The 140336-nt window shown below is 42.3% G+C and overlaps 3 protein-coding genes and 2 pseudogenes across 4 annotated transcripts; 2 read left to right on the top strand and 3 right to left on the bottom strand.

The window, feature by feature from the left end:
• Positions 1–21993: 21993 nt before the first annotated feature.
• NECAB1 (N-terminal EF-hand calcium binding protein 1) lies at positions 21994–81068 on the top strand. Its single transcript, XM_066624399.1, has 14 exons — positions 21994–22092; positions 25270–25294; positions 34758–34866; positions 50641–50666; positions 54805–54902; positions 68014–68150; positions 68974–69086; positions 72295–72303; positions 72386–72462; positions 76462–76515; positions 77018–77130; positions 78595–78669; positions 79483–79574; positions 81043–81068. The coding sequence occupies exons 1-14, from the start codon at positions 21994–21996 to the stop codon at positions 81066–81068; spliced, it is 1053 nt and encodes a 350-aa protein (XP_066480496.1).
• Positions 63420–63536, bottom strand: LOC136650238 (5S ribosomal RNA; annotated as a pseudogene).
• Positions 81069–84459: 3391 nt separating the features above from the next.
• On the bottom strand, positions 84460–93041 carry C4H8orf88 (chromosome 4 C8orf88 homolog). The gene is made up of 5 exons (XM_066624398.1): positions 92965–93041; positions 90990–91081; positions 88108–88192; positions 86260–86366; positions 84460–84504 (listed from the first exon to the last, which is right to left on the bottom strand). Exons 1-5 carry the CDS (start codon positions 93032–93034, stop codon positions 84460–84462), a joined length of 399 nt encoding a protein of 132 aa, XP_066480495.1. The 5' UTR covers positions 93035–93041.
• A 9333-nt stretch (positions 93042–102374) lies between these two features.
• PIP4P2 (phosphatidylinositol-4,5-bisphosphate 4-phosphatase 2) lies at positions 102375–136091 on the bottom strand. 2 transcript variants are annotated; one of them, XM_066624365.1, is made up of 7 exons: positions 135859–136091; positions 118487–118635; positions 116330–116436; positions 115111–115234; positions 109150–109202; positions 106652–106742; positions 102375–103922 (listed from the first exon to the last, which is right to left on the bottom strand). In XM_066624365.1, exons 1-7 carry the CDS (start codon positions 135962–135964, stop codon positions 103779–103781), a joined length of 774 nt encoding a protein of 257 aa, XP_066480462.1. In that variant the 5' UTR covers positions 135965–136091; the 3' UTR covers positions 102375–103778. The 2 variants fall into 2 exon arrangements, with proteins under 2 accessions (XP_066480462.1, XP_066480463.1); XM_066624366.1 differs by having other exon boundaries at positions 118487–118632.
• Positions 126065–126179, top strand: LOC136650516 (5S ribosomal RNA; annotated as a pseudogene).
• Positions 136092–140336: the final 4245 nt, after the last annotated feature.

Genomic DNA, 140336 nt, shown 5'->3' with positions numbered 1-140336 from the left:
TTCCCCAAAGCATGCTAAACAGCCCAAAACATGTTAAACAGCCCAAACTTGTGTCAGCTGAGAATGAATTAAGCTTTATAATCCTTTAAAAATCAATATCATATGGATTTTAATAGCAGGTCCCCAAGTAAATCCTTTTTTCCTACAGGACCTGTCTTAAATTTTATACTTTTCATATAGCACCAGAAAAAGTGCAAACACAAGCACTTTATTTGTAATATTGAGCATAAAGTGCTATCATTTTGTGTTGTACCTGCAACACCTGAATTAAAAATCCCCCAACAGTTAACTTTGGTGTAATTGCAACAATTGGGAGCAACATTTGCAACAATTGTTAGAACCACTGTTTGACCACCTTAAGAAAGATCAAAATCCTGCAAAACAGGCTATTTTTTCCCCAGATGCTTAAATAGCTTTATTTTTTATCTAACCCCTCAAAGAATGTGTTCTTCTATTAAGAAGCCATCATTTCCCTTGTGAAAAAAGCAAAGAACTAGCAATAAGACTTCAAAGCCAAGGAGTCTTAAAATTTACTCTACCCATTATAAAAAACAGAGAGTTAAGCACATAGAGGAAGGAACATTTAATATTTTCATTTAGACTTGCCCTAGTAACACAGGCAAATCTCTCTTTAAAACCAGTCAGATGCTCAAACCCCATCCCCATGTAAGTAGTTACATACCAAAGGGAAGATCAGTAAAAAAAACCACATTACCAATTCCCAAATCTCTCCACAGAGAGCTGAATTAGCAGCTACCATCAGTTTTTAAAATAATGTGTGATCAGTCCTTTAATTTAATTATCTTCCCCTGGCTTATATCACGGAATTTAAGCCATATTCATAAGCTTCAGCTTTTAAAAGGTGAAACTTGCCAAACAAGCACAAGCAAAAAATATTGTGCAACATCAGTCAAACCACACTTTATAACAAGAGCAAACTGTACAATAGAGCTTTAAACACCTTGGCTCCAGTTCTGATCTTCAAACTGCTACCAACAAGCTAAACTCACCCCTCCCTTTCAGCTTGGTTTGCAGTAGTTCCCACACTTTTCAGTGTCTCTCATTCCACACACCTTTTAGAACTGCAGCCATCAGCCATTTTACCCATCAGCAGCAGTTATCACAGCTTTAAAGTCAAACTAAACCTTATTCTGTTATTAGTCAGAGCTACACCTCTTTTTTCTAAGATGTTTATGTAAAGGTAATAACAAAGCTATTCAGGCTTTTAAAAAGTCTCCCTGTACCCATAGCTTTGACTGATTCTATCCTGTTCCATCAGAAACCTTTTCTGATCCCAAGGCTTTCATCAGACCCTTAAAGGACCTCCCTGAATTCACCAAGAAAATGATTTTCTGATCCCATTCTGTTCCATCAGAAAATTTTTCCTGATCCCATGGTTTAAATTCATCAGGAAAAAGATTTTTTGATCCCATTCTGTTTCATCAGAAAATGATTTTCTGGTCTCATTCTATTCCATCAGAAAATTTTTCTGATCCCATAGTTTTAATCAAGCCCTTAAGGCAGGGGTGCTCAATAGGTGGATCCCGATCTACCGGTAGATCGCGAGGCAAAATGAGTAGATCACGGAGTGCCGACCCCCCCCTTTCAGGTGCCTCTGGGAGGAAACGCCTGGAGTAAGGCCCATTGTACTCAATGGGGCTTACTTCCAGGTAAGTGTGGCTAGGATTGCAGCCTCACAGCCTAATCCTAGGCATGTCTACTCAGGAGTAAGTCCTGTTGAAGGAAATAATCAGGGGACCTTACCCGGACCTTACCCTTTGTGCTTACGTGACAAAGGCCAGTGAGCACACTCACCCCCTCGGGGCACACTCCAGGGTGACGCCTGGGTCACAGGGCAGACTGGGTGAGGTCTGAGTCAGGAAGCAGACTAGGTGATGCCCGAGCTCCGTCTGGGTGATGCCTGAGTTCAGAAGCAGACTGAGTAAACAGGCTGAATCCACAAAGTGCCAAATCCCTTGAGGAACTTGCATTGTTCCCCGACTGACTAGGCTAGAATGTAGCTGAGGAACAGTGTGTACCTAACGGACTTTGTACTGGGCTGAGAGGGAGGTGAATAAAAGAAGGTGAGGAGGCTGGCTGGGGGTGCGAGTGCAACTCCCTTGTGTGAGTGCTCTCTCCCTGAAGCTCGCCAGTCTGCTTTGCTCCCTTCATGAACCCTAAACATGTGAGTGTGTCTTGATTGCTTCATTGCTTCACCTGTTATACTCAGTGGGGCTCAAGGTACACCAACATACATTGTACACATAAATGTTATATGTTATGATGGTGCGAACATTGTAAAAAAAACTCTGGTAGATCTCGGGGCCTTGCTGGGTTTCAAAGTAGCTCTCGAGCCAAAAAAGTGTGAGCACCCCTGCCTTAAGGCCTTTCTGTTTTATTCTTATAAGATGTTTCTTAATTTCATAATTTACCAATTTTTTTTATTTATCAGTTTATAAAATGTTAGTTAAAAAATTGTTTTGTAAAATTAGCCAGGAATTCCATATTGATCTCTTTTTTGTTACCTGTATATATATGCCTGTTTTTATTATCTTTAAGCCTTCTTTTGGTTTCCACTTGTTAGAAGGTATATTAAGTTAAATGTCCAAGCAAACACAAAACTGAAAGTCAAACAGATTGCTGGACTTGGCTGTGTGCCCAGTGTTCTCAACACAATAGATAAGATGCACACACAGTGAATGTTTCTTTGTTTTCAAACCACAGGAAACTTTTCGGTTTGAAATCGTCTTCAGACCACAGGGGGGAAAAATTCTTCCCTGTCCTGTGTGCTTTTAAAACTGTCCTGTCCTGTCTTTCCTTTTAACACACAGGCTCAGCAGCATGGTTTTAAGCTCAGACTTCATATACAGGTAGATAGCTATCCAATATTCTTCAGAGCAACAAGCATGCATAACAGTATTCACACCAGCTCTCTTCACATTCTATTCTTCATTTCAAACCAGTTTTGGTGCATACACAAGTGACTAGCAGATAGTAATATTTTAAATTAGTTGTGGTGGTTTAACTATATCAGAAAGGTTCACACAAGGTTATTTCCAAGTTCAAAGTTCAGGTTCTCACAAAGGGTGCAGAAGATAGTGTTTTTAGCAACAGTTATGTTGCATTTCGAAGGCCAGAGTAAGTCATAGGATGGTTATGAGACATGAGGTCATTGTGATTAAAAGTGCAATGCCATTTGCTGACTGCAGGAGGTATGTGATAATTGTATGTGTAAGATGGAACAACAGAATTGTCTCCCGTAAAAAATGTATGTGTTTCAAGAAGAGAACCCCACATTGTAATAAAACTCAGCTGAAGTTAACGCTTTTTTTTTTTTTTGGCGCTTCCTGGGCCTCTCTGCTTCCCACTTTTGACACACACAGGCTTCTCTCTTTTTCTCACTTCTGAATCTCACACACATTCTCAATGCTTGGACAGGAATCCCTTAAGATGTTAATGTGACTTCACTCACTCTCACTTCTGACACTCTCTCAATGCTTAGAAATGTTCCCTTGCTGTGTTACAACCTTTTGCTGAATTCTGACTTTCACATTCATTCTCAATGCTTGGAAATAATCCCTTGAGATGTTTGGACAACTAAAGGCCTAGGAATAATCACCACTTCTGCCTGCTCAGTTTGTTTTCAGACCTAAGCGTATCTCTTATAACATCTTGGACCTTGCAACACACACACACACACAGTGCATCTTACAATTTTTCTATTTAAATAATTAAAAATGAGGGATATGAGATCATCATTTGTTCATTTGTTTATATTTAAGCAACACTTTACAAGGCTCAGAAGCCCCCCCCCCTTATTAAGTAAAACACTAAATGCAAATATAATGTGCTTTTACCACCCATGTGCTTTTACAGATAATTGCCGGACCCAGAGTGAAAGGGCCAGCTTCATTAATAACTTAGCAGCAAAGTTCTGCTATTCTGTTTATTTTCACAGAAATGTTTTAAGTGTCAGCACAGTGCGTGCAGATGCATGGCACTAACGTTTCCTGATGACATCCAGTGAACCAAGAACCCCTAATAAAAAGTTCAATGTTGTTGTTCTTATGTTTGTTTTTGCTTTTTATAATTGTGTCAAAAGATAGTCATTCAGCACCCCCCTTAAGGGAGTGCATAGTATGTAACCAAGTTTTTAATTATGCAAATGTGTTGTTACCTAACCACCACCTGTGGTTTTAATAATTCTGCTCACAGCAAATCATTTTTTGAGAAAAAGGCATTGCCTTTTCTCTCAACTGTAAATTCAACATGTATCTATTCAGCCAGACTAAATGCATTCTTTTAGTCATTTTTTTTATTAAGGTCTTTTGTTGTATCCAATGTCCTTTTTTCATTGTGTCAAACCTTGTGTGTTATGACCCCACAATGCCAACCTGAAGCCTTCTTGTTTAGCTGACAAGGCCTACACTGATTTCATATTTCCTAAAATGCTATCTCAAAATTAAATAAATAAAAAAGGGAACAATGTGGTGTTTTAAGTGCTTAAAGCAGAAGCACACAGAAAGCCTTGGTAATATGGCAAGAGGCAAAGGCAAACCTTCCCCCCCCCCATTACGGCACACCGAAGGGGGTGCCTAGTTCCTAGGCCGAAGTGTGAAAATAGCTAATACGGCACTGAGAAAGAAGCACCCGTTCTTCTCACCCCTGTATGTGATTCCAATGTGGCACACTATCTGGGAACAGAATGTAACTGAATTAATGTTGCAATGTTCAATAAAAGAGCAGTGAGAAGGCTTGTACAAGCAGCCTCTCTCTCTCTCTCTCTCTCTCTCTGCACTCTCAACCCTCAATATGTCTGCTGTCTCTTGATTTTCTGTCTGACCATTCATTGCTTCTGCTCTCGCACCTATATCCAGCAACCTGACCTTTGGGCTTTGGTTGCTCCCCAAAAAGTCACTGCAACACTGGCCCCAGTGCATCAGTGTGAGGGGAATTTGCATTGGATCGGGCTATTAGGCTGGGGTCCTTCTCACCCTGTTATCTGTGGTACTTCTTTAATGGATATCTGCCAAGGATTGAAAGTGGTGACATTTTGCCTGAAAGGCATGTCCTCCCATGACCATTGAACTCTACCAGCCAGTCAATATTTAACTTTATTTGATGGCTGGCATGCAGTAGCAGTTAGGTTTGAGAGAATCTGACAGATTCTCATTTGTACAGAACATTTGACAGTATCTGACTGTGTGCATGCATATCAGTCAACGTCTGACAAGTATCAGTAAATAGTTGGCATACAGCAAGTCCTCAGTTGAAGTTGTTTCATTCAACAGTGTTTTAATTTTAAAGTTAGTCAGTGGTTCTCAATCTCCTGAGCCCTGCATCCTCTGTGACTGCACATTGGAGGGCTACTGGAAGCCAATTCTGGGTTGCACTGAGCCCACTTCCTTTGCCTTGTCGTGCCTCAGAATGCCATTCGTAGCCACAAGGCATTCTGGGGCACGACAGAGCTTTGCTGTGTGATAGGAAAGTGCTCAGCTAGCTCACCACTGAAAGAGTATTATTGAGCCGGCTTACAGTAAAATTGGATTCATTGTAAGTCGTTTCACTTAAAGTTGCCATTTCAAAGAACCTTTCAACAACTTTAAGTGGGGAATGTATTTATTTATTTATTTAAATGATTTCTAGTTCACCTTTTGCTCTGAACAAACTGAGTGCTCAGACGAATGATCAAAATAGAGGGGGGGAAACCATAAAATAAAAAATAGGAATGAAATATATTTGTAAACTATCATAAAGAATAGGGCAATAAAAAACTTTAAAACAAAATATGGAATACAACTGTAAAACTCAAAAGCAACTAACTAAGAAGGGAAGGCCAAGCAGAAAAGTCTTCAGCCCCCACTGGAAGCTAATAGGGAAGAAGCAGTCCTTACAGCCCAATGCACCACAACTCCCCACAGAGCAATGCAGCTGTGCCAACATAGCCCACTGCATCCCCCAGAGGATTTTTGGCCAGAGGCCTCCTTGGAGTAAGGGAATATTTGTTCCCTTGCCCCAGAGTAAACCCATGCCAGCCCACCAGGCCTACTTGGACTTGCACCAGATGTAGCTGGCACAAGTCTGAGTTGTCCTAGGTTAGAGGATTGAAGCAGGGAGGGGGGTTAGGTTTCGGTGTGTGCTGCTACTGTAGAAAGGACCCCCCTTCCCAGTCCAAATCTGCCCTCTTTCCTTCATCACCACCATGTTCTTCCCATGCCCTGCCCTTTTCCACCCATTCCATACCCCCTTTCCACCCCCTGCACAACTTACAGGTGCCAACAGGTGTCCGAGGTCTGCTGACACATGAAGTGACTAGGCTGTGCATTCTGGCATGTTGCCTTTTGTGGTAGCCAGATAGCACACTACTCCGCCAGAATGTTAGTTTTGGCAGCCTAAGAACCTAAAAGAATCAGTTCAAAAATCTCACTGAAAGGGATTCCATAATAAAGGAGGAGGTCTGGTCTAGAGCAGGGGTGCCCAAACCCAGGCCCTGGGGCCACATGCGGCCCTTGAGGACTCCCAATGCGGCCCTCAGGGAGCCCCCAGTCTCCAATAAGCCTCTGGCCCTCCAGAGATTTGTTGGAGCCCTCACTGGCCCGACACAGCTACTCTCAGCGTGAGGGCGACTGTTTGACCTCTCGTGTGAGCTGTGGGATGAGGGCTCCCTCCACTGCTTATTGTTTCACGTCTGTGATGCAGTAGCGGCAGCAAAGGAAAGGCCAGCCTTGCTTTATGCAAGGTCTTTTTAGGCCTTGAGCTATTGCAAGACCTTCATTCATTCATATAAATTCATCTGTAATATATTCATTTATGTAAACTTATGTAAATTTATTGAAATTTTAAATGTAAATTAATTCTTTTTTCCCCTGCCCACGACACAGTGTCAGCAAAATGATGTGGCCCTCCTGCCAAAAACTTTGGACACCCCTGGTCTAGAGGGCAGAGCCTCCGTTAGCCCAGAGATAACATCAGAAGGTCACCAGTTCGAGGACACCGGCAGCTCCCTGAAGGGCTGAGAGTGGTGAGACCTTGAAGCAGCTGACAAGCTGAGCTGAGTGATTCCACCTGCTCTTGGTGTGAGCAAGAAGCGTCTTGGCTGCCCTCCATGTGAGAGATGGAGATGCTTGTCAGCCTGCGTGGGAGAACCAGAGGCCAGAAGTGAGACCAAACCAGGAAGATCCATTCTGAAATGTTGTTGGTTCTTAAGAGAGAGAACTTCTATGACTGTAAAAATCCCCTTGAGGGATTTAGAAATGCCTGCCTATGTGAACCGCCTTGAATAAAGTCAGAGGAGTAATCCAATGACCAGAAAGGCGATATATAAATACCATTATTATTATTATTATTATTATTATTATTATTATTATTATTATTATTATTATTAAAGGTGCCACTACAGAGAAGGTTTGCAGTCTGGACTTTGCCAAGTTGGCAGACACAGCCTTAGGGTATCTGTCGATTCACCTGAGAGAAGGCAGTTCCTCAGATATCTTGTTCCCAAGCCATATAGGGCTTCAAAGATCAAAACCAGCAGCTTGAATTGGGCATGAAAACAAATTGCCAGTCAGTGTAACTGCACTAACTGTAACTTCTGGGCAGTCTTCATGGGCAGCCATATGTAGAATTGCCAAGTTTGATGTCACCAAGGTGAGGACCACTGTGGTTATATACACTTACTTTCTAGAATTCCTTCTTTGAGGGTCCACATCCCAGATGAATTTTGTGTACCAGGTAGGAAATTATATCCCTTTCTAATATAAATTCTAAATTCCAAAAACATTTTTTCCTTCCAATAAATTCTAAAAACATTTTCCCCTCCAATCCTTTCCCTGTCTCCCACTTCTTTTTTCTCTTAGAATTGAGTTTCTATGCAGATGACTAAATGCCCACACTCCCATGTTGTTTCCATGCTTTGTATACTTCCACCAGTTCCAGTCATAGTCTCACCCAGCAGATCTCCTTCTGCAACAGCTGCTGCTATCTCTTTACTGTCAGCTGAGGAAACAGGGGAAAAAAAATCTTTTTCTAGGACCAGCACAGATGCCACTCCATTCTAGAAGCAGTGAAGCTGCTTAAATCTCTTAGTGGAAAATCAGCATTTGATTTCAGCAGGGCATTGGGTCACATTTGGCTTTTTATCCTGAGTTCCTAAATTAAAAATAGTCTTTCTACAAGGCCTGCTTGAGGATTGTTCATGCCCTGGCAGTGAAGCTCAGATTGTGGGGTAATGCCCAGTCACATGATGAAACTCATTCCTAGCTAATGTGATTTTCCCTTCCAGCCTCCCCGAAGGCTTAGCAGGAAAGTATTGATGGCTAATCTAAGGTTTCAAATGACCTTTTTGGCAAAGTTAGGAAAGAATGGGGCAAACCAGAATGTGTACATACCAAAGAATAGCAGCAGCATCCTTCTGTGCTATCAAAGAGGACTGAAGGAAAGAAAAGTCATCGGTTTCTAGCAATCAATGCTAGAGGGACCAGATATGCTTATAAAGTGCATCCCCTGCAGACCACATAGTTAGGTTATTCTTCATATTCTTCATATGGACTAGAGCAGCCATTTTCAACCACTGTGCCGTGGCACACTGGTGTGCCACGAATGGTCCCCAGGTGTGCCGCGGGAATTTGGGAGATGATCATTTATCAATAGGACCACTGGGGGATGTGAGCCCCCCATTGACAACACAGTGTGCCTTGTCATTTGTCAAAAAGCTGAAGGTGTGCCTTGAACATTTTAATGCCTTGCCAGTGTGCCGCAAGATGAAAAAGGTTGAAAATCACTGGACTAGAGGGATACTCTTCCCTACTTACCTTGTACAATAGGTTACTCAAAACTAAAACTAAAACTGTTTTTCTGAGCATAATGTAATGTTGCAACTTCCTGGAGGCCCTGTTAAAATCTCCAAGATTGCTTTCAGTAGCCACACGGAGATTGATCCTGATTCCTGGAGACTTCAGGTCAATTCTGAACTATGAACTAGAATAGAAAAAAATGCACACACTTGCCAGAGAAAATAAAAAGACTGTCTCAGATAAAATGAACAGAAAAAACATACGAGCCCCACTGCATCAGGCCAATCTAGTCTAGCTTCCTGTATCTCACAGTGGCCTACCAGATGCCTCAGGGAGCACACAAGTCAACAAGATACCTGCAACCTGTTCACACTCCTTTGCATCTGGCAATCAGAGATAGGCTACTTCTAAAACAGAGAGGTCGCATATAGTCATCAAGCCTTGTAACCTATGATGGACTTTTTCCTCCAGAAATCCGTCCAATCCCCTTTAAAAAGGCATCTAGGCCAGATGCCATCACCACATCCTGTGTCAAGGAGTTTCACAGATTAATTACACGCTGGGTAAAGAAATATTTCCTTTTGTCTGTTCTAAATCTCCCAACATTCAATTTTTGGATGTATGGACACATCTGCATCAATGTTAGTGGATGTCCCCACTAAACAACACCACTGGTTCTGGTGTTTTATGAGAGGGAAGAGATCATCCCTCTATCCACTCTATCCATCCCCTGCATAATTTTATATGTCTCAATCATGTCATTGTCGTCATCCCCAGTGCCTTTTTTCTAGACCAGGGGTGTCCAAAGTTTTTGGTAAGAGGGCCACATCATCTCTCCGACACTGTGTCAGGGGCCAGGGGAAAGAAGAATTAATTTACATTTAAAATTTTAATAAATTTACATATGTTTACATAAATGTATATATTAAAGATGAACTTATATGAATGAATGAATGAAGGGCTTGCAATAGCTCAAGACCTATAAAAGGCCTTTCACAAAGCAAAGCTGGCCTTTCCTTTGCTGCTGCTACTGCATCACAGATGTGAAACAGCATGCATTGGAGGGAGCCCTCATCCCATAGCTCATGCAAGAGGTCAAACAGTTCGCCCTCACGCTGAGAGCAGTTGCGTTGGGCCAGTGTGGGCTCCAGCAAAACTCGGGAGGGCCAGAGGTTCATTGGAGACTGGGGGCTCCCTGAGGGCCGCATTGGGAGTCCTCGAGGGCCACAGGTGGCCCCAGGGCCAGGTTTTGGGCACCCTTGTTCTGGACTGAAGAGCCCCAAATGCTGTAGCCTTTTCTCCTAAGGGAAGTGCCCCAGCCCAGTAATTCTTTTGGTCACTCTCTTCTGCAGCTTTTCCATTTCCATTATATCCTTTCTGAGATGTGGTGACCAGAACTGTTCACAATACTCCAGATGTAGCCTTACCATTGATTTGTACAATGGCATTATAATATTGGCCATTTTTATTCTCAATCCCTTTTTTAATGAAATGGTTGTATGATATACAGCTGAATCCTGATGTATTCTTTGACTGACTCACAACCCAATCCTATCCACACTTTCCTGGGAGTAAGCCCCGTTGTCTGTAATGGGACTTACTTCTGAGTAGACATGCATAGGATTGGGCTGTCAGTGGCTGCTGTGTTGGCCCAGAGCAGGGGTGCTCAAACTTTCAACTTTAGGGATGCTGGACCTTTAACAAGTGTATAGAAGAGAGAATTTCAGCAGGTTTAACTTGTCATCCCACAGATGACAAGCTGCACCTGCTGAAATTATTTCTCCTACACAATTTTAAAGGTCCAGGATCCCTAAAGTTGAAAGTATGAGCACCCCGGCCCAGAGTGTTGCAAACAGACCATAAGGGGCATTAGAGCTGGCTGGGCTAGTGTGGAGGCCTATGGTGGCTCAGCACAGCACCAGATCCCCAGCACAGGTAAGTTTGTGTACTCCCAATATAGGAAAATGCCTATATTTGTTCATGAGGTTGAATTAAAGAAAAATTGTTCACAAGAATGAACAAATCACGAACAAGGTGTGGAGCTAAATTTCATTTACTGTACTGGACTGGAATAAAAGAAGCCATAATTGAGAAGTTAGTCTCTGGGTAGGAGAAGCAAATCTTAAGCAGTTAGAATGTGTTTTTAGGACAATAAGAAAATATGTCCTAAATCTGTTGACATGTATAATGCAAATAAAATTTGCAAGTAAACTTTATTTTGACATTTTGCCTTATCTCCTGAGTAGACAATCATCTTCTGGCTTAATTGCATATTTTTATCTTCTGGCTTAACCAATTGCATATGTTCATGCGGAAACTTTTGAGAAGATGGAAAGATCCCCATGAATTCTTTCCCCTGCCATCCCAGAGAGATGTTTTACTTTCCTTCTGGCTTCTTCATCAGCTGATATCTTTGAGTTCCGCAAGAACAGTTTGCCCTGATATTAGTCAATTTTTTACTACATTTAAACACTGGCAGTTTTCTAGGTCAGATCATTCAAACTGTCCATGTATCTGCTCAGCAAACAGATACGTAAACACATCGCACACGCCCTTACGTCTTATTTCCGAATGGCTAGTAGTTTAAGGGCACAATCCTAATCAGGTCTACTCAGAAGTAAGTCCTATTTTGTTCAATGGGGCTTACTCTCAGGAAAGTGTGGTTAGGATTGCAGTTAGGCACTTACTGATTCACAGCCCAATCCTATCCACACTTTCCTGGGAGTAACCCCATTTAATCTAATGGGACTTACTTCTGAGTAGACATTCATGGGATTGGGCTGTCAGTCAGTGCTAAAAATGTCTTTTGCACCATTTGCAATCATTTGAAGTATGCGCATTTTTTAATACCCAGTTGGGCATAGAAAAATGTGGGCCAAATGGTAATTTGGAAATAAAACCCATAGTTTTATGCAGGAGCTACCTCATTACAAGTTTAGTGTACCCAGTGAGAAAACCACGAGCCAGCACTAATTGAGCTCCCTGAATTGTATGCAAAGCTGGTAGGCCTGCCTGTGATTGTGCATCCTCATCTATATCAAAAGGTGCATTCAGGCTGTTGAGTGAGGCCTCACACTCCAGTCTACGTGCATGGCACATCCAGATACATATAGGCAGTGTATGTAGGAGAAGGGCTGGCCCACCCATGTAGCTGACTGAAGCCGTCACTACAGGGTGAGCAGTGCCTGCCTCTGCTGCTCTTTCTTCTTCCTCTCTCTGGATTCAGGACCAAAGAGGGAAATGAAATGGAATAGCAGACAGGAGAGCATGGGGGCAGAGCATCTCTTACACTATCGCCCATCACCAGCCTCTCCATCACACTTCCTCTTCTGTTCCACTCACCTTTTTCTTTCAGAATGTAGGGAGCAGAACAAAGAGGAGGTGACAGCTGGTGGGTAAGGGGCGATAGTACTGTATTGGGCATCAGGTCGTCTTAGGCCAGGCCTGATGGGAGTCTGCTTCTACAAGCAAATTTCCGTTTCCAGTTTTGAGCAATTATGTAGGATCCTCAGATGTTGCATTCTAAATATGGGAATCCTATACTACCCTTCAGGGCCTTTGAGAGGAATTTTATCAGGGGGTACAAAGTTTCTTTGGAACCCCTTCCCAAAGGGTAAACAAGGTGGCAGAGCAGCAACGGGGACGAAGACGACAACACGGAATGAATATAGATAAATAAATAGATAAATTAATAAATAAATTTTTATTTATTAAAATACAGAAAGATACAGAAGTACATTTGATTTGAACATATTTGTTTATGCTGTAATGCAGGTGAGAGAATTAACAATACAGATTAGGAGAAATAATTCACATTGTTTCTCGTCATCATGGTGTTCATTTTAGTGGAGGGCTCCCCCTCCGCATATATCTCCTTTTAGTTAAATGGAAAGCACACAGGGAGTGTGGGGAAGGTTTGGGGAGCAAGTTGACTGTGCTGAGCTCTCAGGAAACTGTAAGACTCAAGGCCTCCTCCTCTGGCTCCAGGGCCCCTTTTTGGATCCAGGGCCCAGGTACAAATTACCCCCTTTACCCCCCTCTCCTAGGCCCTGCTACCCTTGTCTGAAGTAAATTCCATGTAGGAACTTGGTATCCTATGATTAGAGGTGTTTGTTTCCACTGAGTATGATAGGATTATAGCTTACGGTTTACTGAACACAATGAATAAAATAAACAACACCATTTTCAAACACCTCCACCTGTGATGCAGCTGTGCATTTTATATGCAATAACCACAGCTGTGTGACAAAGCTGCTACACGGTACATTCTACTGCATATTGCATCAGTTTCTTTTCTGAATTCTTCTGCACATTTTTTTAAATGAAGAAATCTTCATCCAGTGAATTTTTTTATTTATTTTTCTCCTGGGCCTAAGAAAGATGTTTCAAGACAGTGCTCTAACTGCACCTGCTAGTGCAACAGCACATTACAACTCTCCATGTATCAATTCACGTAGGGACAATTAAAGAACAGGAGAGTTACAGTGACAGCATGCTGTGCTCTACATTGACTTCAGTGGGATTGAAGCAGGTTCACTGTGTGCAGGACAGCAGCCATAAAAATTCTGGTTAATCAGTTAGGAAATTATGAGCCTAAGCCTATGCATGTCTACTCAGAAGTAAGCCCCATTATAGTCAATGGGGTTTACTCTCCAGTAAGTGTGGATAGGATTGCAGCCTATGTTGTTTCACTAAGCACGTGTTTACAGGTTTGTGTTTCATGCTCATGTCTGTTATACTCTGAAATGACTTGTCTGTGCCCTTTACCTGTGAGGAGCAGAAAGACAAAATTTCCCAAGCATTCTAAATTCAGAGAAATAGGTGGATTAGGAAAAGAAGCTTAACTCAAAATAAGGAGGATGGGGAAAGCACTGTGGGCTGCAGAACCAAATGCCACATTGCAGTCCAATTAATAGGAAAAGCTTTTCCAGCTATCAACAAGGAAGGAAATGAAGAAATTAATTAGTTGTCTTTAGAGTACTGTTGAATTAGAGAAGAGGATAAGCAAGTGTTCATTAAATTACACAACAGTTTAATACATGCCTCTGCAAATGAAGTGGGTGAATACAGAGTTTTTTCAGATAGGAATTGGGTTTTAGAACAAGGCAGTGAAAAGAGCCAGGATGGTGTGTGGTTCAAAAGTTAGACTTAGACCTGGAACAAGGGTGCCCAAACCCCAGCCCGGGGGCCACTTGTGGCCCTCAGGGGCTCTCAATCCGGCCCTTGGAGAGCCCGCAGTCTCCAATGAGCCTCTGGCCCTCCAGAGACTTGCTGGAGCCCATGCTGCCTGATGCAACTGCTTTCAGCATGAGGACGACTGTTTGATCTCTTATCTGAGCTGTGGGACGAGGGCTCCCTCCACTACTTGCTGTTTCACGTCTGTGATGCAGCAGTGGCAGCGAAGGAAAGGCCTTGAGCTATTGCAGGACCTTCATTCATTCATATAAGTTCCATCTCTAATAAATTCATTTATGTAAATTTATACAAATTTTAAATGTAAATTCTTTCTTTTTCCCGGCCCCCGACACAGTGTCAGAGAGATAATGTGGCCCTCATGCCAAAATGTTTGGACACCCCTGACCTGGAAGATCCAGGTTCAAATTCCTCCCCAGCCATGAAGCTTTCTCACTGACCTTGGGCCACTCACTCACCTTACAGGCTTGTTGTGAGGAAGAAACTACCTGCACCCTGAGATCCTTGGGGGAAGGGTGGTGTAAAAATAAAATAAATAAAATAAAGTAGTAAAAAAGAAATATAAGGCTCTCATTTGCACATTAAAACAGTTTGTAAAATTGGCAGGAGGAGAAAACTAGGCAAGCGAATGTTTGCAGAACACTTCAATATGTGAGATCGTCATTCCGTTTTCACTCTGTGGAGGTTATCGTTCTGGAACAGCATAAATGGCTTCATAAGGAGGTCAGACAAATTAATGAGATGTTTATTCTTGGCTATGATGTTTATATGGCATCTCCAGTTCACAGCCAGTATGCCTCTCAATCATAGCTGCTGAGGAGCAACAGAGGGAGAGAGCTATGTGCCTACAGGTTGTGCTCATGGACTTCTCATAGGCATCTTGTTGGCCACTGTGGAAACTTTGATGGACCTTTGGGCTGATTCAGTAGGGCTGTTCTTATGTTCTTAGCAGGGTAGGGGGAAAGGATGATGTGGGGAAGCACAAGTGTCTTGGTTTATTTGACATACCATCTGACTACGAGGGTCGCCCAGAAAGTAATGCACCACATTTTTTTTCTTCAACAATTATTTATTGAACATTTGAAAAATTGAAATGAATTGAAAAATTTGAAAAATTGAAAAATTTTTCCTGCTTGATGATGTCACTTCTTGCCATGGCATCACTTTCAGGTTAGCAGCACATTTCCAATGGGTCCTGATAGATTGTAAAAATGTTTGTTGGCAAACTTCAGTCTCAAAAGACTATGGTATCGCGCACTGAATGGTGGTTCTGGAACAGCATCTAGAGTGGTTGAAAAGGCCAATTCGGGAGTGACAATCCCTTCCACATTGTAAAAATAGATATATAAAATTCCAGAAGGGTGACCATACCAGATTTTAGCAAAAAACATCAGAGTCTTGTTGCACGTTAAAGACTAACAGATTTGTTTGGCCATAACCATGCTTATTGTGACATAAACCAGCTTTAACTTCTTAAAGTGCCACATGACTCTTTGATGAACATTATGGTAAGAGGATCTTCATAAATTCAGAGTTGTGTTTTTTTTACTTTAAACACTATTTAGACAATTCTCTCTTCAGTCCAGAAGAGGGCATGTTTGTTGAAGAAATTTTATTAGAGCCTTTTGATTGTAAATGAAAAAGCCTTGAGGATACAACTGCAAATTACCAAATGTTTTCTACACAGGTGCTGCTGGATTAAGACATCAAGGCCAGAATAGAAGTTGAAGAAGGAACACTGGTCTTCACTGGAAAATTAGAAATCATTTGAAATGAATAGGTATTTACTTGGGCTGCCCTGCCATTAAATAAATCTCACTTAATTAATTGTATTTGTTTCAGTCTATTAATTGCATGCTTAATGATTACATTTGCTTATTTCTAGGTTAAAGGTGCAAGTGCTTCGGCAGAAGAAAGAAAATGCTTTGTGGCCCCCTCTCTTTTCTATTGCCAAACTTCTGAGCAACAGAATTAGCACTACTAGCCAGAAAAAAAAAAAAGGGGGACCGGCACAGAAAAGACAAAGTGTATTTCAAGTGGGGGTCGTTTGTCCCACGTTAGATTTCTGAAAGAGAAATCATGGTATATTTCACATTAAACAAAGGTCAAAGGCTTCAGGAGGATGTCCCAGCAGCATTTAGGCTACTGAACCAGCATAGAAGCTTCTGGGAGTGGAATTGGAAGAGTCCAAAATAAAGAAAAATAGGCAAGGGGGGGAACAGGGAATGCATGACATCCTCAGTAGAGCCGAGCACACCAGTGGTTCTCACACATTTAGCACCGGGACCCACTTTTTTAGAATGAGAAACTGTCAGGACCCACCGGAAGTGAAGTCATGACCAGAAGTGACATCATCAAGCAGGAAAAATTTTTAACAATCCTAGGCTGCAATCATATCCACACTTACCCAGGAGTCAGTACCATTTACTATCATTGTTAAAAGAATATACATAGTAGCTTGATAAAAAGTATAGTTCTGTAACTTTTCCCCAAATGCAGTCACATACCGTGGTAGCATCAAGTCTACTATATTAAAAACAAAATATTGAAATGAATGAGGACCCACCTGAAATTGGCTCATGACCCACCTAGTGGGTCCAGACCCACAGTTTGAGAAACACTGGACTACACCATATCTGAAGCACTGTACCTGAAGCACTCTGCCATTGTACTTAATATAGTCATCACTTGATATAGTCACCAATAGTTCTGAATATGCATCAGTTGGAAAGGGTGATATTCTCAATTCGGGTATCTTGCAGAGCCTGGATTGAGAAGTATCACCCTTTCCAATGGATGCATGTTCAGAACTATTGATGACTATATCAAGTGATGCAGAGGCGTCACTAGGATTTGCATCAGCCGGTGCGAGAGCTGATTGAGGGTCCAATCCAGAACAGTGCGCACCGGCTCACCACCACTGCCATAAGGCACATTTGTGCACATTACCGCCAGTCCAGCACCAGAGCTGACCCTGCATGAGCCCATGCTGGGACAGTGCCGGTCGGAAGCCAGTGGTCTGCAGCCTGGCGCTCCATGCGAAGCCCCAGGCAGCAGAGAAGTCAGGGCATGTGGAAGCAGGGAGGAGGTGTTCCAGGGTGGGCAGAGGGTGAGGGAAGGCGTGGCGGGGGGTGGGAGCAGGGTGGCGGAGGGGCAGGACCGGCAGAGCTGAGCATCTTGACTCTATGCCAGCTAAATAGCCGATGCAGAATCAAATAGCCGTGTGCCTGGGCCACTTACCTTGCTCAGGGGAAGGGGACAAATTTCCCCTTCTATGGAGGAGGCACCAGGAGCCTCCAATGGTTGCCTGGTGCACTCAGGATGCCACGGCAGCTACTTTAGGTGCAACTGCAGCCTTTTGCACCAGGCAGCTCAGGACTGGGCTGCTAATTGGATAAGAGGCACTTTTTAGATAATTGGGTAAGAGGTAACCCCTGCTAATTGGGTAAGAGGCACTTTTTCAAGTGGGTGCTCCTCTTTTTAGCAAGGGGAGAGTAACTGGCCCACCTCACCCCAGCAGTGTCTTTTCTAGTGGCTGTCTGCTGGTGTTCTTTTTGCATCTTTTTAGATTGTGAGCCCTTTTGGGACAGGGAGCCATTTCATTATTTGATTTTTCTCTGTAAACCGCTTTGTGAACTTTTAGTTGAAAAGCGGTATATAAATACTGTTAATAATAATAATAATAATTAATAATAATTGGGCTGTGAATCACCTCCATGATGGATCCCCTCCCATAGCAGACTGTGCAGAATAAATTACAATATCATACGCACAACCTAAATGCAGTGGCATCAGTAGGCTTGGTGTAACCCCTGTTTGTTTGTTTGTTTGTTTGTTTGTTTGTTTGTTTGTTTGTTTGTTTGTTTGTTTAAATATACAACAGTACAAATCAGTAACCAACAAAAAAACAGTGGCCAACTGAATAAGAATTCTATTATTAGCTGTGATCCACAGAAATGAGAGCTGGCTCATACTAACAACTTATTGGTTCCCTGCTGTGTCATAATAACACCTCATTTGCTCTCGGAAAAATCAGTCTCATTGGTCAGCTTTGCGTTTTAAAAAACCACTTTTTGTCACATAAGGCATTTGTATTTTCCTATTCCGGTTATTTGGCTATATGTTTTGATAAGAATACAGCTATTTCAACGCAGTCTGTTTCATTGCATCCTGCATTAAATTGAATGACACATAACATCACAGTAGTATTTGAAAATACCAAGATTTTCACAATTTTGGCCACTAGTGTTGTTGCCCCCCAAGGGTGACATCTGGTGTGCTCTGCATGCCCCACACCCCCAGGGATGCTACTGAAGTGATCATCCCCATGTGTGCAAAAACCATCAGTGACCAGACACCACAGACTGGTGGTGTCCAGTGTATGACTTCGAACACCAGACTTTTCACTGGAGTCAGTTCTTACATTTGTGAGTCACCAAGCACTAAGTTATGAGAGAGCAAATGAGTTAATGCATGTGCAAACCAGTCCCTGCTGTTTATGTTAATATCAGGAGACAATGTTCAGTGATAGCTTGGCAAAGTGGGGCTGCATAGCCTCTATCTTTTATTTTTGTGTTGAAGAACAGAGGATGAGGCTGTTAGACTGAGCAGGATGCCTACTTATTCCCATCTTCCAATGCCAGTGAGAAGACCCTCCATTTCTGTCCTGCAGAGTTTGAAATAGATTTTGACCCTTAATGATGTTCTACCCTGTGTTTTTGATATGACCATTCTGCAGTGCATTTGCCAATCTTTTAAAATGAGCATGCACTGCTACCCATTAAGAAATGATTTAGATGCCTCATTAGAGATGGAGATTGTTAACATTTGCACAGCTAAAAGGAAGTCTTTTTTAAAAAAAACTTGTAACTCTATGGTACTTTAGTTACAAAACATGCAATTTCATGTTCTGTTTCAATGCTAATGGGGGTTTTTTTCCACCTGGAAGCACAAAATCTTTGCATGCTAGCAGCCCACTTCTCATTCTGAATAATTTGTACAGTCTGAATATCTTGATACAGTAGTCCTCTTTTTTCTAAATGGAAGCTTAATGTACTGATAAGTTGTAGGAGAAAGCGTAGGCAAATTAAACTTTTTCTATATGCACAGATACAAGCAAAAAAAAAATTATCCCATTATTTCATGTGGATGAATGCCAGGGTATAAATGGTTTTATATTACAATCAGCCCGATCCAATCTAGGGCTTACAGTGGCAGATCTTGTGATGCACCACCATAGCGGGCAGTGGCTCATGGCTGAGTAGACATGCCTAGAATTGCACTGTAAAATTAATCAGGTGGAAGTATTACCATTAGCATACACTGGACATTTTACAGAATTATTAAATATACCGGTAAGTTCCCATGGAAGGCTCCTTGAAGCAACACAGCCTGACATCTGTCTTTGGTTTCTATCTTGGTATCCAGTCAAAAATAATACAACGTTCAGTACAGCTAAGCACATCACTGGATCCCCCAAAGTAGTACTTAGGGGGCATTTCATATCTTACCAACATGCTGCCTGCACAGCAATTTGCATTAATAAATCCTTTTGTCTTCCTAAGATTGCTCTGGGTGAACTGAGGCCAAAATCAAGTTGAGTTTTGTTAGGGCCACCCTGTGAGCAGTTCACTGAAGCAGGATTCAAGTACAGAACTTTCTGGTTCTCACTTTATAATCTTGTGTATGGTAATACACAACACCATACATGCCCTAGTGACATCTTGTTTAGACTACTGTAATGCATTCTACATGGGGCTACCCTTGCAAATGGTTCAGAAGTTGCAATTAGTGCAGAATATGGTAGCATAGTTGGTCACTGGGGCTCGGTGTGCTGAGTCTGCCATGCCATTGCTCCAATGGCTACACTGGCTGTCCATTCCTTTCCAAGCCCAATTCAAGGTGTTAGTGAGGACCTTTAAAACCCTATATGGCATAGGACTAGAATAACTTGAATATTATCTTTTCCTATATAATCTTGCTCATACAATCCTGATCATCAGAGAGGCCCCTTCCGAGAATACACAGCCATATAAAGCCAAGGAGTTGGCGACAAGATGCAGATCCTTCTCTGTTGTGGCACCATATTTCTGGAATCAGTTACCGGAAGACTTGAGGACTGCCCCCTTGTTGCATGGCTTCCAGTGAGGTTTAAAGACCTATCTGTTTTGCTTGACTTTTGAGAAAAACTTCCTAGGGATCCTTTTTTAATTCCTATTGCGACTTTTATATGTTATAACTGTTTTACATTTTAATCTGTTCTTGTATCATTGTTTAATTTTTAACTGTTTTATGTTTTTTAATGTTTTTTATTCAGATGCTTTATCCTCTGTATGTTTTTTTTTTCTAAATTGTACACCACTTTGAGTAAGAAAAATTATCATGAGTTAACTGAATAGAGAAAGTTTCTAAAATTCTTCAGAAAGATGTACCAATAATTCCTTTTCTCTTGAGTGCATGACTAACCAGAAGCCAGTTAGCCTTTGACAGGTAGGATAAATGAGTTTAATTGGCCATAAGAGAAAAATCATGGCAAAAGGAACTTTTCTTTCTACAAAAGTAGCAGTAGGGTGATACCTTTATTACAATCAACTAAAAAGGTCACAAAGAAGCAAGGAAGTTTTCAAGTTCATCAAAATTCTTCACCATGCTGAACGTTAAGCACTAAAAGGGAGCAAGGCAGAAAGAAAAGATTGTCTCTGGGCAAGGTGAAACCAAAAAAGTCCCAATTTACATGGTCTTTTTTTCTCCTCGACAGGACTAATAGATCTTTGGGAAATACATTGAGTAGCTAAGGGGGGAAACATGATCTATAATCCCCTCAGAATTATGGCCACATCCTGATTTGGGTGTGTATGCAATTGTCTTTAGCTCAAGAGCTAGTGCAAGACCACAGCTGTTGCAGAAGCAAATTTTGGTATGCACAGGACACTTTCCGTTCTAGTGTGAGCCTAAATATGATGATGCCAATTTCCTGCCTGATTTTCTGTATTTAAAAGATTTTAGAGAGACTTAGGAGTATGTTTGGTATTCCATATTACTGTATCTAGCTGCTGATGCCACATGAGTGGGTAGACCAGGGCTCCAAAGACTTTTCCAGCTGTCTCCACCCTCCCCCATTTTCCCCCCTGTTCCCATTCTGCTCACCCGTCACTACCCTCCCCTGTTCTGTTTCCCCCCCCTTTGCAAAGGGGCCCAAAAGAAACTTTGTACCCTCTGATACAATTCCTCTCAGAGGCCCTGCCCACAGGCAATTCAGATGACAGACAAAAATTCCTACCCGGCCCTCATAATGAGTGACCAGCTAATCTCAGACTGTACATATCCATTGTGGCTTGTAACCTGTGATGGAGTTTTCCTCCAGAAATCTGTCCAATCCCCTTTTAAAGGCATCTAGGCTGGATGCCATCACCACATCCTGTGGCAAGGAGTTCCACAGACTAACTACACGCTGGGAAAAGAAATATTTCCTTTTGTCTGTTCTAACTCTCCCAACCCTCAATTTTAGTGGATGTCCCCTGGTTCTGGTGTTGTGTGAGAGGGAAAAGAGCATCCTTCTATCGATCCCCTGCATGTTTCAGTCACGTCCCGTCCCCCCCCAAGTGCCTCTTTTCTAGACTCAAGCTGCAGCCTTTCCTCATAAGGGAGCTGCCCCAGTCCAGGAATCATTTTGGTAGCTCTCTTCTGCACCTTTCCTAGTTCCACTATCTCCTTTTAAAGGTGTGGGGGGATGTTTGCTCAGCAGAGAAGAAAAGTCAGGATCTTGGTGTCTGTGCAAGAAACCGAGGTTTTCTGAAAGGAGAGAACAGCCAATCAGGGGAGCTGCAGCCTCCTGGGCTGCCACTTGCCTAGAGGACAATCTGGTTGCCCAACGCGGTGGGCATGCCTGAAATGGACAAGAAACTGACGCGAGGCGAGAGGCACCTTCCATCCAGAGAGGGCGGAGCGAGCGAGCATCATCCGCCTCCCATCCCATCCAGCCACAGTCACAGCCAACGCAGCCAGCAGCATGGATGGTGGGCTGGAGACGTCTCCTTCCTCCCCCCACGCCTCCGAGGATTCCCGCTCTGCTTCGACCATGACCAAAGGGCTCTCCATCTTCCTCGATGTAAGTCCATCGCCCCCATGCACCTTCCCCCCCCCACCCCGAGTTTCAGCATCTTCTGATCTTTGATGGGTGCAGCTTCTTTTGCACTGGGAAAGTTTGACCATCTTTTTCTCCTGCCAAGGAGCAGAGAGAGGAAGCACTACTGTTGGGTGGGTGGGTGGGTGGGGGAAGAGCAGAAGTCCTGTGCTTTGAACAGCTACATGTCAGTCAAAAATTCCACAAGAGCATCTTGAGGCTGTGAAGGGGGGTTGCACCTGTTGAATTGCTGCCTAGCAGGCAACTATTTAAGGCACCGGAGTCCCGCTTGGGAGGGAGGAAGCAAACCTAAGGAGATCACAACATTTTTCCTGAACAATTTAACCTTAACCCCTTTTCTGCCCAGCCCATAGGTGTACACATTTGATCCCTGTTACGTATACGCAAAGTTGGGCAGAAATGACTTAAAAGCTTTAGAGATTATTAAAGAGGTAACTAACCCCCCCCCCCCCCCCGGCCCAAAAAATGAGATCCATTTTCCTGATACAGGTGGCACACAGCACAGGTGTGGTGCTTTTCCACAAGTGCTATATCTACCTGTATTTTCCTCCTTGGGGCTGGTAGAAGGGTGGTGGTGGTGTTGATTGGGGAAAAATGGTACATGAGAAAGGGTTAAATACTCCCTCTCCTTACATTACTACTTAGATAAAATTTGGAGGCCCCTGTGCTGGTTTTAAAATTTTAATAAAACATCTGGATATACAATCATAGATCTTCTACATCACTTGTGGCTTGATCCCACTGACATCAATAGGATATAATTTGAAGGGGGGAAAAATGATTTTTTAAGGAAGGGGAGTAAAACAGTTGTTTTAGTGCCCAGTTGTGACTTAGGCTGCAATCCTATCCATAGTTTCCTAAGCTCCATAGACTATAATGGGACTTTCTTCTGAGTAAGCATGCATAGGTTTGGGCTCTTAATTGCTACAGAATCTAGAAAAATCTAGCAAAATCCAGAGTGTAGACTTCTGGAACAGCCTAGATGAGCATCAGAGCAAACATTTACCCAATGCATCATTTCCTTTCAGATTAAGCTTTATTACAGGGTTAAGCATTAGCAGGATAGTTGCACAGTTTCGGAAGTAAGACTTTGATGCACATGTAAAAAAAAAAAAGTCTTTTATTTTTGAAGCTTTGATTGCAGTGAAATGTAAAAAAAAAAATGTTTCTTTTACATAAAAGAAATGATTTTCCCTCATCCACAGAGCATGTCAGTATTTGAAATGAAAACGGAAGGAAAATCAAACAAAAATGTAAACTGTGTGACACAATATATTCTTTTTGTTATTACTTATTATGTTATGGTTTATTTTCCATCGTCCGGTCATATCCTCCAGTAAAACACACATACACACAGACTTTCTAACCTTCAAGCTATTTATTAGATCACTTGTTCCTGGAGACACATGCGAGTATCTGACATTAATGGATTGCCATGGAAAGCGTAAGGAAAGCTGTAATTGAGCATAGTTTATAGGCTTTATTAAGTGGGCAACTATATGTTAATTCAGGTAAAATCCAAATATTTCACTGGTTTGTAGAGCAATTTGACAATATAGTCAGTTCTCGTCATCTGCTAGGGTTAGGTTCCTGAAAACCCTAGCAGATAGCAAATTCACACATTACAAACCATTGATCCTATGGGATCAATGGGGTTAGGTGCAAGGGGTACACTGTGGGGGAAGGGATACCTGCCATCACAATAATCCAGCAGAGACCCTCAGGAAGCCAGCAGAGTGCAACAGGAAGTGCCAAAATATCTCTAAATGCTGAAGAGACCTTCCAGAGGCTGCAGGGCCCTTCAATGGTGACCATGAGCAGTGTGGACCATTTTAAAATGACCAACAGAAGCTTCCACTGTTGTGGTTAGTTGTGGTGCCATTCTGAAGGTTCCTGCAGCCTCCGGAAAGTCTCTGCATAGTGGATAATGAGAAGAGAGATACAGATAATGAGAGGTCAGTAACAATTCTGCCCCTTGCAGATATGCAAATTCACAGATAGTGAGTTTGCGTATAAAGAGAACTGACTGCATTTAACAATAAAGTAAAGCATGATTTGGATCAGACCATATTAATTATTAATTATTATTATTATTATTATTGAGTTGGCATCCTTCAGTCTCGGAAGACTATGGTGTCACGCTCTGAATGGTGGTTCTGGAACAGAGTGTCCTCTCCAGTGCGCGAAGCCTGGGTAAAGTAGGTATGGAGGATAGGCTGTTACCCATGCAGCAAATCCCCCCTCTCCACGTTGCTGAAATGGTCCAATGGAAAGGCAGAGGCCAATACGGTTGGTTCCAGCGGTGTCGCAGGAGTTGCCAGAACGTGACTGTGTTCAGCCATGAACTGCCTCAGGGACTCTGGCTCCTGATTTTGCCTCGAGGTTGACTCCTGAAGCCTTTTCCTTAACTGGATGTAGCCACAAGGCAGTGGAGGTTTGGGATCAGAGTTTTCCTTCTCTCAGATGAGCTGCCTTCCCAGGCTGACGAGTCCCATCTACCCGGTGGCTGTTTAGTCGCCTCTTATGACAAGTACAGCCAAACCGAGGGCCTATTCTTATCCCCAGCCCCCAGGGGAATATTATTATTATTAATATTTATATTCCGCTTTTCAACTAAAAGTTCACAAAGCGGTTTACAGAGAAAAATCAAATAACTAAATGGCTCCCTGTCCCAAAAGGGCTCACAATCTAAAAAGATGCAAATGAATCTTGCCTTGGATGCAACCATATCTTGCCTTGGAAAAGACACACATAAGGTTTGCAGTACCTAGCCCATTCTAACCAAACATTCAGCCTTCCTACATAATTCCTCCAATAAATTTGGGTTGTTTTTTTTAAGAATATGACTGACACATTGATTCATTCAACTGAAATTCCAAAAATGTGTGTTTAATTGGTTCTGTCTCATGTTCAGTGCTCATGTTCAGACAAAAATATAGATCTCATTAAGTTTTTAATATGAGCTGGAAAATATTTGCAACAAAACTGCCACTGAATTCAGCTTTTAGGTGTGACACTTAAACAATTCACATCAAGTTTTTCTTATCCGCATCAGTGAGTTTGGGAAAAGCTTTTTTTTTTTTATAAAATATAAAAATTTCATCTATTGAATCCTTATTGGAATTATTTATTTATTTTTAGATACTTAGAAGAGCAGACAAAAACAGTAAGTCCAATTGTTTGTCTTTATTTTCATTGAATTAAAACATTAAGGGATAATTTTGCTGTAATCCTATCCACACTTTCCTGGGAGTAAGCCCCACTGAATACAATGGAACTTACAACCCAATCCTAAGATTCCCAACACCTACTGGAGCAGTGGCAGCCAAAGTGGCTACTGCTATATCCAGCAGGTGCTGGGAAGCTGCTGGGAGTCTCCTCATGGGAAAAGGCTTTCATCCCCTTCCCCCGGGGAAAGTCCCCCAAGCCCCTCAATGGGTCTTCTCAAGTCTGCACCCGCTGTTTTGCCAGCACACACTTGAGACTCCATGTCAGGCTTTTCAGTGGGGCTCCACCAGTCCCAGCCCCCTCCTGGGCCAGTTCCTCAGCCCGAACCACTGTCCCCCTGCCCTCATTCTGCCCTCCCACACCTGCTAGAAGCCACACTGCCACCCAGGGGTCTCACTTACCTTCAGCAGTGGCACACTCTCCTCCTGCTGGTGCTGGGCTCCGTGCCTGACTGGCTTGGGCCCAGAGCCAGTGCTTCCTACTCCCTGGGTACCATAACTCGTTACAAGGCACATTTACCGCACCCAACACCAGTGCTAGCACTCAGCAACAGCACTGAGGAAGCTCAGAATTGGGTCCTTAGTTCTCAGTACACACATACATAGGATTGTACCATTATAGTTCAGTTTTTTGTTCTTTCCCCCCCCCCTCTTTTATAGGGTCTATGTGGCCCTATTTGCTTTGAAATCAAATCACCTTTCTGCTATGCTAGTAGCACACAGTGATCTGGATTGTGTACATTTCTCTGTAGGTTGTTGATGGCTAATTGTTTGCATCCTTTAACTGTAGGAATTTCAGTCTTTTGTACTTCATCATTTTAATTCAAAGCTCCAGGTTGCACATGTGGAACACCTGCATGTTAGGCTGGTAGAACAGGACTAGCTGGACACAATCGTATTAGGTCAAAGGATGCATGAGTGGAAGTGCCATCTCCATTGAAATAAATGGGGAAGCTCTTGTGAGTTCTGAAATTTCATGTGCACACGGCTTCTTTGCCCATAATTGTGCTGCAGAAAATCCATGTATTTGGATATACAATTCTGCGGTTGAAAGCGTGTTTACCATATCCAAAACAGCCTGAATAGGTATCTTTCCAAACTTTGATGGTGTTATTATCTCCATAGGCAGCTTGCCATGTGAGATTGCAAACAGCTTGTAACATCATAGGTAAACCGTTTTTCCAATATTGTTTGTGGTATATAGTGGGTAGAAAGATAGACAATAAGTTTCAAAGAATTGAAGGTGGTATGATAGAGCCATTTTTGCTCATTTATCTCACTATACATTCTGTTCAGAGACCTTTTTCATTTTTCTAATTTGCTCTGTAAATTCCTGCCTGCAACCCTGGGACACATCTCTCCAAATAGATAGCCAGTCTGACCAGGGGTTGACTTCTTTCCTGGCTCTGGACAACAGCAGTCAGTCAGATCCTATGTACACCTTCTCACATAAGAGCAAAAGTTTGTAATGCTCCAGTAGTAGATGCACCTCTCCTAACGTTCTTTGTTTCAGTCATTGTTTATGACACTGTGTCTCTGAGAACCATAAGAGAGAGGATTCAGGCTGCAATCCTAAACACACTTTCCTGGGAGTAAGACCCAGTGACCATAATGGGACTTACATCTGAGTAGACATGCATAGGCTTGGGCTGATGGACTCAATGGACTGTAACTTAAGGTACCATTTTTAAAAAAATGAAATAGAGTTGTTTTTATTGGCAAACTAGAAAACTCTATATATGCATAACCTGAAGATGAAAAGTGCATTCTAAGGATAATTAATATTACCCTTGAAATCTGCCCTTGGGGCCAGTGGCGTAGCTAATGATCGTGTAGCCCGGTACCAAGCTCAAAATGTTGCCCCAGAAGTGATGTCACAACTGGAAATGATGCCACACCCAGGCTTTTTAAAAAGTGAAAATTTGGAGGAACCCACCTCCTCCCCCCAGCAGCTCACCACCCACTTGCTCTGCTGCTTCCCCCCAGTCAGTGGCGTAGCTAAGGCATATATCTGCCACCCAGGGTCAAAGAAGATTTTGTAGCCCCCCGCATGATAAAGTCAAATTTAATTAAGTAAATAAATAAAAAGTTATTGGTTCCATGCTGTATCATAACAACATCTCATTGGCACTCAGAACAATCAGTCTTATAGGTCAGTTTGGAGTTAAGCAAATCCACGTTTTGTTCCATAAGGCAGTTGTGTTTTCATTTTCTGGTTAATTGGCCATAACTTTTGATAGAATACAGATATTCCAGTGCAGTTTGTTTCACTGCACTCTGCATTAAATTACCTTTCCAATGATATATAACATGATGATATTATTCATACATACCAAGATTTTCACAATTTTGGTCACTAGTGTCAAGCTCAACTGGTTGCCCCCCTAAAGCTTGATGCCCGGTGAATCTACTACCCCTTGCACCCCCTTAGCTATGCCACTGCTTGGGGCATGGATTTAGTGGTAAAGCACATGATTTGCACATAGAAGTGCCAGGATCCAATCTCTGCTTCAAGACTATCAGGTGCCAGAGATGGAGCTATACTAAGTCAGAGAAGAATATACTGTGCTAGATGTATCAATGGCCTGAGTAACAGTCCAATCCTAACCAAAGTCCTGCACTATGATGCAGCAGCACTGGTGAAAACTTCACTGTATCTAGTGTGAATATAGCTGTTGGAGGTCTCCCCAAGGGAAGAGGACATCTGTTTCCTCCCCCAGGGTATTCCCCAGCAGCCGCTATGGGGCTACTTAGGCTTGTGCCACCAAAATCACTGGTGCAAGTCCGAGTAGTCCCTGTCAAGAAATCAGGCCTGGGGAGGGGGAGAGGATACAACAGTAGCTTCTGCCACTGTTTCCGCCCTCCCTCCCGGGCCTGATCTGTTTCCTTCCCCGCCCTCCACTGCCCTGTTACAATCCATTCCACCTCCTTTCTGACCTTCCCCATCCCTTCACCAGCCCACAGAGCACCTTCCAGTGGATGCTGGTCTGTGACTGGCACCAACAGACTGGCACAGCCCTGTCTGCTAGCGCCAGGATCCTCTGTACTGCCACAATGTGCCTTACAGCACATTTACAACAGTGCATGCATCTTCACACCAGCTGTAGTCAGCTTAGGATTGGGCTGTGAGTTAGCTATATTCCGTTTGTCCTTCCAGTTTTGTTCTCAAAGTACATCTGGTCCTGAGCTGGAAAAAAAATGTTTATTTTTTTAAGGTCATGATAGAACAGAATTAATGGAGTGAAACTAGAAATTAGGTACTGTGAAGAAACACCTGTCTGGTGTTTACATTTCCTTCTAATAACATCCTCAAGGCAAATGCTCAAAACGCAATAATTAACAACTGAAAAATGCCAGAGCAGAGACTGTTGAACTAAATGATATCATTATAGCCTATATTGTTCAGGGGGAAACTACTGTGACCATCAGAGAAAAACAGCTAGTCTGAAGCTACATGGATGTAACTTCTGGGCAATTGCGATATGAAGATTTGTTTAATGGCTCTGCAGAATTAAAGGAATAATAGGAGCAGACTCATTGCTGACCTGTTGTCTCAGATGCATTAAGACCCTTCTCATGACTCTGTTTCCAATGGTACTCCATGGTGAGATGACAGAAAAGGTGTCTTCTCCATGGCAGGAACCCTCAAACTGGTCATAACTAAATGTCAGCTTTCTCTTTGCTTTTTAAAACTGTTATACTGGTGCACTAACTATGTGAACCTATGCATGTATACTCAGAAGCAAGCCCCATTTAATTTAATGGGATTTACTCCCGTGTGTGTATAGCTGAGGTTCTCAAACTGGGGCCTCAGCCTAAGAAGCCCTGCCTCCGGCCCCTTAAGAGGCAGGGGAGGGGGAGGGCAGTGATGCAATCCACAGGGTTGCACTGCTTGCCAAGGAGGGATGGGGGGTTTCAAATTACCAATCACAGCACTGGCCTTCAAGGGTGCAGAGAGCCCCGCAGAGCCCTCCGCAGGACTCCCCAAGCCTTGGAATGTATAAAAATTGCAATCATGACTCACTTCTGACCTATGATCACAAAACCAGAAGTGGGTCGCAATCATGATCATGATTTGTTTATTTTCCAAGGCTTGGGGAGCTCTGCAGAGAGCTCTGCGGGGCTCCCTGCACCCCCTGGAGGCTGGTGCAGCAGTTGGTAGTTTAAACCCCCTCTTCCTTCTCCAACAGCAGCACAATCCTGGGGATCGAGTCACTGCTTTCCCCCTCCCCTGCAAAGACTTACCCCAGTTCCCAAACTTCTGAGGAGCTTGGGAACTGCTGGTGTAAAGGATTAGAGATACTGATCTCCCTGTTCTGTCCACCCCACACACCCCCATTGGCTTATCAGCACTGGTGGGGTGAAGCACCCCAGCACTGCTGCCTTCTGTGACAGCACTCAGAAAACAGCCCTCACTAACACATTGTGTGCTTCATCAGCAGCCATTTTACAATAGCTGAACTCTGTCGGTAATTTCTCCAGTGTATTAAAGAGTTGCTTTCAAAGTGCATTTGTTTTACTTCCTGGAGATTGCTTAGTAGCTTTTGATGCTGTTTCTTTTACTATGTAAACATGGGCAGTGTAATCGCTTACTTTCCCTGGGCTTATGCAGCAAAAAGAGGATATTTGGAAATTGCTCCTAAATGAGTAGAGAATGTGTAGGAAATTTCCCCTAAAGGTGCAAGGAAGAAAGAGATAATGTTAATTCTGATCAATTTTCTAACTGGGTTGGTTGTTAGTTTATTTACTTAGGAGAGAAGTTGGTTTGGTCCCCCAAATACACAAACACTGGATCCACCCCTGGTGTCATCCCTACAGGGTGTCACCTTGTTAACACCTTATTGGTTACATGATGTGTCATAATAACATCTCATTGGCTCTTTGAACAATCAGTCACATTGGTCCATTCTGAGTTAAGGAAATTGCACTTTTTGTTAGTAAGACAGTTGCAGTTTTGTTTTCTGGTTTTTTGGCCATCATTTTTGATAGAATAGAAATATTTCACTCTGGTTTGTTTCATTGCTTTCTGCTGTAAATTACACATCAAATGGTATATAACATGATGTTATTCCTAACAATTGCAATTTTAGCAATTTTGGTCACTAGTGGTGTCACCTTCCCCGCTAGCTACATTATTGCATGGAGGCCTCGTCAAAGTAAGGGAATGTTTGTTCCCTTACCTCAGGGCAGCATTGCAACTGCATCAGTGCTAGAAACTTGGATAGGATTTGGTCCTAACGCTGCAATCCCATATGAGACAGGGTGACCTTTGACCCCCAGACACTTACCTGGGAGTAAGTCTGATTTAACACAATGTGGCTTACCCGCTGAGTAGAAATGTATAGGATTGGGTTGTAAGACTACTAAAAATGTAGTTGTAATTAGCAACCAGTTTTAAAGGATCATACTTAAATTAGTTCTGGGCAAGTGGTTTCGTAAGACCAGCGTTTCCTCAGCCAGATAAACTTGTACAATATCAACAAGTTGGGTGCTGGTTAGACTTTGAATTTGCATTAGCGATGCCTCAGCTTAACTTCACAAACTATCCTTCCATTTAGACAAGCATTGGAAAAATGGAGGTGGGAAGGCACTTCAGAAAGGGAATAAGGCAGTCGTGAATTCTGTATCTTGGCTTGTCATGTGCAAGCACCCAAAAATTTTTACATATGTTTGTGTACTATAATTGATTGCTACTTTCCAATAGTGAATTCTCAATCTGGAAGACGAAATAGGAAAACAGTGTTCATTTTAATGTCTTAGCTTTTTACGATATCTGCTGGTAGGTAGTACACAAGGCTTAGGCCCTAGCTTATAGTTACTGGAATGGATGCTATACTTCCCAGCTATTCTTTGCATGATATAGTGCCCATACTAAACAACTGTAGTTCCTATGACAGATCATTTGTGAACTGTGCTGTGAGTTCACCCCATCGTTTCCCTGCTTGGTCAGACTTCTTCCATTACCACTTAAGTTAATATACAGTATTATCATTTTTAGTTTCTCTCTTCCACACTGTAGTTTTATGACTTTCTATTTTTCTCTCTCTTTCACTTTACACACCCTTAAAGTTTCTACAAATCCTAGGTACTATTGCTGTTTTTAAGGATGCACTTCGCAGCCCTGACAACTCTGCCTATTGCAGAGACAGAACTGGAAGGCCCTGAAGCTGATTACTCATTCTCATTTCTTGATCAGCATTCAAAGTTCTGTAACTGAAAGAGAGCAAACTGGCACTGTGTACACTACAGTGTGTTTCTCAAACTATGGGTCTGGACCCACTAGGTGGGTGATAAAACATTTCCAGGTGGGCCTCCATTCATTTCAATGTGTATTTTATTTTTAATATATTAGACTTGATTTTACCATAATATGTGACTGTATTTGGGGAATGTTACAGATCTGTTCTTTTAACAGGCAACTATGTATATGCTTTTAACCATCAAGTCAATGGGGCTTACTCCTGAGTAAGAGTGGATAAGATTGCAGCCTTTGGGATATTTGGGGAATTTTTTTTTAGATAAGCAACTGCTTGGGAGGGATAGGAGGGTTCTTCTTTATTTTAAATAAATTTTAAAACTTACACTTATTGTAAACTTTTAATTTACTTAATTGATTTTTGTCATATGGGGTGTTAAAAATTTTCCTGCTTGATGATGTCACTTTCAGCCATGACATCACTTCTGGTGGGTTCCAACATATTATCATTCTAAAAAGTGGGTTCCAGTGCTAAAAGGTTTGAGAACCACTGGTGTACACCATGTGATGTGTAATTCACATGGGACTCACATGGGAAGTCCCACTGTGTTCAATGAAACTTTCTCCTGTTTAAGTACGCTTTTGGAGTAGTTTTTCCAAAAGTGATCCTGTTTTTAGACAGGATCGAACAGTCCCCCTCAATCAATGACTAACTAGTCTCCCTTCCCATCCATTAAGCCAATCCCCCCCCCCCCTGCTTTTATGAGTCAGGAAGGGAAACCACACACTTCCAAGAATCCTGTCCATATTCTTAGGCTGAACAAGCTGAAAAGAATCCCACATTACAGAACAAGCAGTTGAACTGGGAACAGCATTAGAACTAAGTAAGTTAGCATATAAGTTGTGATGGTTATGAAACATTTTATCTGCAGAATGTTTCACAAATTGGTCACAGTGGGCGTCTATGGAGTTCACCTCATCCTCCAGCGGGCTCAGATGTAATAGGCCCCAAACCACTTGAAAAAGCTCCACTGGCCAACTCTGCACAGATACATCAGTGATCTGCCCATAATGACAAAGTGATATTAAGTTCCTCCACTAACTAATCACCAGTCACCAGAGACTAAAAAAACCAAGTCCAGAGTTTGCCAAGCCCTAATGCATGGGAGCAGATATGACTTGAGTTGGCTCACGGTTCTCATGGCAGCTATGAAATCTTGAGCCAAACCATTACCTGGAACCTGGTGTGCAACATTAACATCTGCCAGGACCAAATTCCAACATCACATCCAAGAGCACCTGAGCCAGCTCAGGAAAGGAGACTATTGGGTAGTATGCCAACAGAATCCCAATCCTGTCTCAACTCCTTAGCTTCAGGAACCATCAGTTGAAACTTGGCCACAGCTGGGCAGAACAACGAAGCAGGGCAGAATCATGACAGACTACCACAAGTCCATGTCCCTGAAGTCTTGGCTACAATATTCTGAAACCCAGAGGACAGAGTTGGGAGAGACTCACACCACACTTTATTATAACACGGGTAGGATCTGACAGACTGCAGCTCCTGCCTATGTCATTCCCATACAGTTGCAAGCACACTGTGTTTGATAGATAAGCTATCAAAGATAAATACCTTTCTCACATAAAACAAAAATTACATTTCACAGCTCACTTTATTTTCCAGTGGGAAAACAGGCCCAGCTCAAAACAGGTTTCTATGACTACTTGAGAAAATGCTAATGAGACACTTTAGAAAAGGTATGTAAGATCAGGAAGGTTGGTGAAATAATTTCTCAAAGGCCTTGTTGCCAAGGGAAATGATACCTTATTTGGTTAGCTTCATTTGGCTGAAGAAGTGTGATTTCGAAAAGGTTTCTCTTTCATGAATCATCCATCTTCATATTAACCCATGCCAAACAGTGAACCTTTAGTAAGATGGAGTACTTACTTTTAGTAAGATGGAGGAATACAAAACAGGAATTTTCTCTGTTGTAGTTTCATGGAAGAAACTGTATATCAGGGATGATATAAGCAGGGCAGTTGTATGTGTGTATCTGACTGTTCCAGCTTCAGTCTGTTTCAGAATTTGGTCAAAGCCTAGCACTAGGGCATCATTTCTCAAACTATGGGTTGGGACACACTAGGTGGGACTTGAGCCAATTTCAGGTGGGTCTCCATTCATTTCAATATTTTATTTTTAATATATTAGACTAAATGCTGCCATGGTAAGTGATTGCATTTGGGGAAATGTTACAGACCTGTACTTTTAACAAGCTACTACGAGTATCTATGTTCTTTTAACAATGACAGTCAATGGGACCTACTCCTGGGTAAGTGTGGATAGGATTGCAGCCTAGGATTGTTAAAAATTTTCCTGCATGATGATGTCATTTCTGGTCATGACATTACTTCCAGTGGGTCCTGATAGATTCTCATTCTAAACAAGTGGGTCCCACTGCTAAATGTGTGAGAACCTCTGCATTAGGGCCCTAAAATGCTGCTTCATGACCCCTCAAACTCTTATCTGCCTCCTATATTCTTCTGAGATGTTCCTGGACATTGCCCTTACAGTTTCCAGACTACGTTTGTGCCCTTGAATCCTAGAAACTTGTTTCTCATTTTTAAAATGCATCATCTATTTTGTGACAAACTGTAGTTTAACTGTTTTTAAAGGCAGTCCTACGTAGACAGCATTGCAATAGACCAGTCTGTATGGAATGAATGCAGGAGTGAGACCAGATACGTAGGTAGGTAGAGCTGCAACAAGTGAAACAGCTGAAGCAAGAGAAGGAAACACGCAGGTTGGAATAAAATACTTACGCACTGTAAGTATTTTATGCCAATGTGGATAAGTAAGTCCACATCTCACCTCTGTTCCTGGACCCTTGACTGGTTACACCCCTCATGCCAATGAGATCCCTCATTTCAGATCCCCCATGCTTGATTCTTTTACAAGGTTATTCTCTAAACTGGTTCCATTAAGTTATCTGGTAATAAAACTCATTGTATCTATCATTAGCAGTACAGTTAGCTGTTTGACAATGAGATTTCAATTTTATGTCAAGGTCTGAAAATAGGAAAAGCTTTGACCCATGATGATTGTTTGTTAAAATACACTATTTTAAAATCAACTCTGTTGAAGCGGGGGAGGGGGGGGAAAGACACCTTATATGTAACTAATTCTCCCTCCACTTCTTTGATTTCAGATGATGGCAAATTGTCCTTCGATGAATTCAAAGCTTACTTTGCTGACGGAATCCTGAGCAGAAAAGAGCTGCATGAACTATTCCACACTATTGACACACACAATACAGAGTGGGTAGTATCTAGTTAAAAATAAACCAAAGATGTAGAAATTCGTGCTTTAAAGGCAATGTGAACGTACTTCATAAAACTGTTAATTTGAAAAGTTGCTTTGTAGGCGAGACTGCAGCACACTGGCGGAGTACATGATGTACACATAAAAAGGGCCCAAGGTCAACCTCTGGCATCTCCAGGAAGGGCTGGGAAAGACCCCTCTCTGAAAACCTGGAGAGTAGCTGCCAGTTAGCACTGAACTAGATGCGTCAATGGGCAGTGCCAGTCAACATCATGTCAGATGAAGTTCCATGGATTTGCCCACTTATCTAATGGTCACTGCTTAGGGTGTTTCTGAGCAAAGATGTTACAGGCCAAGCATGGGTCATCCATTCTCCATGAGTTCCACTCCCTTCTTGAACCCGATAGTAACTTATTCCCCTCTATGCCTGTGTTTATGACTTCTTTTGAGACAATTTGCTCCATTGTTCTTCACCGCTAGTTTTTGCTCAAGAAGATAAGTTTCATAGGAAGGAGAGAAAAGTTTCCCTTGATGAAGGGGATACTACCTATTATGGTGGATATTTTCTAGGACTGTAGTTCCTACACTCAAGAGAAATCCTAAAGACACTACAGGTGGGGCCTCCTTATCCACGAATTTGGGGCCCATCGATTGACTTACTGCGGATCCTGCCCTGTATCTGGAGGGCCTCACCAAACCTCCCAGATGCAACCAGAAATGTTTGACAAAAAACCAGAAGTACTCCTCAGAAGCCTCTAGGAGGCCTTCTGAGATGCACTGGGGCTGCATGTGACCTCTGTGCACCTCAGAACACCTCCAGATGCAACCAGAAGACATTTTTGGTTACTTCTGGATGTCCTCTAATGGACCCCTCCTGCAGATTTGATTATATGTGGGTTTTTATATCCATGGGGGGGGGGTGTCCTGGAACCAATACTGAGGGCCCACCTGTAATTTTTTAAGTATGCTAAGATTCCTGAATACTGTCTTCATCTAGTCAACCGCTCCTGGGGAAGAGCTTCACTTGTCAGAATCCTGGCCCATTCCACTAGAATGAGGACAGCCTAGTCTTTTGAAAGGGCCTGTTTTTTGCCAGATTCTCTTTCCAAACTTGGTCTAGAGAACTTGGTATAAGTTTATACCAAGTTTATACCACTTTAAACTAATTAGTTCCCCTGGCTCAAAACATGGGTATCTCTGACAGCATACCAAACTACTACTGAGCCCCAGCACCAACAGGAAGGTAACCAGTAGGTAATTTGCCTGTGGGACTGGAGGGTCCTGGTTCTCAAAGCAGCAGCTCTTCTGGGTATAGCAGCACCCCCTCAGCTCTCCACCACCCAATTGTCTCTGTTTCAGCAGTCTCCCAAAGTCTCCATTCAGTTCATCAGTCAGCCAGTCCTCTTTCCTCCAAGCCCCTTCCTTCTACTCTCTCAGAGCCCAATCCTGTGGTCGGCAGCACAGCTCCATGCCGCCAACCACAGTCGCAAACGTGCCATAAGGAATGTTCGCAGGGCTCACCACCGGGCTCCTGCCTGAGCTAACCCAGCGCCGGCTGGTGCTGGGCTAGTACCGGGTGGTCGCCCAGCTCCTGTGGCTCAGCAGTCTCCCGGACCACAAAGCTATGGAACGGGAGGCGGGGGTGTGAACGGGGGCATGGAGGAAGCATTCCGGGGAGGGGGGAGGCCGGCAGGGGCGGAGAGAGGGCGGGTGGGAGGCGTGCCGGGGAGGTGTGATGTGGGGAAGGGGTGGACGGGAGGCATGCCTGGGGGAGGGATGGGAGGGGGATTCATAGAGCTCGGAGACGGCTGTGCGGCCTACACAAGCACCTTTACCATTGCGGGGCTGCTCACATTATTCAGGGGAAGGGGACAACATCCCCTTCTCCGGAGGAACCTCCCGCAGTAGCACAGGAGGTGCAGGATTTGGCGGCAGCTCTCCTCAATGCCGCTGAGCCTGGGCACCTGGGCAGCTCAGGATTGGGCTGTCAGTCTCTCAAACCTCCTTCTTTCTACACCCACACCCTTTTTCTTCCTCCAGGTGCTACATTTATCCCTGAGGGCCCTGTTGCCTTCAAGTGGCTGCAGCTGTGCAGCACATGCACTGTAATCTAAGGCCCTGATTCCCAGACTTGTCAGAGCAAGGGGCCACTGTGGACATCACGCCCTATCTCCTCAAAGGATCTTGCGCATTTCCATTACAGTCTGAGATCTGGGTGGATTTCTTATACATAACCAATCTGATCCCTTTCCAGAAAGCCCTTCCAACAGGTAACTCTTTAATGAGCCATGCAATTGCCAGGACAATGTAGTAAAATTATATACTTTAGGGGCCTATTATTTGCACAGGGTGCCACACAGTTGTATGTTGGGCAATCATGTCCACAGTAGCTCTTGTATTACTGTTTTCAACGTGTTCAAACTTGCTTGGTGTGCTAGCAAGGCCATTAAGACATTATTTTTAACATTGTGCATTTTGCTCCCCTTCATTTGATTACAGCTTGCATTCACTCAGCTTGCATTAATGCAACTTCATATGTCAACAGAAATAAAGCACCCCTGGTGATACGTTATCACACCTTTCTTATAAAACTCAAAGGCAAAATATTTTCAAAGAAAAAAAGGAAGAAATAAGACAGTCCCCTACAATGTTCAAATTTTTATTTAAGGTCAGTTACTGAGAGTGTGGTCTTGTGTGGGCCATTCCTGCTGAGCAGTCCTAGTTCTCAATTGGAAGTCACTGCCACCCTTTTTCCTTGTTCCAGCCCAATCACGGCTGGCTATTTATTTATCCAAAATTCAAAATATGCTATTATGTGTATTGTCCTGCTGAAAATAATAGTTTCACATGAATAAAAAGGTAGGCTATAAAGTGCCAACTTCATCACCACATACCTCAGCAGGAGTAGAGCAGGAGGATACTAATCACAAGAATGTTGTCTAGAATTTCTAGAAAACCTTTCATATGGTAAACCTCCTTCCATGGCTTTACTTTGCTTTAATGAAGGGGATTCTGGACATATGGGCCCCTAGATTAATGACTTTTGGCAGGACTATAGCACAAGTTCCTAGAAACCCCTGGTAGCTCTAAGCTCAAGGAGGCAGTACTTATGGCTAGATTACTGTGCTTGGGTCAGGAGATGTTGGTTTAAGTGCAGGGACCCAGGTGCATGGCTACAGCTGCTGCAGATGTTCATTTTGGTGCACACAGCACACTGTCCATTCTAGTGTGAACCTAAATACAAAGGAGCTGCTTTTCTGCAATGGATTTTCTATATTTCAAAGGTTTTAGAGAGACTCTGGAGTGTGTTTGCTTTTCCATATTACTTTATCTAGCTGCCAATGCTGCATGGTCGGGTAGGCCTGGGCTCTGCATCAAGAAGCCTGATAGAGCTGGGCTCCAAAGACTATTCTGGCTGTCAGCACCCTCCCCCTGCCCTGTTTTGCCCCCCCTCCCGTTCTGCCTGCTGCCATTGTCCCCCTCCCCCTTTAGGAATGGGCCCAAAAGAAACTTTGTAACCCCTGATAAAATTCCTTTCAGAGGCCCTGCTCCCAGGAAAGTGTGGATAGGATTGGGCTGTCAGTCTCAAAAGGGTCACTTTGGGCAAATTGCTGTTGGTTAGCCAATAATTTGTATTTTAAATTGTCTTATTTTAAATTCTGTTTGTTTTGCAAACTACTTTATTTTCTAGGGAAAGTGTCCTAGAAATCTAGTAAATAAATCTAGTAAGTAATTAAATAATCCTCAGCCTGTAAAATATTATCATAACGAACTCACAGTGCACAGGGTAACAGAACACTGACCTAGATGGGCCATTGGACTGATCCAGCAGGGATTTCTTGTGTTGAGTTGTAGGCATGACTACTCAGAAGCAAGCCCCATTGAATTCAATTGGACTTACCCCTACATGTGTGTATAGGATTGCAGCCTTAGACCTGTAGGTTGCAGCCTAGATTGCAGCTGTAAAGATTGTAAAGCACTCTGCACGTTACCACTATAAATCTATATGCTCACTTGAGAATAAGCCCACTGAACTCAGTGAGTCTTACTTATGGATTAAGATGCATTAAATGGTATTAACAATAGCAGGCATCATTTCCTCTCCTCTTTTTCCAACCAACTGGGGGCCCAATCCTATCCAGTTTTCCAGTGCCGGGGTAGCTGTGCCGATGAGGCACGCACTGCATCTTGTGGTGGGGCAGCAGTCACAGAGGCCTCCTTAAGTATGGGAACATTTGTTCCCTTACCTTGGGGCTGCATTGCAGCTGCACCGGTGCTGGAAAATTGGATAGGATTGGGCCCTGGGATTGCTATTACTTCCTGACTGAGACACAATAGGAGTGGCTATGCCCAATGATTGCATTCCAATGCTGGGATAGTTAAATGCCTGCATTTCATGCAACTGCTAAAAGCACAAAAATCACTTGTTGGAAAGGGGTAAACTAAAGCAAGGGCTCCTCTTCTGGGGAGGAAGCTCTCACAAGTTGAGAGGAAGATGTAATGGCTGACAGGCAGCCCAATCCTGAGCTGCCCGGGGTGCCCAGGCTCGGCGGCACCAAGGAGGGCTGCCACCAAATCCAGCACCTCCCACGCTACCATGGGAGGCACCTCGGGAGAAGGGGACATTCGTCCCCTTCCCCTGAGTAAAGCAAGCAGCCCTGCAGTGGAGCTACTCACTTAGGTAAGGAAAAGGTGCTTGTGTAGGGCACGCAGCCCTACACGAGCACCCTGGATCCTGCAGAGCAGAGCTCCGCAGATCCTCCTCCCACTGCCCCCCCACCTCCCTCCACTGGCCTGCCCCCTCCCTGGAATGCCTCCTCCCGCCCCCATCCCCGCCTACCATTCTGCAGCTTGCTGGTCCTGGTCCCTACCAGCGCTGGGCTAGCACGGGCAGGAGCCCGGCGGTGAGTCCTGCAAACATGTGATTACCCGCAAAAGCACCTTACAGTACATTTGCGACTGTGCAAACTGTGCTCAGGATTGGGCTCTTAATATCTGGAGCACCTGTATAACTTAATTCACTACTTCTCTAGGGAGAATCAGTTGCCAAATGACCTCCCCAGCCAATAATTTTTTGGTATTTAACCCAGCTGAAGGCTAAAACAAGAATATGCAAACCAGGAAAGCAGCTTTGCATTTTTCCTCTAGTGCAATGAAACAATTCAATTTTAAGAGGATTTAAAATTCCAATTAGTGGCACTGGGCTCAGCTGGTGTAAACTGGCCCTGCAACAAGTCTGCAGTTTACCTTTCTCAAGCTAGATTGACTACACTGATTAATACCAGCTGCGGCTTCCACTCCTCCCCCCCCCCTGCATTTTGAAACAGCAGGGTATTGTTTTGGTAACATAACAAAAAAGAGACCCAGAGAAGACTACAGTTTGGATCAGAGCCCTAGCAATGGGTCTTTATAGTTGTATGCAACAGCCTCAGCCACTGTATATGTGGTGCAAGGAATGCATTATGCCAGTGTTTCTCAAATTGTGGGTCAGGACCCACTAGATGGGTTGCAAGCCAATTTCAGGTGGGTCCCCATTCATTTCAATATTTTATTTTTAATATATTAGACTTGATGCTCCCATGGTATGTGACTGCATTTGGGGAAATGTGACAGATCTGTACTTTTAACAGGCTACTATGTATTCTTTTAACAATGATAGTAAATGGGGCTTACTCCTGAGTGGGTAGGATTGCAGCCTAGGATTGTTAAAAGTTTTCCTACCTGATGTCACTTCCGGTCATGACATCATTTCTGGTAGGTCCTGACAGATTCTCATTCTAAAAAGTGGGTCCCAGTGCTAAAAGTTTGAGAACCAGCGCATTATGCAATTTTAGTAGGCCGGAAGGAATCCTGTTTGATAACTTTTCAGCTGGATGTAGAGGTAATCAATTAGGATTTTTCCAGAGGTGCAGAGCAAAATATGCAAAATATCCATAATGGTTGCTGTTTTGTTGCATGGCATCCAAATTCCTTCCCTCAAGGCAAAGAACTTCCCAGGATGTAGCTAGCAATAAGCCCTGTTCAGGTAAAACTGTAACTGTGGACTTCTACTGTGCCAGACTGTGTGGCTCTGCTCTCCCCAAAGGCAGCATATGCTACTTCTCTGTCTCTGCAGGGAGAGTGGAATAGGGTTATGAGCATGTCAGTGGTGTCAAGGTTGTGGCTTGTTGGTGAGTGCTGTAACCATGGCTCAGTGGCTTAGCTAATGATGGTGTAGACCAGTGCCAAGCTCAAAATGATGCCCCAGAAGTGATGTCATGCGTGAGTTTTTTAAAAAGTGAAAATGGGGAAAATCCACTTATTCTGATGCCCCAGGCTTCCCCCCCCCCCCATAGTAACACCTAATTGGTTTCCTGCTGTATCATAAAAACACCTAGTTGGCTCTTGGAACAATCCGTCTATTGGGCAGTTTTGAGTTAAGAAAATCCAGTTTTTGTTACAGAATGCAGTTTTTATTTTCTGGTTATTTGATTATAACTTGAGAGATATTTTGACATGGTTTGTTTCATCGCATTCTGCATTAAATTCCTCATTGAATGGTATATAATATGATGGTATTATTTTAAAATATCAAGGTTTTCACAATTTTGGCCACTAGTGTCAAGCTCAGGTGGTTGCCCTCCTAAAGCTTGTTGCCTGGTGCAACTGCTACACCCTGCACCTCCTTAGCTATGCCACTTGTATAGATTCAGTTACAGTTTTGTCTGAATTGGCTAGAGTGTAATTAGTTGGGCTGTTTTGATTAGTATGAATGGGCCTATTGTTATAGTTCTGCTCAAAACAAGGCCTGATGGGTGACCAGGGATTTAATTAAAAAGCTGAATGGCCCTTAATGGTGAAGCAACTCTCTTTATAGAACGTCATGCTCTTCAAAGTTTGGAGGCGACACAACTAGAAGCAGTTCAAGTCTGGCTTTAGAAAGAGACACGAAGATCAGATAAACAGTTTTAGCTAGGGTTGGTTGAAAGAGTTGTTCTTTCGCCAGCAGCGGAGTAAGGCATGCAAAATGGACTTGTGAGTGTCTCAAGCATCACTCAGTGGTTCCTGTGACATTATTAAATTTGATGCAACTCTCAAAGTGTCGCCCTTTTTTTACTGGCTGTGTTTTTGAGCTTTTAACAGGAACCTGAAATGCAGAAAGTAAGTGAAGCTCTTTCAGCTGCTTTATCTTCATGCTAGAAAAAGCATTGCCAGCCAGGTGGCTGGCAAAATAAAAAGGATAAGATGAATAAAAAAGGTCACAGCCTCAGACACCTTCTTTCCATGCCCTCATCACAGCATGTTACTGAGCCTGTGAACAGAAGACTTGTGCAGGGGACCAAGTAGAGATATCACTTTGGGGCTTTACCTTGAGAGCTTAGCTCAATTCTCTATTGAAGGGAAATAGCCAAAAAAGGATTCATTAACCATTTTTCTTCTGGCAGGACAGGTGGCGTGATGGGGAAAATCTGTGTGTTTTGTATTTTTGCTAGTTCTACAGCAATAAAAGGCACAGGAGCACTGCTAGAAAACAGTTGGCAACATGGTTTGACTAACTTCTCCAACACATATATTGTAGCACAGTACAATAAGTGGGCTGACATGGACAGAAATTCTCCCCTCTCCCCCCAACCCACGATTATTTCCAGTCTCTCTAATATAAGCCGTTCATGTAGTCTCATCCCTGCACTAGTCCCTTTTTAGGGTTGCTGCACAACAGGCAGTAATTTTCCTGTCCATGTGTGAACTGATCTGATGCTGGAGCTACATCTCCATGCTGTGAAAACATTTGCCTGATGAGTTTTTGCTGGTTGTGCAGCTGTGAAAGAAACAGAGACCCTGAAAATAAAAAGTGAAAATGCTACCTGTTATTTTTATGAACTGGTAAGGTAGTATGCTGCAAATGCTGGTTTCCTGTACACATGTGATGGATGAATATGCCTAAATTCTAACCATTTCCAGACAAGCTAGAAAATGAAACATATTGGTATTGATAATAGTAATGGCAAAACCCAAAGGCCTCCCCTGTCCATAATTTTTTTCTAAATATTGATGAGGGTACATGTCTCCACCAGTCGTGGAACAGTAGGAAATTTGTGAATCCAGATTTAGTGAATGTTAATCTGTGAGAAGATTTGGAATTTTCAAATTTAAAAATGGTATGCCTACCATGCCTCTCTGGTATAGTCATGTTGTGCTCCTTTCAAGTTCTCATTAGGATAGTAGGTAGAAAAAATGCCAGGTTTCTCAAGACAGACATAGAAACAGTGGCATTTGTCTACATATGGGCTGTCATGTGTTCAGCTTAACCAGGTAGGCAGCCTGATCACAGGCTGCCACTTGAGTTGGTACGGCACAAGTAGCAGCATCTTATCCAGAGAAAATGGAGTCGCTGCTTGGTATCTTTGCAGAAACAACAGGTGATTCAAGATGGTGAGCAGAGCCGCACACAACTGAAAATGGCATTGACTAGAAGACAAATGAAGAACAACTATCCAAAATCCAGGCCTAACTCTATAGAGGCAGAGCAGGTGTTGACCTGACTCTCAGCGACATTCCAGGTGCTGCCCCTGAAGTTTCAACTTCAATTTTAAAAAAACAAAACTTTTAATTTAGCAAGGTATTAGGAGAAACCTGCAGGCTTTGGCCAATTACTTAATAAGAAATAAAACTGTTCCCAACATCCTTTGTTCTGCCCAGTGAGTGGAAAAGCCCGACGATGACTGCTGAACACTTGGAACTTATTTTTAAGTTTGATTTTATTTATTTTATTTATTTTAAAAAAAATTCCTGCCTTTCCTCTGCTGGAACAGATGCCCAATGTTAATTTTATTAACATTGTGAAATAATTTAAGTTTAAACCTATTAAACTGCTCTTATTTAGATGTTTCATATTTGCTTTCCCAGCTACCAATTTACTCACTGCAGAATTTCTGGCTGCCAAGTCACAAACAAACCTAACTGGGAGGGATTATTTTTTTTCTGTTCCAAATATGGCAATTAGTTAGTCTGTAGCAAGGAGCAAAATCATTTTATGGGGTGATCCCTTGGGAAATTTTGTATGCCCTTCAGCAGCTTTTCTCCAGCATTTTCTTAAGTGGGGATGTCAGTTCTGTCATTCTCTAGAAATGTTTTCCACCCTTTTGAGCAATAAGGCACACTCTTCGTCTCACAGTCAAAGAATCCTACCTACACTGATGGCCTGCTGTATCATTGGCTTTGGCTAAGACTAAAGTATAATTTCAGGGATGGTTTGCATGTGCATTTTTTAAAAATTGTCAGTATTTTTGTTCTAGAGCGCAGGCATCACTGGAATTTAAATGTGTTTCTGATGGAAAAGCATTTATTAGGAGTTATTAGATAGAGAGTAAGCAATCTGAGACACATTCCAGATGCAACTATTCTTGTTACCCTCTTCTGCACTTCCACAGGTATTGTTGTAAATAATGGAATAATTGAGGAAATGGTGTCAGCAGTGGGGCCAAGGGGGAGCCAGGAGTACGTTCAACAAGGTTATAGAATAAAGCAAAATTAAGATGGTGTTAAAACTGGGTTTTGTATTCATTCCTGAACTCTCGGGAAGAACCCAATTGAAAGAGTGAAGCTCACAATTGGATTTTCTCTCCTTCCTCATTTTTAAACTGTGATATGCCAGTTCGGGGTTTCATTTCAATGCTGTAGAAGGCCCTTGATACAGATGTGATTTGCGCTTTGTCAGGCTGGTGCAGAAGGGTGTAGAAAACCTTCTGCATTTCAAATGGATGTTGCTGAAAGTGCAAAATAACCATCTGCTCAAAGCCAGTTGAGCTTTCTCCCTCTAGCCTGCTCCTTCTTTTTCAAACAGATTACATAATAGTGATTGTATAGAACCAGGAAGGCAAATATTAACTGATGAAACAAAATACAATTGCATTCTGACCTGGTTTAACTCATCTGTGTGGAGCTCTGTACAGTCTGCTGATCTACTCAGTATCTGTTGATATTGTAGTCTATACTTCTAGCATTGTCATCGATACTTCTCTCCTGACTCTTCCAGGTTTTTTTCTGTTTCCTGGAAACCTAATGCTTCTCCTCTTCTGGAATATGTGCTAGGTGTCCAGGCTGAGGGTGGACAAATACGTGGGAGGGAGGTGGCAGGAGACAGACAAACAAAAAGCCAGAGTTCTAAAGGTGTGTCAGGAAGACCAGTAGTGTTGGGAAAACCCAGTGTGGCTTGACTCAAGTTGCCGAGTCACTGCCCCCCAATTCAACTCAAAAAAGAGTCATAAGGGGCACTTTCCAAGTCACCCTTGGACTCTAATGGACTCAAGTCAAGTCACCCCCCCCCTTAAAAAGCCAGCTGCAGAAAAAATGGGACTGCTGCCAGACTGTGTGTGTGTCAGAGTTCTCTTTGAGCACTCCCTTGCTGCCTCCTTCCATCTGTAAACAGGGTGGGAGGAGAGAGAACAGGGACAGAAGTGGTAAGAGGAAGGAGGGTCACAAGCAGCAGCTGGGAGGCTTACCAGGACAACCTGATCCTTGGCAACCCTATTCACAAGTAGTCCCAATGTAGCCAGTCATTCAGTGAGGGTTGCTCCTCCTCCTGCCGTCCCTCAGTCAATGGAAATATGAGAATGCTCACCCTTTGTCCAATGATCATCCATTCCTTCCTTCCTATCAGAGATAGGAAGTGGTGGTGGTCCAGTCCCTCCTCCCCGCTCCTGTTCGCATTAACCCTTTCCTGCCTCCCGGTTGGAACTCCCTGCTGCTTGCTATCAGAATGCTGGCCCATGAGGTTTTCCAAGTGGTGAAAACAGTAAACAGGCACCCCCAGACACAGACAGACTTCAGTTAGCATGCATGGGGACGAGTGCTGAATCAGGGGTGCCCTGACTAAAGTCTTTTTCAGTCCTCCACACACACAACTCACAAGTCTCTGAGTCACCAAAAAATGCGCATTTTCATGACTTGAGTCCCTGACTCAAGTTTCCAACACTGAAGACCAGCTTGCCTCTCCCGCAGTGTGGCTTAGCTGAGGTAAACATACAGGTCTGTAAGACTTTGTATCTCTCAACAGGAGCAGACTGACCCTCCAGTATTACCTTAGTTATTCCATTTTCATCTCATCCTTCCATCAAAGAGCTCAGGGTGTTGGATACAGTGTCCATCTTTTATCTCCACAAAGATCCTATGAGGTATATTAGGCTGAGAGAGCACAATGGGCTCTGGGTCACCCTGTGAGCCTGAACAGGGATGTGAACCAGAGTCTCTGGGAACTGAGTCCATCTCTCTAACAACTGGCTACCAGCAGACGTCCTAGGCTAGGAGGACTCTGGGCAGTATGTTAAACTTTAGGCTGCACTGTCTGTGGTGTCTCCTTTGGACAGAAGTCCTTCGATGATGCAGGGAGCCAAGGCCTTACTGGGTTTCTTTGCCTGCAGCAGGCAAGCTGACTAGACTCCAGCAGTTGCAATACTTCTGAGTTTCTATCGTAGTTCAACTTTGGCTTGTTTTTGTTCTGTCTTTGTTTTGCAAACCAGTCATGTTCTTCTGCCTCAGCTCTAACTACTAAGTTGGGAAGCAGAGTTCTTGGATTCTTGTGAAATAACATTTCAGCAGAGTTGCACCAAAGGCATGGAATTTCTCCCCTGAAACTGATATGGATTTGCCCCTGAATTATGGACCACTGTGATAAAACAAGTCCATCATCCTTATCTGCAGATTCAGGACCCACAGATTTAACACACTGCAGATTCCAAAACTGTGGTGGAGGGCAGGACCTGAGCTCCCAGGCGCCTCTTTTTGAAAACTCCACTTTTTTCGCTGGAGCCAAAAGCGGTGATCATGGTCTCTGGATGCTTGCCAGCTGCACCCCCTTAGCTTTGGGGGGAGGGGCAACTGAGAGGGTGGCAGAGCAAGAGAGTGAACAGCCAGAGACCACAATCACCACTTTCAGCTCCAGCAAAAAAAGTGGCATTTTAAAATGTTGCTTCTTCTTTACTGGAGCTGCAAGCGTCGATTGCTGTCTCTGGCCGCTCACTGGCTACCTTCCTTGCTCCTGGGGGGGGGGGACTGAGAGAGTGGCAGCTCAAGTGGCAGCTCGCAAGCAGCCACAGATGTTTATTGACATTTTTCCCCAGGGATGGGGGCAGCAATTATGGAGGGGGTGTGGTGGAGGGTGGCCGCTTGGCTGCCTCCAGGCAGCTTATAGCCTGGGGCAATTTTCCCTCTGCCCCCTTTAGCTACGCCACTGCCCTGTCAAAATTATGGGTGACTCATATTGTCTTCGCCAGAATACATGAATATTGCAATACGTGTCCACTTCATACGATACCTCTGACTTTCTTTCATCTCTGGTATTTTTGCCATGTCTCATGCTTTTAAAAAAATTATGCTTAAAAATTAAAAATTAAAATTAATTTTTTTTTATTATATATGCGCATGTTCATCTGTGGCCCTATTTATGCCTCTCCTTTTTACACTTTTTCAGAACCTTCATATTTTTTATATTCTTTGATGCATGTATTTTTACAATTCTTGAGATTCTTATCCATTTCACCCAGAGAAATCTGGGCCTGATGAAGGTGGAAATTTGTAAATACTGTCATTTGTCTGGAATGCTCCTTTGTGTCCTTTAAAAGAAAACCACATAATTATAAACAAATATGTGAACCCTGTTGAATAATGATTATATTCAAATTTATGCAAGAAAATATAAAGGCCTTGCATTTTTCTTGCATATGCAGAGGACATGTTCAAGGTGGAGATGACACTGTAGCTGCAACAGGGTCCCTTGAAGCTTTGTTGCCTAAGACCTGATGTCACAACTTGCAATCCTTCTTTAGGAGTTTGGAATTCCTATTTCATAGAATGGCATTTTGTTGGTTTCTGGTCTTTTTGGCATCATTCAGGACTAAACTGATACAATGTGCTGCCAGCTGCACAGCCAATGCAGCTTTTTGAGCCATCAAAGAAACAAGTTGCGTTTTGGATTTATAGATGCATCTGAGAAATTATGCCTTATTATGTTGATTCACAACTGCTCCATTCTGTATTCTAATAAAATAGGATGTTCCATTCATATGTTTTAAATGGGTGACAAGCCAGTTACAGCTGATGTGAGCTGCATTCTAATATACATTTGTATATACATTGATGTGAGCTGCATTCTAACATACATTTGGTGGGCCGCTGTGAGATACAGGAAGCTGGACTAATAAAAAATAATAATAATAAACAGGTATTTATATGGGCCTATGGCCTGATCCAGTGGGGCTGTTCTTATGTTCATGCCCTAATCAGAGAGAAAGACTTCCAGAACAGAGAATGAGACTTTGATGTAGGCTTAAATCCCTGTACTTAAAGTCATAAATTAAGCATTGGTTAAGAAATGTCATCTCCCTTAAGGTAAAAAATTTTTTTAAAAGTTGTTAAATAAATTAAAAATCACCATTGTACATACACCAGTGTTCTGACATCTGTGTTTGCTCCCTATTGTCTTCCAGGGACAATTACGTTGCTGTGAACTCCTAAACGGCTTACCACCTAATCCTAACCAACTTTCCAGCACTGATACAGCCACAATGCAGCCCAGAGGCCTCCGTGATTGCTCCCCCACCACAAAATGCAGCATGCACCCCATTAGCACAGCTGCATCGGTACTGGAAAGTTGGTTTAGACAGTGGCAGTCCTGAACCAGTGCTTGAGATCAGTGATGGACTCAATGTGGGCTAGCAAGCTGTAACTTTATTATTATTATTATTTTATTAACAGTATTTATATACCACTTTTCAACAGAAAGTTCACAAAGCAGTTTACAGAGAGAAACAAACAAACAACTAATGGCTCCCTGTCCCAAAAGGGCTCACAATCTAAAAGGATGCAAAAGAGTAGTTAATTAGTAGTGCTTTTTGGTCATTAGAAAAACTGGTGGGGTTCTGTGTACAGCCTGTTTTGAATGAGGTTACCCTCCTCCTGCAGGATCGGATCTGAAACCTGAACACATTTTTGGCCTCTCCTTTGCTTTTGGAGGGTAATGGCAATATTCAAGAAAGCTTTCATACAGTTTCAACTGAGGCACCAGCAATATCTTTTTTTCCTGAACAAATGTGTAATGGTCACATTCAGGCTGTACTAGTGCCGTACTGTTCTTTGTGGAGCCATTATATTTCAAGGACTACCTTCTTCCACATGAACCTTCCCACCCACCAAGTCATCAGTGGAGGCCTTACTCCATTCCTGCCTTCATTGGAGGTGCCATTGGCGGGAATGTGGAATGGAACCTTTTTGGTTGCAGCACCACAGCTTAGAACTCCTTTCCATAGATCACCCCATTGGGACTGTCCTTACTGCCATTTTGACAAATCAGGTGCTTCTTTATTGTAAGTTACTTTGTTTTTGTTGTTCAAATCTTGTATAATTTTTAATATACCTTTTAATTAAAGTGTTATTGTTGTTCCTTTATTTCAGCAGGCACTAAACACCAGATCTGGTACCAGAAAAAAAGCCTTTCTGTTCCATGCTGCTGCTTATCTTTCCAGCCAATCTTGTCAGAAAGTTGCACCAGGCAGCTGCTCCCACTGTCCAGTACCAGTAGGCTCTGTGCCCCAATTTCAGAGTGCAAGTAGCTGCCCGACAACTTTATAACAAGATCGACTGTAAAGATAAGAGAACATGAGAACATAAGAACAGCCCCACTGGATCAGGCCATAGGCCCATCTAGTCCAGCTTCCTGTATCTCACAGCAGCCCACCAAATGCCCCAGGGAGCACACCAGATAACAAGAGACCTCATCCTGGTGCTCTCCCTTGCATCTGGCATTCTGACATAGTCCATTTCTAAAATCAGGAGGTTGCACATGCACATCATGGCTTGTAACCCATAATGGATTTTTCCTCCAGAAACTTGTCTAATCCCTTGTTTAAAAGGCGTCCCTTGTTTAAAAGGCGTCCAGGCCAGACACCATCACCACATCCTGCAGCAAGGAGTTCCACAGACCAACCACATGCTGAGTAAAGAAATATTTTCTTTTGTCTGTTTTAACTCTCCCAACACTCAATTTTAGCAGATGTCCCCTGGTTCTGGTGTTATGTGAGAGTGTAAAGAGCATCTCCCTATCCACTCTGTCCATCCCCTGCATAATTTTGTATGTCTCAATCATGTCCCCCCTAAGGCGCCTCTTTTCTAGGCTGAAGAGGCCATAGCCTTTCCTCATAAGAAAGGTGCCCCAGCCCAGTAATCATCTTAGTCACTCTCTTTTGCACCTTTTCCATTTCCACTATGTCTTTTTTGAGATGCGGCGACCAGAACTGGACACAATACTCCAGGTGTGGCCTTACCATCGATTTGCATGGTCAGTGTATACAGTATACAGGAGATGAAGTTGAAACTTCAAGCAACATGTTTTGGTGGGGGGAGAGAAGGTCCTGGAGAGTGATCCTTAGAACCAGAATGGTAGTAACTACCCCTAGTTTCTTCTACGAAGTGTTGGTTTGGTGGGTATGTTAACGTCGCCATCAGGTTTGTTCAGCAAGAGCCTTCATTCTTAATAGCTGCCCGAGTTATGAATCTACTTCCTATTGGGGACTGGCCAAAGTTCAGCTTGTTCAGATACATAGTTGACCAGTTTGTTTTGGCTGAACTGAATCAGGAAAAGGGGAGAAAACTTCATGGCATCAATTCATATTTTCTTGGGCAAATTTTTGCTATATTTTCCCACCTGGCACCTTCAGAATAGAACAGGTGATAAACATAAATAAATGTAACTAACAAAATGCAATACCACTCATATGATGATTTCCTTCCCTTTTCAGCAACCTTGACACAGAAGAGCTGTTCGGTAAGTACATTTTTTTAGAATGAAACTACCAGACTTATGACTTTTGAGGGGTAACACACTTGACAAAGAAGTTGCATTTTATGAATTAGCTCATGATTATACAATAGCCAAGAACTCCAAGGGCAGATGTTTATGATCAATAAACTGTTTCTGCTAATATGACGTATGACAAGATAATTTTGCAGTTGTATGTACCTCAAGTCTATTTTTTAAGCACAAGCTTTTTAAAAAAAATATTTTTATTATTTTCATTTTATTTTAAATTTTTATTTTTATTTTTATTTTATTATTTATTTAATAATAAAAATATTTTTATTGGAGGTCAGAGTTTATGTATCTTACATAGAAGAGAGTATTTTGACTATGAAAGCTTTTACTACTTCTGGAAACTATTGACATAAAAGCAGAGTTTGCTAGTGTTCTCTCTTCTGTATAATTGTAGTATTAAAGTACTGCAGCTGGGCTGCTCCCACACTAACAGCAGAATGCTATGCATATTTATTCAGAAGTAAGTCTCATTGTTTAATGGGACTTACTCCCTTGTAAGTATGTTTAGGATTGTGCTCTAAGGCTACAATCCAAGACACACTTACCTGGGAGTAAATTCCATTGAACAAAATGAGACTTACTTCAGAGTAAACATATGCAGAATTGTCCTGCAAATCCTCTCTCTCTGAAATTGCCATCCCTTGTCCATTCTCTGGGATGAGAGGATCTTAAAAGCCCAATTATATCATGTGTATTAATAACTCAAAAGATAGAATTTGGAATCTAAATCTTCAGGAATGTGTTTCATATTATTTTGCACTTCTGAACTCTGGAATTTCTCAGCCTAATACAGTATTCTGCAAACAGCTACTTCTGGAATGCTCTCAGTCTTCTATATTTAATTTTCCCCTCTTCCTAATAAAAATGCACCATCTCCTTTTTAAAATGACTGCTTAAATATCCTTCCACTTTTACTCAGTGTATGAGGCAAATAGTTTAATTCAGCCTTGAAGTGCTTATGTTGCCATCTTCAACTCATTCTCCCATCTGGATAATTTAATGACTCCATGGATTCTCTGCCAAGCTGTTTTCTTTTCATCTTCAAGAGTGAGATTCCACACTGTTGCTGCTTATGCAGAGTTCATATGCTTATTAGCCTCCGTTCTAAATCTTGCTTTGATATTTGATGGAAGGGCATGAGTAACAAAGCATCATGCTCAGTAGTTTGGATTCCTTTCAAGGTGCCTAAATATCCATTGATTGTAGTAATTTTCTTCCATGCTTCCCAAATTATTAAATAGCATGCGTGTAATCTATTTATGTAAAACAGTTTATATTTGACCATTTGTTTCCACCCTGTCTGGATTCACACAACTTTTGTGTCCTTGCTTTTGCTGTTGCAATGGAGAGGACTCTTCATGGACCTGAAGAGATTGCCCGAAGATTCTTGTGCAGTAGTGTAACCAGGGGGCTGTGGCATGGTAAGTACAGCTGCTGCCACAACCCCCCATGGAAGTGGCTCCTCCCAGTTGCTATGGGAGCCATTTGGGGCAGCAACGGCAATGCGCAAGTGCTCTGCATGCTGCTATTGCTGTATCAAATGGTTCCAATGGTGACTGGGAGAAGCTGCTTATATGGGGAGTTGCAGCATCTTCTGTCCTTATACCCTCCCTCCGGCTACACTATAGATCTTGTGAAACTCGGATTCCACCAGCCATGTTCTAAAAGCTAGATTTTTTTAAACTTTAAATTTAAAAAAAAAAGCTGCAGCCTTTTAGGTTGTCACATAGATTACCTCCTTGCATTGTTCCTTCTTTTTTTACAATTGGAGAAATTGTGAGTTCATCTTCTGTGTAACTTTGATTTTCTGTTAACTTGAGACCAAACTACCATGGAAGTTGGCATCCTTCAGTCTCAGAAGACTATGGTATCGCGCTCTGAATGGTGGTTCTGGAACAGAGTGTCCTCTCCAGTGCGCGAAGCCTGGGTAAAGTAGGTATGGAGGATAGGCTGTTACCCATGCAGCAAATCCCCCCTCTCCACGTTGCTGAAATGGTCCAATGGAAAGGCAGAGGCCACTATGGTTGGTTCCAGCGGCATCGCAGGAGTTGCCAGAACGTGACTGTGTTCAGCCATGAACTGCCTCAGGGACTCCTGCTCCTGATTTTGCCTCGAGGTTGACTCCTGAAGCCTTTTCCATAACTGGATGGAGCCACAAGGCAGTGGAGGTTTGGGATCAGAGTTTTCCTTCTCTCAGATGAGCTGCCTTCCCAGGCTATCCAGTCCCATCTACCCGGTATAAACTACCATAGATACTCAGGTATAGAACTTGAAATTTTTGCCAAGTAATCAAGCTCCAATTATCACTTTGCCTTATCTCCTGGTTAATCAGAGGGCAGAGCCTTTCAGCTCTGAACAGTTTCCTCTCTCTGTTCAGAAAGGAACCTCATTAGTTACTATAGTAGTTTTCCTGGGACATTCCAGCCAAAGTTAACCTTTTATTCTCCTTTCTTCTGCTACAGCCTGGTTCTGCTTTGCAAATGCTTGCAAAGCAGGTCTGTTCTTTGAAACAACAGGATGGGATCCTCCATCCCAGTCTACAATTCAGTGCACCATTACTTAAGAATAACACCCATGGAAAGCAGTGGGTCTACTTCTGAGTAAAAAGGGTTGCAAATATCTCATCTCTCTGCTGTAAATTGAATTGCACAGTTATGTGTTATGGGTTGTATGTAGAGCTTCTGGCTTAACACACCAGGCACCTTAAAGGTGGAATTGATTCATGTTTCACCTGCAGTGGTTCCCAACCTTTTTCATTTGCTTATCCCTTGGCAGCCCATTTCCATAAATTGTACTCTTCATATTAGCAAAATATTTGTAATTAATAATACAAGCCCTCATCTCCTCCATAAGAAAGCCCAAACTTTGTGCATTCATCACATTTTCTCTTTTTATCTGTTTGAAGAACAGAAGGCTCTGCCTTTGCACTGTTTTGTACCAGAAGTGTGCTGAGAAATTTTGGGGGATTGATCACTTTCCATATTATGTTTCAGCTTTTTTACTGTACTGGTTTTCAATCACTGGTTCACAGATGAATTGATGACAAAAAACTAGCTATTGGTGGGGCTTTCACAGCCAACTAGCTATCTCCCTTCCTGCCTTGCAAGGCATTCTGGAGCACGGCCTGCCTTTTTCTGCCATTATTCCATTCTTTTTCAAGTACCCCTAAAGGTCCTGTTGAGTGTCCCTGGGAGTACATGAATACCAGGTTGGGAACCACTGATTTACTGGTATGTAGTTTACAGTGCACTTACTCTGATAGTGTTTACAAAAAGGTGGTGAAGACCAGAATTTAAAAAGAATAAAAATGTATCTTATGATCTTTTACTATGTTTTTAATTAGACTACAGTTCTTAGGTAACAATTAGTGGTAGGTTATTTTTCAGGATCTGGCCTGGGGTAAAATCAGACAAAACTATAGTCAGACACACACACACCCCAAGTTTAACCCCCGACTTATCCGAGGATCATAGAAAATTCCATGATTGTTGGCTCAAAACATGCCCTTGACTTATCTGTGGGGTCGACTTATAGACAAGTATCTGTGGTAAGTATGATGTGGGAGATCTGACTCTGTCACTTAATGGCTCAATTTTTTTTTTTAAGCAGTAGTGACTGCCCTGTCCTCCTTGCCCTGCAGCACTGGGAAAGGGAAGATTAACCCTTCTGTCCATTTCCCTGATTGAACACTGTCCTCCTGCTATTAGCTGGGGCAATGTGAAGGAGATGCTTCTATTGTATGGAAGATAAAATAGAGGAGCAACTATAGACTGTACAAATTTAGTTACAGTAAACTGGCAGCTGCTTGAAGTTAACCTCTCTTGCTTTTCGACCATTTGAGATGCTGCCTTTTCTTTCATTCATTTCCTCAATATGGCTGTACCTTGCCTTCTACAAGTTCTTGCTTCTAATCTTAGAAGACGCAGTGGCCAGGGAGCCACCATGTTTCTCCAGTAGTGACTAAAAAGTCTTCTGTTGCAGGATAGATACTTTTCTCATTATACCGTACCTGATACATATAAACATTTCTAATTTTAATTCTTGGATCTCCTTTCCTTCACTTCAACTGTGTGTATCCATTTCTTTTTAGAATACTTCTCCCAGCACCTGGGGGAGTATGAAAATGTGCTGTCTGCCTTGGAAGACCTCAACGTTGCCATACTGAAGGCAATGGATACAACCAAGAAAGTAGGAGAGAATTTTATTTCTTGTCTTTAAACGTCATGATTATTAAATATGGGAATTAGTTTTGTAAGAAATATTTGACCTGGTTTGCTTAGGGCCTGGGCCTCCAAGCTCTGGCTCACATACTAGATCCAGGGCACCAGCACAATCATCATGGGCACAGAGTGGCAGTGGTGAAGCCTTCCCATTCAGCCACACAGCCACCATTTGTCACGCTCAGTCATCACAAAGCCTTGTGCTGGCCAAAGCTGCTTCCCCAGGAAATCAGGGCACAGAGACTTCTGGGGCAACATGTAGTGGAAGAGAGTGCCCAGCAGAAGGTTCTGCGATGATTGGGCATGACAAATGGTGGCAACGGGGTGGAACAGTAAGGTTCCCTGTGCCAACCCTGTGCTGTGCCTGAGATGATTATGCCAGCAGGCTGTGGTCTGGAGACTGCTGGCTTAGGATAACAAACTCTGGGCCAGTTGGCAAATGATAGGAGCTGTATCGAAAGGGTGAGCTTGTAGATTCTCCTGCCGATTTATGACTCTTATTAAGAGTACTTCTGTAACACTTTTCAACAATAGCAAGAATAAAAATTCACAAATTTTTTAAAGTCCTGGTCCCCCAAAGGGTGAAAGACAGTCTTAAAAAGAAGTGGGAAGACAACAGCAAACAGCCATTGGAAAAGATGCTTTGCTGGGATAAATGAGGTAATTGCTCTCCCTCTGCTAAATGCAGAAGAACGAACACTTCAAAGATGGCTCCTAACCCAGTTAGCAGTTTGGGGGCCCTGGTCTTTTGGCCCAAGACATTATAGGATATTCTTTGTTGATTGCAGGCAGGGTCACACCAGCTGAAGAAGATGCAAGTACTTGGAAGCAGAATAGAGAGGCTGGGGGTTTTTGCACTTGGCCATTGCAATGGATCCTTGAACCGAAGGTGATAGCAGGGAGGACACAAAAGATGGGATGGCTTGTGAGGCAGAAAGGTAATTTCACGGAGGCAGGAAGAGGTGACATTGGTACTATCCCTGCTGTGGGGCAGAGAGAGGCAGGCTGCCTTGGACAGCAAACTTGGGGTGCCAGTAAGGAGAAGGCAACTTGTCAGTTATTTGGTGTTTGGTTTTTTTTAACTGTAGGGAGGGGGCATCATTTAGATTTTCCAGCCCATTCATTCTTTCCATAAATCCTTCTTGATGGTCAACTGGATTTTCCCAGGGAATATTTTCATTTGGATAAAAATTCTTGATAAATGTTTATGCAGATAACCATTTCATTAACCAATCAAAAGCTATTTGTGTAAAGATGACCATTGTATTTAACCCAATTTGGGTTGAAATTGTTCAAGAACTATTTCAAGTTAGGGATGATAAGCGATGAGGTTTAACATATCAAAAGTATTCAGGCCTGCTTTTTGAAATTCTAAAAGTTAACCTGCGTGGCTACAGCTAGAAAAAGCATGCTAGATTAGATGTCTTCCTACAAGGCACTTATGTTTGAAAATCCTGTTCTGTAGCAAACCACAATGGAATTTTCAAGTGTATAGGTTTTTAATTTCAAGATAATTCTCCAAACATTCAACCTGTACTCGTGGAATATACCCATTTCTATATTGATTGCATATGTTGAGCATTTTCCTAAAATGCAAGAAGCTATTTAGCAATATCATGTTCTCCCCCCTCCCCCCTTGGTGCAGAATTGCGCCATTTTGTGGGATCAGGACCAGTGAGCAACTTTCTAGGCAAATTTCAGACAGCTGCCTCATGGATTCACAAGTGCTGGAAAAAATTGTTGAAAAAAACTTGTGTAACAGACTTTACCAGTGCAGCCTAAAGTCAACAAAATACTAGAGTCAATAAAATACTAGATCTTCTCAGTGACAAAACTAGACACTCCAGAGCCACAAAGCTATCATTTTATGTGCATCTTACTTGAGAAGTGCAGGTCAGGTTCTTGAATGAAGCACTGATCTTTGGTATCAGTGCTAATGGAATAGTGTGGGGATGGGGAATCAGTCAACAACTGATCAACACAGATCAGCACTTCTTGCAAATAGCAAAACACGAACTCAAGTGCACAGCTTTCTGTCTTTTGCCCTTGTTCAAAGAACAAGCTCCGGTTTTTCAAACTGAAAAGAGCTGAATTTTAAAACATATCACTTTACTAAAGTTTTGAGTTTATTCAACGAACATTTCAGTAACTATTTGATGGATGTATTTGTATTCAAATACAAATAGTTATGTATTCAAGTTGTTATTGTATTCAGGTACAATAGTTATGTATACAATAACTATTTGATGGACAAAATTGCAGCATCCAAAGAATATTGAAAAGCCATCCGAGTCTGAGAATCAAAGAACATACAAGGATTGGCAGCCCTGTATCACTCTGCATATCACTGATCACATCATGAGTTGTCTTTAATTGTTATGTCGCCCATCACTGCATCTCCAAATAAATCTTATGAGTGTGCTGCTGCTCTTGGCAGCAGCCACCTGGGTCTCACAGCATGTCTTTTGAATGGAGAATCCACAACACATGCTCTCCATGCACTACAGTTCTTAGGTAACAATTAGTGGTAGGCTATTTTTCAGGATCTGGCCTGGGTTAAAATCAGACAAAACTATAGTCAGACACGCCCCCTAAGTTTAATCCCTTATGACTTATCTGAGGGTCATAGAAAATTCCATGATTGTTGGCTCAAAACCTGCCCTCAACTTATCTGTGGGGTCGACTTATAGGTGAGTATCTGCTGTAAGTGTGATGTGGGAGATCTGACTCTGCCACTTAATGACTCAATTTTTATTTTTTTTAAAGCAGAAGTGACTGCTTCTGCAGTAAACTAAATACTGTTTACAAATTCAGAAATAAATATATTTCCAAGAGTAATCTGAATGTACATAGTAATGTATGTTAATGTGAAAATAAAAGGCACATGTGCCTGTAAGTTTATATTCCAGTGCAACCTGAGAAACTGGGGATGAAAAAGTAGTATTTACGTACTTATGTAATCTATGACTGTCTCAGCTTATTCTTATGGATCACTGAAGCACCACCATCTCAGTTGTGTCTTACTGCAGCTGAAGCATGAACGTATGCTTTTCCGCAGTGGTGTAAGAGCTCCATCCTCAGGAAAAGCCTCCCTTGCTTTCAGCCACAGGGTGTGCATTTTCCCTGAAGAATTTTCCTAGTCTTATCAAAACAGTTTTTGATCAAAACAAAAAATGATTTAAAATAGTGCATGCATTAACATTTTTGCCCAACATATATGCAGCAGGAACCAAATGTGTACACCTGTGGCCCAGGCAGAAATCAAATCTCATTTCCTTTTGAAGGGCTGGCTTTGAATGCTAGAGATGTTTTACAAAAACATGTTGGCCTAATGCCTTGTGGTGGTGTTAAGAGGCAGAACATGGAAGGCAGGGCAGTGAGAGTCCTGGGTGTTTAGAGGGGAGCGTCTGGGGAGAGGAAGGAGATAGGAAGAAATGTGGCATAAAAATCCCATTACTTCTCTCCTGGAGATGCTGCTGTTTGTCACGGAACTGTGACTAGATTAACTACTGGTTGGGGAGAGATTCTAAGTGCATCTCTCAGGTTACAATTTGCCTGCAGAAATGCTGAGAGCTGTGTTGAGCCCTCTCTCTGACTTATCAAAACAAAGTATTAAATATGGAATACACGATGCTTTCAAAGAAAATATATCTAGCTTCATTATTTTGTTGCTTTGTTCTATTTTATGACCAGCACAAAAAGCCCAAATATGCCAATTTGTTATTTTTATTTTATGTAGCTTTTTATTATCCAGTGTAAACCTGCATAAGCCATACAAAATTGTTTCTTCAAACAAGCCAACAAAGATCCCCTCAACACTTTATACTGTAATTGTATTTGCTGCAGCTATTCTGAAGTTTGAAGAGCAAAACTTGTCTTTCAAAATGTAGTGGACAGGGGTCACGGAAGCCACAGCCAATCATTTGTGTTTTGCCAATATAATCTGATAATGGAGAGAATGAACAACATAGAACTCAAGCCATTTGACGGACTAAACTAAATCCCTACACTGCAGTGTCTTCTGGTACATACATTTCTGAGATTGCTACTCACTTGTTGGCAACCTTCAGTCTTGAATGGCTATGGTATCACGCTCTGAATGGTGGTTCTGGCACAGTGTCTAGTGTGGCTGAAAAGGCCAATTTGGGAGTGACAATCCCTTCCACACTGGGAGCAAGTATAGTATGTCCCTGGTCTGTCTGCCTGCCTATGAGCCTTCCTTCTTTGGCTCTTTGCCTCAGTCTGTTGGTAAAGTGTCTCTTCAAACTGGGAAAGGCCATGCTGCACAGTCTGCCTCCAAGCAGAATGCTCAGAGGCCAAGGTTTCCCATCTGTTGAGGTCTGGTCTAGAGGGTAGAGCCTCCATCTGCCTGAAGATAACATCCACAAGGTCGCCAGTCCGAGGCCACCGGCACTGTGCAACCTTGAAGCAGCTGACAAGCTGAAGCCGAGCTATTCCATCTGCTCTGAGCGTGGGAGGATGGAGGCCAGAATGTGAAGCCAGATCAGAATGAAACACCTGAATGTAGTGGTTCTTGAAAGAAAGAAACTTCTTTCAAATTGTAAAAATCCCTATTTAATAAGGGATTTAAATAAAAGCCTGCCTATGTAAACCGCCTTGAATAAAGTCTTGAATAAAGACCAAGAAAGGCGGTATATAAATACCTATTATTATTATTATTATTATTATTATTATTATTATATTCATTCCTAAGGCTTTCAGATCCCTCTTGCAGATATGCTTGTAGCGCAGCTGTGGTCTACCTGTAGGGCGCTTTCCCTGCTCAAGTTCTCCATAGAGGAGATCCTTTGGGATCCGACCATCGCCCATTCTCATGACATGACCAAGCCAACACAGGCGTCTCTGTTTCAGCACTGTATACATGCTGGGGATTCCAGCTTGTTCCAGGACTGTGTGTTTGCTTGAGTTGCACTGAAGAGGCTCCAGGTACTTGCAGAGAGTGTCTATCCAGAATCGCAGTGCAGATTCAGAGCCAACAGGTTCAACACCAATATGGTATTCTCCCTTAGACAGCTGCAGGAGAAATGCAGGGAACAATGACAGCCACTGTTTATAGCCTCATAGATCTCACGAAGGCTTTCAACCTGGTCAGCAGGGATGGCCTCTTGAAGGTTCTCCCCAAGATTGGATGTCCACCCAGGCTCCTCAGCATCATCAGGTCTTTCCACAGGACATGAAGGGAACTGTAGTCTTTGATGGCTCCACATCAGAAGTGGAGTGAAGCAGGACTTTGACATCCGAAGCGGAATGAAGCAGGGCTGTGTTCTCACACCAACCTTGTTTGGGATTTTTTCACTATCGTGCTGAAGCAGGCCTTTGGAACTGAAACAGAAGGCATCTATCTCCGGACCAGATCAGATGGAAAGCTCTTCAACCTTTCCAGACTGAGAGCAATGTCCAGCTGAAATGTCTGCGTGACTTCCTCTTTGCCAACGATGCAGCTGTCACCGCCCACTCTGCCAATGATCTTCAGCAGCTCATGGATCATTTCAGCAAGCCCTGCCAAGACTTTGGACTGACAATCAGCCTGAAAAAAACACAGGTCATGGTTCAGGATGTGGACTCACCTCCCTGCATTGCAATCTCTGCGCACAAACTGGAGGTTGTCCATGACTTTGTGTACCTTGGCTCAATGATCTCCGACACTCTCTCTCAATACCAAGGTAAACAAACGCATCGGTAAAGCAGCTACCACATTTTCCAGACTCACAAAGAGAGTCTGGTCCAAAAAGAAGCTGATGGAACATACCAAGATCCAGGTCTACAGAGCTTTTGTCTTGAGTACACTTCTGTACTGCAGTGAGTCATGGACTCTTCGCTCACAACAGGAGAGGAAACTGAACGCTTTCCACATGCGCTGCCTCCGACGCATCCTTGGATTGCTACTAGTTATTAACATTTATATCATTAGCATGAGAGTCTAATTCACCTTGCTGATCTTTCAGCCAAATAGTTTTCTATGGATCCTCTACATGGACAAATTTCATTTAGTTCTTTGCCAACATTTTTCACATTGCTTTCTCTTGGTTTATAATGTGTGCTGCTAGGAAATAAAGTGAGATGTCTGAGCAAATCCTGATGGAGACAAATACATTTTTAGACCACACTTTCTCAAAATGCTGGGTTTGATAAAGCAAATAGTGACAACAGATCCTTAAAAGCACTTCCCTTTCTGCAGTAGCTACATTTGGAGCTATATTTAGATGTGAGCTTCAGTGAACACACGAGGCTTGCAGTCTGATCCTGTGTACATTTACTAAGAAGCAAATTCCATGACTCTTGCTGCTATGTAATAGGTCAGACGTGATCCATCTGATCTATGAATGGAGAATGATGCTGCTTCCTAGAGACTCCAGACTAGTCCTGCAGGGTTGGCCAAGTGAGGTCCATCCTTACTTTCTGAGATCCTTTTGTAAACTGGAGATAGCAGGTATTGAACCTAAGGTAGTCTACATGCATTACTGCACTGAGCTATATTTAAATACAAACTTAAGATGCTGCCTTGTGAGTTGGAGCACTGGTACATCTAGGAAAGCATTGTCTCTTCTGACCAGTAGTGTCTCTCAAGCAGCACATATCTATAGAGAAGTTCCATTTATTTTACTGGGACTTACTTCCAGGTAAGTATGTGTAGAATTGCATCCTAAGTCTTTAGGAAGATATATTTCTCTAAGGCCCCAATTCTATCCAACTTTCCAGCACTTATGCAGCTGTGCCAATGGGGCATGTGCTCCATTCTGTGGTAGGGCAGCAGTCACAGAGTCCTCATCAAAGAACAAACATTCCCTTACCTTGGGGGTGCCTTGCAGCTACATCAGTGCTGGAAAGTTGGATAGGACTGGGCCCTAAGCCACCTTGAACTTCCACTGGGATAGGAAAGGCAAGTTATAAATTGTTCTAAAAAGGAAAGATGTTTTGAAGTATCACGTATGCCTAACAGTTTGATTCGAACTTGAATGAGACACTGATTTCTTAGTTGCATGAATCTATGTACTGACATACTGATTATCTAATTGACAATGAGATATGAAAAATGTAATTTCATCTAAAGGGAGAAAAGACAGTTTTCCTGATGCATAGCAGAAAGCTGTGGCATACCTAGAGGGGGTGCAAAGCACTAAGTTTGGCAGGGAGCTTCAACACGGTGTATAAGTGGCCCCTCTCCCCCCTTTGGAGCCATTCTGGCCTTGAGAGCAAAACTCCTCAGTTTTGCTCTCCTAGTCCAGAATGGCTCTGATAGGGAGGGGCTGCATGCCATAGTGAGGCTCCCTGCAAAACTTAGTGCTTTTCACCTCTTCTAGCTATGCCACTAGTAGAACGGAATATATTTCCAAGTGCCATGGTAGTTACTTTAAAATCTAATATTTTTATACAGCTGTGTGAAGTCATGTAACACGGCAGCTTGCCACAGTGTTTGGTATTTTATTTATAAGCCAATGGCCCCTGGAGACCAAGGCTACAAAACTGATGAAAAAAATACCAAGAACTGGAGATAAAAGCAATCTAGAGCTATGAGTAGATCCTCTTGTGTACTGGCAAGTATTTCCCCTTGCATAGGAGAATACAAACTCCTCGACTACTCTTTGTGTTCATGTGCATGTTTTAGACTTGGTGCTGAGAAACCAATGCCTGATATTACAGCTAGCAAGGCAAAGAGCCGCTGTGAAGATTCAGCTCTCAAAACTGTAATACCCCCACATAAATCAATATAGGCAGTTTTTAATATGACTGTACCAAAAAAGTCAATATCAAAAAGCACAAAACGCAGTTAAAATCACTTCTCCAGAACAATGCAATTACATGTATTCCTACTAGGCATTTATAAAAAGAAGCAGTAATACAATCATGTGCTTCTCAGCTTCTGATTTCTTTACTTTCCTATCCAAGAGATAGAAATATAGTAGACAAGTGTTGTTGCAGTGGTCTTAAAGAAAATGGGGAGATGGTAATAATTACGTATGACATTTTCATCTCACTTTTTCTCCAATGAGCTCAATATGTGACCTCCTCCCCACATTTTATCCTTACAATCACCCTGTGATGTAGTTGTGCTGAAATAGGCTACACAAATCCAAAGCCACAGAAAGCCTGAACCAAAGCCACACAAAAATCTGGAACAATTTTCAAAAAGCTTTGAATGTACACATATCAATACAAAAACAATGAGAAAATGCTTGTGTCATCCTCAATTTCAGGATGACACAAAACATGGCATTCTCTCCCAGACCGCAGTGAACCTTGTGGCTAAGTGAGGACTTGAATACAAAACTCTCTGCCCAGCACACCAGTGTCATCTCACTGAACTTCCAGGTGTGTGCGTGTCTCCTTATGTGGTTGATTTGCACAGAGTCAAAACTGGGTTCCTCTTGCTACAATACAAGGTCCCCACTTGCCTTGTTGATGAAGAGATTTTTCACTCCCCCAAGTGAAATGTTTCACTTCAGTCTCAAAAGACTATGGTATAAGCCTACAGCACCCGGTATTCCCAGGCGGTCTCCCATCCAAGTACTAACCAGGCCTGACCCTGCTTAGCTTCCAAGATCAGACAAGATCAGGCATGTGCAGGGTAACAGTTGCTGCCATGGCGTGCACCCAAAGACATCATTTTTCAGTACTTCACAGTCAAAACTCATCAGCTGCTCATTCATTTTACAGACCTCTGCTACACCTTCCCAAATTGGGTGCTCTGTAGCTGAGCTTCCAAGTCAGATTTGATCAAGCTGCTGATCAGCTATAGCCAGGCAACTGATCAGGCACTGCTCTTTGCTCATGCCCAGCCTTCCAACTTCACATTAACTTTAAGTGCAACGGTTCCCAAATTTACTATAGTCACAGCACCCTTCTTTTGAGGCAGCCTCTTCTTGGCTCTCCCAGGTGCCACCATTTTGGATTGCACAAGAAGTCACAGCAGTACACCCTTTTATACAGCATGATTGCCAAAAGTCTAAAATAAATATATGATGTGTGTATATGGACAAATCATCAAGATGAGTTACCATCACCACCTCTATTTGCTTTTAAAGCTGGAATTGCCCCTCCCATTTCACAGAGGCCATAAAACTACCAACTATCTTGTCAGAAGATGGAGGAGAAGCTAGTGAGGCATATTGCCTCCCTCCACCTCTTTTGTGTTGCAGTTATTCCCCCTTGATTTATTTTATGTAAGCCACCTTGGGAACTTTGTTGGCTAAAGATCAGGGTATATGCAACAAGGAAGACTTTTGAGAGGGATAATATGTATCTGTTTGGGACAAAGCATATCACTTCTAAAACTTCTGCCCTCTTGTGTCAGTTTCCCACATGCTAACCTATACTATTTACTTCCTTTAATGCAACTACCCTCTCCCATTTCTTTGATGCATGAAATTAATAAATAGGTGGGAAGGATCTGCACAAGAGGAGTGTTTCTTACCCTTGAGGTGAGGCACCCCCCCCAACATCTGGATAGGATGGGAAAGAAGAAAACCAAAATAATGGTTCTCTCAAACTTCTAAACCAGGGGTGCCCAAACCCCAGCCCAGGGGCCACTTGTGGCCCTTGAGGACTCCCAATTCGGCCTGTGGGAAGCCACCAGTCTCCAATGAGCCCTCCAGAGACTTGCTGGAGCCTGTGCTGGCCCAATGCAACTGCTCTCAGCATGAGAGTGACTGTTCGATCTCTCGCATGAACTATGGGACAAGGGCTCCCTCCACTGCTTGCTGCTTCATGTTTATGATGCAGCAGTGGCAGCAAAGGAAAGGCCTTGAGCTATCGCAGGACCTTCATTCATTCATATAAGTTCCATCTCTAATATATTCATTTATGTAAATTTATTCAAATCTGAAATGTAAATTTTCCCATGTCTCCCTGTGAACAGCATTTGTGTCTGCAAACAAATGCTTTTCAAGGAGACAGAACTATATTTTATTTATTTATTTACAAACTTTTATCCCGCTTTGTCTCCCAAGTAGGCATTCAAAGCAGCTTACAAAAAGCCAATAAAACATAAAATACAATATAAAAAATATAAATATTAACAGTCTCTTAAAATATAATCTAAAAAACCTAATTAAATCTAGGAGCAAAGAGCAGAAGAACCAGCAAACACTAAAAAGCCCATAAAACTAAAGCTTAGAAAATTTTAAAATTGGCTATAGAGTGCATTTTCAGTGAGGGTAAATTTGCTGCCATCCTCCCAGATTTCTGGGATTTTTCCCAGATTTGCAGACTATCAAAATTACCTCCTCAGAATCCCTGTAAAAGGAAGTGATTTATAATATTTGCAGAAACTGAAATCCTTCTATCATCCTTCTATCCTTGTGAACAATATGTTGCCTACACCCAACCTGGATGGCCGATCTTCTGGTAATGGGATTGCCAATAACTACTTTGTTCATTTGTCACAAATAATCCTATTAATTAAAAAACAATCATTTCACACAGTCAAAACGTCTGTCAGAGAATTGGAACCTTGCTGCCCATCATGACAGCATTTTCATAGATTGTTCTAACCTCATGTCACAGGGAATCAAAGCTTCTAGCAATGAAATTAAAGACTGCCAGATACAGCAGCTTAAATCCAATTAGAGCAGCCATGTCAAATAATTTAGGGGGAGGCAGAAATTAGCCTTGCTGGTACAAACGCACACTGGTACAAATGTGTTCTGTCACTTTCAAAAGGCCATTACAAATGCTTCACACAGAGCTAGTGTCAGCCTCAGAGCGATGCCAACAGCAGTGACAGAAAATCTACCCTGCCAGGAGTTTCTCTATTAGTAGCAGCTATTTTGATTGGTGCTATCACAGGCTTGATTAGTGTTCATGGATACTGCCTAAGGGTAGGCAACAATTTTAATGCCTCCAGGTATGCAATTAACACAGATGATCCATGAGGGTGGCCTAGCAGCTGGGATTTCAACAACTGCTTGATCTTCCAGCAGGGAGAAGTAAGCTGAACAGTGTGTACACATGGCTTAGAAGCAAAACACACACTTGATATTCAGTGCCGTGAACAAAGAATCTCTGGAAAAAGTGATTCTTATGGAAGGCACCCTGAGTTATTTTATTCCATACATGTATATGCTGTCTTTTTCTATCATAGAAGTCAAGGTAGCACACATAAGGCTCCCAGGAGACCTCCCCACCAAGCATGGAACAGACCAGAACCACCACCAGAGATTAGACAGGTCAAGCACTGCCAAGCCAGGTCAAGCACCGTTTTGCCAAATTCCTAGTCCAAGCTTCACCTAGAGAGCCTATGCCCACTTTAAGCTAATTAGCTTCCCTTTGTTCCCCAACAATGGCCCTGGTTTTGCACTGCAGGACCCCACCACCAGGGTAGCTCACCTGTTCAACATGCAGAGATCCTCCCCTCTCCTGACAGCAGCTTCTCCAGTCACTATAGCAACACCTTGGTCCTCAGCAGGTTTTGGGCATGGCAGCCACACACCAATCTCCAGTGGTCCAGAAATCCTCAGAAGTCTATTAACCCATCTGTCCATTAGTCCATATGCCATTAGTTCCTCAGTCTATTAATCAATCAGTTCAGTCTCTCTCTCCCCTCCCTCCAAGCTTTCCTACTACTACTACCCACCAAACCCTTCTTTGGTCAGGTGCTGCTTTCATCCCTTAAGGACCCGGTTGCCTCTAGTGGCTGCAGCTGTGCAGCATACCCACTACTAGTTAGAGCCCTGGGATTAACCCTATGCTTGCCTGCCAGAGCAAGGGACCAGTGTTGATATCGCACCCTATCACCTTGAGGGATCTTTTGCATTTCCATTACATGCACCATTGTGGGGCTACCCAACTCCCCCAGCCCACCTTTATGGTTGCAAACATGAGTCATGCACTCAGCTGAGTCTGTCACTCCATCACTTCTTTACAAGCATCATTGGTTGGAAAAGCCTATTCTCCTCCACCTCCCATATGAGGTTTTCCTAGGGATTCTCTGGATGCAGGAGATCCCTTAGGAACAAACCCCTCCTTGCTTGTTTGGCCAAGGGATCTGTTGCCTGACATTTTTTTTTTTTACTGTTGCTTGACACATTTTTATACATATGTAAATAGTGCTGGTTGCATACTAGATGAGCATGACCCAGACCTGTTTAGTGGCATTTTGCTTGGGCTGAGGGCAAGAAAGCATCAGGTCCCACAGGCCTTTAGGGAAGCAGCCAGTCCTTGGCTCACCAGAGCAACACTGCCTCCCCAGTCGGCTAGCTTAGGAAAAGTCTTGCCTTTTGGAAAATTCCATGACTAGCTACACCTTGGTGAACAGATTTAAATTTGTAAACAAGGCACATTTGGGGATCTTCCTGGTTTTGAACAAAGTCATTAGTGAACATAAAAGGGTGAATCCAACTTTGGCTTCCCTCACCAACTCCACTGCAAACTCCATGAAGTAAACAAGTAAATAAGTAAACAGACCTGGTGAGCAATCAAGTAGTCCTTTGTTGCACCCTTTGCAAAATAATAGGCACACCCATCTTGAACCATCAAGGGCCATCAAGACACAATACAAAGGTCCTTGATGAGTTCACCTTCTAAACTTTTATGCCTTTAAAAGGAGGACGGGGAAGCCCCAAAGGGCCCTGGTGATGCCTTTTAAAGGCATAAAAATGTCACTTCCTGTTTTTAGCCAAAAACCGGAAATGACATTTTTTCAACCTCTAATGGGCATTCTGAGCCCGGCAGAGCTCTGCCGGGCTCAGAACACCTTCCAGAGGCAAGGGGAGCTCAGCATCCCTTGCCTCCAGAGAAGGTATGCACAGACCTGATCCACAGATAAATGAAACCACAGATATGGGATCCATGGATGGGGAGCCCCCTGTACTTCTTGTGGCAGCTGTTAATAACATGAGGCACACCATCAGTTGTCTCACAGCACACAGTCTGAGATTCTATTTCCTACAGAAATCAACTGCAGAAGTAGCTTTAGAAACACAGTATGACATGTTCCTCACTATGGATTTGCAGACTTGGGATTGTGTACAGCTGTGCTTCGAGAGAAGGAATAAACAAGGTTGAAATGTTCTTTCTCCTTTCCCCTGGTGTCTATTTCATATTTCATTTTTTCTTTTTAGAATTATCAAGAGGCTTCTAAGTTAGAACAGTTCGTGACTCGTTTTTTGCTGAAAGAAACACTGAATCAGCTACAGTCTCTCCACAACTCCCTGGAGTGCGCCATGGAAACTACAGAGGAACAAACTCGTCAAGAAAAGTGAGGTTCCCCCTTCGCAACACTCCATGATGAGTGGTCCAGGAAAGAAACTAATACAGAATGAGGAGTGAAGCAATCTGTCTGTCAAATTCAACCACAATGACCTGCATCCACTTGCTTTGGTCCTCAGAATGCCTGTTTGCCAGACAAGCAGCTGTGGCCATTCACATGATCACATACAGGAGTCACAGATAAAGTGCTGTGCACGTAGTTGAACCAGAAATATAGCTCGATGCCAAGTGGGTTGCACATGTGGCACCCTAGGTGATTGTTGTGGAGGCCATATTTTCTACACAAAGACTAAAGGACCAATCCTATCCAACTTTCCAGCACTGGTGCAACCACAATGCAGCCCTGAGTTAAGGGAACAACTGTTCCCATACCTTGAGGAGGCCTCTGTAACTGCTGCCGCACCACGAAGTGCAGTGCATTGGCACTGGAAAATTGGATAGAATTGGGCCCGAACTTCTTTACATCACAATTTACAGGAATGCTTTTCTTGAATGACTACGCAAAAGGTAGCCCTTTTCTCACTTCCCTAGAGCAATAGACACCTTTATGTACTCCATTTTGAGATCTTCCTGTTTCTAGGTTCTATGCAAGGTTATTCTCCAGTACTTTCCCTCCCAGTAGCTATGATGAGTGCCACGTTTGTGACAGATCCTTGCTACTTAGCATTTAAATGTTTGTAAATATTCTCTTACCGTTTCTAGCCAATGATGTGAATACATGGAGAGCCTTGAAAGTAACAGATTCCTAATCATGAAACTGGCCTATAAACTCACTGCTTGTGTAACCTTTTTTTTTTTTTAATAAAAAAAAGACAGGGGCCAACAAAACCGGAAGTGCTCACAATTCAGCAGCCAGGAAGACGTTTAAGTCGAAGACTCCAGAGGAACAACAGTTTTTCTCCAGTTAGCCCAGTTTTTAATGCAGGTAATATCATTCAAGAGAGGCAATGAATTTTCCAGTGGTGGTTAAGGATGATGATAAAGATTGTCCACTTAAGGGCTCTCAAATCTTAAAGCACAACTTTACTTTCTATATGTACTCAAAGCAAGAAGCAGCTTTTGGGACAATGTCCAGCAGTTCCTGTAGCTGCTTCTGCCTTCTGTACTCACCAAAGGGGAAGTTCTTCCTTAACATGGGCAGATGGCTACTGTGGTATGATCCAAGACAGCAGTGCAGGTGGGACTGGGGGAAAGTCAAGTCTATTTGGCTCTCTAGCGAAACCAGAAGAAAACTTCCTGGTTGGAAGGGAGGAAGGCTGACTGCAGTGGAGTGGGAGTCCAGTGGCATCGCTAGGGGGTGCAGGGGTGCGGGCGGCACCAGGCGATGCGCACTGGGGGCTGACACACTAAAATCACGGTGGTAAGGAGTAACCCCATCATATTATATACCGTTGGATGCAGAATTTTGAGCGGAATGCAATGCAAAAAACCTGAGTGAAATATCTCCTTTCTATCAAAAGTTATGGCCAAAAACCTGGAGAACAAAAAATGCATGGATCCCTATGGAAAGTGAAAGTGAGCCATAACGTGCGTTTACTTGTGAGTAGTGAACTTGCCTTAGTCCATCAGAAAGGGCAGACTGAGAGGAATCCAATGACACCACAGTGGTCCTGATCCAATGAATGCAGTCCCCAAAAACACCTGAGAAGGAAGTCCCTCCCTCCAAGCAGACAAATGTATTGAGCCCTATGGAAAGAAAAACTTAGCCTCACAGTCACATTTACTAGTGAGTAAGCAAACGTGCCTTGGCTGGTGGTCAGGCCAGGCAAAGGGGAATGTGAAGCCACCAGAATGGTCCTGATCTGATAGAACTGAAGCTCAACAAATGCTCCAGAAGGCAGCCCCCCCACCACTAAAAAGGATCAAAGCAGAGGTTTCAGCTGATAAGGTGAACTTTTTTGAGACTTTCAAAGCCAGGAGGATCCTGACAGTGATCTGGTTGAAACAGAAGTTCTTAAATTGAACTGGGCACTGGGTAGGGCTGAAAACCTTACTTATTTTGGAGGGGGGTGTTATTGCAGGCAGGCTACAGAGGAAATTCATTTGGTGGACCAGGGCTGGTTTCTGCTTATTTATTTGTTTTACTTTAATTATTTATACTTATTTATTTTAATTTGCCTGATTATGTCACTTCCACTATGACATCACTTTTGGTGGGTCTTGGACAGATTATCATTCTAAAAAGTGGATCCCAGTGCTAAAAGTTTGAGAACTGCTGCAATAAGATGTTAGTACGTTGACACCCTGGGGGGGGGGGTGACACCACTAGTGACCAAAATCACTAAAATCACAGTTTGGAGGAACAATACCATCATGTTATATATCAATCAATGCGTAATTTCATGCAGAATGTGTTCTATCAAAAGGTACAGCCAAAAAACCAGTGGGGGGCGGAGTGATGGTACATCACCATGCCCACCATCTGGGCCCCGCCCACTGCATGGGGGGCTGATGCGCTGGTGTCCCGCACCAGGTGACGCAAACCCTAGTGACGCCACTGTGGGAGTCTGCAAGCTCAACTCCCTCTGGAGTTTCTGCTTCAGCTTCTGCTGCAAAAGATTATTCCCACAGAAGGCACTAAAGGCCTCTCCTTGTATATTATCATTTCAGTGTAAAAAGAATAAGCAGAAATTACCCACTCACTGAGTTCCCCCCAACACACAAACACACACACAGGCTGGCCTTACCGCAAAATGAGCCGAAATGGTTACATGGAATGGCAGTGAACTGACAAGCCCCCAGCCTGGCTGTCTGCCACCCTCTCCAACCTGTCACTGCTGGAGGGAAGAGGGGCAAGGAAAATAAAAGCAGCTCTAGATTGCCTCTTTCTGCCCACCCAGTGCTTATGAAGCACCAAGTGAGCAGGGAGGGGTGATATGGGACCCACCCCTTTCCTAAAGCGTGGTGCATTGCCTCCCTCCTCTGTGCCACTTCTGTGTTGAATAAGTTCCCAGCTTGCACTGTTTCTGCTCATTCAAAACAGAAGCAACATCAAAAAGGGAGGCTCTGCACTGTGCTCTAGGTAAGTGAAGAGAAGGGTTGGGGCAGCTCTCCCCATCCATAGGGGACATTCTCTCATCCTTCCCCCCACTCATTGACACACCCTGCTCCCTTATCTACCTAGCTGCATGTGCAAAGGCTACAAATTTGGAAGGATTCAGGCAGCAGGGAGGCATGAACCCCTCTAACACCCCCACACACAACAGCAATATTTTGTCACAACTACTCCTGACAACATAGATATCAAATAAAGTTATGCATGCGTACCTGAGATCAGGATGGCAACTATTTTTTTTGTGACAATATGTATACAGAGTTGCTCTAAATCTGGATATAGTTACATGGTGCTGCTTTTGAAGATGAGTAGTATTTTGGAAATTTTCCAAAAACTCTTCACGATTCTGGTTGTGTACAGTGCCCATCTGGAAGTACAGCAACTCCCGTCAGCCTCTCCTGCACTTGACAGAAGTGCAAAGACAGCAAGGTAATATCAGCACAGTAAAAGGTCCATCCAAAGAAGCAGTTTTTAGAGGATACGTACTTTACCCCATGAAGATCCTCCATGCAGGGCTCAAAAAATGTCAGGATTTGTATAAGTATGGAGCAAGTGGGTCTTTTAAGAAATACTTTCATTATAAATTCTCTGTTCCATTTTGGCTTCTGCCTGATGCTGCCCTCTTGCTTTTTATGCATATAGTTTTGAATAAAAGCCTCCTTCTTATGAGATGCTTTGTAGAGCTTTTCATTTCTTACGCAAAATTATCCTCATAAATTAATGGATTTATTCTGCAAGCTAGAATTGCTGGAGTTTTTTCTCATTCAATGTAAGGGCCCAACTAGATCAACACATGAGATTTCCCACTTTGAAAATTTTGTTGGATGCAAGCAGTGGGATTTGAATTTGTTCAGGACTATGGCACTGGGGAGGCAGGGTTTAACCTTTTTGCTTGCACTGTTTTCCTAATTTACCTACCCATCCCTGTTTTAAAACTGTCCCATATGACATCATACAAACGTACACCTGGCATCCTGGTTTTCTCTGTGGTAGAGACCTGCCTAACTTCAAAAGGCAGAACCAAAGAAAGTAGGACCTCGTGAAAGGAACTTAATTGACAGGCCAATTAATATAAAAGATGGACCAGGCATATACCTTCATACGAAGAGCAGAATAAATTCCTAGCTTTCAGCAGTGTTTTCAACTCCCACTATTTTTGTTTTTTAAAGGCTGGCTGGATGAAGACAACCAGTGGGTGACCCAAATAAACAGGCTCCAGAAATTGATTGACAGGCTGGAGCAGAAGGTAAGCATTATGTCCAATACTTTGCAAAGACCTCTGTGTTCTGGCTGTATCACGTTCCTTCCAGGGCTGAGATGAGCTGCCCGTAAATCACAAGCAATACTGCTGCTCATTTTTGCAACTAGACCCTTTCAGAGGAAATATGATCTACTGGTCATTTCATATTTCTTCGATTTAACATTCTGGGAAAAGCAGGTTCATTGCGGAGGCAGGAACAGTTTATAAGAGAGATGCATGTTCCTCCCAGGACCCTGCTGCAATCCTAAATTTTATGTATGCCTTGATTGGGTCAGAAAATGTTCTGTATGTCTTGATTGTGCTTCTCCTCCTACTTTTTAATTTGACTGGCTGTTTAACTCTCTGTTTGCATTCTTTGATACTACTGGGAAGGTGTGGTGTGCCAGGGAGAACAAATTCTGCCAGGATTACACTGAATGAATGCCACTATCTTGCGATCTTTTGGAACTGACTTACATCTATAGAGATTTTATGGAATTGGCACACACTGCACAAATTTATGTTACTATGGGAATTGTTTGAATATTCATACAGTATTGAATTAAGCTCTCATAGTAGGAAAGCAAACTATGTCTTCTTGTTATCACCATTGGAAGAGAATTCTTGCTTTTTTGGATTCTCACTTTTTTCTGTTTCTCTCCCTTCTCTTTTTCTGCATGCACACATCCCCACAAGTTTGTTACATAAACATAATTACTGCATATGTGTGAAACTATACCCAATTCTGAAACTGAATGTTCCAAAGCCCCACATTTCAAGTGTGATAGTTGGATGTGACATTTCAGCTTCTTGAAAGTATGAACACACGTCAATTGTTAAATAAATCAAAAATACCTTGGATCAGACTTGATCTTTAACTTCTTTGTCTGAAAAGATGAGGCTTTTGTAAATGAAGAATTTCATCCTCCAGCTACCCTGCATTGCAAATTCTATTTCGTTACACATGCACAGCACAATCCTAGGTATGTTTACTAGGAAGATTTTCTACATTGTTACCACATGGACTTAAGTATCAATATGCACATACCATTCCCACTGTGTGTGAGGGATCTTTAATTGTGTGAGGGTTGCACACCCATGCTATGTTTAGCACTTTTAAGGAATTCGAAGAGGCAACAATTAAGAGTAAATAAAACAATAAGGGTTTGTTTACTGGGAAATTAATTAAAATATTCTAAATGGTGGAAAAGCAGTAATATAAAATGGAGACACCCCCTGCCCTCCCCAAAAAGGCAAGCAGAATAGAACTCGATGCAGTTGCACCTGAATAGGCTGAGAAATCCTGTTGTGCCTGATTAATGCAAAGGGAGACGAAGCAGCACAGAGGAGTGTGGGTGGTATAGGGACAGAGGCTTGGAAGGAGATGGAAAGAAATTTGATTGAAATTGGAGTTCCTCTATGGAGAGAGAGAGAGAGGAAGAGACAGGGAGAAAACATTGTGTTCTAAACTGACCAAGCTAACTTGTTGTGGAAGTGATTTTTAAAAAACATACAAAACATAAAGGGAGCAAAAGCTCATGCAGATGAGCCTTTTGAGCCCAGGAAACTTTTTGGTAGAAAAGGGCTTGGGTCTTCTCAGGAAAACTCCATATGAGACAATGTAAAGTTGATTAAAAGGGAGGGGAATCACGCCTGCAACTGATTTCTGGCAGAGCAGATAGGTGGAAAAATACACAGTCCTGTGAGGTAGAGAAAACACAATTTAACATTAGGGAGTTAACTGTCAGCCTGAGAAGAGAGAGAACATTAGGAGATATGTTGACAGAGAAAAGAGAGATTAACCCAAGAAAGAGAGGAAAGGGATGCACAATACTTTTTCAAGGTCTGCTGATTGGAATGACAGTATCTGAGGTTGCTGGCTGGTAAAGATGTATTAATACTGTAAAAGGAGGGTTTACTTACTATACTTACACTCAGTTGAGCAGGAGTACTCTTTGGGAGTCCCAAATCCAATCAATTACAGGAAACTTACACGTGGCATAAAGAGTTCTGATTGGTCCAAGGCAAATGTACTTCTTTAAAATGTAACTTTTCACAGGAGTTTTTCCATCTCCCAATTTCTTAGCTTTCCTTATTCACTAAGTTCTGTGGGCGAAGGAAACCGTGGGAAGATAGGGATAGTGATAGCCAAATAATTGTTGCAACTCTCTAAGATGTGACAAAAGTGGATCTCACATCAGTGGAGGCACGTTTTTTATTATTTTTATTTGCCCCCCCCCTGAAAAAAATTTAATTTTATTTTATTTAATTTAATAACAAGTTGTCCACTGTTTTCCATTCTTTCTGAGTCCAGAGGGGTTTTAGCATTAAGCTACAGTAACTATTTTTTGAAAATTCCATTCTCTGTTTGGTATTTTGTAGGGGGAGGGAGAGAATAGAGGGGAAAGGGGGAAAAAATCCCCTTTTAAATCATACCAGTGCTTCATGCTCTTGTATTAATTAATCTTCAGGTCAAAAGATACATGTTAATGTCCAACATGAAAATAAGGGAGTTCCATGGAGCTTACTCTAGTGTGTAGGTTTAAGATTTCAAATTCAGTTAATCACCTGCAACTGCTATTGCATAACACTGAATACCTTGTTTTGAAAGGCTGCCTACAGGGCTACATCTGCCACCTATATATCTTTTGGGCAGTGCAAGGTACCTAGTACCCAATGTTTCTCAGGGTGCAATCCTAACCAACTTTCCAGTGCTGAGGTAAAGGCAATGCAGCTCCAACGTAAGGGAACACACATTCCCTTACTTTGATGAGGGCTCTGTGAGGGCTCTGTGAAACTCAACTGCATGATGCAGCACACATCCCATTGGCATAGATATGCCAGTGCTGGAAAGTTGGTTAGGATTTGGGCCTTAATCACATGGATTCTCTGTAACCATGTCTGGGCAAAAAAAAAACAAACACAAAAAACCTTTTCCTTAAGCATACAGAAGTAGTAACATAGAAATCATGTATTTCAACAAAAAGTGTCAGTTTGAATATTAGGAAGAAACATAATTATCTATTCCAGTGCATATTCTTGCCATTTATCATTTCTGAATTATGTGTGGTGGAAATACCTACATCTTCTTCAAGACACTCATACTGCACTTCTGAAATACAGATCCTCATCACTTATACAAAAGTTTAGTTTGAATTATATTTCTCATCCTCAGGCTACCCAAGTACTCATTTGACAGATTAGGGACTGGAGCGGTGGTGAAAAGTGGAACCTGGTCTTTTTTTAGTTTACAAATCTTGCTTCCAATGCTTTTTTAGCTAGCAAATTGCAAATGCCTCGTTATCATACAAATAGATTCTCATTAATGTCTTCAGAAATGGCAATAAACCCAAAGTTAAAATTAGAGTGCTCTCTCTCTCTCACTCATACACAGTATTGGCAACCTTCAGTCTCGAAAGACTATGGTATCACACTCTGAAAGGTGGTTCTGGCACAGCAGTGTGGCTGAAAAGGCCAATCCCCAAAACAGTTTTAATCACCATGTCATATGCAAATCAACATGGAGGAGGGCAGTTGTAGCCTTTAGAACAGCTGAGAGAGGTTGAAAGAGTGGAGCATGCATTGAATGACTGCCAGGTATAATTGAAATGTGTTGAAAGAGTGGATTGTTGAAAAACAAACCATCAGAAAGTGGGGGATACCTGTAGCTGCATCCAAAGAGCAATCATAGACACTAGATTAGAAACTGTTTTCCCTCAAATCACAAGCAATAATTTTCATGTTCTGAGAACTCCATGCAGACTTGCAAAGGACTTGTTTTTCCAAATCTAGGGGGTAGCAAAATAGGGGTTTAAGTACCTGGGGCATTTGGTGGGCTGCTGTGAGATACAGGAAGCTGGACTAGAAGGGCCTATGGCCTGATCCAGAAGGGCTGTTCTTATGTTACCATGTTTCAAGGAAAAAGGGAACAAAATCTTATTATGCCAGTATATTGCTAATCTTTATTGCTTCTGTATGCATCTTCTTCTCATCCTATTGGACAAGGATCTAAAGCTTGAGCCACAAGAAGAAGAAGTTTCAGAAGGAAACACCAATTCTGTAAGTGGTATTTTTAGACAGTAAAATGAAGGTGAAGTATGGCATTTAATACTAAGTGGAATATGCAGAAAGATACAATCTGAGAAGGGAACCCTCTCTAATATTGGAATCAAAAGACCATATTGGTACGGTTCTGTTCTGGAAGGCACTACTCACTGCTGCTGCTGCAGTCAGACTTCAGTGCACAAGGCCTATGCCTGCTGTTTTCCTGGCTACAGATTATGGCTAGATTGTGGATTATCTTTGCTGCTTTATGAACCTTTGATGTACCTCTTTCCATGTTTTGTTTTTTTTAAACTGGAAATAGACAACTCATCTAAGCTTTGCACATTGTCAGTAAATAAATGGTTACTATTGTACTATGTTAGTTAAATGTTATCTAAGAAAAATAGCAATCAATTGGTATAAGTAGATTTTTCAGATTCTTCTCCCCTGAAAGGTAATTGATTTGATGACGAATGATGAGTTTTCATTAATTGCATTGTCCTACCATTTTTTAAAGTACATAATGATAGTTCAACGTCAGATGTCAGTAATACCAGAAGAACTAGAGCAATTCCGACATGCTCTGAAGCAATATGTGGACACTGCCTCTTCTCAGGATGGTTGTCTGCAGTGAGTATAGCATTTCTGACCCCTGAAGAGTAGCATAAAAAGTCAATACAACTAATGGATAGATTCCATCAACATTCCTCTTCATATTACAATCCTCATTCAGACAAAACTGTAAGCCTATTCATTGTGAGCTGTTCAGTTTTTTCTGAATTCAGAAGCTGGCTAGTAAGTCATTATTAGACAAATATGACTGGTCATGAAGGACTGTAGCCACAACAACTGACCAAAATCTGTGAACAGTCTCTCTTCTGATTGCAGCAGAGATTACAGTAATCTCCAACTGCTCTAGCTGAGAAAAAAAACAAACCCGTTTTGAAACCTGGAAACTGTTACCAGAGGACAATGAAAGCAAACATGGCAATGAAGAGGCATATGTAGCCAGCACAACTACAGACACAAAATGCTAATATGAACCAATAGTTTTAGTGGGAACAAGCACCCATCTGACATGATGAAAAAGAATATGCTAACATTATTGCAAAGTAACCCATCAAACATGCAGAAAAGGAAAGTTCCAGTTTGTTTGGTGAACTGTATTTCACATATCCATGATGCCACCTGCTGGTCTCTTCAGATTTGTGTCTTTTTTAGGTTTTTCAGCTGCCTAATTGGATAATTTAAAAAACCCTAGTACCTTAACAGTTCTAAAAATTTGCACTCAGTCTTGTTAGCAGCACACAAAAGCAAACTTTCTTGCATGTATTCCTAGCATGCTAATGAACTACTTATGTAAACAAGTGCTGCACATGCAATTTCCCTCTAAGATGTTGGCAGAGCTGTATATGCTTTAAAACAAAACCTTAAATCCTACCAATCAGCTGTTTCTGGTGGGTAGACCCATTCTCTAATCAGCAGGATCTCAGTTGCATTACTATTTTGCACTTACATTTTTACAAAATTTATTCCCCTAATTAAACGTTCATGTGCAAGGTTAGCCTTTTAAAGTCATACACAGAGCACAATCCTGAGTCCCTTGTGCCAGCCAGGGAGGATAGCAAAAATGCCAAAAAGCACATTTGCACCTACTCCAGAGTCAGCCATGCCTGTGCACACAGATGCACTGGCCTGTGGAGGCCAGATCCAGTCTCCATGGTGATGGAACAACCAGTGTGGGGGGTCAGGGGGTTATGGGGGGGACAGGGAAGAGGGGCAGGGGTCGTGGGTGGGCAGTGGAGAAGCAGGGGCGGGGCCAGAACCCAGCAGTTATGCCGGATCCTGACCCCATTCCCGGGCCAGGTCCTGGTTGCTCAGATCTGCACCAACTAGATGCATTGGGGCTACAGCAGCGATTCCCCTTGCCCCAGGCTGAGCTGCTTTCAGCCTGAAATTTGCGCTAGATAGAGGGAAGACATGCCGGCCTCCCTGTTCCAGCGCAAGTTAGGGTTGCGCTGATAGTTAATGCTTTGACATTATTGCTTCTTCACACTGGCCTTCTGATCACAAATTCTATTCTTGTTTTCTTAGTGTTTCAATTCAGAAACTTTCAAATGAATCCTGCTTCACTGTTTATGAATTCTGGGAGAACAATGAGTGGAACAGGTACGTCTGCATTTCTAAAACTATTGACAAAGTTATAAATTTTTAAATTTCAGCTATCTGAACTATTGTTAGGCGTAAAACCTGGTTTTCCAAAATTGATCAACATTTTCCAGATCCAGGAAGAAAAAACATTGTATTAAAATTTGGTTTTCTATATTAAGTGATTTAGGAATTACAATTCCAAATTACTAGGAACACTTTTCTGTACAATAAAAAGTTTGTATTATAGTTGTATTGATCATTATGATGCTGCTCAAACACTTAGAGATATGCATTTAAGAAAGATGAATGTACATAAGGAAGAAAAGAAAGCATGTGCCAATTCTAATAGATCTAAACGACATTAAAAGGCACCAAAGTGTCAAAGCACTGAGTACTTCTTTAAAAAAACAAAAAACAGGAGAGATTCCTAAGAGAAAGTTTCATGGTCTGAGTTCACACTTATCAGTGATCCCACCACCTCAGGAACATGCAAAACACTGCTGGCCTCATTGCAGGTCTGAATAAGCAGTACTGTAAGAGTGCAAATCATGGCCCCCATGCAGGGTTACCATTCCCAGAAATGCCACCTCTCTACTGGCAGTGCCTGATCATAAGCTCAGTATGCTTGAGGCAGTTGTGTGCTGGTTGCCAGTAAACGTGGATTGGACCTTTGTTAATTATGGCTAATTCAGTAGTGACTATTTTGCACAAGTCATGCTGTATGTGTAAGATTCTAGTTTTACAAGTCTTCAAAAGCTTTATTGATTTTCTTTTAAAATGTGAATACAACATGGAATAAGCGTAAATGAAATATCACTTTTATTTCTACAGTAATTTCCAGATGAACTATAGCAAGACATTCCAACGGAGTAACGTGGACTGCCTGAAAACTCCAGAACACATTACCAATATGCTAGTACCTGGTAGTAGTATTTTCCTCTTTTCCCACCCTTTCTATTCCAGGTATACCAACAAAAAAAAGGCCAATCTTAGGGTCTTTTGCTCAAACCATCTGCTTATGACAACTTTGTCAAATCAACTTGGCAATAACACTTCCATAACCATGGGACTTCTGCGGTATGAGCTTGGCAAGAACAGATTTTCTCTTAACTGTTAATGGCAATGCTTCTACCATTACGCAGAAATTGTACATACTAGAATACTATGTCTGTGTCATAGCTTTCATTTGTATTAGATGGAGTATGGCATGTGTTAGTAGAATGGGCTGTATACAAAGGAACAAAGTTGATAGATGGAGACAGGGACACAGATAAATGCAGAAAGGGACACACCACTGGGGTAAATTGATGTTAGCAGTAGTATCTGCATCATCATGAGGCAATACGTATCATGAGGCAGTCAAATAAAAGGATGCAAGTCCTGTTGCATAAGACTGGCTGTTTTAAAATGAATTAAACAAACCTTTAGAACGTAACAGTGAGTCTTCAAGTTTGATAAGCTTATTTTATTAAAAGTTTGTTATAACCCTGACCACAACTAAAGAGTTTCCCACCACCAACCTGCAAGAGGAGGAAGATTAGGGCTCAAAGTCCATGGGAAAGTGAGGGTCAATGAAGGCTAAGTGGGACTGCAGAATATTATTACTGCTTTTATAGCCCACGAATTGCTAGGTAAGTGCCTTAACTTACGACTTCCGTGATTTTTGGCACAAATAAATCCGTTAGTGCCTAAACACATCTCTTAAGCATGTAATTCTTGATTCTAGAAGCAGGTGTAACAAATGTATTTTGGACTGAATATGTCTAGAATGTTTCTACCACATAGGGGACTTGTTGACTGAAATATTGGCTATAACTATGAGTGGCATTAACCAGTACATTCTGATTCCAGATCAGAGACATATTTAAAATAGTGTACCTTTTATGAAAATGGTACAAAGTATATAAGCAACATAGAGAGAGATCCTGGCATGTAATTTTACATATTAATGTGAATTTAAAAATTAAAAAAGATGAGGTTAGTACATTTCATGCACACATTTTAGACCAACTAACGTTCACAAGAACAGGGTGGGTACCAACACTTGAACCAAGCATTCAGAGCAGCTTATTTTTGTAATTTATTTATTCAAACTTTCTGTAAAACTATACTTATGATAAACTGAAAATCTAGAATTTACATTATTCATCTCAAAATTCAGTAGTTAGAATTTTCATTTCAGCTACCACTGGAACACGAATTTTCTTCTCCAGTCACTAAAGATGCCTATTTCCAGTCTAGTTCAAAAAAAGTATCATATTTTAAAATATTGTGGATTTCATAGTCAGAGGTACCAGGTGTTCAGAAGTACCTTAAAAGAACACCCAAAGTAGCTAGAACAAAAACCTTACTGAGACAACCCTCTAACCAACATTCTTATTTCCTTTTCAGCTTCCTGGTGGGTCCTGAATAATTAGATGCTTTATCATAATTGCCAAGTACTAGATGCTCCACACAACTTTAAAACACCATCCATACAAATGTCAGAGCCTCTACAATTAACAGATGACACATATTCCTTCATGAATTCATCTTCCATTTAAAAACAAAGTCAAACGCTATGAACTCAAATTGCTGCTACTTTACAGAATGGTATAATGGTGTGAACTTGTCTTAATTTGTTTTGTAGAGCTGTTTATGCTGTGTTTTTATTGCACATTTTAACTATCTATAAGGTATCTCTAGGGTTCATCATTTGAATATTAGGTAGGGTATAGGTTTTAAAAATTGTACAGGCCAACACTGGACGCTGTTGTCTTTGCTTAATAACTTGAAATTCAGTGAAATCAATCCAACATATATAGAGAAGATGCAATTTCAATTTTCTCATCTTTATGCTAATAAATGGCCAATATCGAGTGTGAGAGTATTCTTCTGCTGTGTTATATGAAATGGATTCAGCGTTTACTATTGGTGAAAATAGAAGCAGTAGGTCTTGGTTATAGGACCTTAGGAAAAACATTTTCAACCTTACAGGAGTATGCAAGGGTAACCTGAGATCATAAACAAGAAACTATTTGAGAAATTATAAGTTTTCTCAAATCTTTTCTCAGTTTTTAAGTGCTTTAAATAATCTGTATTGTATTTTACACTGCATGTATACTTTCATATCAAAACACTACAGCAGGACTATTTATTCTTTTTTAAATGCCAGTTTCCCACCCCAGAAACCCAAGTGTTACATACAGTACTTTATACAACAAAAAATACCACATTTACTGTATTTGCTGTATTATAAGTAACTGTGTGACTATCAGTCTGATGCATGTTTTCCAGTGTTTCACTGATATTAATTCACTCTAACAGATCAATATCTAATTTTACATGTTGTTTCCTACTAACTAATTATACTTTTTTTGGCAACATTCTTTGATGGAGTATAATACACATGCAGTTAGATTCTAGTCATAAATATCTGTGCTGGTACAACAGCCTACAGTACCAGTATATGTTCACTATAGGAGCCTATGCTGAGAGGGGTAGTTAATATGCCTATAGTAGTGATTGCTTGTTAGGAGGAAACCCAGTATGGGCCATGATATAATCCCAATGTCCACAAAACTACAACTGTTTTAGTTGATCAGGGCTGTTAAACTGGCAAGCATTATTAGCCTATACAGCTCATACAGCCTATACAGAACAAACAAACAGAACTCTTAACCATCCTACTCCCTATGAGGACAAACCTGGGTCTTGTGTGCTAATACCACTGCAACCAAAATAAGACCACCAAATTAGACAGATTTCTGGGATCTTGCTGAACTCCAGAAGAGCTGCGAAAGTTAGGAACTGTAAAAACAAACCCCCCAAAGAGTCTGAATTCCTTTGCATACTGCAAAGGAGAAACTTCCTACTTATGACAGCAAGAGAAAACTTTCTGCTTCAGCTTCAACATAAATGTCAGCAAGATTTTGTATTATACATTATAACTGAGTTCGTGAAGGAAAGAGAAAAAGAAAAATAAGAAGATTTCACTTAGGGTGCAGCCCTAACCCCTTATGTCAGTGCTTTCCAGGAAGGCAGGGCAATGCAGCCCCAATGTGGCAGCAGTGGCTCATTATGCCACTCACAAGTAGAAAATACACCCACTATTGCTAAATTCCACCACTCTGATCAGATCCAGATCTAGATCACTGTTTAAGATAAATATTGATAATCTACAAAATTTAGATTCATTTATCCCAGACCTAATAGTCAGATACCGTGAACTTATTATCTGCAGTTGTGTATGTTACTAATACAAGATCCACATGACTAGGCACACATGGTTTGGTGATAAAAAGCAAAAGTTCTTTAGTCTTCGTGCATGATTTTATCAATGGATCTGTCACTCCATGTATACATGAATCTATTTTCACTAGTTAACTAAACTATATGTAGAGGCTCTCAAGATTTTGCCCAACAAAACTCCTAAAGCACTTACATTTTCAAACTGGTTATCCACAATTATTTTATTCCATTGCTCTATCATCTTTCCCGTTTCATTCCTTCTTAGATTTTACAAATCATTAGCATAAGCATGTTATGAGATCTACACACTGCTCAAGATCAATACTGCCCCAAATCAACCTGGTTTATTTATGAAAAGTTACAGTGATTATCCGGAAGTCATTCGTTTACAGAAAAATATTATCTTAAAATTTACCAGGTGTATTCTTTACATCTTCACTACTGAGATACCATCTAGACTAAGAAAAAGATAAAGAGGAAGGCTGGAATATGTTAGAGAAAGCCGATAATGGAGACAGAAACACAGTATCAAATATTGTAAACAAATCAGAAAAGTTGACAACATTAAAGAAATGACACAATCAAGGCAAAATAAAACACTATTATGTTTGAATGATTTCAACAGAAGACATTTAAGTGCATGCTTAAATATGCCATTGAAAATCAACAGGACTTAAAATAAAGAACTTAGACTGGATTGTGCCCAAAGTTTTTTACATTTTTTGAAGCAAGGTAGTATTTAAGTTATACAGCTGCTATGTACACTCCACTGTATTTTGTGGGCACTAAGGGTTGCGGACCACTTATGTGGTGGCTACCTGTAAGCTTCATGCAAGGTACATTCAGCCACATATGGTACATTCCCACCAATGCACGCTTCTAATAAGTTGCATACACATGGTAAAGTGAATGCCACAGTCCTCAAGACACCAACAGCCATGCTAGCATGTTGTCATAAGCAATACAGTCATGAATCGCTTAACGATAGGAATGCAGACTTTGCAACCCCATCGTCAAGCGAGGCTTCCCCTCAAGCATCGTCAAGTGAGGTCTCCTGAGGCTTTTCTGAGCCTTGCAGAGGTAGCACGCATCCACTACCACATGTTTTCAGCAGAAATGACTAATCTAAGCCTCACAGGCAGCGTACTGCCTCTGCGAGGCTCAGAAAAGCCGCCGGAAGTGAGAGGAGCACGGCTCCCTGCAGCATCAGAAGTTTGGGGGGAGTGAACAGGGACAAGCAGTGGTCAAATATGTGGGCTGTCGCTGGTCAGAACCTCGCTAAGTGACGTTCACCTGTATTCCCACATTTAACAAATGGCAGTCGTTTGGACTCTTTTTCAATTCTCTCTTATCAATACAAAAGCCCAATGAGAAATGTTGGTTCAAAGTTATATAAGATTTGAAGATGATTGACAGAAATTTTCTGTTGCAAATGGCTTTACTTCCAACATGTTACTTTCAAAAATCCATCCACGTCAATGGATACACCAACTGTAAAAGATAAATATGATTACTGTCTATTCACGTAACAGATCACATTCCCTTAATTTTCAGTTGAAAAAGAAAAATTCTTCATCTTCAGAAAGATCTATAGTTGCTTGTGGTAGGTAGTAAATAGTTCTTCTACAAGACAAAAAGAACAACACACCAAGTTTAGTTAGCAAAGAGTATTTACATTAGACTTATTTTTTTCTTCTGTGGCTTTTAACAGAAATTAAGCAAATAAGACATAATATTGAATATTATCTTGGAACCTATTGCTCCCAAATACATGGTTTTGGCAAATAACACATGGTTATTTAGTTTTTGAAGTAGCTTCTGAAAAAAAGTTTATTTAAAAGATTTATATCCTGCCTTTCCTATGCAGAATAGGAAATGCCCATGGCGGCTTACAAATACCACATAAAAATGTACAATATGTAAAATAAAGTCATAATATGAACAGTAAAACCATTGGGAGAGGGTAACTAATTAGACCACAACATTATAACAATTTACAGTGCAATCTTATGCTAGTTTAGTCAAAAGTAAGTCTCACCGTATTCAATGAGGCTTACTCTCCAGTAAGTTTGTATAGGTCTGCAGCCAGGCAGCCCAATCCAGGGCAACTCACCCAGTGCTGATGCAGTCATAAGAACAGCCCCACTGGATCAGGCCATAGGCCCATCTAGTTCAGCTTCCTGTATCTCAAAGCAGCCCACCAAATGTCCCAGGGAGCACACCAAATAACAAGTGACCTGCATCCTGGTGACCAAGTCATACCAGTGATGATATGGTGATATACTGGTGATATGAGTCATACCAAGTAGCGTGCACTGCATCCTGCAGGAGAGTTACGAGCTGCAATGGCCTCCTCACGTTAAGGGAACATTTGTTCTCTAGCCACAGCATAAGCCTTTGCTGCTGAGCATCCATCAGATTCAGTTTCTCTGCAGATGATTCACATCAGACTTCCTCCCTACACAACACTTTTAAAATCAGGGGAGTTTAAAAGACAATATGAGGTTTGTTAAGGAGGAGAACTGCTGCTAGTGGGATGCTTAAAATACGCATATGGGATGCAAAGTTCTCCAATCACATCTACAATCATTATGACCCTTACTGGAATGACTGAGTTCTTATAAAGCACTGAAAACCAAAAGCTGATATTTACAAGAAACCTAAACATGATATACAGTACTTTATCCTGTACTAATCAATGCTATAAAATAGAAAATAGTGGATCTTCTGGGCATTCAACTAATTTCTATATGCAAACTAAAAATAGCTGCCGCTTGCAAAATAACGTTCAATAATTGTGTCATAAGAGAAATTCATTGTAATAATTATAATGTGCTGGAAAACCACAAAAGGCCACCTAAATTATTCTACAGGTTGAGTCTCTGTATCCATGAGGGTTCCATTCCCAGCAAAAATCGTGTTAAAGGAAATCCATTTAAAAACAATGTCCCTTTGCTCAGCTATTTAAAAACAGCCTTGCTGATCTTTGTCATGCACGACAGGCATCAGGCAGGCAATCATAAATCATTCTCTCTCCAGGTGCTTAGAACAGTTTCACTCCAAGGCAGCAACCCCTCCCTTCACTGGGAGCATAGCCCAGGGAAAAATGCAGAGGAAGTGATAATCTTTCACGTGCTCAGGGGGAAGGGAGGGGTCGCTTGCCTCCAACTGAAGCTGTCCTAAGTGCCTGGAGAAAGGATGACTGATGGATTGTCTGTCAGCTGCCCTCTCCTGTACTAATGAGGCTATTGTTAAACGACTTTTTTTTCCTTTAAATTGAAGGCCCTTCCAATCCCTTTGAGATAAAACCATGGGTGAAAAATTTGTGGATAATTAGGTTATGCCTGTACTAACTCAATTTGAAATACAAATACTCACTGGTTTCTCAAGTACAATAGGATGATCAGGAAGAAATTCTGGTTTCTTCTGAGCAAGTGAAACCCCTGAAAGCTTCAAGAGGAAATCTCTACTATATGTTATTCTTTCTGCAACACAAAATTAAGAAACTTGATGAGCTTAGAAGTCCATAACCTGTACAAAACCAAACAAAGGCACCTTCCTACAAGACTTAAAAATGAATTTTATTTTTACTCACGAACACAGACTACAGTTTGCAAAAGCAACATATTTGTTGTGTAAGAAGATAATGTAGAATTTAGATTTGCTACAGTGAGAGTGGTAGAACAACGGTTCTTGGAAGCTTATTTCATGCAACGAGTTCTACAGACTATGAAATAGTTCTTAAACAGAATTCTGATGTAAAGCAAACCAGTATTTCACACTACAAGAATGAAGCTTGGAAAGTTGAGGATTTGTGCACTGCTGCTTCACTTCGCACATGAAGAGAAGACAGTGTGAGCTTTGCTATAAGTCTGAATTACTAAACCACAGTCCCATGTCACAAACTCACTATGGGAACAGTGATTTTGTTCAGACCACAGTTTGGTAAAACAAACAAGAATCTGAAGCCACAGTTCTGAATTTAACACAGAGCTAGTGCTTTATTTCAAACTCAGAGCAAAGCTTTCACTCACACGTTCAAAAAGAGAAGTGAGAAGGGGTGTACACAAATCTATGACTTTTTCTCATTGTCAGAAATAATGCAGTCCCCTTACATCCAAATCTAGTCATAGTTTTAACGTGAGTATTCTACATTAGTTGTATGAAAGGACAAGAAATGCCAGCCAATTTACCCTCTGATACAGGGGTGTCCAAAGTTTTTGGCAGGAGGGCCACATCAGCTCTCTGACACTGTGTCGGGGGCCGGGGGGGGGAAGAATTAATTTACATTTAAAATTTGAATAAATTTACATAAGTTTACATAAATGAATATATTAAAGATGAGCTTATATGAATGAATGAAGGTCTTGCAATAGCTCAATGCCTATAAAAGGCCTTGCACAAAGCAAGGCTGGCCTTTCCTTTGCTGCCGCTGCTGCATCACAGATGTGAAAGAGCAAGCAGTGGCGGGAGCTCTCATCCCACAGCTCACACGAGAGGTCAAACAGTTGCCCTCATGCTGAGAGAAGTTGTGTTGGGCCAGTGTGGGCTTCAACAAATCTCTGGAGGGCCAGAGGCTCATTGGAGACAGTGGGCTCCCTGAGGGCCGCATTGAGAGACCTCAAGGGCCGCAAGTGGCCCCCGGGCTGGGGTTTGGGCACCCCTGCTCTGATATATAAAAACTCTTTTCTCATGAGTATTATTGTCTGAATGAATTTCTACTCTCCACTGTAAAATCAACTCCAAATATTACTAAACATAAAGTGTAAGTTTGCAGACTGGCTTAGAGTGAAACAAGAAAGCCAAACGAAATGAATTCCCTAAATACATCTAGCTAGGAATACAGTCCCTAACACTACCTACTTGCATTGTCCCAGCAATTCAAGTCCTTGCAATTATTAGAGACTAGTGGGTGTGCCTCCCATGAACCAACAGCTGGTTCCAATGGCAGACATGACCAAAAAAAAAAACACACACACACTTAAGCATCTGTGTGCCAGAACTTAAAAGAACTTTGATTTGATTATATCAAAGTTACCCGACTGCATCAGAAAATACTATCTGGCTATTCCATCCTACTCCTTTACCTAGGCAGGCAGGTTTGGTAGAGATACCAGAGTGTCCATCAAGAAATGCTCCAAACAAGCTGATATATGGCATTATTTTAGAAGTTCACATTTTCCCCCGAGTTTAATATTATCTGGTACACAAATGTACAAAGCTTACCTTTAGTGACTTCAGGCTTACGCTCTTCTGATAGACCAGGAATCAGAGCTTCATTTAAGACCAGCATTCCATTAGATTTACACATCTAAAATTTTTACAAAGAGTCAAAGTAAAAAAAACCAAACCTATCTTGACACTCTACGTTGTCTAGAATTACTTTTAAATAATTTGTTTAAAAGTTCAATAGGAAATTCAGTAAAAACAAAAATAGTGAGATCATATTCAGTTTGCAAGCATTTTGCATCCACTAGAGTATTGTTTCCCAAACTGTGGGTTGGATCCTCAGTGGGTTGTGAGCCAATTTTTGATGGGTCACAAAAAAATTTTTAAACATTAAAATAACCTCGCAAGCACCCTTGCGAAGTTTGCAGAAAAAAATTGTTACCTGGTATGAGGTAATCTTCATACCCCAATTAAAATGTCACATTTTTCAGTTTTCTCTAGTATTTTCATGCTATAGATCATGTGTGAACCCAGTTTCAGCCTTTCCTCTGGCTTGGAAGTCCCTAACTGTACCTCTGGCAACTTATTCAGCCTTCTCGGTACTCTGGAATGACTATAAAGGTTTGAGGGAAGAGTCTATGAAGCTCATTTCTAGGAAGAGTCTTGCAAATGTCTACACACACATACTAGATGTAAGGTCTCTAGCAGTCTCAGAAGCAAAGGACCCCAATTATCATTATTTATTAATAATTTTATAATTATTTTATAAAATAATTATAATTTTATAATAATTTATAATAATTTATAAATAATTAAAATATTTCTGTATAGATCTCTTTTTGGTCTAGTGGGTTGCAACAGACTGCTGTCTTTAAAAGTAGACCTGGTGCTATAAAATTTGGGAAGCACTGCACTAGACCAATATATACCCAGTGAAATAAGACATCACTTACAGTTCAAGCCACATCTGTCGGCCTGGAAAACTAAATACATTTCAGACATACTCCACCATAGCATCCCCACACACCTACTTCTTCTGATACCCCATAAAGAGATATTGTTACGATCAGTCGCTACATTTGGAATTGGCATAGATATGGCAGTACATATATAGCCTAAATAACTAGCTTTGATTAGCATATACTGGCAAATGGGCCAAAAATGAGAAGCTGCTAACAACACTTTTTGATCAGCCAAAGTAAAAGGCAGATCTACTGATACCTATGAGCCTTTCTATGCCTTACAACAGTGGTTCTCAAACTTTTAGCACCAGGACACACTTTTTAGAATGGGAATCTCTCAGATCCCACCAGACTGTTGTCATGACTGGAAGTGACATTATCAAGCAGGACAGTTTTTAACAATCCTGGACTGTAATCCAACCCATGCTTACCCAGGAGTAAGTCCCATTTACTGTCATTGTTAAAATCATATACATAGTAGCCTGTTAAAAGTACAGATCTGTAACATTTCTCCAAATGCAGTCACATACCATGGTAGCATCTGGTATACTAGACTAGTATATTAAAAATAAAATATTGAAATAGATAGGGACCCACCTGAAATTGGCTCATGACCCACCTAGTGGGTCCTGACCCACAGTTTGAGAAACATTGCCTTACAACAATACCAATCTTCATTTAAATAGGTTTAAATTGATTCTTAATAGAAGCAGATACTGATGCTGGCAAATAACATTAAATTCAAGGATACAGCTGTTAACTGGAAGTACCCTAGATACTTGGTAATGTTGAAAAATTTATGCATAAAAATCGACCCCGAAAACCTGGGTAGACTTATGCACGGGCCAATGCAGTGAATAAAGCAGAAGCTTCTGGGAAGCTTAGCAGCTGTCTGGTGACGTGGGGGTGGAACTGGGTCGAGAAGCAGGACACAGGGTGGAGGAAAAAGATAATTTTTACTAATAATTACAGTATTCAGAGGAAGCCATGTTAGCTGCTTCTCCAAATAGGAAGAGAAGGCACTTATGGGAATTGTAGTCTGTATGAGGGTTGCTGCTATGGAAGTGGAGCACTGTACTCCTCACAAAGCCTCCTCACAACTCCCATAAGCACCTTCAACTCCCTTCTGGTTTGGAGAAGAAGGTAAAATGCCTCCTTTTTTCTTTTTGCTGCTGCCTCAGAATAATTCCAGGTAAGTCTTTTTCAAAGAATTTCACACCCCCTTAAGTTTAGGTGTCTGGTTTTGAAAACACCAGGATGTAATCCTCATTTCCATATGAAAAAAAGTCCCAGGCTTATGAATTGAATTGCACACTATGAGTTATGTGAAGTTGTATGTTATATGTAAAGCCTCTGGTTTAACACACCAGGCACCTCAAAGAAGGATTTGATTAACAGTTCTACTGGTATGTTGTTTACAGTGCATTTACTCTGATAGTGTTTACAAAAAGGTTGTGAAGACTAGAAATTAAAAAGTTAACGAATAAAATGTACCTTACAATCATTTACTATATTTTTAATAAATTAGAGACTGTACAGTTCTTGGGTAACAATTACTGGTAGGTTATTTTTCAGGATCTGGTCTCAGGTAAAATCAGACAAAATAATGGTCAGGCAGCCTCTAAGTTTAAACTCCGACTTATCCTAGGGTCATAGAAAACTCCATGATTTTGGTTCAAAACCTGCCCTCAACTTATCCATGAGATCAACTTAAAGGTGAGTATCAACGGTAAATTTTGTAGTATTTATATGGTCAAGTAACAGGAACTAGTAGCCACCAAAAATCGTCATCATCTATTAAAGTGCCAAATCCAGCTATGATCATCCATCCCTTATTCACCATTGTATTCTCAAGGTAAATCATTTCCATTTCACTGAATACTGAGAACTGGAGAACTATCAGCTCAAAACTCAACAGGAATGATAATAGTCCAGAATATACTAACAAAACCCACTCTCATTTACTGAATTACTTACCCAGCTAATTTCATTTTGCAAACATACAGGAGCATTGCATGGAAATTTAGACTGGAAGTCGAAAGTGGTTGCTGATACTGCGGAAACAGATGCTGTTGAAATAAGTCAGTAATATGTTTACCTCTTTTTTTGTTAGCGAGTTGGAGGTACCTATCCTCTATACAACCTTCAAAAACTAAGTGATCTGGATGCAAGGCAACAGTGGAATATCAAGTCCATACACCAGTGGTATTCAAACTGGGGCGTCGCAACGCCCCAGCCTGTGGGCCCTGGCTTCTTTCCCCATAAGAGGCGGGGCAGCCAGGAGGCAGCAGCGCAATCCCCAGCATCGCGCTGCTCAGGGGGGCTGCAGGGGCTTGGATGCACTTACCTGAGTCTCCCGGGGGTGTGGGGAGCCCTGCATGACCTTCTGCAGGGCTTCCCAGGTCAGGGAAAGTGAGAGTGGGGCGATCACACTCTGCTTCCGGTTTTGCGGAGGCAGAGCATGATCGCTCCAATCTCACTTTCCCTGACCTAGGGAGCCCTGCAGGCTCTCACGCAGGGCTCTCCACACCCAGGGACGGCTGCTGGGGACTGGAGGGTTCACCCCAGTCCCTGCAGCCCCCCTGAGTGGTGTGATCCTGGAGATCGCGTTGCTGCCTTCCCCCCACCCCCACTGGCTCCCTCCCTCCCCCGCAAAGACTTAGTGGCTCTCAAACTCTCCCAGAAAGTTTGAGAACCACTGCCATACACCATGGTCATTGGGTAACCTTGCTGATAAGACGAAGGGTGGAGAGAAAGATACAAACAGCTTTGATGCCTTTCTTCGCAACTACCGTCCACTTTTCAAATGTACCTGATGATGTATGTTGTAGCACATGAGGCATTGCCTCACCCTGCACAAGTAACAACCTCTGAGTTACTCAATAACTGGAGAGGGGGGAGTGGACAACCCCAAGATCTTTTAAAGAAATGTTTTCTTAAGTACCAGGAAAATGAATATCCCTGACAGGAGCAGCATTTCCTTGAGGGAGATATCTGGATCTCACACAACAAATGGATAGCTGTACATATTTTGCATTATAAGGTGAAATCTGGCATGGCCCTTCATCATCCAACATTAGCAGGTCTTGCTCTAAACTTTAGAAGGTATTGCATTTTTACACTAAACATTAGGCAGACTGGTTCTCTATCTTTCTAATGTACCACCTGCTACAATATGAATCCCTTACAATAAACCACATTATATTCCACTTGATTATAATCAAATGTGAGAATTGGTTCAGATGCAATATTTGTAATAGAATCAAATAAAATTCATCATCCTCTCACTGTTGGCTCAGATTCACTTACTCCCTATTTAGCGCAACCCATAATTTGCCATCCAAACGGACAAACCATGATTTGAAGGTTCCTCAAACCAGGATCTGGTCTGCAATCTTGGTTTGGTAGGTGAGCGCAAATTTTAGTTTGATGGTTTGAACACAGCATCAAACTTTCACTAAAGTAAGGGAATCTGAGGCCTCAAGGGAAGGAGGGAGCACACAAGTCAACAGCTCACCCATGCAATGCCAAATGGTTCAGTGTAACACATGAACTGAGCTCAGAGAAGTTACACTTGGCAATAAGCTTGTAATGGTAATGCAACATATCCAACATAATGATACATCATTAATTTATATAGCATCCTCAGTGTCTAAGGTGCTTTACATAATTCTGAACCCAAGCTTCCGAAGAAATGTGCCTGAGCTATAAACTGCATGGAAACAGCTGGAGCCATATCTAGCTTTCATTTCCTCCCAGATCTTCAGGTCATAATCAGAGTGGAAAAAATCTTCAATAACCCTTAGCTGATGAACTTTCACCTCACCTTTGTAAATAGGACCCTAATTGAAAGGAAAAAACTAGCAATGCTAAATTTATTCAGGAAAGCCCCAGGAAAGTCCCACAGTGTTGTTTTTGAAACAAGTACCCCAAAAATCACCAGGTCACTTACCTTGGGGAGAGAGGTGGCGTGCAGGTCTTGCTGGCTGAAGGGTTTTACCAATCATTCTTTTTGTTTCCATTTTTTCAGACACTTTGAGGCGCCATACTGTAAAAAGCAAAGTATATGTATGTTCAAACAATTGGGGAGCCCTTCAGAAATTAAGGAAAAATAAGAGTGCATTTCACAGCCCTGTAAGTAAAGTTCAAGGTGTAGCTGTCAATTCCCTAGGTCAGTGGTGGCGAACCTATGGCACACATGCCAGACAGGGCACGCAGCGCTGAGCCAGGCAGCCTGGGGAGGGGCGCTGAAGCTGCATGTCACTTTAACGAAAACGGAGGCTTTTTCCGAGCCCTTTGTGTTGGGAGGACGGGCTGCTTCCCTCCTCTCCCTTCACTCCGTTGCCCCCACCTGCCCCACATTTGTTTGCCTTTTCAATTTTGCCCGCTCTGCAGGCTTAAGGTCCCTGTTTTTCCCTTCCCCAATGCTCCAGTAGGCTCAGCCAATCAGCATCCAGCAGGCTCCTGGCTTTTTCTGTTGGAATGGCTCAGGGCCCTTCCCTGGCTGACCACCAGCCAATCCTGAGCCGCCCTCCTCCTCAGCCATTGCAGCTCACCTTTCCGTGAGCAGCTCCCCACTCAGCGCCAGGAGAGGCTTTCCTCCACAGCAGAGGAGACATCCTGTGTGTCTACTCAGAAGTAAGCCCCATTACAGTGGATGAGGCTTACTCCCAGGAAAGAGTTGCTGGGATTGCAGCCTTGGAGCTACTCCTGTGCGTGTCTACTCAGTAGTAAACCCTATTACAGTGGATGAGGCTTAGTCCTAGGAAAGAGTGGCTGGGATTGCAGCCTTAGAGCCCGCTCCTGTGCGTGTCTACTCAGAAGTAAGCCCCATTAGAGTCAATGAGGCTTACTCCTAGGAGAGTGGCTGGGATTGCAGCCTTAGAGCCCACTTCTGTGGGTGGGACTTTTAAAAAAAAAATATTTTCTTGTTTGAGAAAATGAGCAGTGGTAAGGTCTTGCAGCCACCCCCTCCCTGACAATAGTTCTTTACCCAGCATGTAATTAGTCTGTGGAACTCTTTGCCACAGGAAGCAGTGATGACAACTTGCCTAGATGCCTTTAAGAAGGGATTGGACAAATTTCTAGAGGAGAAGTTCATTAAGAGTTACAAGTAATAAATAGTGGGTAAAAATGTTAATATACAAGTTGTTTTTTCTAAACTAAAACCTCAGTATTCAGGTTAAATTGCTGTGTTGGCACTTTGTGATAAATAAGTGGGTTTTGGGATGCAGTTTAGGCACTCGGTCTCTAAAAGGTTAGCCATCACTGCCCTAAGTCATTCATTCTTCTACCCTTTACCAGCCAGAGTCCCAGTCTTGTTCTCCCTGTCTTTCCATCACTTCCCTATCCAAGGAAAAGTCTGAAAAAAGTTTTTATATCAATAGTGTATTATAGATATTATAGATTCCTAATGATTAGCAGCCCTGAGATAAGGGAAAAAATGTTCCCATACTTTGAGGAGCCCTCTGTGAACTGCCTCCCCATCCCAGGATGCAGTGCACACCCCATTTGCACAGCTGCACTGGCTCTGGAAAATTGGATAGGATTGGGCCCTTAATGCCTAATTTAGTTTTTTTCTTAATCTTCAAAGGAAAACTGTTCCTATCTTTGTCTTTCCTAGCAGAAGCAATGCACATGAATATTACATTTTAAATCCCATTTTTCTGAGATGCACAGAGCATGCTGAAACATTTGAAAACAAAATGCAAATAATACACTCTCCACACTTACAAAGCTAGAATCCCAATGACTTTACTCTCCAATTGAACCCCAAAACATTAGAACATTGTGCAAGGCAATGGGGAGGGGGCACAGATCAAAGCTCACTCTCCTCTACTTGAACTAAACCCACCCATGAAGTCTGTCTTCTTTTTTCTCAAGAAATTTATTTATTCTACTTGAACCATATACTTCTCACACACTGGATCAATCCCACATGGAACAACTACATCACACAACTCAAAATCCCCCCCCCCTTTTTCAGAAAAGGCTTCCATATAACCCATCAGTCTCCTTCTCCTCTGCAGTTATATTTAAATGATCACTCATGATCACCACTGCCACTCACTAGTACAGCATGAATCCTTGCATCACTCTTGGAGAGAACAGCAAGTACTGAGAAAACCCTCTCTTGCCAAAAACCCAGGAACAAAATGTGGCACAGGAAACCACCTCAGAGTGTATGTTTAAGAGTTATACCCAAGTCTGCAATGTGACAAACTGGATACCAACATGATCCTCCATTGAGATGACTTGAACGGACTTTAAGCCATTGCTGCCCAATGTTGCATATACACAATAGGGATCAAATGTGTAAACTTGTAGGCTGGACAGAAATGGATTAACAGCTGCCAGAGAGAGTCAGGTTTGAAATTCTGACAGACACTAACTGAACCTGGATCTCTGGATGAAGATTCCAAAGTAACTCCCTTGGAGCACTTGGAAGATCCACTAAATGGGAAAGTTTAGATTCTAGTAGATCAGCAATTTTCAGCTGCGAATGGTCTGCAGGTGTGCTGAGGGAGTTTGGGGGAGGGTCATTTATTAGTAGGGCCATTGGGGGATGTTAGCCACCCACTGGCAGCATGGTGTTCCTTGTCAATTGTCAAAAAACCGATGACAATTGACAATTTTAGTTAATTGACAATTGTCAGACAACTTGTCAAAGACAATTGACAGTTTCAGCCTTGACAATTTTAGTGCCTTGTCAGCGTGTCATGAGATGAAAAAGGTTGAAAATAGATGTTGTAGATCCTTTGACTCTTTTTCCTGTTGACAGTCATATTTCAGTGTGTGTGTGAAATTCAAAAATTATTGCTTACACACCCCTAAAGACTTTCCTGTTGATAGCCATGTTTTTAAAGGGAGGGATGTGCATGTATAACTAAAAAAAATTGTTGCTTAAACACACCCTAACACCCTACACTTTTTCCTGTTGAGTGCTGTATTTTAAAGGGGTGTGTGTGTAACTCAACAAAAAATTACTGTTGCTTAAACACACCCTACAAACTTTTTCCTGTTGACAGCTGTATTTTAAAGGGGTGTGTGTGTGTGTGTGTGTGTGTGTGTGTGTGTGTGTGTGTGAGTGAGTGAGTGAGTGAGTGAGTGAAAGAGAGACTCAACAAAAATTACTGTTGCTTAAACACACACACAGTTGTGAAGTTGAGGGGGTTAGAAACTGTAAGCACCCTGCAATTGGGAAAACTGAGGCAGGGAATCAAGAGGGAAAATGGGGTTTTGGCTCTTGGCAGGGTCTTTAATATTTCACTCACGTGACAATCCTATCCATGCTTACCTGGGATCAAGCCCCACTGACTCTAATGACTTACTTCTGAGTAGGCATACACTGGATTGGTCTCTGAGGCTGCAGTCCGCTCCACACTGACCTGGGAGTAAGCCCCATGAACTGTAATAGGACTTACTTCTGAGTGGACAGGTCTAGGATTGGGCTGAGGCTGCAGTCCTATCCACACTTACCTAACAGTAAACCCCATTGACTTTAATGGGACTTACTTCTGAGTAGGCATACATTGGATTGGGCACTGAGGCTGCAGTCCTATCCACATTGACCTGGGAGTAAGCCCCATTGACTAGAATGGGGCTTACTCCTGAGTAGGTATAAAAGGCTTGGGCTCCAAGTCCTTTCAGGTGACAGGTCCACAGAACGGTCCAGTGGGGGGAGAAGGGCCATAGCTGCCCTGGACGCCTACCTGGAGGAAACAGAAGCCCCAGAGACCCCCCCCCCGCCTCGCTCTGTGGCTGCCCTTAGACAGAATGAGCCTCAGGGGGCCTCCACAACTCTCCTCACAAGGGGCCCCCTCAGAGCCTCCTCAGGGCCAGCCACACGCATGCGCAACAGCCCCTCCCTGAGGAGCCACGCGCGCCCTCAGCCCCTTGTCGGTCCTCTGGTGTCCTGTGCGGAAGTCGACAGCACCTCCCTCACAGCCGGGCTTCGTTACATGCCAGCGAAGGCGCCCGCTTACCAGAACCCTCCTACGGGACTCCGATACGGAGCGACAAGCGACCACTCCCACAGCCTCCGCCTTCACACTTCAGCTAGGGCGCGGCCTACGGAGTGGGTGGGGCCATGGCGCCCCGCCCCCTCCCCTTGAGAGCCCAACCGTCGCCCGCGTGAGGCCAGTGTTCCGCGAGTGGCGCGCGCTAAGGCGTTGGTGCTGGCGTCACGTGACTGGTCACACCTGGGCCCCCCTCCCCGAGCACAGGCCACAGGGAGCTTCTGGCGTCTTCGCGCTTGGGCGCGCGCGCTGTTCGCTGGGGCTGACGGTGCAGTCCCAGGCATGCCTACTCAGAGGCAGCCCTATTAGAGTCAGTGGGGTTACTCCCAGGAAAGTGGTGATGGGATTGCGCTCTGCTGCTGTTTTACACGCTTCAATGCCCTGCACTGTCAGAGGCTGCCGTCCTGGCCACACTTTCCTGGGGCTAAGCTCCATTGACTCTAATGGGACTTACTCCTGAGTAGACATGCCCTTGGAATGGGCTCTGAGGCTGCCATCCATCCTATCCACGCTTACCTTGGGCTAAGCCCCATTGACTGTAATGGGACTTACTCCTGAGTAGACAGGCCTAGTGTTGGGCTCTGAGGCTGCCATCCAACCTAGTGTTTCTCAAACTGTGGATCGGGACTCACTAGGTTGGTCATGAGACAATTTCAGTTGGGTCCCCATTCATTTCAATATTTTATTTTTAATATATTAGACTTGATGCTACCATGATATGTGACTGCATTTGGGGAAATGTTATAGATCTGTACTTTTAACAAACTACTATTGTTGTACCCCTGCCCAGAAGGGCAGCGCCAGTTCAGTAGACAGGGTGGATTCTGTCCGGTGCTGCTGAGGCCGAATAAGTAGACACTGAAAGGTGGAAGGCTTTGAAGGTTCTTTATTGTTCAACAAGAAGACATGTCCGTGACCTTTGAGAGTTTGCACACTCAAATTCAAAGGCAATGTCAAAAGGGTGGGACCCTCCTTTTATACATTTCAGTTGTCATTCAAAACACAGTCCCCCCCAAAGGGTGTTAACTTTCCCTGGTAACATTCCACTGACCTTTTCATACCCTCGCCCTCCGCCCCTCTCCATTGCCCTCCTCCTGGCTTTTTGCCCCCCACCTTCCAACAGGGAAGTATCCTGGTTTTGGTCTTTCTGTGCAAACATGTCCTGCTATTTTTGTTTTTAGCTATGATGATGCTATTGTCTGCAGTTTTTGTTAGCTGTCAGCAAAGGGTCTTTTAATAATAGAATTTGCAAGGCAGTTAGTCTGGAGCATCTCCCCTAAGTTCATACTTTGCCTGTCTTCGTTCTGCACCACCTCCCTCTGTCCTGTATTGATGGTTGTTACAGGTTACCTTTAGGAAAGAAGGGGTCCAAGTCAGGTAATTAGGTAACACTGTATATTCTTTTAACAATGATAGTAAAGGAAACTTACTCCTGGGTAAGTGTGGGTAGGATTGGAGCCTAGGATAGTTAAAAATTTTCCTGCTTGATGATGTCACTTCTGGTGGGTCCTGACAGATTCTCATTCTGTCCCGGTAGGTCCCGTTGCTAAATATGTGAGAACCACTGATTTCCATCTTATCCACACTCACCTGGGAGGAAGCCCCACTGACTCTAATGGGACTTACTTCTGAGTAGACATACCTAGGGATGGGCTCAGAGTGCACAAAGCACATGGCATGTATAAGCTTGATGTTGCATTTACAAACCACCACCCTGTGTATGGGGAAAGAGGGCTGCAATCTTATACACTTTTACTTGAGAGTGAGCCATCCTGAAAGTATTGATGAGTCACATCATATGTGCATTTAACCTATACACATTGAACTGCTTGCAAACACACACAGATACAACAGGGACATGAGGTGGGAGGTGAGGCAGAGCCTCCCTATCAAAATTCTTTGAAAAGCACTGTGTGGGGTGTGCAACCCACACGTTTAGTGTGGAGTCCTTCGCATAGCATGTGGGTTGCGAGTGGGTTGCACACCTCACACGACGGCGGCACTTTTCAAAACACATGGTGGGGAGGCTCTGCTGCACCTGCCTCCCTAACCCACTGCATGAAGAGGCCCCGCCCCCTCTTCCCTCCCCCCGTCCCAGGAAGCGGGCTGGCTGGCTGAGGCGCCCCTGTGAGGCCAGAGCGAGGACTACAAGACCCAGAATACCACGCGAGGAGGCTCATTTGCATGTGCGGAGGCGCCGGCCAATGGACGGACAGACGGAGCGAGCCAAAGGGTATACAAAGTATTCAGTCTGATCCAGAAATCATGTGTTGCTGATGTAGCTTTCTATGTCTTGCCATACTCTGTGTTGTGTTGCTTTGCTTTCTCCAGGCAATTTTTCAATGGGGCAGAGGACATTCCACATGCCCAGTTATGGAGAACACAAGGGAAACGGACAACACGCCTGGCAACAGTGACCACTATGATCTCAGCTGTTTCAATGCGGGGCTGCTGACCTGCTTGTTCCAGACAGGCTCCTGGTGCTTTGCAAACTCCATGGCAGACAGCAAGATACCTGGTGCAGTCAAACCTTGCTGCCACCTGCAACTTTAAAGTCAGATTACTTGAAAGGTATTAAGAACAGCCCCACCTTTAGAGGTATTCTGGTGAGGGCTGAAGACATTTTTATTTCAGCAGCATTTTAGGATGGGTGGGATGTTATTTTATTTTTGCCATTGGAGGCATTAACTTGTTAGTCCCCTTGAGCTCTGGAAAGATGAGCTCTTTTATCTATAAGAGTCCTGCTGCTAGAATGAAATAGTAGACAACCCCACTTGTGTGTGTCTTTTTCAGCTACTACTTCATCTTTCATACTATTCAATAAAAATGTTGACTTGATTATACATCACCTTGTTAACAAGCAGGGATCTCTTCTTACCTCCTTACCTTCTTACCTTGTTCCTTACCGCAGCTGGCACTTTACAGAGAAGAGGGGCCTCTACTAGAATGGCTTAGTATTTGCAGTGTCTTCATTCTCTGCCTCTAGTGTGGCATCATCAGTCAACCACCCCATAATTCATGGGTAGTATGAGCTTTTCCAAGGAATTAAAGAGAGGGCTGCACCACCATCAAGTTGTTTGACCTTGTTCTTCCCCACCCCCTTTGTGCTGGACAGGCTTAGGACATCCCTGCTGTTTTTCAGGCATTTTATCAATACAGTATAGCACCATTCTGTTGCTTCTACAGCACATTAAGTGTACAAAAAACACTAAGCCTTTGCTGTCCAATGTTGCATATATACAACAGGACCAAATGTGTACAACTGTGGGCTGGGCAAAAATGGATTAAAAGGTGCTGATGGATAAAAAGTTCACCTTGTAACCAGACAGCCAAAACAATACATACGTAACTACTTAACACATTTATTTCAGCACAATCCTATGCATGTCTGCTCAGAAGTTCCATTATGTTCAATGGGGCTTATTCTGAAGAAAATGTGACTAACACTGTTGCCTTTTTACAGTAAGTTTTGCAATATTTCTTTTCCACTGATAATTGAAATTGTACATATGAGCACATTGAATGCTTTTTATGACACTGATTGCAATTTTCATCACTGTCTAGTTCAGTGTTTCTCAAACTAGGTTGGGACCCAATAAGTGGGTTGTGAGCCAATTTCAGATGGGTCCCCATTCATTTCACAATTTTATTTTTAATATATTAGACTTGATGCTACCATGGTATGTTACTGCATTTGGGGAAATGTTACAGACCTGTACTTTTAACAAGCTACTATGTATATGCTTTTAACAATGATAGTAAATGGGACTTACTCCTAGGTATGTGTTAGTAGGATTGCAGCCTAGAATTGTTAAAAACTTTCCTGCTCCACGATGTCACTTCCAGTCATGACATAACTTCCAGTGGGTCCTGAATCTCATTCTAAAAAGTGGGTCCTGGTGCTAAATGTGTGAGAACCACTAGTCTAGTTTTCCACTCTCTGTGGGAAGTGGAATTCTTTGGGTTTTGCTTTCTGCCTCATCCCCTTCTTTTTGCTGCTGTGATGGGAAAAGATCTAAGCCACACTATTCTTTCCCACACACACCAGAAATAGGTTTCTTGATAGCTTTGTTGCACTTGGCCTTGAGAAATAAAAAATGTTAGTCTATATTTTATTCAAGCAAATAGGAGTATTGTTAAAATGCTTTTAGTTTTTTCCCCATTTGTTGACAGTTCTAATTATATCAAAAGAAGTGGATCATTAAGAACTAAATTTGTACAAAGGGTTATGTCTAGAAACTGGTTTTAGCATCGTCAGTCACTAAATTATTCATATATGGCATTTCTAAACAATGCCATATTTGCTGCTTTTCCCAGTTTCAATAGACAGCAACTCCATAAAGCAAGAGAAGCTTCTCTTGCTTAACAACTCAGAATGTATAATTTAGGCATTATGACAATATTTTAAAATGGTATCTAAAGGACATCATTTAAATTAGTAAAATCAGGGGTAATAAGACTTTTTATCAAATGGCTGCTGAAGGAGAAAAAAGATGAATGAACTGTCACTACTATTGAAAATGCTATTGCTATTTTGTATAGCGCAGGGAAAATAATGAATTGTTCTTGATATTTGACAGAAGTTTGAGAACTGATGGACAAGCAGTCCAATTCCAACTCTGCCCCCCCCCCCAATAACTCAGGCCAGAATTCCATAGCACTTAGAAAGCCTATAGCAATGGGAGTCTTGAAACAACAATTTAAGAGGGGAAGAGAGAAGATGGGTGGGTAGAATGGTGGAATGAGCCCTCTGTCCCCCAACTTGGTTTGGCCTCCACTTCCTGGGTCCCTTTGGGGAGAAGGGCCGGGTATAAATAAAGTTTATTATTATTATTTTATTATTTAAATAAATAGGCTTGCACTAATACTTCTGAGAACTTTCAGTTCTTGTTTTGATCTTAAACTTCAAGGTCAATAGTGTTTATTCCTTTGTAGAAGTCTTTTGAAAGGATTCCAGATGAAATCTTCTACTTTTAGAACATCCTCTTCTTGGCATCCTCCGAGGTCAAGTGACCTTCATACTAGGTAGCACAAATTCAAGGTTTTGATTTACACAGTTTTCGCAGACTGCATATTAGGAAATGCATTACTGTCACATTGAAAAAGCAATGGAAATATACAGTATCTGTCCCGGTGTAGGGGCAAGAGTTGAATGTGACAAAAATATTAGTGAAACCTGCCCATTCAGAGAATTGGCCCCTAATAATGGAATACATATTATGCCCTCTCATCCTTTGCCAACCTGCACTAGAACATGTCGGTCTTGAGCACTGGTTCTTGGCCAACAGAAGCCAGGAGCTCATCAGATGTTGTTCAGAGGTCAACTGATAAGAAATCATAAATATTAACTTTGAATAATAATCTTTATTAATGTATTTTAAAAGGTACATTGTAATCCTGAGCTACTGCTTTCATACATTTAACATAATACAAAGACTTTCATTTACAGTTTGAAAGATACATTTATTGTGCTCCAAATTCTCATCCAAGCATCACTTTGCCCCGAACAGTTAGTTCAATATAGTTCACTGAAAATATTATATACAACCCTGAAACATCCACATTAATCTACCCTCTTGACCCCCATTATCTAAGGACTACTATAATCTAAAGAGCTCAAGGTACTCCTTCAGAATTTAGAAAAACACTTTGTGTAAAACTTCAAAGATGGGCAGTGCAATAACTGGTCCCCATAATCCATTTGTGAACAGACCTTGATAAAACTCTATTTCTGTATCATTCAGCTAGTTATCAGTGTTATACTGACCAGCTATATGCTGATGGAATGATCAGAGTTAACTCTTTCTTTTCATATCAATTAGTGGAAAGCTATATCATCTCCCTTTGCAGTGACCAGAGAATTATTTTCCCAACAGGGAAAATAAACCTCCATCCAAACAAAGAGGTAACCCAACATCACCCTATAATCATCTAAATTTATAAAACAAGTTGTATCAAATACTTCCCTTACTTTGACCCTGCAAAGGATCTCATACAAATAACGAGATAAGTTCCATAAATCCAACCATGGCTTTTTAAGGATTTGCCTGTAAAAAGATAAAAAATATTAAAGTCCCAGGGTCCTTGGAAAAAAAAGAAACACATTGCCCAAGTTGAATTTTCAATTGTGAATAAATAAACTTCATTTGAAGCTGGACTCCCAAATAATGTATTTCTCAACCTGGAATTCTGAAAGCATGCCGTGTTTACAAATGATGTCTCCCTAACAAAAGCTCCACTCTTCAAAAATGATACATTCTCAGTGAGGTCACTCTGATCTTGAGTAAAAGTTACTGTAAGCAGTTCAAGCAAGATGCTTATTGCTTAAATTTTAAAGCAAGCCACTGACACAGTTTGTTTTTTTTAAGTGTACTTACAAATGTGAAGCAATTGTAGAAACACTTATAAACACTTCTTGCTTTTGAATACTGATCCCCAAAATGGCACAGGCAGATGTTTGATAGAGAAAAAGAATACTGTTGGTTGGCATTGAATTCAACAGTACTTTTAAGACAGACGTACAATTGTGTAAACAAAGCTTTAGTATTCAGAGCTTGGGAATTTAGCAGCAAAATGAACTATTTGCATATAATGTAGTGCAATGAACATTTGTTCTTAAAGGATCCCCAGCTTTAAAACTATTTGCAACAGAATGAAAACATTAAAAGGAAAAAGTTTAAATTATGCAGCTTATATCATCATCAGAACCTCTAGAAATCCCAGTTTTCTATAAGCAACCCTTAGGAGTCTATGCAAAACTGTGCTCTGGATAACTGATTTTTATGGCTCCCCAGTAGCAGGCTCGAATTAGGCAGACCAAGCCTAAGAGATAAGCAATAACCCAAGAAACATACGTGGCATGAAAGTTTCTGGCAAAGTCTTGTGTACCAACCTATATAAATAAAGAGGGGGGGGGAAGAGAAGCATACAATTAATGCTTGAGTCATAGGGCTTCAAGGAGAAAAATTAACAGTTCTTATGAAATTAGTTTAACGTCAAGTTTTTAAAACATGAATTGAACCCAAGTTTGTATACGTTTCTGATTCATGTACAATTTGCTCTGCATTCATTCAGTTGGATGGGTGGAACACGGAAACACACACACACGCGCGTGCGCACAGTCTTGCCTCAAGATCTTGTTTTTATATGATTCAATAACTCCTTTAATATGTGGCACTCTTCCCTTCCCCCACCCACCAGTTTAAATGCATTAAAAATGTCACCTGTAAGATGTATATCCACAGACCAAATATTTTCTGAGAGAACATTTTAACTTATTGGATCATTTTGTCCAGTATGTAGCTTTTGCTCATGAACAGTGCCCACAGAATATTTTGTGGTAATGTTTACAGCTAAATGGCCACTCCACAGTATGAGGAAGTCACTTTTCCCAACGGCACTTAAGTACGTTAATACATTTGTAGTCCAATCCAATGTGTGTTTCAATAAGGGAAGTTCATCTGGCTAGATGGAAGGGAGGGACATCTCAAATTGATAGTACCTTGTTAGATTGATAGTACCAAATTGATAGATTATTGTAACATGCTCTATGTGGGGCTGCCCCTGAAGACGGTTCGGAAACTGCAATTAGTACAGAATGCGGCAGCCCATGTGGTCACTGGAGCTAGGCGGTTTGACTGTCAGTCCGCTTCTCCGGGGGCTACATTGGCTGCCCATTCGTTTCCGGGCCCAATTCAAGGTGCTGGTTTTGACCTTTAAAGCCCTATACTGCTCTGGGCCAGGATATCTTAGAGACCGCCTACTCCCGTACAATCTGGCTCGCCCTCTCAGGTCATCAGAGAAGGCCTTTTTACAAGTGCCACCACCCAAGGAGGTCCGGGGGGCGGCTGCAAGAAATAGGGCCTTCTCGGTAGTGGCACCAACATTATGGAACTCCCTTCCCCTTGACTTGAGAATGGCTCCCTCTCTTGAGAGTTTCCGGCGAGGCTTGAAGACACTGCTGTTTATACAAGCCTTCTGATTTTTTGGCCTTCTTAACATTTTTTACACATCTTGTAGTTTTTTACAGGCCTGATTCCTCTGTGACTTGCTCTTTTGTGCTCTTTTTATTCTGTCTTTTAATCTGACTACTGTTTTTATGGTCTCTGTTAATGTGTTTTTAATATGCTTTTTATCTGCTATTTGCGTTAATTTATGTTTTTAAATCTGTTTTTTACATGTTGTTAGCCGCCCTGGGTCCCTTTAAGGGAGAAGGGCGGGATACAAATAAAGTTTGTTATTATTATTATTATTATTATAGTACCTATGCCCACCCAATTACAAGAGCTGGGCAGTTTAAAGTGCAAAGAAGGCATGTGAAAGGGCTCTGTCTCTGAGCCCATTCTGCACCATCACCCTAAATTTCTCAGTGTTTGTCCCCCACTGTACCACTTCACATGACAATGTCATCACCAGTTAGTTCAGATTAGGAGGTCAGATGCAACATAACACTGATAAGAGGCTCAGGGTGGATGGGAGGGCTTTTTTGAGAGGACAAAAAGTGCATGCTGGAGCTTTGCCTGCCAAGCCAAGCCTTCTACTGCAGCTTGTTGTGTTGCATTGCTGCTCTTGCTAAAAGGCGGCAGGGGTCTTAGGATCCCGTGAGTACCACCAGACACCAACTCAAATACCATCAGTGATACGAGTACCAGTGGTTGAGAAACACTGCCCTAAAACAGGGGTGTCCAAAGTTTTTGGCAGGAGGGCCACATCATCTCTCTGACACTGCGTCAGGGGAAAAAAGAATTAATTTACATTTCAAATTTGAATACGTTTACATAAATTTACCTACATGAATATATTAAAGATGAACTTATATGAATGAAGGTCTTGCAATAGCTCAAGGCCAATAAAAGGCCTTGCACAAAGCAAGGCTGGCCTTTCCTTTGCTGCTGCTGCTGCATCACAGACGTGACACAGCAAGCAGTGGAGGGAGCCCTCGTCCCACTGAGCCCTCACGCTGAGAGCAGTTGCGTCGGGCCAGTGTGGGCTCCAACAAATCCGCGGAGGGCCAGAGGCTCACTGGAGACTGGGGGCTCCCTGAGGGCCGCATTGAGAGGCCTCGAGGGCCGCAAATGGCCCCAAGGCCGGGGTTTGGGCATCCCTGCCCTAAAAGCAAGGTGACATGAAACCACTGCTGCTCCTTCTCACTCTTGTCAGTGCTCAAATGCTTGGAGCAGTCATGTGAACTGGCACTGGCAATAAGGAGCAGCAGGCCCCAGGGACTGGCAGCAGGCTCCCTATTGGTCTGTGGGCCTTGGTAGGTTTCCTATACCAAACCCTGGCATGGGGTCCCTACACTCCTACCCAGAGCCATTGTCTCTCATCTGGACTTTGATATCAGAAAGTCCAACTGGGAAAAAAGAACCTGAAGGGCTGCACATTCACAGGGGAAGAGCACCCACGCACACTTTGGCTCTTGAAATCATACCATTGCTCCCAATTTAACTATGGGCCAGAGCTGTTTTGGAACACATGAGTCAGTTTGTATCACATTTGGCTTTGAGCCATGAGAAGAGGCCTTTCCCACTGACAAATAAAACCAGAAGTACTGCTGCAAGTTACCATTGCATCTGTTCAATTACAGAGCACCCTGAAGGATATTAAATTTGTGTTACTCACAGTTAAACCAACGCCAATGAAGATAAGTATCATTCCAATAGTAATGTATGCACAGCAGCGTCTTCTTGGGAGTGCACATCCAACCGAAGAACTGCAAATGAACCAGAATTAAACACAAAGGCTAGTTTTGATCTTTTTAAAATGGATTCATCTTTCCCTGTTAATATTTGCTTCCCATCGATATGTACATTTGGAAAGACTAGAGTGAACATCAACATTGGATGAGGACATTGACCTACCCCAGAGAGATCAGCAGCAGACTTCAGAATGCTGACATTACATCTTCACTCAGAGAGATAAAATGTAACCTGTGATGCCCTGTGTCTACTGTACTAATAAGCTGTACAATCACTATGGTTTGTATATCAGTACTGTGTGATCCATATACAAATAAATCACAGTCCCCGCCCCCATAGCAAACCAAACTATTACTTGTGCCTAGATAGTTACTAGTTTACATTTTCCTAAAACTGAATATGGCCATCATTTACATAATAAGAAAATCATCACTGTATTCTGAGCTCTGGGGAATGTTAAAATAATAATGAAGGAAGCAGGAGGCAAGTTTTTGCTAGAGACGCTCGCGCAAATTACACTACTATATGGTTTCCAATTTCACTTTATATCATATCTCTAAAAAAAATTCACCTTCCCTGGGACACCTCTGGTAATGTATTATAAAATATTTATATACCACTTTTCAGAAAAAGTTCATAAAGCAGTTTACACAGCAAAACACCATTAAGACATTTTATATAATTAGCAGAAAGAAAGTTCCTAAATCAGTAAGCTGTCATGTGATTGACCAGACGCTCCTTGGTTCAAGTTAACACAAATAGGCCCACATGCCTAGCATGTGACTAGATTTTTCCTTTCTTTCACTCTCTCTTTTTTAAATAGAAACAAACCCATTATTTCTGGAATGCTTTCAAACTAACTGGCTTAAGCAGCTTTACTACAATAAGGAACTTTCAAGTATTCAAATTAAAAGACAAAGTTCCTCAACTTTGCTGGGTGCTGCTTACCAAGGCTTTTAGCCCTGGCCCCCAAGCTTCCCACTGATCCAAATATCATTGAAAAGAATGAAGCTTCCTTCAACAGGGTTCTCTGAGGATTCTGTCACTATTTAGAACTGCTTCATATTACCACTTTTCAACAAAGTTCACAAAGCAAAAGAAATCAGAATGGGCTTACTATCTTTAAAAAAAAAAAAAGAAGACACAAGGGAGACACCAATAAACAGCCATTGGAAATTTGCTATGCTAGGACAAAGGGGGCAGCCAATTTAAAGATGCCTCTTACACAGCAGGGATGCATCACATTTTTCTATATTATCTCCACGTGGAGATATGGTGTTTTTTTTTTAAAAATATATTTTTTCTGGGGCATATACATAGCTCAAGCACTGGGGTGGAGTCTAATTTTGTCCCAATGACATAACCTAATAGGAAGTTCTGCTGAATTTCTTTCCCATAAGGTTATTAGCAAAATGCATTTATCACTGAGTTGCAAAAGATGTTCTGCGTTCAAGTATTGTGGATCACTTTTATTCACAGGCCACATAGTTCACTGAGTGGAACTTGAATCGGTGAATCTTTCTACCTTACCTACCTTACCGTGTGCAAATCCTATGTACATCACCTTAACCCCTTGGAGGAAGGTTGGAATACAAATGAGTGTCAGCACATATTTTTGTACTACTAGGATTTAGTGAGAACATTTTTCTCTTTTCTGGAAAGTACAAACATGAACAGTACCCATGTCTGTATCTTCAACCCTCACATAAATGCTGCAGGTCTGTGCACTGAAAGCCAACTGGAGTCCTTTTTTAAAATTAAAATAGTGCATAGGGCAGGCAATAAGGACTGGAACCATGGCAGGAACAAAGTATTAATAGGTTCCCTATCCCTGCTGCAATTTTACCCAATTCTGGGCACAGACTTCCAGCTCTGCTGGAAAAAAAGAGGGCAAAACCAAAACAGGTCACCACATGCAGTTAATTCAACATGTGCTTTGGCGAAAGTAGCAATATCAGAAAAGTCTCAGCATAATCAAAATTAGCATCACAGACGTGTTTTATCTGAGAGATGAGTTGCTTTTGCACAGAAGAAAGCAGCACACATTTTTCATACCAACAAATGAACAGCTTATTTGCTTTCCTGCTAAACTCCTTGAAACTTGTCTTGCAGTTTTAAGGACACTACAACTTTATTTTGCTTGAAATTATATTCCAAGAATAATTTATAAAAAATCAAGCTCTATTCATTTCAGCAACCATTTCTCTCTAAAGAGCCTACTTCTTCATCACATCATGACCATCCAAGAAGTGACAATGAAGCATGAGTTTTTCAACAGCCCTCGTCTTAGGCTGCGCAGAAATGCAGGAGTCAGATGACTTTCATCATCAGTAAAACAACTGTTCTGCTCCTGGAATGAGGACAAATATCTGAAACATCTTCTCCTCTCCCTCCAAAAATGCTAAGATTTGTTGAACTTACATTTTTTTGCAATGTGGACACTTAGCCAAAGTGTTGAACCTCACTTCCATCCACTACAATAAAGAGAAAGAAACTTGAAAAAATGCCAACATTAAAATAAAATTTATTTTGCTTCATGTTAAATGTCACTGGAGATCACAGCAAAGTATTTTACTTCTCATGCTTTATTTAGGATTTATTTCTTGTTTTCTTCCATCACTGGGATGCCCTTTGTGAGCAACATCATCATACTCTTGCATGGGATTTCCATGCAAAATACATTCCCATGACTTGCTAGTTACAAGGTTGTCTGACGTAGCATAAGCTCCGTTTACAAATGACAGCAGGAGCCACTGATGTCATTAAGACTATTACTCTTGTTTTGAAACGATGGACCTTCAATCATTATAATTGTATTGTTGGTACTCCTGGGAAGTTTTCTGTTTTGCAGCTGACCTCAAAAAACAAAAAAAGTGAATTTTAACATATGTCATGACAGTGGCTTTACCTTGTCGCATTCAATCATCATTAGTCCTTACAAAATGAATAATAAAAGAACAAGAAACTGAAAGAAAAACTGTAATCTGAAAAATAAAAGAAACCAAGCATGTTGCTTCAAACTATACTTTCATTTCATATTGCCACATTAAAACAGTCCCAGGGTGGTGCCTATATTATTATTGACAAATTAATTATTAAGAACAAGTTATTATTAGTAAGTATGTAGGCAGAATATTGAATATTGGAGTGGGGGGAGACATTTAGCATTTTAGTTAACTATAGCCATCATAGTTAAGGGTTTGCTAGTTAAGGGTTTGCCAAGTTAATCATTGCTAGTTTGGATTTTTAAATAATAAGACTACAAACAAGTAGTGATGGATGCAATTTCAAACCCTGTGGGACAGAGTCTCTCCCCCACAGTTAAAGCAAATGAGAAAGCCCCAGAGCACATGGGGGCTCTGTAGCAGCAAGAAGATCTATGGGATCAAGATACACAATTCATAGTACATTTTGTTTAGTAATTTATGGAAATAATTTGTGTGCAAATAATATTGTAAAACTGAACTAGAAAAAATTTCAGAAGATAATCTTCCTGATACCATTTCCAATTTTGGTGGTATGGAACAGGAGAGGAAAATTCGAGTAATGTCATAAGGCAGGCTAGGGTGTTACACAGGGTAAGGGGAAAAATAGGTGACTAAGGTGACCTCCAGGCTGCTCCTAACCTACACTGGATACAGCTCAGGCCACTCAGCCTGGTTTTACCAGTGCAGGTCAACAATGTGCTGTAGGATGCAAAAGTACATTATTAGAGATAAACGTGTCCCTGAAAACCTAATTCCATCAGGTCTGAAACCACAAACGGGAGACATTCTTCCCCCACTTTATAAAGTAAAGCCCTAGTTCTATAGCAGGCTAGCCAAACTGCTCCTTGCAATTCACTCATAGTTCTTAGGTAATTTAAGACCGGTTCATAGTGAATTATGCAGGGTCAGCATCTGTTTCTTCATCTTATCCCCCTTTTCATAGCAAGTGAGACCACAATGCAAAGAGCCTCATAACAGCCAGAGGGGTTGAGTTTGTGTTTTTGAAACCCCAGCTCACATGGCAAATAGCTTTTGAAACCTAGTGTTAGTGTGTGTTGTGCAGAGACACAAAGTAAGGAACAGTAGGAGGAATGTCCTCTTACAGGCCTTGAGTGCGCACCCAGTAGGCTCTTTACATCATAATCCAGGAGCATACAAAGAATTGCCCCGTTCCAGCATACATGCCCATTCAGTGATAAAAATGAGAGCAATGAAGATAGATAGAGGAGATCAGCTACATTATTTATTGGGCGGGGGAGACCTAAGGTAAATTGAGAATGTTTTGCTGCAAGTATGCCTTGCATAATATGGTAAGGGCATGTGGACACTATGTTGATTCCCCTTCCTCTTCTGACTACTTGAGTGGCAATCCTCAATACCCTTACTCAAAATAATCCTACAGACCTCAAAGTGTAATGTTATGTAACAAGTGAATAGCGAAATTCACATGAAACACTAGAATATCTAGAACACTAGAGCATCGTCCTCCAGACCAGAAATCTTATGGGGACCTTGAAATGAGGAAACAGATCAGGGAGGTGACAAGGAAGGACAGGGTTGTAATCATGGGGGACTTCAATTATCCTCATATTGACTGGGTCAATTTGTGTTCTGGTCACGTTAAAGAAACCGGATTTCTTGACGTGCTAAATGACTGTGGCTTAGATCAGCTAGTCACGGAGCCCACCAGAGGACTGGTGACTCTGGATTTAATTTTGTGCGGTACGCAGGACCTGGTTAGAGATGTAAACGTTACTGAGCCATTGGGGAACAGTGATCATGCTGCGATCCATTTTGACGTGCACGTTGGGGGAAGAATACCAGGCAAATCTCTAACAAAAACCCTTGACTTCCGACGGGCGGACTTCCCTCAAATGAGGAGGCTGGTTAGAAGGAGGTTGAAAGGGAGGGTAAAAAGAGTCCAGTCTCTCCAGAGTGCATGGAGGCTGCTTAAAACAACAGTAATAGAGGCCCAGCAGAGGTGTATACCGCAAAGAAAGAAGGGTTCCACTAAATCCAGGAGAGTGCCCGCATGGCTAACCAGCCAAGTTAGAGAGGCTGTGAAGGGCAAGGAAGCTTCCTTCCGTAAATGGAAGTCTTGCCCTAATGAAGAGAATAAAAAGGAACATAAACTGTGGCAAAAGAAATGTAAGAAGGTGATAGGGGAGGCCAAGCGAGACTATGAGGAACGCATGGCCAGCAACATTAAGGGGAATAATAAAAGCTTCTTCAAATATGTTAGAAGCAGGAAACCCGCCAGAGAAGCGGTTGGCCCTCTGGATGGTGAGGGAGGGAAAGGGGAGATAAAAGGAGACTTAGAGATGGCAGAGAAATTAAATGAGTTCTTTGCATCTGTCTTCACGGCAGAAGACCTCGGGCAGATACCGCTGCCCGAACGGCCCCTCCTAACCGAGGAGTTAAGTCAGATAGAGGTTAAAAGAGAAGATGTTTCAGACCTCATTGATAAATTAAAGATCAATAAGTCACCGGGCCCTGATGGCATACACCCAAGGGTTATTAAGGAATTGAAGAATGAAGTTGCAGATCTCTTGACTAAGGTATGCAACTTGTCCCTCAAAACGGCCACGGTGCCAGAAGATTGGAGGATAGCAAATGTCACGCCTATTTTTAAAAAGGGAAAGAGGGGGGACCCGGGAAACTATAGGCCGGTCAGCCTAACATCCATACCGGGTAAGATGGTGGAATGCCTCATCAAAGATAGGATCTCAAAACACATAGACGAACAGGCCTTGCTGAGGGAGAGTCAGCATGGCTTCTGTAAGGGTAAGTCTTGCCTCACAAACCTTATAGAATTCTTTGAAAAGGTCAACAGGCATGTGGATGCTGGAGAACCCGTGGACATTATATATCTGGACTTTCAGAAGGCGTTTGACACGGTCCCTCACCAAAGGCTACTGAAAAAACTCCACAGTCAGGGAATTAGAGGACAGGTCCTCTCGTGGATTGAGAACTGGTTGGAGGCCAGGAAGCAGAGAGTGGGTGTCAATGGGCAATTTTCACAATGGAGAGAGGTGAAAAGCAGTGTGCCCCAAGGATCTGTCCTGGGACCGGTGCTTTTCAACCTCTTCATAAATGACCTGGAGACAGGGTTGAGCAGTGAAGTGGCAAAGTTTGCAGATGACACCAAACTTTTCCGAGTGGTAAAGACCAGAAGTGATTGTGAGGAGCTCCAGAAGGATCTCTCCAGACTGGCAGAATGGGCAGCAAAATGGCAGATGCGCTTCAATGTCAGTAAGTGTAAAGTCATGCACATTGGGGCAAAAAATCAAAACTTTAGATATAGGCTGATGGGTTCTGAGCTGTCTGTGACAGATCAGGAGAGAGATCTTGGGGTGGTGGTGGACAGGTCGATGAAAGTGTCGACCCAATGTGCGGCGGCAGTGAAGAAGGCCAATTCTATGCTTGGGATCATTAGGAAGGGTATTGAGAACAAAACGGTTAGTATTATAATGCCGTTGTACAAATCGATGGTAAGGCCACACCTGGAGTATTGTGTCCAGTTCTGGTCGCCGCATCTCAAAAAAGACATAGTGGAAATGGAAAAGGTGCAAAAGAGAGCGACTAAGATGATTACGGGGCTGGGGCACCTTCCTTATGAGGAAAGGCTACGGCGTTTGGGCCTCTTCAGCCTAGAAAAGAGACGCTTGAGGGGGGACATGATTGAGACATACAAAATTATGCAGGGGATGGACAGAGTGGATAGGGAGATGCTCTTTACACTCTCACATAATACCAGAACCAGGGGACATCCACTAAAATTGAGTGTTGGGCGGGTTAGGACAGACAAAAGAAAATATTTTTTTACTCAGCGCGTGGTCGGTCTGTGGAACTCCTTGCCACAGGATGTGGTGCTGGCGTCTAGCCTAGACGCCTTTAAAAGGGGATTGGACGAGTTTCTGGAGGAAAAATTCATTATGGGGTACAAGCCATGATGTGTATGCGCAACCTCCTGATTTTAGGAATGGGTTAAGTCAGAATGCCAGATGTAGGGGAGAGCACCAGGATGAGGTCTCTTGTTATCTGGTGTGCTCCCTGGGGCATTTGGTGGGCCGCTGTGAGATACAGGAAGCTGGACTAGATGGGCCTATGGCCTGATCCAGTGGGGCTGTTCTTATGTTCTTATGTTCAGGGGTGTCAAACATAAGGCCCGGTGGCCGGATGCGACCCCCGGAAGCTTTTTATCCAGTCCTCAGGCTCTCAGCTGCTGAGGTATTACAGCTGAAATGGCTGTCCACATGAAAATTGGGCTTTCCCAAATCTTAAAATATGATCAAGATTTGTGTACTTTAATTTGCAGTTAATGAGTTTCTATATGAGAACAGAGTCTGATTTCTGGCCATTAGCTGCTTAATTATGTCACTTTCTGCTTAATTATGTCACTTCTAGCCCTCAGTTGGAGCCCTGAATGCTAACTTCAGCCCTCTGTATGAAACACGTTTGACACCCCTGATCTAGAGAGCCCAGTTATAAAACAAAAGACTTCCTTGAAGAGTTCATATTATCACACACACACAAAATCTCATCCATGAATATAAAAAAGAAATTCACAGTAACAGCAAATTTACAGTTCAATTATCAATCATGAAGTTAGCAAAATCATCAACAGGTTTTTCCTATCTAAACTGAAATATATACTGGGAAGAAATCAACCAGAGTGTTTCTTCGGCATTTGCAACAAGGAGTTTTGATAGCTTCTACGGACAGGGAAGTACACATTAGATTTAAGCGTATCTTATCTGCAACTTGGTTTACAGTAAGCACTTTATCGTCCATATACTGATGCCATGTCCTTTTAGGTCCTTTATCTGATAACTTTATAAGAGCTTACTTCTTTAGCTTCTTTATTTTCTCCATTCCTGTTAAAATTAAATCAGTTATATGACAAGCATAACACAGTTTCTGTTTAATATCAGTCTTATCCGTTTCTGTTCTGAATTCAAAATACACTGTTCTTTTTTCATCTAGATCATCCCCTTGTCTACAGCATTTTCCACAGAGATCAGCCTCAAGAGGAAAGAACTAAAGAAAGTATTCAGCAGTTTAAAGCACAGAACACTTAAGAGGACAATGACATGCTTAATTTTCAGAGACTTATAGTAAGAACAAAAGACAGATTCTTAGAGGAAAAGCATGGATTGTATTATCCTATTGTGGCCAGCTCTATGAGGAAACAAGAACCCTGATGAGAGGAAACAAGTGCACAGGCTACTTATCCTAAAGAAATTTTGAAGCTAATAGGTGATGGAAGAGTCTGGTCCTCTGGAGCAGATAGAGGTGCCTCTTAATAGCTTCTCTTGACTTTTCAGTACTGCACTGATCACAGAATTAAGGAGGAAATGTGGTCCTTTGTGCGTGGCATGTTGGCTATACTTACTAGGAATGTATTTCCACAGTGCCCACACACCACCCTAGTGCCTTCTGGCTGAACAGGTATCGCAGGCTGTGCTGGCTGCTCCTCCGGAATCAGCATAACTGGACCAAGATTAATGATACGTCTACTGTAGGAAACAGAAGATGCAGTTCCATTTAGTACAGTGGAGAATAAAAGGATAATGACCCATCATGTGCTCAGAAGCCAAATATCTTTTGCTGTGGCACTGCATTCTAGTTGAGCCCATCTAAACTGGAACAGTTCCAATATTAAAACCCCAAGCAACACTTTAAAATACCAAATGGGTAAAGCAATTTAGCACAATTTTATTGGTGTAGAATAGATGTACAGATACTTTCAAACAAGCCTTATGATTAGGAGTTCTATGTAACTCAAAACGCTGCATACAAGTTTCACAACTTGGGAAATCAACACACGTTTGTCCTTAAAGGTAACACTTTGCCAGGTACACATTTTCTCCAACCAGTATGGTCAAGGACAGCCATTATGATAATAATCCCACCACTTTGATACTCAAGTTTATTACACTTCCTTGAAAAGAGTTTTATAGTTTTCCTTTAGCAATCTTCCAGTCCCGAGACTCAAGTAGCATAGAGGGTAAAGCTGCTAAATACGTATCTTCAAGCTGTTTACTATTCACCTTACACACCTCCATCACAGCCCCTTCCTAAGCCCTTTTCCCAGTAGAAGATTCAATTATGGCTAAAGGTGACCAAGTGCTTTGGTCCAAGTTTGCTGTGGTTAGAAAAAGATTTTGCACTGAACATAGCCCTGAAACACAAGTTCTGCTGCCCTGACACACAATCCTATTTCCTGAAGCTTTTTTCCAATAAAGCCCAGGATGTGGCTCTTAGCAAAATAGCAGTTTGTATTAAGAATCTGGCTTATTTTGGTTCAATTGGATACACCATTAACCACTCCTCCTCCCCCCAATTTCATTTAATGTATTCAAGTTTGAACCAGGTTCATTTAGTGTCTTTTTGGACAGTTTGTATTACTTGTGTATTAAAGAACACAACCTCACTGTCTCGCATCAGGACATACAAAGTGTTTATAGAATGAGAAAGAGAAGCATGATAGGTTATTCACAATGGTCTTCTTGCATACATGGTAGTTCCTAGGGAAGGGCTACTGCATAAGACTATGCATACATCACAAAACAAAATGAAAATACATAAATTATAACTTTTTTAGCCCTTACCAATTGGGTCTCGGACATCCTATTCTCCGGGATGTATCCTTACAGATAAGAAGACAATTACACGGACATCTAACATACTTTTTCCCTGAAGGAGGGTTTTTGATTGGCTACACAAAACAAGAAAAAGAAATTATATATAAAATGTGCTGACTGCAAAAAAATTCCTACAATGATTAAGCAGAGCAACACAAATGATACAACTCTAGGTGGAGGACCTCACAGTTGTTCTTAGCACAGTGATGGTTTCTGGCATGTTGATATTTTTGAACAATTGAAAGTACATCTGTACCAGCACCTCTTTGCTGGAGCTCTTCACATCTTCTTTTATTTTGTCTTTCAGTCTTTTATTTTTTTTAACTGGTCTTTGTGCAACTGTCCACATGCACTCTCTGTTCTTGAGACTGGGGAGGACTGAGTCAAGTAATCATTCATATTCTTTAAAAAAGCTAAAATGTTAAGAAATGTCTTTATACAAGGCTTAAAATATGAAGGAGTGGAGAAAGGAACTCATCTCACTGGAATTTAGGAATAGCTGGGCCAGTTGCACTAGGGTGAGCAAAGTTAGGGGGGAAACAGAAAAAGCAAATATAAAAACTGTTACTCAAGAAAGCTGAATAAGTGGGCATGCAAATAGATTTAAGAAATTAAAGAAAAGGATTCTGGAAGTGGAGAAGCAGCAGCAGGGCAACAGCTGGCATATAGGACATTGCAATATTCTGTTAACAGAAGCATAAATGGCAATGCAAAAAGGTTAGCACTCTAACCTCTTAATGAAAAATACAAATGTGTTTTAAAAAAACTCAGAAGCAGAAGGGTAATGGGGAAAGATAAGTCACAAGGTGATATGTAGACTCCAGAGGCAATTATGGTATAGTCAGGTACAAATCACACAAAAACAGCTGGTGCTGATATACCCTTAGATACCAACATTGCTTTAAGCTGGAAACTAATCTTGACTACTTTTCCAACAGATTAATAAAATACTAGACCAAAATGAGACAGCAATAAATATAGGGCAAGCTTTAGTAAGAAGAGCAAGTACCATAAACCTCTTTGCAGCTGTGCCTGCCAGTCACACAAGCATAATTACACACAAGTATCACATGCTTAAAGGATGGGTCAGAATAGCTATAGGTAAGCGACTATGAACAGGTAAGTTGCAGTACAGTCTTTGACTGAATTCACTGTTCAGTGCCTGCATACATGGATTCATTTATTTAATTTACATTTAACATACACCATCACATCCAGTTATTTTAAGAAATACAATTAGAAATACACAGATTGCTCTGTCTGCTCTTCCATCCTTACCCTACAGCAAACTGATGCAATGTCTCTGTTCTCTCAGCTCAGACCCCGGTTTGGCAAGACACTGAAATACTGGGTACCTGTTGCATCAGCAGCAGCCACTCACCATGGTAGACCAGCTGCCTCCACCAACCACCCCTCCTTACCAGTACATCACGTAATAGACAGGCACATACAGGGAGCAAAACCCTTTTGTACACTTGCACTGACACAGTGAAACCAGCACCTCAGAGCCTCCAAACATAGACACACCACACTCTAATTAGGTCCCCCGCAAATGTGCACAGTAAAATATTTTTTTGAGTAATGAGTAAAATATTTTTACTCATAGTTTTCCCCTTGAGATGGCAACTGGAATTTTTAATGACTTTTGTTTTGCCTTACAACAGTTTGGTTAGCTGTACACTTTTGGGTGAGCAGGTGAGCTCTCTAGATGTAGAATACAGGCACAAAGGTTCTGAATAGCTCCTTCCATTATACACCTTGGGAACTACCATGTGTACCAATGAAATGGACTGTAAAGTAAGCCCTGTATATTTTCAGATACAAATTGCATAGAAAACCCTCCAAAGCCTAACCTTTCAACCCTCTTTAAATGAGCAGGCAAGAATTGCTCTGGCATGGCAGAACTATATGAAGATAAGCCTATTCTTGGAAGCCAGACCAGCACTCACATCAACTGATTATTTTCTGCTAAACAGTTAAACAGGTGGTCCTCCTTTTATCAGCGATTCCTATATTTGCAGGCCTGTTCTCAGTTGCCCAGCAGTTACATCAACACATCCTATTCAAAAACAAAAACAGGCCTCATAAACATGACACAGAGCAAAATGCCTGGAAAACCATTACCGTGGCTTCACTGCAATCTGTGCATTTGACAACATGTTGATGAAGCTTCCCTTCCAAATTGATTAGCGACTGGCACACACGGCAGTTTATTACAGGAACACCACTGGCATCTGGACTGGCAATGGCTGTATAGGGTGGCGGGAGTTCTGCTGCAAGGAAGGACAGGTAAATTACATCAGTATAAGCATACAGGTAATTGGTGATAGAACCATATAGCAAAGCATCAACAAGCAATTCACACAGAGAACTTTAACTTAATGGTCAAACTACGTACATATTACTTTAAGGACACAACTGGGCCTGCCAGAGTTCCAATCCAGCTTCCACACTTATACACCGCCCCATAGCTGCTGTTTATCTTGGATGGGTATCTCTTGTTGGCACTGATTGGAACCTCTCATGTGGGGCTGATCTAGATTTGTGTCACAGTGGAAGCAATTGAAAGCTCCTCTCCCTCCATGCTGCGGTCCCAACATGAATAAGAGGGTCCCACAGTTGCAAAGCTAAAAACCAAGTACTCAAAGCCCAGTTGTATCTATTAGACCACTGGTTCCTAAAATGTGGGTGGTGGACCACAGATGGTCCGTAAGACCCTAAAAAGTAGTCCATGAGATCTCAGAAAAAAGATCACTTCCAGTGTCTCGCTGCATGAGCACTCCCCAATAGACCGACAGAGAGGGTGTAGAATGGACTACCTGCAGCCAGCAACAAAGGCAGCAACCCACAAATCTTCTCTATAAATAGCATAAGAAATCTCTAATAAATCTTCTCCATTACAAATTTAATTGTATTTTTTTCTGTGCAGGGGGATAAGAAGTGCATGTGGTTCATGAAGATTCCAATTTTTGTCTCGGTCTACAGGCTCCTAAAGGTTGGGCATCACTGCATTAGAAACATCTAGCTTGACCCATAGACAGCCTTGCAGTTAGTCCACTTGTCCAGGAGGATGAATAGTTTCTTCTAGACTAGTAACAGAGTTGCTTCAGCGACGGAGGTGGTCAGTTTTGGAATTCATTCCTTAATCTGGTGTACCTGAAATTAAGTCTAACAGGAATTAATTTCATTGTCCTGGACTGATTGGCCCCAGCCTGCTATCAGTATCTGATACTTGGCCAAATTACCGTAACACACAACTAGTGACGACAAGCAGAGTTTGATGCATTTGATTAATTAGCTAGTCAGTTAACTAAATTCTGTCTCTCTCCATCTTCTCAGCTCCCAGAAGAAATGGTGGATCTGAAAACAAGCAGTCTTGGAATTACTGAAGGCTTGTCACCGCACAAACTGCACAGATGCGCAAGCACTGTTTCCCCCTGTCCCCACCATTGAGACAAAAGGGAACTTAAAGAAGAAACTGATCTTTCAGGGTACAATCAACATGGATTATCTTCTAACAAGAACCACAGGCAATTAAAGCTGATGTTTGGTTGGATGTCGGTGCCAATACAGCTTCTTATACCTGAAATTCTCACAGTACTGGTGAGTCTTGAACTTTTAAAATCTGCTACAGAAACCATTTTATCTGCTCTGCTCCGCTATTACAAGCAAGCAGTGGTGGGTGCATGCCCCCACGCTACCCAGTTCTCCCCCAAATAACACCTCAAGCATTCTCCCTCCAATGGATGGGGGGGGATGGCAGGCAGGTAAATGAGTGGGCCCCATCTGCCCTCCCTTTACTTATGAAGAGAGCAGCATGCAGCCTCCCTATTCTGCTTCTCTTTGAAATGAATATTTATTTTATTGGAAAAAATTTTTATCTGCCTTTCTCCCACTCTCAAGGTGGCTTGCAGAATAAAAACAGATACAAATTAAATTAAGACGGTACTAAAAACGTTAAACATAAAATGATTCGTACACCAAGAACAAACCCCAGGATCACCCAAAAACTATTAAAATAATATCACATTAAAATCGCCAGCCCACAAGGTCAGTTGAAAGCCTTCCTAAATAAAAAGGTCTTGAAGCCCCACCAAAAGGTTTCCAGAAAGGGAGCTGTTCTTAATTTCAGATGGAGGGAATTCCACAAACAAGGAGCCACCACCTAGAACAGGGGTGTCAAACATAAGGCCAGGGGGCCGGATGTGGCCCACGGAAGCTTTTTATCTGGCCCTCAGGCTCTCATCGGCTGAGCAGTGCTGAAGGTGTTACCTCTGAAAGGGCAGCCCACATGAAAATTGGGCTCTCCCATATTTTGAAATATGATCAAGATTTGCATATTTTCTCTTCTGTCATTTGCAGCTAATGAGTTCCTAAGTGAGAAAAAGTGCTTATTTTTGGTTATGACCTATTTAATGACATCATTGCCTGCCTGATGACATAACTTCTGGCCCTCAGCAGGCATCATGAATGCTATTCGGCCCTTAGTTTGAAACAAGTTTGACACCCCTGACCGAGAAGGTCCCATTTCTAGCAAGGGGTGCTAGAAAGGGATGCCAGGCATCTAGCATTTCTGCTCACTGCATACACAAACAGTGAGGTGCAGGGAGGCTGCATGCCACACTCTTTGCAAGTAAAAGGTAGGGGCCAGGTTTCAGATATTTTGTCCCTGCCTATTTGGTGCTTCATAAGCACCAAGTAGGCTGGATCCATACTAAGTAGGCTTCATAAGCATCAGTGCTGGATCCCAGCAAGTTGGAGAAGGATTGGAACACCCACTGGGCTGGCAACTTGGAGAGGGTGGTAGAGAGATGAACTGGGGGCTCATCCATTTGCCCCCCCCCAAGGGTGCCACACGCCATGCATTTCAGGTTCCTTCATGGCATGGCAAGGCCTGCATGCAAGGCAGTTTTTGTTTATTTTTGCATTTAGAAGTGAGGTTGAAGGTAACTCCTTTTTCTTTGCCAAGTTGCACACCACATGTGGTTACAAAACTAGGGCATGAGTATGCAGGCAACACAAGGACTCGCCATCTGAAAACAGAACAGCAATAGGATGTGACAGGACTGCTTAAAGAACTTTGCAAGCATTTCTGCAATACTGTAAACAAACATAAGCAGAGGGGCAACGGAACCATTAAGAGGCCACCTGAACTCAGCTACACCAACAGCTTTTATTACAAAAACAGGCACAAAAAAAGAAAAGAGAAAAATATGTGAAAGATAAAATAACTCCCTGAAGTGAATGATAAATCTGAAGAGAAAGTCATCCTTAAATTTTAAAGGATGCCTTACCTCTCCCTATTTCATATATTACACACACACACACACACACACACACACACACACCCCAGAGTAAGGAAAAAGGGCAGGGGAAGGCAAGCATATGAAAACATTCTTTTTCTTTATGGATGCAATTCAACTGTGCTACAAGGAGGAAGAATTAAAACTTGACCTCCAAAGTACTTCTAGAGCCCCAAATAACCCTTGAAACAACAGCAAAGGTTGCCCCAGTGAGCCTCCCAAAAGTAAATTCTAAGCTCTCTCTTTAGCTCACATTTACCCTAGTCCAGTGGTTCTCAAGCTTTTCAGCCAAGAACCCACCTTTTAGAATGATAATCTGTTGGGACCCACCAGAAGTGATGTCATGGCCGGAAGTAACATCATCAAGCAGGAAAATTTTTAACAATCCTAGGCTGCAATCCTATCCATGCTTACCCAAGAGTAAGCCTCATTGACTATCATTGTTAATATAATCATATGACATACATTGCAGCCAGTTAAAAGTACAGATCTCCCCAAATGCAGTCACATACCATGTTGGCATCAAGTTTAACATACTAAATATAAAATATTGAAATGAATGGGGACCCACCTAGTGGGTCCCGACCCACAGTTTGAGAAACTGTGTCCTAGTCGATTATGACTAGGATACATCCCTCACAAGAAGAAAAATTTATCTGATTTCTCTTAACTGCAAAATTCTTTCAGACCCAGTAGTAGACCATTAGCTGAGGCAGTTGCTTTGAAAATAACCAAAAGGTATTTGAAAATTTATCCTGCTGAGCCTTTAAGTCAGTGGTTCCTGAACTGTGAGCCATGGCTCTCCAGGGAGCTGTGGAAACCACCCAGGGGAGCCATGGAATCCTCATGAAAAATTTACCACCCTATACAACATATAGGATTGTAGCACTAAGGGGGAGCCGTGGCCAATGGCCCAGTAGGTCAAGGGAGCCACCAGTTGAAACAGTTTGGGAACCACTGCTTTAAGTAATAAAAGATTCTTTGACTGCACAACTTTCTGTTCTGAGTGTATGCTCCCAAAGTAGTTATAATGGTTAGAAACCTTACAGAAATGGGGACACAGAGTAGCTAACAGTGTAAGCACAGAAGTCCTTGGTTCAATCTTATTTCAGCCATGAATTTACTCAGTGTGTTAACTTACCATAGATGAACTGTTCTCTCAACCACTGCCCTGCCACTCCATAACCCACAGTATGAGGTTATGACAATCTACTTCAAAGGACTGTAGTAAAGATTACTGTGATAATGTACAGTCCCCTGGCCACCCAAGGTTTGCCCCTGTCCTCAGCACAAACCCTACCTATTCTTAAGGCCTGACCCATTTGAGGCTTTGTCCTACTCCCTTTCTTCCTGACTCCATTCCCTCTCCACTACCCCTCTCTCTCTCCCCTCGCCCAGACAAGCATCCAATCAGGCTGACCACCTTCTAAAATATTGCAGTGGATGAATCTGCAGTCTGTAATCTCTGTGTTGATTCAAAGTTGTTTGTCATGCCAGACGTACTACCAATGTGAAATAAATATTAGGCAGTTCAAATGGTTTCCACAGCTACCACAGAGACGAGACACGTCCATAGTAGGGACCAGCAACAAAAAGCAGAATATGAAAACTTTCAGAAGGAAGACACATTCCTACAGTGAATGGCCTTAGTGAATCCTTGGCAACTTTTCTAATGATGATCCCAGGGGATGTTACAGCTGCGTCCTCAGACACAGACCTGAAGTCTACATAGTTACAGCATTACTTGGGCTGGAACCCAGTACCAAAGGACAAAAACTTCAAGGTATTTTTCACACATCATGAAAGTGACCCACTATAGTAGTACTCTGAGAACTAATGCAAGGAGTAAAAGGACCTTTTACAAATGTGAGATAACCATATCATCAGGTAATGTCAGGGCAGCTCATTCTCCATCCCTTCCCATCAATATAGCTGCATCAAAGAAACTCAGATTGAGTTTCCGCATCAAAGAAACTCAAATTGAGAATTAATTGTATGCATGTGTTTATTTTGTATACAGTTTCCCAATTTGTGTGCTCTGTTCTGCGCATTTTTTTGCATTAACTGATTTTTTGTAAGAGTATGGATTTATTAATTGATTTTAACAAGGGACAGATATAGTGGCATGATGGGAAAAACAATGAGAGGATAATAGCATACACAGAAAGCTGCCTTTTACTGGATCATTAGTCCATCTAACCAAACACAGTCTATTCCAACCAGAAACAGCTGTCTGGGGTCACAGGCAGATACTTCTCAGTCCTGCTACCCAAGATCCCTTGAGATACCATGAATTGAGCCTGGGACCTCAGGCATGCAAATGTGTGCTATAGTACCCAAGAGAGAAGACGCTCCATTTCTCATAAGTCTGAGTACAGTATAAACAGAAAACACAGCTCTAAGGAAGAAATCAGAAACAGCCACCGACACTCAACTGCATATAAAAAAAAACTGGTACAGAAAGAGTCACTCCAATTAGAGAAGGGCACAAACAGTATCTTTCACCTTAGCTGCAATTCCTAACTGCCCTTCCCTATAAAACAGTGCAAGATCTTTCTGCAAACTGAAATATATTTCCTCAAGTATTAAATGTGGAACAATTTCCCTATTGCTCATCCTGCATCTCGTAAAATACGGGCAAGAGCAAGCATTTGTCAGAACGCATTCAAACCCCTTTCCCCTAGTGCAGTGATATTCAACCTTTTTCATCTCATGGCACACTGACAAGGCACTAAAATGGTCAGGGCACACCACCAAGTTTTTGACAATTGACAAGGCACACCATGCTGCCAGTGGGGGCTCACATCTCCCATTGGCTCTATTAACAAATGACCTTCCCCCAAATTCCTGTGGCACACTTGTGGACCACTTGCGGCACACCAGTGTGCCATGGCACAGTGGTTGAAAATGGCTGCCCTACTGCCTCGTACCTGGGATTCCAAATATACTTCTAAAATGCCTCGTATACAGGCATTCCTTCATGACTGTATTATAAGAATTCCAGAACTGGCACCTGCTTACCTATCCCTATATCAGGAGGCAGGCTCTCTACTTAAAGAATGCAGAAAATGAGCTATATAATCATGATTTGCAACAACCATGATGGAGTCTTTTTTTTTTTGGTGCAAAGTTTATTTATTACAGATACAGGTAAGGAAAATGGGTTAAACTTAGGGCTGGGACTATATAGGTTACACATGAGGATATTGGCCATAGATTACAACATGTCTTAATCCAAAAAAGAAATCAACAACGACTGAAAAAAATAATCACTGATAAAAAAATTATCCTATTTGTCATTATACTAATTAATGATTTAACTAAAAAAATCACTATTGTTTAACTAAAATTATTTATCCAATCATAAAAAGGCTTCAAATTTTGCACATAAAATATTCTTGCTGTTATACTGATATGCACAATAAAATGTTTCTTACATTGGTCTTCAATTTCTCACTTCACATTTAAAAGGAATATTTCTGGTTTGAATGGTACTACACAATTCAATATCTCTTGTAACAATATATATAATTTTCCAATATTTCTTTACTTTCCACATAACCACCACATATAATAAAGAATTCCCTCATTCTCTTTGCATATCTAACAATTATTTGATGATCCAGGGTACATTTTTGCTACTTCCTCTGGCATTAAATATCATCTATAAAAAATGTATATAAATTATCTTTAGAAGATACCGCTTTAATTATCTTAATATTTGTGTTCCAACTTTGTTTTCATTTACATCTACTTATTTTGACATAATTAATGGAATACTTCTGAGGATAATTCAATCCATTAATATCTAAAAAAAAAAAAATTCCACTTGTTATTCAGCCATTTTCCCTTCCTGTCTTAGTATTTTCTTTGTTCTCTGTCTTGTTGATATCCTAGATCAGTGGTTCTCACACATTTAGCAGCAGGACCCACTTTTTAGAATTAGAATCTATCAGGACCCACTGGAAGTTATGTCATGACCAGAAATGACATCATCAAGCAGGAAAATTTTTAACAATCCTAGGCTACAATCCTACCCACCCTTAACCATGAGTAAGTTCCATTGACTATCACTGTTAACAGAATATACATAGTAGCTTGTAAAAAGTACAGGTCTGTAACATTTCCCCAAATGCAGTCATATACCATGGCAGCATCAAGCAACCCACCTAGTGGGTCCTGACCCACAGTTTGAGAAACACTGTCCTAGATTATCTGCCTCCAAAATGAATATCCTAAATCAATATTATTCATATTGTAGCCCATACAGGCTGTGTTCAGGAAACAAAGAGGTATAAAGTGAATACCCATCATTCCTCCTATTAGTAGAGTGGGTTGATCATATGCAGATGTGCAGTGCAGGAAAAAAGCAGGAACAAACAGGACAGTCTTGCTTTTAGTCTGGGGCTTACCCTGCACATGCCTGATCTCATCTGATCTTGGAAGCTAAGCAGGGTCAGGCCTGGTTAGTACTTGGATGGGAGACTGCCTGGGAACACCAGGTGCTGTAGGCTTATACCATAGTCTTTCAAGACTGAAGGTTGCCAACCAACCTACCTAGGCCTCAAGGACACATGCCTCAGGTGCACAAGCAAATCAACTTTCCCTCACTAAAGTTCCTTTACTGCCCCAAAAATCAGTTCAAAGGTGTAAATAATCTTTGGGCACTAACCATCATACTAAAAGTATGCATTTGGAGAGGGTCTAATACGAAATGATGCTAACTTCACAAGGGTTTACTGGGAAGGAAAAGAGAATATTACAAATGGAAGTCATTTCTTACCAATGGAAGAAGTTGAGTTTTTAAAAAAAAAAACACTTAAGTTTTTTAAAGTTACATCTTCTCAGGGAGCATAAATCAATGTTTGCCAGTGATCTGAAATGTAAAGAGGAGTAGATACGTCATTTGTAAGACAATATACTGGCAGCTATGAGACTGTTCGTGGAAGGGAGCATTTTATTCCTAGCTTCTAGTAATTTCCAGTAAATCTTAGTTTTACAAGCTACAAGTCTTTCCAGTGTCCTTGGAATAATAACATTTGAGTCACGATATTGGCACTAATGTTTATAGAAATTTATAGCTGCCTCTCAATGCCATCCAGCCATTCTTTCAAAATAAGGGGGGAGGGGAATAATTAGGTCAAGCAAGAAGGAATAGAGAACCTCCTGTACCATATATCCCAGATCCAACTAAATTATCATTTTCATTTTCATATTAGCATTTTCCTGTTTGGTCAGGAATGAAACAAAGGCTAATGATATATTGGCACTCCAACAAACATGTAAAGCACATCTTTTAGAAAGGACTTACCCACTACTTCATCTTCAGAAAAACCAAGGGGTCTCTAAGAATAACTTTCAAAGGTTTATTTGGCTTTCTCTGGCTATGGTCCATTGTTTTTAATCAAGACCTCTAAGATGACAAGTGAACGTACAGAACACAATCTTCACTTTGGCATGAGAAAAGACCAATAAAGTCCTGTTTGTTGGGTAGGCTTGCAACCTGGACACAACCCCTTAGATTTCTTACTAAAGCAGCTGTGCAAGAACACACTTGTGGCACCTCCACCTGTCCCCTCCACAGTCCATGCCCTCTGTCAAACCTCTGCAACACACCTGAATTCTTATTCTTCAAAGAAAACAAGGAAGGGTTGCAGAAAGAATAGGCAGGAGGAGCTGCAGCCGCCATATCTCTACCTTTTATGGGAGATGTAAAGCACTACATCTCATTGTCCAGGTCAAGCCCTGCAATGCAGCTTACACTGAGCTCATAAAGACAGGAGAAGGGGGAGTATGAAGAAGAGCAGTCACACAGTGCCTCAATTTAGACTAGGGGTGCCCAAACCCCGGCCCTGGGGCCACTTGCAGCCCTTAGTGGCTCCCAATCAGGCCCTCAGGGAGCCCCGAGTCTCCAATGAGCCTCTGGCCCTCCAGAGACTTGCTGGAGCCCACGCAGGCCTGATGCAACTGCTCTTGGTGTGACAGCCAACTGTTCGACCTCTCTTGTGAGCTGTGGGACAAGGGTTTCCTCCACTGCTTGCTGCTCCACAACTGTGATGCAGCAATAGCAGCAAAAGAAAGACTGGCCTTGCTTTGTGAAAGGCCTTTTATAGGCTTTGAGCTTCTTTTTTCCCCGGCCCCCGACACAGTGTCAGAAAGAGGATGTGGCCCTCCTGCCAAAAAGTTTGGACACCCCTGATTTAGACGATGGTTTAGAAACCATTCCAAATGATAGTTTGCACTAGCCATTGTTCAGAATCCAAATACTTGTTGGAGTTTCCAAAATTCTACAGGGAAACCATTGTTTAAGCAACTTGTCCATTTTCATTTTTCATCTGCTCAACATTCTAAGCTCTAGATACAGTACACATGATGCCTCTGTATCCATGGGGAGTCCTGAGCTGTTCTGAGGCCCACAGAGGCAGTGTGCAGCCTTTACAGGCCTCAGAACGGCCTTTAGAGGTCCTAGAAGGACACTTCCAGTTGTCTTCAGAGGCTTCAGGTTGGGCCAAATCTGGCTTGGTTCGAGTCCAGGGGACTCACATTGAGCCAGATCCAACGGATACAAAATCCACGGATAAGTAGGCTCAACCTGTATCTTCTGAAGGCAGCACAACAGCATAACTATGGTGCGTCAATTCAGCCACCAAACCCAAAAAGTTATTTACTTATTTTATTTCTTTCAAAATGTTTTAATTCCTCTCTGCTACTATTCCATGTTGTATAGGATAACACTTGCATTGCACAGCCTGTGGTGTGCAAAACTACCTTAAATTATCTTCTTTCATTCTGGTGTGCTACTTGATGGCAAACCACGGTTTTGCCAATTCAGAAGCTCACACCAAATCACAGTTAAGCTTCCTATAATAAGTGTGGTTTGGCAAGATTCTCAACTGAGCCCATGAGTCATGCAGAGACTCCAGCTGACTTGTCCCACTTTCACATGGAACCAAAAAGTCTCTCCTGCATAGTCTACTACTTGCACAGTGGATCTGCTGTTTTCTCTCAGTCCAAGAGGCAGCTGCTGTGTTTGTCTTTCAAAGGGGGAGAGGAGCTAACAGGTTGTCCAGATTCTGGCTGTAAAGTGTGGGCTGGGAGATACCAGTCCCAACAAAAACCTCCAGCACAATGGAGCTAGTTGCATGGGAAGGACTTATCTGGCTCTGATCCAAAGACACGAGGGAGCCCAAGTCACCAGGTAACAAACCTGACTGGCTTTTCTTCACCATTTCCTGACTGGCAGCTTGTGGTTGAGAATTAGGTTGGAGAACAAAAAGAAGCAGATAAAAAACAGATGAATCACCACTTTAAAAAAATGTATCTCCTTTCTGCCCATATTGCATGAGCTGCCACTGTTTGGATGAGATGACAGCCTTCTAAGTAGTTTAACACAACAACAGATACAGAACAGACCCAAACAGATTTAAAGCTAAGATTCCGGTTAGTCGGTGGCTGTCCTCTGTCACAGTGTCAGCAAAGTTCCACGTGCAGGATCGCATCTGCACAGTTGAAAACTACAGAACTGATAGCAAACTACCTTCTATTTTTGTGTTTTTCACTGTTCAAAAATCACAGTCAGTGATGCAAGAGTGACTCCGGATATTTTAAGTCACATTAAAAGAAGCAAATACTGTAACATCTACAGGAATTATTCAGGAGGGCATACCTTACTTCTCTTACAATTGGACATGTTTTAAGAAAGAAATAGTGTTGTTCCCTACCGTCTTGTTGCTGATGGTAGCAGCAAAGGATTGGGACTCATAGGGAGGAGGGGGAGAATTGAGATATTGAGGGGGAGACTCTGATCTGCTCCCTTACAGGGCAGGGTGAGCTATACTCTGTGAAAACAGGAGCAAGCCCAATTCTTGTGAAGTTTACAGAAGTGGCTCTGAGATTGGTTATGACTCCTCCAACAAGAAGTCCATTCTTCTGGTTCATCCTCACTTTGAACACTTAACTTACTGTGAACAGTGCAGGGGTGAAAAAGCCAATAGTTATAGAAGGGGTGTCAAACAAAAAATCCGCCAAAGCTTTTTATCTGGCCCACTTGATAACTGGGCTCTCCCAGCACTGCCCTTTTACCAGTGCTGCTTCCACTGGAGAGACAGTAGAGAGGCATCAGAAAGCAGAGAAGGAACACTATGAGGAAAGATGCAGACCAAGAGGGGTGAGAGAGGGAGACACTGCCTATTTGCTGCAACAGCCCAATTATCATGCAGACTGCCCTTTTAGCAGTGTCACTTCTGCCTTTGTAGAGCTCCTCTCAACTGTTAAGCTGGGAAGTCATACCTTGGCAGAAGAGACACTGCTGAAAGGGCAGCCCGCGTGATAATGGGCTCTCCCACATCTTTAAAATATAATATAAGCTTGCATATATTCTCTTCTGGCATTTGCAGCTATTGAGTTCCTGCATGAGAACAAAGTGCTTATATCTGGCCATAACCTGGCCACAGGGCTTATATCTGGCCATAATGATGTCACTTCCAGCCTTCAGCAAGTGCCATGAATGCTAGTCGGCCTATTGTATAAAATGAGTTTGACACCCCTGGTTTATAGGGTCTTGACCAGCTGACAGCTTCCTGAAAAGCCACTTTGAGATGGGAAAAAGGAGTGGTGGACATGTCAGTGAGTGTTGCTGCCAAAATATACACTTCTATATCTCTTATGGCTCTAGGCTGGCAATAAGGAGGATTAGATTCAGCACGAAGGCCTTCTTACCGCCAATCTCCATTATATGAACTCAGTATTGGAGCCAGGAGGGCAGAACTGTAAGTCACACTCAGCTCCGAAACTTGCCAAGAAAGCTGCCCCACCCCCTCGCTCTCAGGGTCGTTCCAAGGGACAAAAGCAATGCAGAGGCATTGCTTTCACTTCTGGACAGTGGATATCCCTGAAAGTGGATACTATCCTGTATGCCCTGAAGGTGATGTCTTTTTATGGAAGAGGAAAATGTGGCAGATTTAAAACCACTGACTACCACAGTGGCAGCAACAAGACAAAATTCCACACTTGGAGCCATGGGGAATGCCTGCTACCAGTCCAACCACTGACTACCTCAAAAATTACACAGGGATGCTCAACTGCAGGATGATAAAGAACTACTAGCAGTATCTTTGCTTAAGCACAACAGGCATGTAGATAAGCCCTTTCTCATGACCAGACAGAACTCATTACAATAACAGCAGCACTTAAATAGAGATATTAAACTGAACCTGGTTGGCATTTCTTGCTAGCTTCAACATACTTCCATTAAAATAATTAGCACTCTCATTCTCAAGCCAGACAAAAACAAAGATTCTGCAATCAAGGCCACTGCTCAAGAAAAACTGAAATGAGGAGAGAGAAAACAGACTTGGCAACAGCATTGCAATATGAGAAGGAAAGCAACTGCAAGCTGGGGGTGCAGGGGCAAGTTAAAGCAACACTGCTGAATTGAATCCCACAGGAGCTGTGCTCAGTAGGACCTGTTTTAAGGCTTCCAATTTGGGTACTATTAGAAAAAGCAGGACAATTGTTTCACATTAGCAGGATGCACAAGATTGCAGACTCCTACCTAACAATTAAAAAAACTGCTTGTTTCCAGTACTGCCAGTAAGATGCATAGGTTAACCTCTAGGGTCTGCCTTTTGAATTGTGAGACAATCAAGTCAAAAGGCTTCAGGCAGAAATTGCAAGAGAGCATGAAAAATGGAATCACTCCAGCATCTACAGCTATTTTCCAGCCAGTGAAGCCAGAAGCCAGCTCCAACCAACATGGGGTGTTGGATATAGAGTGGCAAAGCTTGGGTTCAAACCTGTGCTTCACCATGAAGGTCAGTGGGGGACTTTGGGCCAGCCACTCTCTCTCTCTCTCTCTCTCTCTCTCTCTCTCTCTGACTACCTTTCCTCACTGCTTTGTTGCAAATATAAAACAGAACAAGGCAGAGGATGCTATCCTGATCTGCTCAGATAAACATATAAAAGACTTGACAAATAGACCATCAAAATGATCTCTACCAGGAGCTCTGCACAAGCGTCAAGAGAGGTTAAACCAGGATGAGAAGAAATGGTGCTATACCAACAGAGAGAATGCTCCAAAGTCATTTCGAGAATGGAATTTGGAATTTTCTCAATGAAGAAGGTTAACTTGAGTTTCTGCCTTGGATAGTTAAAACTTTGTGAAATGGGAACTTAATTCCACAGCTGTCACCCAAGACAAACACTAATTAACACATACTGTATTCTTAAAGTGAAAACTAAGATTAGATACTAGGCACATTGGCAGACAGGGTGGCCCCAGCAAACATGAATCCCTAAATTTTCCTGATAAACATATCAAGAAACAAGCCTTAAAACACATGCAAAGGCTCTAACCCAAAAGAAATCTCATGCACTCAGGAGTTCTCACTTCAGTGGCAGGAACAGCTCCACATGATATGTCCTCTTTATTGCCCATGACAATCTTCACCCCTTCCACTGATGTGAATGAGGAAATCTTTTTGCATGTAGAACATGAATTACAGCTCCCAATCATTCAGGAATTAATGGTTAAGCAGGAGGCAAACCATAAATTTTCTTAGGAACATATGTTAATGTCTAGACCAGCGTCGGCAAAACCATGGCATGTGAAAAAATGTGACTGGCGTAAGGCGTGCAGTGTACTAAATGCAAGTGGGTATTTGATCATTCCCTCCCCTCCCTACGCTCCATTCTTGCACAGGGTTTAAACCTTAAAGGGAACACATCCTTATAAACTTTAAATTCTGCAGAGGAAGGAGCACTTCACGACTCCCCTTGCTCCATACTTTTATAGCATTTAAAGATTAAAAGGGACACGTTCTTTTAAATTCCACCATGTGAAAATGGAGCATTGTGAGGAGCCGAGGAGCTCCCCCCCCTTCTTCTTCCAGTGCTGCAAGAAGAACAGGGGCGAAGACTGCTATGTCCCAGATCACTTCTCCCTGCCTACAAGTTAAGCAGGGACAGGCAATTTGGAGCCCATTCCCCTTCCCTTTAGTTTATTTATGAGGAGTGAACCTACAGACATAAATCTAAGAGTGTGACCTGCAGCCTGCCTGGTCCACTCCATTTCTGTTTGATATAAGCAGTGGTAGAGCAGGTTCCAAGTTAATATAAAAATATAGCCTGCCTCAATTTCAAACAGAAGCAACGTGGACCACACAGTCTGCAGATCACACTCCTGGTAAGCAGGGGCATGTGCAAATGTTAAAGAATGTTTTCAAGCATATTGTTCTCTTTAAAAAAGTTTGAAAAATACAAATAATAATAAATGATAATCTGCTGTTCAAAATTTCCATGGCCATGTGAGAGCATTTTTAGAAGATAATCCCCAATTTGGGCACATGCTCTCAAAGAGGTACACAACCCCTGCCCCAGGTGGATAAAAGCTGACAATTTTAAACAGAAGTTTTCAGATCACATGCGGATGTAAGACTTTTAAAAAATATTTTTAATATTAAGTTCTGTTTTTTGTATAAAAAAATAAAATAAATAAGGGAGGGGCCATAGCGCAATGGTAAACACATGTTTTGCACGCAGAAATTTCCAAGTTCAATCCCTGGCACATCTAGACAGGGCAGAGAAAAATTCCCATCTGAGGGCTACTGCCAGACTATGTATATAATACTGAGCAAACTGGATCAATGGTCCCTTACAATGCACTTTCCTATGTATAATTAAATCTGAATACCAGCATGTTAAGCTTACATCTATAATCCCTTCTCACGCAATCAATGGCAGTCTACCAAGCATACTGCATTTAAGTTTGCTTTTCTGTGCATGCAAAAAGCCACAGGGGAAAAATATTTAAGGTCAAGCATTTTATAAAAAATTCTATCTCACCCTTCTGCTTTTCAGAGGACACATGGGCAGTTTAAAACAGCTAAAACAAAACAGTTTAACATAAAGGCAATTCAAAATAAAAAACTATTTAAAAGAGTACAGTAGTAAAGGCACAAGCAAGATCAAACTGCAAAATCATAGGTCAATATATGGGTCATATATGGGTCATATATGGGTCATATATAAACCTATAGGTCAATAGGTTATTATAGGCTTTTTACTGGGGCCAGGTAGTAGTAAAGCATCATTACCTGCATAATTTACATCCTGTCTTACTGAATACAATTGGTTTACTTCTGAATAAAGTAAATAACACCATTTTCAAACACCTCTAGTTATGCTGTAAGAGAGGAAGAGAAATGATGTATACCTTCCTAGACAGAGCATTTAACAGAGATGTAAATTAACATGTTTCAATGGTTAGATTAACCAAATTAGTATATATCATTGCCTTAGGAAATATGAAGGGGAATGGGAAACTGTATTTTAAAATTAGCCTTTTTTCTTGGCTATTTGAATCAATCCACTCCGACTGCCGCAACAACAGAATTTTAACTACTCACAGTTTGTCAATACCTCTTCTAATTAAAACAGCAGAATCATGGTTCAAGTCCCAACATATTTATTGAATGGTACAATCTGATCACTTTAAGCTGCCTTACCACTGCAACACACAAACCCTAGTTGGACCCACAGCAAAGTGAGAGTTGTCAGCAACACAACCCCTTCTTGCTTTCTCCAGAGGACTATCTCTTGTTACAGGTGGGGGGGGGGACATATAGAAGGTAGTGAAAAATAGGTTAGAACCAATCCAAGGCCTCAGATTTTTCCAAGTGTTTAAACCTTCTTTTCTCTACAATTAAATGAAGACTAAACCAGCCCTACCCTTTCACCACCTGCAAGAATGTGCTAGCTATACAGAGGAGCTTCAGCCACAAAAGTCACACTTTTGTGATGTTAGTCACATACCCGCCCCAAACTTGGGCACCTACAACAGACATTACTGACACATACTAACACATAAAGATAGAGCAGCAGGAGACATTCCTCATACATCAGAACCTGTTTTCCAATAACAAGAGCTCCAGGCTGGGAACATGCAAAACAATAGTATAAATGGGTTGTGTGAGCATATGCAGAATGCCAGGGAATTCCAGGTGCTTACAGGTCAGAGGGCATCACTGCTAAGCAGATGTCAGCTTTATCCCATTCAATGCTGAGAACAAAACACAGACTTCACCTCTAGACAAATCACACCCTGGCCTTTTGGGCCCCGTTTTGCAAAAATCTTCTGTGGGTCTTTTAAGTAGTCATCCCTCTTGCCTCAGGTGTACAACACAAAACCATCATTCCTTACCTCAGCTACCAGGTAAGTGAACTGATTTTTTAATAGAGACAGAGGAAACCCCATGGAAGTGACATAAAACAGGGGTGTTAAGACATAAGGTCCACAAGGCCAAATGCAGCATCTGGGGGCAATTTATCAGGCTCACTCAGCTTGATCATTGGGCTCTCTCATAGCTTGAAAATATGAACAAGATTTTCACATTTTCCCTTCTGTCATTTGAAGCTAATGAGTTTTCTGTGTGAGCACCAAGTGCTTACTTCTGGCCCTCGGCATCACCAGCTCAGTGACGTCACATTCTGCTTAATGATGTTACTTCTGGTCCTTGGAAACATCTGCTCAGTGAACATCTGCTCACTTCTGGCCCTCAACATCACCCACTCAGTGATGTCACATTCTGCATCATGATGTCACTTCTGGCCCTCGGCATCCTCTGCTCAGTGAGGGCACATTCTGCTTCATGACGTCACTTCTGGTCCTCAGCAGGCACCATGAAGGTTAACTTGGGCTCTCTGCTTGGCATCTCTCACATAAGATGTGGTCCCCGTCTCTCCCTCTCACATACACGGAGCGTCTGCCGGTTGTGCAGCAGGCTTGCGCGCGCCCTGGAGAGCCCCTGATTCAGCAGAGCCGGGGCGGGGCGCGCAGGAGGGCAGTGCGGACGGAGAGGCTCCCAGCGCGCTCTCCCCGTCCTTCAAGGACACAGAGCCCCGCAGGCGCGTGCAGGGCCAGCCTCCCCTCTCTAGCAGCGGCTCCGCTCCCACACAGCCGAGCGTGAGAAAGCCGCAGCGCCCGCCGCTGACAATGCGCTCTCGCGGCTGCTGGAGGGAGGAGGCGCGCACAGCCCTCGTCGCCTCTCCTGCACCGGGGGCCCTGCAGGGCTCGGGGCAGCCTGGAAGCCGCAGCAGCCCCCGCGGGCAGCCCTCGCAGGCGCGCACCGTGGGGAGTGCCGGAGAGAGCCGGGGAGGCGCAGACCCGGGGTGGGGAGCGGCTCGGCCGCGGCTTACCTCGGGGGCTGCTGTCCGGGAAGTACGGCGGGGCCGTCGGCGTGACATTGCCGGAGCTGGGCGCCGACAGCAGCGGGGAGCGCTCGTCCACTCCATCCGCAGCCATGGCACTGCAGCAGCGCGCCGGCAGAGCCAGAGAAGAGCCAGCCAGCCAGCCAGCCAGCCAGGCGCCCGCAGGCAGCAGGCACACACCCACCCGCGATGTGCGTGTCACACGGCGGGGAAGGGAGAGGGACCGGCCGAGGAGGAGGGAGGAAGAGCCGGCCCTGCTTTCCCAGGGAATCAGCGCAAAGGGGGAGGGCCGTGGCGGAGGAAGCGCTTCCTGCGTAGGGTGATCATCTCTGCAAAAGTTGAGCGGGGGGAGGAAAAACGCATTCATAGATGTACACCTATACATACGTATATAGGTAGATATACACACACATACATATCTACATAGGTAGATATACATACATACGTGTGTGTACATATACACACACATGTATGTTTATGTGTGCATAGATACAGATGTCTGTGTGTGTATGCATGTATATAGATATAGATGTGTGTGTATGTACATGCACACTTTCTTTTTACATACAGCACACACAGATCACATTTACACACAGTACATACAAACTACAATAGTAAATTGGAGTAAGAATTACTGCAGGAATTAAAGGGCCCAATCCTATCCAACTTTCCAGTGCTGGTGCAGCCACAATGCAGCCCTGAGGTAAGGGAACAACTGTTCCCATACCTTGAGGAGGCCTCTGTGACAGCCTCCCCACCACAAGATGCAGGCCACACCCCACTGGCACAGCTGCACTGGCACTGGAAAATTGGATAGGATTTGGCTACACCACTTAGGGCCAAATCCTATCCAATTTTCCAGTACCCTGTGCTGTATCCTGCAGGAAAGGAGCAGTCACAAAGGCTTCTTCCAGGTGAGGGAACATTTGTTTCCTTCCCTCAGGGCTACATTGCAACTGTACCTGCACGGGGAAGTTGGATAGGATTGGGCCCTCAATCAGTTAATCAAGGTCCCAATCCTACCCAACTTTCCAGCACCAATGCAGCCACAAGTCAGCCCTGAGATAACGGAATAAGAGCACAATCCTGTGCATGTCTACTCAGAAGTAAGTCCCATTGACTACTATGGAACTTACTCCCAGGTAAGTATGTATAGGATTGCAGCCTCAATGTTCCCTTACCTTGAGGAGGCCTTTGGGACTGCCTCCCCACAACAGAATGCAGGACATTCCTTTTTGGTGTGGTTGCATCAGGGCTGGAAAGTTGGATAGGACTGGACCCTAAGAGCTTTTGAAAACTTGTGATGGCTAAACATGTGCCCTAATTAACCAGGCAGCAAACTGAGGAACAGGTAAGCATTTTTAATGCATCCCCTTATAAAACCTGCAAGTGGCTGCCAGGGCCTTGTAAGAGGCATTTGCTTCTTTTCTCTCACAGGGGCAGGGCAGAATGCCTCTTCTAAGATGTTGCTGTTACAACACAGGCTCATGTAATCTAAGCACTTAGGAAGTAGTCTTGCTTCCAAAGCATGGTTTTTATTCGTAAATTGGATTAAACTGGCTAAAACTCACATGACTGGTTGACCAAAGGTTCCTTTGACCAGATGACAGCTCTAAAGATTCTAGCAACCCTTGCTCTTTTCTTGGCAACCATATGTTCTTAAGGAAAGCCTCATTGTGAAGCTCAGGAAAGAGGCTTCACTGAGAAACTTTAAATTCAACACTATGAAAAAGGCCACATCACCAAGCAGACTTAGGGCCTGATCCTATTGCCAAGCAGTATCAGTCTTCTGTGTACTGCCCTGACAATGGTTGTCACAAACGTGCTATAAGGCATGTTGCAGCAGCCAGGAGAGGAAAGGCACTGGGGTTCTGCACTGGTCAGATGACTGCTGGGAGCCACTAGCAGTAAGTTTCCTGCCAAGCTTCAGAGAGATGTTCCGGGACATGGGGAGGTGGCATTTCTGAGCAGGAGGAGAGCAGCCTGGGGGTGGTCCAGGCCCAGGAAGGGCCCTCACCCCAAGGATATTTCCAGCTGCCTCCTTGGCCCTGCAGGATACAGCAGTGGCTATTTTGGTGCCTCTGTACTGCAGGCCAGCAGCCAGCATAGGATTGGCCTGTTAGTTTGTGAATTGCTTGTCTTCATTGACCACCAATAGTCCTTAGCCAGGTAGTCCACCTGATGAGATTAGGTTACACTGGCCAATTGGCCCTCCAAGCCCACCTGACCAGCTGAGAAGGCTAGTAAGGTTATCCATCTAGTCAGATCAAGATTCCACAGGAATCTGTGTGTGGTAAGATTATTTTTATTTATGTAAAAGACTGGAATACTAGAGATCCGAGAGGTGTAATGGTGCCCAGGTGAGGACCTGAGTGAATATAGTTAGAAACCAGGGAACTGTTAAGGATTTTATTTTGCTTTGCAGTTTGTCCGTTCCATTCTGTAACCTTTATTGGCATTAAAACAATAAATAAATTACAATACAAGAACATAAGAACATAAGAACAGCCCCACTGGATCAGGCCATAGGCCCATCTAGTCCAGCTTCCTGTATCTCACAGCGGCCCACCAAATGCCCCAGGGAGCACACCAGATAACAATAATCAGCACAAATGGCTGTGTTGTCAAGAGGGAGAGTTGCAGCAAGGGGCTAATAGGGGGGGAAAAAGAAAAGAAGGGGAAACAAGGGAAAGCATGCGATCAAAATGAGGGTTTTAACTTAGAAACAGCGGAGAGAAATTCTGCTACAGCATTAGTAGTGGCTACAGATTAGTCACCCAAGAGGGCGAGTAAGGGATCAGTAAAGGTGCCAGAAGGAGAAGAAAAGAAGGGATACAAGTGTGTTTCTCGAAGAGATTGGTGGGCCGGATAACAAAGTAATATATGGGCCACTGTGTCCGGTTCTAAAGAACATAATCTGCAGTTGCGTGGGATGTTGGCAAATCTGCCAGAATGAACGGCTGAGGGGAAGATATTAAATCTCTCGAGCATAAACGCTCTCCTCTTAATAGGGTTAATCAGCATACTAAAATAATTAAAAGGACGACCAAGTGAGGGGAGGAGGCCAAAAAACTGAGGAGAGCAGGTAGGGTTAAGATTGGAAGAGAGTTCGTTGAATTCAAGTTCCCAAAGTTTGGATTTGATAATTGAGTGGGCTCTATGGAGGTTAATGTCTGCAAGAATTTCAGGGGACAGATCTAGTGATAGAAGTTTGGAGTCTATAAGTTGGAACCACTTGGAGAGGTAAGAATCCTTTAAAAGATCTTTTAAGAGGGACTCAGAATGGGTGCTTAAGTGTAGACGAAGCCAGAACATAAAAGTGAGGGACTACGCAATGGTAGAAGGGAGGTGGATCCCTAGTTCGAGCATAAGAGTCGATAATCTAATTAGATTAGGGACCCCCAGAATTGATCTAAGGAAAGAGGCTGCAACTTGGTCCAAATCTTGGTTCGCAGCCTCTATCCAGATCATGTAACAACCTAGGTTTCTTAGGGTCAAGCCCAAGGGTGTGCATGGCTGTTCTGTTCTGGCTCTTCCATAGGAATCTGTGTGTGGTAAGATTATTTTTATTTATGTAAAAGAGTGGAACACTAGAGATCCAAGAGGTGTAATGGTGCCCAGGTGAGGACCTGAGTGAATATAGTTAGAAACCAGGGAGCTGTTAAGGATTTTATTTTGCTTTACAGTTTGTCTATAATCACCTGCTTGTATTTTTGCTAAGATCCACACCTGGATACTTCCCACCTATATTCCTTTTAAGGGGTCCACGCCACTGCATGGACCCCTTTGGTTGCTGTGCAGCAGTGTGGCAATATCTTATGGTGTTTGGTGATGTCTTCATACTTTATCACCAACGTCCGGTTCAGCCAAGCTCTGATCTGTGTGACCGCATGGTTTACCAAGAACACTGCTTCCAACAACCAAGCCCTTTTCCAAGCCTACTTCTTCTGTTCTTTCCTCCATGTATTATTAAAACCTCCTCCCCCCTTGATATTTCAATAAACTCTTTTATACTTTAACTCTTCACATCCTGGTCATTGATTAAACTTAGCCAGCACTTTGCCTCTGGACTCTTGGCTATGGCTCCCACTACCAAAGTTTCTTTACCAGTTGTGAATGGGCTGTCACAATACTGTCTACTGTTTTCAGAATCTGGATCGCAGACCTTTCTAGGCTGCACATAAATTTTGAAAGTTTGAAGATTTTAGTTGAAAGAGTTGACTTGCCTGATCGAGATACAGTATGTATATACAAATTAGGATATTGATGATTACATATTTACTTTCTGATTTGCGGAGAACTGTGTGTTTTAAATTAATATTTCAATTATATTATTTGTTCTCATGGAAATGACTTGTTCATTTGGCTCTCGCACTGTTATAGATCTTGAATGTTTCAATTCAAGCTGACTTTCCAGAAACAAGGCTACCTGTTTCCTCAGTCTAATTTAAAGAGTTATGCTTAAG

Source organism: Tiliqua scincoides, chromosome 4, assembly GCF_035046505.1.
Source record: "Tiliqua scincoides isolate rTilSci1 chromosome 4, rTilSci1.hap2, whole genome shotgun sequence".
Classification (NCBI taxonomy): domain Eukaryota; kingdom Metazoa; phylum Chordata; class Lepidosauria; order Squamata; family Scincidae; genus Tiliqua; species Tiliqua scincoides.
The sequence above is the reverse complement of the archived record's forward strand: the minus strand, read 5'-3'. Positions and strand labels throughout refer to the sequence as shown.

What these genes read in the sequence shown, in the direction of transcription:
- NECAB1 (XM_066624399.1), top strand. Translation starts at nt 21,994, where the DNA reads ATGGATGGTGGGCTGGAGACGTCTCCTTCCTCCCCCCACGCCTCCGAG. An exon ending in TAGAAGAGCAGACAAAAACA is followed by an intron (nt 25,295 to 34,757) that starts GTAAGTCCAATT and finishes CTTTGATTTCAG; the next exon opens with ATGATGGCAAATTGTCCTTC. An exon ending in GAGAACAATGAGTGGAACAG is followed by an intron (nt 78,670 to 79,482) that starts GTACGTCTGCAT and finishes TTATTTCTACAG; the next exon opens with TAATTTCCAGATGAACTATA.
- C4H8orf88 (XM_066624398.1), bottom strand. Translation starts at nt 93,034, where the DNA reads ATGGAAACAAAAAGAATGATTGGTAAAACCCTTCAGCCAGCAAGACCT. An exon ending in TGCAAAATGAAATTAGCTGG is followed by an intron (nt 88,193 to 90,989) that starts GTAAGTAATTCA and finishes TAAAAATTTTAG; the next exon opens with ATGTGTAAATCTAATGGAAT. An exon ending in CTATTGTACTTGAGAAACCA is followed by an intron (nt 84,505 to 86,259) that starts GTGAGTATTTGT and finishes TTTGTCTTGTAG; the next exon opens with AAGAACTATTTACTACCTAC.
- PIP4P2 (XM_066624365.1), bottom strand. Translation starts at nt 135,964, where the DNA reads ATGGCTGCGGATGGAGTGGACGAGCGCTCCCCGCTGCTGTCGGCGCCC. An exon ending in GGATGTCCGAGACCCAATTG is followed by an intron (nt 115,235 to 116,329) that starts GTAAGGGCTAAA and finishes TGTTTCCTACAG; the next exon opens with TAGACGTATCATTAATCTTG. An exon ending in TCATTGGCGTTGGTTTAACT is followed by an intron (nt 103,923 to 106,651) that starts GTGAGTAACACA and finishes TTATTTATATAG; the next exon opens with GTTGGTACACAAGACTTTGC.